The sequence below is a fragment of the Hyla sarda genome, unplaced genomic scaffold, assembly GCF_029499605.1.
Source record: "Hyla sarda isolate aHylSar1 unplaced genomic scaffold, aHylSar1.hap1 scaffold_923, whole genome shotgun sequence".
NCBI lineage: Eukaryota > Metazoa > Chordata > Amphibia > Anura > Hylidae > Hyla > Hyla sarda.
The window spans coordinates 1-141,032 of NW_026610953.1; the positions used below are offsets into that span (position 1 = coordinate 1).

General features: G+C 46.7%; 39 non-coding genes and 17 pseudogenes across 39 annotated transcripts; all 56 read right to left on the bottom strand.

Moving 5' to 3' along the window:
• Window positions 1-3,202: 3,202 nt before the first annotated feature.
• On the bottom strand, window positions 3,203-3,381 carry LOC130349801 (U2 spliceosomal RNA; annotated as a pseudogene).
• A 2,099-nt stretch (window positions 3,382-5,480) lies between these two features.
• On the bottom strand, window positions 5,481-5,671 carry LOC130349745 (U2 spliceosomal RNA). Its single transcript, XR_008887011.1, has one exon. It is a non-coding gene; the product is annotated as a U2 spliceosomal RNA (small nuclear RNA).
• Window positions 5,672-7,753: 2,082 nt separating this feature from the next.
• Window positions 7,754-7,944, bottom strand: LOC130349765 (U2 spliceosomal RNA). The gene has a single exon (XR_008887023.1). It is a non-coding gene; the product is annotated as a U2 spliceosomal RNA (small nuclear RNA).
• Window positions 7,945-10,039: 2,095 nt separating this feature from the next.
• Window positions 10,040-10,230, bottom strand: LOC130349777 (U2 spliceosomal RNA). Its single transcript, XR_008887034.1, has one exon. It is a non-coding gene; the product is annotated as a U2 spliceosomal RNA (small nuclear RNA).
• A 2,080-nt stretch (window positions 10,231-12,310) lies between these two features.
• On the bottom strand, window positions 12,311-12,531 carry LOC130349799 (U2 spliceosomal RNA; annotated as a pseudogene).
• A 656-nt stretch (window positions 12,532-13,187) lies between these two features.
• LOC130349803 (U2 spliceosomal RNA) lies at window positions 13,188-13,346 on the bottom strand (annotated as a pseudogene).
• A 2,093-nt stretch (window positions 13,347-15,439) lies between these two features.
• On the bottom strand, window positions 15,440-15,630 carry LOC130349790 (U2 spliceosomal RNA). Its single transcript, XR_008887042.1, has one exon. It is a non-coding gene; the product is annotated as a U2 spliceosomal RNA (small nuclear RNA).
• Window positions 15,631-17,722: 2,092 nt separating this feature from the next.
• On the bottom strand, window positions 17,723-17,892 carry LOC130349787 (U2 spliceosomal RNA; annotated as a pseudogene).
• A 1,574-nt stretch (window positions 17,893-19,466) lies between these two features.
• Window positions 19,467-19,566, bottom strand: LOC130349749 (U2 spliceosomal RNA; annotated as a pseudogene).
• Window positions 19,567-21,659: 2,093 nt separating this feature from the next.
• On the bottom strand, window positions 21,660-21,850 carry LOC130349802 (U2 spliceosomal RNA). The gene has a single exon (XR_008887049.1). It is a non-coding gene; the product is annotated as a U2 spliceosomal RNA (small nuclear RNA).
• A 7,583-nt stretch (window positions 21,851-29,433) lies between these two features.
• LOC130349794 (U2 spliceosomal RNA) lies at window positions 29,434-29,617 on the bottom strand. Its single transcript, XR_008887044.1, has one exon. It is a non-coding gene; the product is annotated as a U2 spliceosomal RNA (small nuclear RNA).
• A 694-nt stretch (window positions 29,618-30,311) lies between these two features.
• LOC130349804 (U2 spliceosomal RNA) lies at window positions 30,312-30,471 on the bottom strand (annotated as a pseudogene).
• Window positions 30,472-32,555: 2,084 nt separating this feature from the next.
• On the bottom strand, window positions 32,556-32,746 carry LOC130349751 (U2 spliceosomal RNA). Its single transcript, XR_008887013.1, has one exon. It is a non-coding gene; the product is annotated as a U2 spliceosomal RNA (small nuclear RNA).
• Window positions 32,747-34,831: 2,085 nt separating this feature from the next.
• Window positions 34,832-35,022, bottom strand: LOC130349784 (U2 spliceosomal RNA). Its single transcript, XR_008887040.1, has one exon. It is a non-coding gene; the product is annotated as a U2 spliceosomal RNA (small nuclear RNA).
• A 2,092-nt stretch (window positions 35,023-37,114) lies between these two features.
• Window positions 37,115-37,290, bottom strand: LOC130349789 (U2 spliceosomal RNA; annotated as a pseudogene).
• Window positions 37,291-44,079: 6,789 nt separating this feature from the next.
• On the bottom strand, window positions 44,080-44,270 carry LOC130349778 (U2 spliceosomal RNA). The gene has a single exon (XR_008887035.1). It is a non-coding gene; the product is annotated as a U2 spliceosomal RNA (small nuclear RNA).
• Window positions 44,271-46,358: 2,088 nt separating this feature from the next.
• LOC130349795 (U2 spliceosomal RNA) lies at window positions 46,359-46,543 on the bottom strand. The gene has a single exon (XR_008887045.1). It is a non-coding gene; the product is annotated as a U2 spliceosomal RNA (small nuclear RNA).
• Window positions 46,544-47,992: 1,449 nt separating this feature from the next.
• On the bottom strand, window positions 47,993-48,128 carry LOC130349754 (U2 spliceosomal RNA; annotated as a pseudogene).
• Window positions 48,129-50,222: 2,094 nt separating this feature from the next.
• Window positions 50,223-50,413, bottom strand: LOC130349755 (U2 spliceosomal RNA). Its single transcript, XR_008887014.1, has one exon. It is a non-coding gene; the product is annotated as a U2 spliceosomal RNA (small nuclear RNA).
• Window positions 50,414-52,514: 2,101 nt separating this feature from the next.
• Window positions 52,515-52,705, bottom strand: LOC130349756 (U2 spliceosomal RNA). Its single transcript, XR_008887015.1, has one exon. It is a non-coding gene; the product is annotated as a U2 spliceosomal RNA (small nuclear RNA).
• Window positions 52,706-54,792: 2,087 nt separating this feature from the next.
• Window positions 54,793-54,983, bottom strand: LOC130349757 (U2 spliceosomal RNA). Its single transcript, XR_008887016.1, has one exon. It is a non-coding gene; the product is annotated as a U2 spliceosomal RNA (small nuclear RNA).
• A 2,093-nt stretch (window positions 54,984-57,076) lies between these two features.
• Window positions 57,077-57,261, bottom strand: LOC130349796 (U2 spliceosomal RNA). The gene has a single exon (XR_008887046.1). It is a non-coding gene; the product is annotated as a U2 spliceosomal RNA (small nuclear RNA).
• Window positions 57,262-59,532: 2,271 nt separating this feature from the next.
• On the bottom strand, window positions 59,533-59,692 carry LOC130349805 (U2 spliceosomal RNA; annotated as a pseudogene).
• A 2,104-nt stretch (window positions 59,693-61,796) lies between these two features.
• Window positions 61,797-61,987, bottom strand: LOC130349758 (U2 spliceosomal RNA). The gene has a single exon (XR_008887017.1). It is a non-coding gene; the product is annotated as a U2 spliceosomal RNA (small nuclear RNA).
• A 2,072-nt stretch (window positions 61,988-64,059) lies between these two features.
• Window positions 64,060-64,250, bottom strand: LOC130349759 (U2 spliceosomal RNA). Its single transcript, XR_008887018.1, has one exon. It is a non-coding gene; the product is annotated as a U2 spliceosomal RNA (small nuclear RNA).
• A 2,073-nt stretch (window positions 64,251-66,323) lies between these two features.
• Window positions 66,324-66,514, bottom strand: LOC130349760 (U2 spliceosomal RNA). The gene has a single exon (XR_008887019.1). It is a non-coding gene; the product is annotated as a U2 spliceosomal RNA (small nuclear RNA).
• Window positions 66,515-68,608: 2,094 nt separating this feature from the next.
• LOC130349761 (U2 spliceosomal RNA) lies at window positions 68,609-68,799 on the bottom strand. The gene has a single exon (XR_008887020.1). It is a non-coding gene; the product is annotated as a U2 spliceosomal RNA (small nuclear RNA).
• Window positions 68,800-70,888: 2,089 nt separating this feature from the next.
• LOC130349762 (U2 spliceosomal RNA) lies at window positions 70,889-71,079 on the bottom strand. Its single transcript, XR_008887021.1, has one exon. It is a non-coding gene; the product is annotated as a U2 spliceosomal RNA (small nuclear RNA).
• A 2,084-nt stretch (window positions 71,080-73,163) lies between these two features.
• Window positions 73,164-73,354, bottom strand: LOC130349764 (U2 spliceosomal RNA). The gene has a single exon (XR_008887022.1). It is a non-coding gene; the product is annotated as a U2 spliceosomal RNA (small nuclear RNA).
• Window positions 73,355-75,404: 2,050 nt separating this feature from the next.
• LOC130349785 (U2 spliceosomal RNA) lies at window positions 75,405-75,590 on the bottom strand. The gene has a single exon (XR_008887041.1). It is a non-coding gene; the product is annotated as a U2 spliceosomal RNA (small nuclear RNA).
• A 5,389-nt stretch (window positions 75,591-80,979) lies between these two features.
• LOC130349753 (U2 spliceosomal RNA) lies at window positions 80,980-81,197 on the bottom strand (annotated as a pseudogene).
• Window positions 81,198-83,279: 2,082 nt separating this feature from the next.
• Window positions 83,280-83,470, bottom strand: LOC130349782 (U2 spliceosomal RNA). The gene has a single exon (XR_008887038.1). It is a non-coding gene; the product is annotated as a U2 spliceosomal RNA (small nuclear RNA).
• Window positions 83,471-85,558: 2,088 nt separating this feature from the next.
• On the bottom strand, window positions 85,559-85,731 carry LOC130349788 (U2 spliceosomal RNA; annotated as a pseudogene).
• Window positions 85,732-91,504: 5,773 nt separating this feature from the next.
• LOC130349807 (U2 spliceosomal RNA) lies at window positions 91,505-91,681 on the bottom strand (annotated as a pseudogene).
• A 2,079-nt stretch (window positions 91,682-93,760) lies between these two features.
• Window positions 93,761-93,951, bottom strand: LOC130349766 (U2 spliceosomal RNA). Its single transcript, XR_008887024.1, has one exon. It is a non-coding gene; the product is annotated as a U2 spliceosomal RNA (small nuclear RNA).
• Window positions 93,952-96,034: 2,083 nt separating this feature from the next.
• On the bottom strand, window positions 96,035-96,225 carry LOC130349767 (U2 spliceosomal RNA). The gene has a single exon (XR_008887025.1). It is a non-coding gene; the product is annotated as a U2 spliceosomal RNA (small nuclear RNA).
• Window positions 96,226-98,309: 2,084 nt separating this feature from the next.
• Window positions 98,310-98,489, bottom strand: LOC130349793 (U2 spliceosomal RNA; annotated as a pseudogene).
• A 693-nt stretch (window positions 98,490-99,182) lies between these two features.
• On the bottom strand, window positions 99,183-99,359 carry LOC130349746 (U2 spliceosomal RNA; annotated as a pseudogene).
• A 2,101-nt stretch (window positions 99,360-101,460) lies between these two features.
• Window positions 101,461-101,651, bottom strand: LOC130349768 (U2 spliceosomal RNA). Its single transcript, XR_008887026.1, has one exon. It is a non-coding gene; the product is annotated as a U2 spliceosomal RNA (small nuclear RNA).
• Window positions 101,652-103,726: 2,075 nt separating this feature from the next.
• On the bottom strand, window positions 103,727-103,917 carry LOC130349769 (U2 spliceosomal RNA). Its single transcript, XR_008887027.1, has one exon. It is a non-coding gene; the product is annotated as a U2 spliceosomal RNA (small nuclear RNA).
• Window positions 103,918-105,996: 2,079 nt separating this feature from the next.
• Window positions 105,997-106,176, bottom strand: LOC130349791 (U2 spliceosomal RNA; annotated as a pseudogene).
• A 693-nt stretch (window positions 106,177-106,869) lies between these two features.
• LOC130349747 (U2 spliceosomal RNA) lies at window positions 106,870-107,046 on the bottom strand (annotated as a pseudogene).
• A 2,088-nt stretch (window positions 107,047-109,134) lies between these two features.
• Window positions 109,135-109,325, bottom strand: LOC130349770 (U2 spliceosomal RNA). Its single transcript, XR_008887028.1, has one exon. It is a non-coding gene; the product is annotated as a U2 spliceosomal RNA (small nuclear RNA).
• Window positions 109,326-111,420: 2,095 nt separating this feature from the next.
• On the bottom strand, window positions 111,421-111,615 carry LOC130349800 (U2 spliceosomal RNA). Its single transcript, XR_008887048.1, has one exon. It is a non-coding gene; the product is annotated as a U2 spliceosomal RNA (small nuclear RNA).
• A 6,978-nt stretch (window positions 111,616-118,593) lies between these two features.
• On the bottom strand, window positions 118,594-118,784 carry LOC130349771 (U2 spliceosomal RNA). The gene has a single exon (XR_008887029.1). It is a non-coding gene; the product is annotated as a U2 spliceosomal RNA (small nuclear RNA).
• Window positions 118,785-120,879: 2,095 nt separating this feature from the next.
• LOC130349798 (U2 spliceosomal RNA) lies at window positions 120,880-121,077 on the bottom strand. Its single transcript, XR_008887047.1, has one exon. It is a non-coding gene; the product is annotated as a U2 spliceosomal RNA (small nuclear RNA).
• A 693-nt stretch (window positions 121,078-121,770) lies between these two features.
• Window positions 121,771-121,930, bottom strand: LOC130349806 (U2 spliceosomal RNA; annotated as a pseudogene).
• A 2,070-nt stretch (window positions 121,931-124,000) lies between these two features.
• LOC130349792 (U2 spliceosomal RNA) lies at window positions 124,001-124,183 on the bottom strand. The gene has a single exon (XR_008887043.1). It is a non-coding gene; the product is annotated as a U2 spliceosomal RNA (small nuclear RNA).
• A 693-nt stretch (window positions 124,184-124,876) lies between these two features.
• On the bottom strand, window positions 124,877-125,064 carry LOC130349748 (U2 spliceosomal RNA). Its single transcript, XR_008887012.1, has one exon. It is a non-coding gene; the product is annotated as a U2 spliceosomal RNA (small nuclear RNA).
• Window positions 125,065-127,154: 2,090 nt separating this feature from the next.
• LOC130349779 (U2 spliceosomal RNA) lies at window positions 127,155-127,345 on the bottom strand. The gene has a single exon (XR_008887036.1). It is a non-coding gene; the product is annotated as a U2 spliceosomal RNA (small nuclear RNA).
• Window positions 127,346-129,435: 2,090 nt separating this feature from the next.
• LOC130349772 (U2 spliceosomal RNA) lies at window positions 129,436-129,626 on the bottom strand. Its single transcript, XR_008887030.1, has one exon. It is a non-coding gene; the product is annotated as a U2 spliceosomal RNA (small nuclear RNA).
• Window positions 129,627-131,705: 2,079 nt separating this feature from the next.
• On the bottom strand, window positions 131,706-131,896 carry LOC130349773 (U2 spliceosomal RNA). Its single transcript, XR_008887031.1, has one exon. It is a non-coding gene; the product is annotated as a U2 spliceosomal RNA (small nuclear RNA).
• Window positions 131,897-133,983: 2,087 nt separating this feature from the next.
• LOC130349775 (U2 spliceosomal RNA) lies at window positions 133,984-134,174 on the bottom strand. The gene has a single exon (XR_008887032.1). It is a non-coding gene; the product is annotated as a U2 spliceosomal RNA (small nuclear RNA).
• Window positions 134,175-136,265: 2,091 nt separating this feature from the next.
• On the bottom strand, window positions 136,266-136,455 carry LOC130349783 (U2 spliceosomal RNA). Its single transcript, XR_008887039.1, has one exon. It is a non-coding gene; the product is annotated as a U2 spliceosomal RNA (small nuclear RNA).
• A 2,089-nt stretch (window positions 136,456-138,544) lies between these two features.
• LOC130349781 (U2 spliceosomal RNA) lies at window positions 138,545-138,736 on the bottom strand. Its single transcript, XR_008887037.1, has one exon. It is a non-coding gene; the product is annotated as a U2 spliceosomal RNA (small nuclear RNA).
• Window positions 138,737-140,824: 2,088 nt separating this feature from the next.
• On the bottom strand, window positions 140,825-141,015 carry LOC130349776 (U2 spliceosomal RNA). The gene has a single exon (XR_008887033.1). It is a non-coding gene; the product is annotated as a U2 spliceosomal RNA (small nuclear RNA).
• Between the last annotated feature and the right edge of the window lie 17 nt (window positions 141,016-141,032).

Sequence of the window (141,032 nt, forward strand, 5' to 3'; positions counted from 1 at the left end):
ATTCGCTTGGATTCCTCCTCAAAGTGCCTTTTCAAGCTCTTTTTGGTCTCCTCCAGCTCTTCCCTGACGTCCCAGCCACACTGGAGCAGGTCCTGCAGGGACCGCAGCTCGCGCTGCAGTTTCCTCAAGTCCCACTTCTTCGCACACGCCTGTTGTCTGCCTTTTGCCTGAAAGAAACAACGGAATTCGACTTTAACATATTCCCACCAATCGCTGATGCACTTGAACAGACATTTGTCATTTCGCCATACAAGGTAAGCATCCCTAAGTTCCTCCATGACCTCCCTCTGCTCCAACAGGGCACAATTCAACTTCCAGGAGCCCGGGCCAGGTGGGAATCCATGGCCCAGAGTCCCCCGGAATCGAATGGCCCTGTGGTCAGAGAAGAAGCAGGGGACCATAGAGTACGACACCTTTCTGACTGCTCTCGAAGTGAAGATGAAGTCTATCCGAGAACGGAGCGAGCCATCGGGGCGGCTCCACGTATAGTTTACGGAGCCGTTCCCGATGGCCCCGACAACGTCCTGCAAGGATGCCTCCGTCACCATCTCAATCAGCAGTTTAGACGTCACGTCCAGGTTGGCGGATGTGCCAGAACTGCGCCCGTCCACCTCAATGGGGCAGTTGAAGTCACCACCCAACACTACTGCTCTAGTGGTGGCGAGTTCAGCCCGCAGGGCCTGGAGAACCTCCAGTCGGACATCCCTCTCAGGGGAGGCATACACGCTGATGAGCCGCACGGGCTCACCCGCCCAGGAACCGTCCGCGACAAGAAGTCTGCCACAGACGAGCTCCCGGACGGAATCAAGTGCAAAGTTACCTCCCCTGATCAGGATGGCCACCCCCGCAGACCTATTGTCGCCCCCACCAGACCAGTAGGAAGGGCCGTGAGGCCACTGCCTGGCCAGATGGTTGTAAGACCTAGAAGCAGACAAAGCACATTCCTGCAACATGTAAACATCACACCTCTGGGAATCTAAGAACGTAAGAACAGTCTGAAATCTAAACCAAGCTCTAATACTCCTCACATTAATGCAGAAGATGTTGAGATCAGCCATGGGAATAAAAAGAGAGGTTAGTTCTGATACTAGTTACCAGTCTGGTCGGACGGGTCCTCTTCTCTGGCGCCTGTCGGCTCGTGTGGCTTCTCGTAGCGCCCTTCCAAGAACTCGTCGTAGACCGTGTTGGACGGGGTGTCCAGGATTTTCTTAACCTCTGGGTCCTGCAGCAGCTCCTCCATAGATTGAGCTTGGACTGGCTCTGCTTGGACCTGCTCCACTTGGGCCTGCTCCATCACCTCCTCTCCTTCTGAAGCCTCAAGGCTCTCGCAGACCTGCTCCATCTCCTCCTCCTCATCTGAAGCTTGAGGGGTCTCGCAGGTCTCGATTATCTTTCTTTTGTGGGACTCTTCTGATACGTTGTCCCTTCCTTTCCTCTTCCTCTGTATGGTACCTGGGGGAGGAAGCACAGGAAAGTCCTCCGAAGGGCGGGCACCAGCAGCTGGAGGGGGGTTAGGTGCTGCTGGGCCAGGAGAGAAAGGAGGCTGGGTGGGGCGGGGGGCAGGAGAGAGTGCCCGGGCAGGGGAGGACGGGGCAGGGGTGGGCCGGGCAGGGGAGGACGGGGCAGGGGTGGGCCGGGCAGGGGAGGACGGGGCAGGGGTGGGCCGGGGTGGGGTACGGGGGGCAGGGGTGGGCCGGGGTGGGGTACGGGGGGCAGGGGTGGGGCGGGATGGGGCAGGAGGGGCGGGGGTGGGACGGGATGGGGCAGGAGGGGCAGGGGTGGGACGGGATGGGGCAGGAGGGGCAGGGGTGGGACGGGATGGGGCAGGGGTGGGACGGGATGGGGCAGGGGTGGGGCGGGATGGGGCAGGAGATGGGGCGGGAGGGGCAGGGGATGGGGCGGGAGGGGCAGGGGAGGGGCGGGACGGGGCAGGGGTGGTGGCTTTCGCCTTCTTACCCTCCTTGGTCGGCTTGGCCATCCGTGGTGTTGGCTCCGGAGCTGGGGCTGGCTTCGGTGCTCTCGCTGCCACAGATGCCCATGTTCTCTCCCTCTGGGGGCAGTCCTTGTAGCTGTGGGCTGCCAGTCCGCAGAGGTTGCAGGTCTTGCTCTTGGGGCAGTCCTTGGTCGTGTGACCTGTCACACGGCAATACCTGCAGGCATCCTCCGTACAGTCCTTGCCCTCGTGGCCCATCTTGCCACATCTCCTGCAGGTCTGCGGCATGTCCGGGTAGAAGATAAGTCCTGTGGAGTTGCCCAAGGAAAATGTCGTTGGCAGGTGCTGTAGTCCGTCTGGAGAAGCAGGGTTCTTGTTGAGTCTGACGACCACAGACCACTTGCAGGTCCAGTATCCGAGTGAGTTCAGGATGCGGGTGGGCTCCCTCACCACGGTGCAGAAGCGCTTCAGGAAGGTCGAGATGTCCGTGCCTGGGGTGTGTGGGTTCCGCATTGAGACCGTCACCCGCCTCTCCTCTCTTTGAATAAGGCAGTTGCCCACAAAGCGAGAGAAAGGGGATTCGGGACTCGCCGCTTTCACCACCTCCCAGTATCTTCTACAGGTCCCAATGGTTGCAAAGGTGATGTAGAAGATTCCCGAAAAGAAGGTTGCTATTCCCAGGGTGTCAGCCGTGGGGAAGCCTTGATCCGCCAGCATCTTCTTGCAGAACACATCGTGGGACATGTCCGGCACCCTTCCGTCCACGGGCTTGAGCTTCAAGGCAACAGTCTGCCTCATCCAGGGCTCCAGGGTTGGAGCTTCCAGGTTAGGAATTCTGCCGCCCTTCTGCCTTGCCGTGGTGGAGGTTGAAGCTTGCTGTGGTTGGGGCTGGACCTCCAGGCCTTGCCCTGCAGCCTCCTGGGTGGACTTGCTGGTTGAGGCCATGGCTTCTTCCAGCAGGCTCTTTTCCGCTTCCTTGCTTGCTTGTGGAGAGAGGCTTCGCAAAGTCTTCTTTCCCGGGTGGGAGGAGCTATGCAGATCCGGTCTCGGTGGGAGGAGCTATGCAAATCCTTCTCCAGGGGCAGCGAGTTTCTTCGAAAAGATTCTGCGCCGCCTTCCTCTTCGCCGCTGTTCCGGAATTCACCGCCGATTCCCTTCTTCCAGGTTCTTCGTCGGCTTCTTCCGGAGCTGCAGTCTTCAAGATCTTCTCCTTCTTCAGATGTTCCGAGGCAGGCAGGAGACGATCTTCAGGTGGTATGCTCTAGAGAAATGCGGTTCTAATAAGAACGAAAAGTACTGCAATCGTACTACGCAAAATCTCTACCACAATGCTTGGAGTTCTTCAGACCGTAGCGATCATGGTATCTCCCCTGCCAGGTAAGTATTAAATATTAAACTGATAAGAACAGATACTACACTTGATCTTAGCCAAAAGGCCGAGAAGCGATAACCGTGAAAGGGGCGGGCCCAACAAGGTGCCCTTCATGGGCACTATCACTGCTTGCTGTCAGGGAGGCTGCCAGACAATTTTCCATGCACACTCTGGGCTGGGGGGCAGTCAACCACCAGTACACACAGCAGAACCTAAACCCATACCATTATTGCTAAGCAGCAAGACAGGGGCCCATTGCACTCCCACGGGGCCTTTTTAAATGCAATCCATAACCCGGATTTGCCAGGAACCCTTCTTACTCCTCCTACTTGCATGTGACACTGGGCTTAGGATCTGCATAGGAAACACACACACAAGCACACACCTACCTTTGTTGCCTGCAGATGCCTCCTTGGCTGTCCCCAAACGGTATCAAACCAACACCCACGGGAAGCTGTAAGCATAGAGGACATGCCTGCACCCCATTGGACTTACCTGTGTGGGTTAAACCCGGGTTATTTGACAACCTATGGCGGTGATGGTTCTGCTCAGGCAGAGCAGTGCTGATGCTCCTCATAAAGCTGTCGCTGCTGTGAAGGTTCTAGGTGACATCACAAATCCCTATGGTTACATACACAACAAAGCTGGGTTGTTGTTTTTTACACTCTGCAAGGCCTGTGGAAGTGAGTGACATCATAGCACTGTAGTTCTGAGGGTTCTAGATGGATGCAACAATCTCCTGTTGCTTCTATGAAGGCCATAATAGACGACATCACCAAACAGCTCCATAGTCACATACACAGCAAAGGAGAGATGTTGTTTACACCTAGTGATGTCAGTGGTATTGAGTGACATCACAGCACAGTGCTAAGGCTCCTGGGCCTGGACACAGCAGCGGCTGCAATATCTCAACGGAGAATACGTTTATATATATGTGTGTGTGTGCGCGTATATATATATATATATATATATATATATATATATATATATATATTTCTCCGCCGAAATCACTTTTAAACCCATTTCCACCTTTTTTTCCCTTCTCTTCCTCTTACTTTTTTTTCACGTTTTTTACGTTTTTCTCCTTTTCGCCTCTTTTCTGGGCGTATTATTCTTCTTTTTCTTCTTTTTTTTCGTCTAATGCATACCCCATCAGTGCAGCAACGCTTATTCAATACCGCCAGCAGATGGAGACACTGGGGGATAATTTTCTAAGGATTTATACTGATTTTTCCTGTCTGAATTTGTCGCACAGAAAGTTGCAGGCCAAATATGTGTGACATTTCTGCGACTTTAGCTTCTAGAGCATTTTTACAACATTATACATAGGTGCTGAATACATAAAAAGCGACTGTTCAGCGACAGACAAGTCGCATCGGCTGAAAGTAGGCCAGAATGTCAGTCCATGTTGGAGCAGGTTTAGATACAGTCTAAAGTATAGATCTCAAAGTCTGTGCACAGAATTTAGCAAGGGCCTCGCACCTTCTGATGCATCAGGTAGGTGCACAATAGCATAGCCTAACCCTCTGTACTTTGGTCTATATTGATGCGGGACATAGACAGCCAGCTGATGACCAATCCATTAGTGCAATGGATGGCTGGAAGCATTTGTCTTTGCCTTTGCAATACCACAGAAGCAATGCATGGTCAATGTACAGCAATGACACACCTGTGTGAACAGCCAGGAGACCCCCCCCCCCCCCATGTTATGTTACATAGTTACATAGTTAGTACGGTCGAAAAAAGACATATGTCCATCAAGTTCAACCAGGGAATTAAGGGGTAGGGGTGTGGCGCGATATTGGGGAAGGGATGAGATTTTATATTTCTTCATAAGCATTAATCTTATTTTGTCAATTAGGAACATTCAGCACCCACCCGCTATCAAGGCAGCTGCCTATCATGTCATGCCCTACCTGCACAGGTGTGCTGGCTACTCAAATGATCCAATTAAGGAGGCCATTTAGTCAGCAGCAGCAGAAGTCCTGTGCCTGGACGCTCCAACAGCGGCCAGACACAAGCAGAAGCAGAAGCAGCAGAAGCAGCAGAAGCAGCAGCAGCACCACCTTTTGTTTTTTGGCTGCAGCAGCAGCAAGGCCCACAGGGCTGGCTAGCTGGCTAGCCAGCAAGCAGGTAGCAATGAAAGTAGGAATCTTTCTTTTTAACCCTGTAAGGGGGTGGTGCACTGTACCCGAAGATACTGCCATATCGGGTCAATGCATAGGGCGACGGAAGCAAGCTTCGAAATCGGCCCCCGTTCTCAAAAATCTATTTAATATATGGTCCCCAGATAGGGGACGTATCAGATATTAAACTGATAAGAACAGATACTACACTTGATCTTAGCCAAAAGGCCGAGAAGCGATAACCGTGAAAGGGGCGGGCCCAACAAGGTGCCCTTCATGGGCACTATCACTGCTTGCTGTCAGGGAGGCTGCCAGACAATTTTCCATGCACACTCTGGGCTGGGGGGCAGTCAACCACCAGTACACACAGCAGAACCTAAACCCATACCATTATTGCTAAGCAGCAAGACAGGGGCCCATTGCACTCCCACGGGGCCTTTTTAAATGCAATCCATAACCCGGATTTGCCAGGAACCCTTCTTACTCCTCCTACTTGCATGTGACACTGGGCTTAGGATCTGCATAGGAAACACACACACAAGCACACACCTACCTTTGTTGCCTGCAGATGCCTCCTTGGCTGTCCCCAAACGGTATCAAACCAACACCCACGGGAAGCTGTAAGCATAGAGGACATGCCTGCACCCCATTGGACTTACCTGTGTGGGTTAAACCCGGGTTATTTGACAACCTATGGCGGTGATGGTTCTGCTCAGGCAGAGCAGTGCTGATGCTCCTCATAAAGCTGTCGCTGCTGTGAAGGTTCTAGGTGACATCACAAATCCCTATGGTTACATACACAACAAAGCTGGGTTGTTGTTGTTTACACTCTGCAAGGCCTGTGGAAGTGAGTGACATCATAGCACTGTAGTTCTGAGGGTTCTAGATGGATGCAACAATCTCCTGTTGCTTCTATGAAGGCCATAATAGACGACATCACCAAACAGCTCCATAGTCACATACACAGCAAAGGAGAGATGTTGTTTACACCTAGTGATGTCAGTGGTATTGAGTGACATCACAGCACAGTGCTAAGGCTCCTGGGCCTGGACACAGCAGCGGCTGCAATATCTCAACGGAGAATACGTTTATATATATGTGTGTGTGTGCGCGTATATATATATATATATATATATATATATATATATATATTTCTCCGCCGAAATCACTTTTAAACCCATTTCCACCTTTTTTTCCCTTCTCTTCCTCTTACTTTTTTTTCACGTTTTTTTACGTTTTTCTCCTTTTCGCCTCTTTTCTGGGCGTATTATTCTTCTTTTTCTTCTTTTTTTTCGTCTAATGCATACCCCATCAGTGCAGCAATGCTTATTCAATACCGCCAGCAGATGGAGACACTGGGGGATAATTTTCTAAGGATTTATACTGATTTTTCCTGTCTGAATTTGTCGCACAGAAAGTTGCAGGCCAAATATGTGTGACATTTCTGCGACTTTAGCTTCTAGAGCATTTTTACAACATTATACATAGGTGCTGAATACATAAAAAGCGACTGTTCAGCGACAGACAAGTCGCATCGGCTGAAAGTAGGCCAGAATGTCAGTCCATGTTGGAGCAGGTTTAGATACAGTCTAAAGTATAGATCTCAAAGTCTGTGCACAGAATTTAGCAAGGGCCTCGCACCTTCTGATGCATCAGGTAGGTGCACAATAGCATAGCCTAACCCTCTGTACTTTGGTCTATATTGATGCGGGACATAGACAGCCAGCTGATGACCAATCCATTAGTGCAATGGATGGCTGGAAGCATTTGTCTTTGCCTTTGCAATACCACAGAAGCAATGCATGGTCAATGTACAGCAATGACACACCTGTGTGAACAGCCAGGAGACCCCCCCCATGTTATGTTACATAGTTACATAGTTAGTACGGTCGAAAAAAGACATATGTCCATCAAGTTCAACCAGGGAATTAAGGGGTAGGGGTGTGGCGCGATATTGGGGAAGGGATGAGATTTTATATTTCTTCATAAGCATTAATCTTATTTTGTCAATTAGGAACATTCAGCACCCACCCGCTATCAAGGCAGCTGCCTATCATGTCATGCCCTACCTGCACAGGTGTGCTGGCTACTCAAATGATCCAATTAAGGAGGCCATTTAGTCAGCAGCAGCAGAAGTCCTGTGCCTGGACGCTCCAACAGCGGCCAGACACAAGCAGAAGCAGAAGCAGCAGAAGCAGCAGCAGCACCACCTTTTGTTTTTTGGCTGCTGCAGCAGCAGCAAGGCCCACAGGGCTGGCTAGCTGGCTAGCCAGCAAGCAGGTAGCAATGAAAGTAGGAATCTTTCTTTTTAACCCTGTAAGGGGGTGGTGCACTGTACCCGAAGATACTGCCATATCGGGTCAATGCATAGGGCGACGGAAGCAAGCTTCGAAATCGGCCCCCGTTCTCAAAAATCCATTTAATATATGGTCCCCAGATAGGGGACGTATCAGATATTAAACTGATAAGAACAGATACTACACTTGATCTTAGCCAAAAGGCCGAGAAGCGATAACCGTGAAAGGGGCGGGCCCAACAAGGTGCCCTTCATGGGCACTATCACTGCTTGCTGTCAGGGAGGCTGCCAGACAATTTTCCATGCACACTCTGGGCTGGGGGGCAGTCAACCACCAGTACACACAGCAGAACCTAAACCCATACCATTATTGCTAAGCAGCAAGACAGGGGCCCATTGCACTCCCACGGGGCCTTTTTAAATGCAATCCATAACCCGGATTTGCCAGGAACCCTTCTTACTCCTCCTACTTGCATGTGACACTGGGCTTAGGATCTGCATAGGAAACACACACACAAGCACACACCTACCTTTGTTGCCTGCAGATGCCTCCTTGGCTGTCCCCAAACGGTATCAAACCAACACCCACGGGAAGCTGTAAGCATAGAGGACATGCCTGCACCCCATTGGACTTACCTGTGTGGGTTAAACCCGGGTTATTTGACAACCTATGGCGGTGATGGTTCTGCTCAGGCAGAGCAGTGCTGATGCTCCTCATAAAGCTGTCGCTGCTGTGAAGGTTCTAGGTGACATCACAAATCCCTATGGTTACATACACAACAAAGCTGGGTTGTTGTTGTTTACACTCTGCAAGGCCTGTGGAAGTGAGTGACATCATAGCACTGTAGTTCTGAGGGTTCTAGATGGATGCAACAATCTCCTGTTGCTTCTATGAAGGCCATAATAGACGACATCACCAAACAGCTCCATAGTCACATACACAGCAAAGGAGAGATGTTGTTTACACCTAGTGATGTCAGTGGTATTGAGTGACATCACAGCACAGTGCTAAGGCTCCTGGGCCTGGACACAGCAGCGGCTGCAATATCTCAACGGAGAATACGTTTATATATATGTGTGTGTGTGCGCGTATATATATATATATATATATATATATATATATATATATATATTTCTCCGCCGAAATCACTTTTAAACCCATTTCCACCTTTTTTTCCCTTCTCTTCCTCTTACTTTTTTTTCACGTTTTTTTTACGTTTTTCTCCTTTTCGCCTCTTTTCTGGGCGTATTATTCTTCTTTTTCTTCTTTTTTTTCGTCTAATGCATACCCCATCAGTGCAGCAATGCTTATTCAATACCGCCAGCAGATGGAGACACTGGGGGATAATTTTCTAAGGATTTATACTGATTTTTCCTGTCTGAATTTGTCGCACAGAAAGTTGCAGGCCAAATATGTGTGACATTTCTGCGACTTTAGCTTCTAGAGCATTTTTACAACATTATACATAGGTGCTGAATACATAAAAAGCGACTGTTCAGCGACAGACAAGTCGCATCGGCTGAAAGTAGGCCAGAATGTCAGTCCATGTTGGAGCAGGTTTAGATACAGTCTAAAGTATAGATCTCAAAGTCTGTGCACAGAATTTAGCAAGGGCCTCGCACCTTCTGATGCATCAGGTAGGTGCACAATAGCATAGCCTAACCCTCTGTACTTTGGTCTATATTGATGCGGGACATAGACAGCCAGCTGATGACCAATCCATTAGTGCAATGGATGGCTGGAAGCATTTGTCTTTGCCTTTGCAATACCACAGAAGCAATGCATGGTCAATGTACAGCAATGACACACCTGTGTGAACAGCCAGGAGACCCCCCCCCCCCCCCCATGTTATGTTACATAGTTACATAGTTAGTACGGTCGAAAAAAGACATATGTCCATCAAGTTCAACCAGGGAATTAAGGGGTAGGGGTGTGGCGCGATATTGGGGAAGGGATGAGATTTTATATTTCTTCATAAGCATTAATCTTATTTTGTCAATTAGGAACATTCAGCACCCACCCGCTATCAAGGCAGCTGCCTATCATGTCATGCCCTACCTGCACAGGTGTGCTGGCTACTCAAATGATCCAATTAAGGAGGCCATTTAGTCAGCAGCAGCAGAAGTCCTGTGCCTGGACGCTCCAACAGCGGCCAGACACAAGCAGAAGCAGAAGCAGCAGAAGCAGCAGCAGCACCACCTTTTGTTTTTTGGCTGCTGCAGCAGCAGCAAGGCCCACAGGGCTGGCTAGCTGGCTAGCCAGCAAGCAGGTAGCAATGAAAGTAGGAATCTTTCTTTTTAACCCTGTAAGGGGGTGGTGCACTGTACCCGAAGATACTGCCATATCGGGTCAATGCATAGGGCGACGGAAGCAAGCTTCGAAATCGGCCCCCGTTCTCAAAAATCCATTTAATATATGGTCCCCAGATAGGGGACGTATCAGATATTAAACTGATAAGAACAGATACTACACTTGATCTTAGCCAAAAGGCCGAGAAGCGATAACCGTGAAAGGGGCGGGCCCAACAAGGTGCCCTTCATGGGCACTATCACTGCTTGCTGTCAGGGAGGCTGCCAGACAATTTTCCATGCACACTCTGGGCTGGGGGGCAGTCAACCACCAGTACACACAGCAGAACCTAAACCCATACCATTATTGCTAAGCAGCAAGACAGGGGCCCATTGCACTCCCACGGGGCCTTTTTAAATGCAATCCATAACCCGGATTTGCCAGGAACCCTTCTTACTCCTCCTACTTGCATGTGACACTGGGCTTAGGATCTGCATAGGAAACACACACACAAGCACACACCTACCTTTGTTGCCTGCAGATGCCTCCTTGGCTGTCCCCAAACGGTATCAAACCAACACCCACGGGAAGCTGTAAGCATAGAGGACATGCCTGCACCCCATTGGACTTACCTGTGTGGGTTAAACCCGGGTTATTTGACAACCTATGGCAGTGATGGTTCTGCTCAGGCAGAGCAGTGCTGATGCTCCTCATAAAGCTGTCGCTGCTGTGAAGGTTCTAGGTGACATCACAAATCCCTATGGTTACATACACAACAAAGCTGGGTTGTTGTTGTTTACACTCTGCAAGGCCTGTGGAAGTGAGTGACATCATAGCACTGTAGTTCTGAGGGTTCTAGATGGATGCAACAATCTCCTGTTGCTTCTATGAAGGCCATAATAGACGACATCACCAAACAGCTCCATAGTCACATACACAGCAAAGGAGAGATGTTGTTTACACCTAGTGATGTCAGTGGTATTGAGTGACATCACAGCACAGTGCTAAGGCTCCTGGGCCTGGACACAGCAGCGGCTGCAATATCTCAACGGAGAATACGTTTATATATATGTGTGTGTGTGCGCGTATATATATATATATATATATATATATATATTTCTCCGCCGAAATCACTTTTAAACCCATTTCCACCTTTTTTTCCCTTCTCTTCCTCTTACTTTTTTTTCACGTTTTTTTACGTTTTTCTCCTTTTCGCCTCTTTTCTGGGCGTATTATTCTTCTTTTTCTTCTTTTTTTTCGTCTAATGCATACCCCATCAGTGCAGCAATGCTTATTCAATACCGCCAGCAGATGGAGACACTGGGGGATAATTTTCTAAGGATTTATACTGATTTTTCCTGTCTGAATTTGTCGCACAGAAAGTTGCAGGCCAAATATGTGTGACATTTCTGCGACTTTAGCTTCTAGAGCATTTTTACAACATTATACATAGGTGCTGAATACATAAAAAGCGACTGTTCAGCGACAGACAAGTCGCATCGGCTGAAAGTAGGCCAGAATGTCAGTCCATGTTGGAGCAGGTTTAGATACAGTCTAAAGTATAGATCTCAAAGTCTGTGCACAGAATTTAGCAAGGGCCTCGCACCTTCTGATGCATCAGGTAGGTGCACAATAGCATAGCCTAACCCTCTGTACTTTGGTCTATATTGATGCGGGACATAGACAGCCAGCTGATGACCAATCCATTAGTGCAATGGATGGCTGGAAGCATTTGTCTTTGCCTTTGCAATACCACAGAAGCAATGCATGGTCAATGTACAGCAATGACACACCTGTGTGAACAGCCAGGAGACCCCCCCCCCCCCCATGTTATGTTACATAGTTACATAGTTAGTACGGTCGAAAAAAGACATATGTCCATCAAGTTCAACCAGGGAATTAAGGGGTAGGGGTGTGGCGCGATATTGGGGAAGGGATGAGATTTTATATTTCTTCATAAGCATTAATCTTATTTTGTCAATTAGGAACATTCAGCACCCACCCGCTATCAAGGCAGCTGCCTATCATGTCATGCCCTACCTGCACAGGTGTGCTGGCTACTCAAATGATCCAATTAAGGAGGCCATTTAGTCAGCAGCAGCAGAAGTCCTGTGCCTGGACGCTCCAACAGCGGCCAGACACAAGCAGAAGCAGAAGCAGCAGAAGCAGCAGCAGCACCACCTTTTGTTTTTTGGCTGCTGCAGCAGCAGCAAGGCCCACAGGGCTGGCTAGCTGGCTAGCCAGCAAGCAGGTAGCAATGAAAGTAGGAATCTTTCTTTTTAACCCTGTAAGGGGGTGGTGCACTGTACCCGAAGATACTGCCATATCGGGTCAATGCATAGGGCGACGGAAGCAAGCTTCGAAATCGGCCCCCGTTCTCAAAAATCCATTTAATATATGGTCCCCAGATAGGGGACGTATCAGATATTAAACTGATAAGAACAGATTTTTTTTTTTTTTTTTTTTTTAAGCCGAGGAACGTGCTTTCGATTCACCCAAAGTGCAAGAAAAAGTGCAAACGTGTTACACTAAAAAAAACGTGCACAAAGGATGCGGTCTATCGCAAGCCCTTCTCCGATAGGAGAGAGGCCCCCCAACAAACCTTACCCTTCGCCTCCGGACCAAAAGGTACCTGCGAGGTTCCAGGTTCGATGTCCCTTTTCGCCGAAGCTACTAGGGGACCACAAATGCTCCCGGCATCCCCCTTGGCGTTAGCCAAGGTATCTGCCCGCAGAGCCGATTACGGTAGGTACCCTGCCAAAGCAGGAGTACCCGGGGTGTTTGCAGGGAGGTGCGGAACCTAATGGCCACACACACCTCCCCTAGACCGCCAGGAGGGACACCCAGAAGGGCTACCGCATCCTGACAAATCCTGTGAACACACAACACGCAAAAAGTGACACAGTGAGACAAAAAAGAAATAAATAAGTGAATGTGTGCAGATATACTGCCCGGACATCCGGCCGGATCTATAAAAATTTCTCTGATCCTAGCCAGAAGGCCGGGAATCAAGAGGTGAGTGCCACAAGGTGAAGAGATTATGGTGCCCGTGCTTCAACTCAGTGAGTCTATTCTCCCAGTGAGTTTCGGCACCTCGGGGTCACCACTCCCCGAGGCACAAAAGTACCTCGGCTCTAGACCCTCTCAGCCTCATGGCGAGACCCGGAGGGAACAGGTCACATCGGGGCAGCCGTCGAGCTGATTCCTCAGAACCAGCCCCGGAAAGCCCTGGTACACCTGCATTCTCCATGCAGCACCCATCCCCACCAGCATTAAACTGATAAGAACAGATACTACACTTGATCTTAGCCAAAAGGCCGAGAAGCGATAACCGTGAAAGGGGCGGGCCCAACAAGGTGCCCTTCATGGGCACTATCACTGCTTGCTGTCAGGGAGGCTGCCAGACAATTTTCCATGCACACTCTGGGCTGGGGGGCAGTCAACCACCAGTACACACAGCAGAACCTAAACCCATACCATTATTGCTAAGCAGCAAGACAGGGGCCCATTGCACTCCCACGGGGCCTTTTTAAATGCAATCCATAACCCGGATTTGCCAGGAACCCTTCTTACTCCTCCTACTTGCATGTGACACTGGGCTTAGGATCTGCATAGGAAACACACACACAAGCACACACCTACCTTTGTTGCCTGCAGATGCCTCCTTGGCTGTCCCCAAACGGTATCAAACCAACACCCACGGGAAGCTGTAAGCATAGAGGACATGCCTGCACCCCATTGGACTTACCTGTGTGGGTTAAACCCGGGTTATTTGACAACCTATGGCGGTGATGGTTCTGCTCAGGCAGAGCAGTGCTGATGCTCCTCATAAAGCTGTCGCTGCTGTGAAGGTTCTAGGTGACATCACAAATCCCTATGGTTACATACACAACAAAGCTGGGTTGTTGTTGTTTACACTCTGCAAGGCCTGTGGAAGTGAGTGACATCATAGCACTGTAGTTCTGAGGGTTCTAGATGGATGCAACAATCTCCTGTTGCTTCTATGAAGGCCATAATAGACGACATCACCAAACAGCTCCATAGTCACATACACAGCAAAGGAGAGATGTTGTTTACACCTAGTGATGTCAGTGGTATTGAGTGACATCACAGCACAGTGCTAAGGCTCCTGGGCCTGGACACAGCAGCGGCTGCAATATCTCAACGGAGAATACGTTTATATATATGTGTGTGTGTGTGTGCGCGTATATATATATATATATATATATATATATATATATATATATATATTTCTCCGCCGAAATCACTTTTAAACCCATTTCCACCTTTTTTTCCCTTCTCTTCCTCTTACTTTTTTTTCACGTTTTTTTACGTTTTTCTCCTTTTCGCCTCTTTTCTGGGCGTATTATTCTTCTTTTTCTTCTTTTTTTTCGTCTAATGCATACCCCATCAGTGCAGCAATGCTTATTCAATACCGCCAGCAGATGGAGACACTGGGGGATAATTTTCTAAGGATTTATACTGATTTTTCCTGTCTGAATTTGTCGCACAGAAAGTTGCAGGCCAAATATGTGTGACATTTCTGCGACTTTAGCTTCTAGAGCATTTTTACAACATTATACATAGGTGCTGAATACATAAAAAGCGACTGTTCAGCGGCAGACAAGTCGCATCGGCTGAAAGTAGGCCAGAATGTCAGTCCATGTTGGAGCAGGTTTAGATACAGTCTAAAGTATAGATCTCAAAGTCTGTGCACAGAATTTAGCAAGGGCCTCGCACCTTCTGATGCATCAGGTAGGTGCACAATAGCATAGCCTAACCCTCTGTACTTTGGTCTATATTGATGCGGGACATAGACAGCCAGCTGATGACCAATCCATTAGTGCAATGGATGGCTGGAAGCATTTGTCTTTGCCTTTGCAATACCACAGAAGCAATGCATGGTCAATGTACAGCAATGACACACCTGTGTGAACAGCCAGGAGACCCCCCCCCCCCATGTTATGTTACATAGTTACATAGTTAGTACGGTCGAAAAAAGACATATGTCCATCAAGTTCAACCAGGGAATTAAGGGGTAGGGGTGTGGCGCGATATTGGGGAAGGGATGAGATTTTATATTTCTTCATAAGCATTAATCTTATTTTGTCAATTAGGAACATTCAGCACCCACCCGCTATCAAGGCAGCTGCCTATCATGTCATGCCCTACCTGCACAGGTGTGCTGGCTACTCAAATGATCCAATTAAGGAGGCCATTTAGTCAGCAGCAGCAGAAGTCCTGTGCCTGGACGCTCCAACAGCGGCCAGACACAAGCAGAAGCAGAAGCAGCAGAAGCAGCAGCAGCACCACCTTTTGTTTTTTGGCTGCAGCAGCAGCAAGGCCCACAGGGCTGGCTAGCTGGCTAGCCAGCAAGCAGGTAGCAATGAAAGTAGGAATCTTTCTTTTTAACCCTGTAAGGGGGTGGTGCACTGTACCCGAAGATACTGCCATATCGGGTCAATGCATAGGGCGACGGAAGCAAGCTTCGAAATCGGCCCCCGTTCTCAAAAATCCATTTAATATATGGTCCCCAGATAGGGGACGTATCAGATATTAAACTGATAAGAACAGATACTACACTTGATCTTAGCCAAAAGGCCGAGAAGCGATAACCGTGAAAGGGGCGGGCCCAACAAGGTGCCCTTCATGGGCACTATCACTGCTTGCTGTCAGGGAGGCTGCCAGACAATTTTCCATGCACACTCTGGGCTGGGGGGCAGTCAACCACCAGTACACACAGCAGAACCTAAACCCATACCATTATTGCTAAGCAGCAAGACAGGGGCCCATTGCACTCCCACGGGGCCTTTTTAAATGCAATCCATAACCCGGATTTGCCAGGAACCCTTCTTACTCCTCCTACTTGCATGTGACACTGGGCTTAGGATCTGCATAGGAAACACACACACAAGCACACACCTACCTTTGTTGCCTGCAGATGCCTCCTTGGCTGTCCCCAAACGGTATCAAACCAACACCCACGGGAAGCTGTAAGCATAGAGGACATGCCTGCACCCCATTGGACTTACCTGTGTGGGTTAAACCCGGGTTATTTGACAACCTATGGCGGTGATGGTTCTGCTCAGGCAGAGCAGTGCTGATGCTCCTCATAAAGCTGTCGCTGCTGTGAAGGTTCTAGGTGACATCACAAATCCCTATGGTTACATACACAACAAAGCTGGGTTGTTGTTGTTTACACTCTGCAAGGCCTGTGGAAGTGAGTGACATCATAGCACTGTAGTTCTGAGGGTTCTAGATGGATGCAACAATCTCCTGTTGCTTCTATGAAGGCCATAATAGACGACATCACCAAACAGCTCCATAGTCACATACACAGCAAAGGAGAGATGTTGTTTACACCTAGTGATGTCAGTGGTATTGAGTGACATCACAGCACAGTGCTAAGGCTCCTGGGCCTGGACACAGCAGCGGCTGCAATATCTCAACGGAGAATACGTTTATATATATGTGTGTGTGTGCGCGTATATATATATATATATATATATATATATATATATATATATATATATTTCTCCGCCGAAATCACTTTTAAACCCATTTCCACCTTTTTTTCCCTTCTCTTCCTCTTACTTTTTTTTCACGTTTTTTTACGTTTTTCTCCTTTTCGCCTCTTTTCTGGGCGTATTATTCTTCTTTTTCTTCTTTTTTTTCGTCTAATGCATACCCCATCAGTGCAGCAATGCTTATTCAATACCGCCAGCAGATGGAGACACTGGGGGATAATTTTCTAAGGATTTATACTGATTTTTCCTGTCTGAATTTGTCGCACAGAAAGTTGCAGGCCAAATATGTGTGACATTTCTGCGACTTTAGCTTCTAGAGCATTTTTACAACATTATACATAGGTGCTGAATACATAAAAAGCGACTGTTCAGCGGCAGACAAGTCGCATCGGCTGAAAGTAGGCCAGAATGTCAGTCCATGTTGGAGCAGGTTTAGATACAGTCTAAAGTATAGATCTCAAAGTCTGTGCACAGAATTTAGCAAGGGCCTCGCACCTTCTGATGCATCAGGTAGGTGCACAATAGCATAGCCTAACCCTCTGTACTTTGGTCTATATTGATGCGGGACATAGACAGCCAGCTGATGACCAATCCATTAGTGCAATGGATGGCTGGAAGCATTTGTCTTTGCCTTTGCAATACCACAGAAGCAATGCATGGTCAATGTACAGCAATGACACACCTGTGTGAACAGCCAGGAGACCCCCCCCCCCCCATGTTATGTTACATAGTTACATAGTTAGTACGGTCGAAAAAAGACATATGTCCATCAAGTTCAACCAGGGAATTAAGGGGTAGGGGTGTGGCGCGATATTGGGGAAGGGATGAGATTTTATATTTCTTCATAAGCATTAATCTTATTTTGTCAATTAGGAACATTCAGCACCCACCCGCTATCAAGGCAGCTGCCTATCATGTCATGCCCTACCTGCACAGGTGTGCTGGCTACTCAAATGATCCAATTAAGGAGGCCATTTAGTCAGCAGCAGCAGAAGTCCTGTGCCTGGACGCTCCAACAGCGGCCAGACACAAGCAGAAGCAGAAGCAGCAGAAGCAGCAGCAGCACCACCTTTTGTTTTTTGGCTGCAGCAGCAGCAAGGCCCACAGGGCTGGCTAGCTGGCTAGCCAGCAAGCAGGTAGCAATGAAAGTAGGAATCTTTCTTTTTAACCCTGTAAGGGGGTGGTGCACTGTACCCGAAGATACTGCCATATCGGGTCAATGCATAGGGCGACGGAAGCAAGCTTCGAAATCGGCCCCCGTTCTCAAAAATCCATTTAATATATGGTCCCCAGATAGGGGACGTATCAGATATTAAACTGATAAGAACAGATTTTGATTGAAAGAGCTTTATTTTCCGTTCAGTCATTACAAGTCGTACAATAAATTACAGTCACACAAAGCATGATAGTACAATACACAGCAAAGGTTCCCTAAGCTATACATCGCACACCATGCTACTCTAACATTCAGCTCAATCCTGCAATATAAAGGCACAAGAGATCAAACAAAAACCAAATAATACACTCTGTGATCGGGGTAGGGGTGTGGGCGACTATGTGGGGGTAGGGAGGGGGCGGATCACAGGGCCAAACTGTTGGGCTGTATCTTCAGGGAGACATGGGAGAAGGAGAGGGGTCTTCACTCCTCTTCTTCCTCATCAACGGCCGAGCTGTCCAAGATGGAATAGTCTCTAAGCAGGTTCTTGATGAACCTGCGGCAGTCCCGGACGGACATGTTTTCCCTGTTGATCACGAGGCGGTTCCTGGCAAGCCACACTGCGTCCTTAAAACAGTTCATAAGGCGCCAGGCCTCCTGGATGGCCTCCACGTCGTGGGTCCCAGGGAACAGGCCGTAAAGCACCGAATGGTACGATAGGCAGCTCCTGGGCACTGAGTCTCTGAGTTCCTGTTCTAGGGCGTCCAACAGACCCTGTGCAAAGGGGCACTGCCAAAACACGTGGAAAGATGTTTCCTCCACGTAGGGGCAACGGGGGCAGTACCGGGTCTTGCACAGGTTGCGGGCATGCATGAATGACCTGAGAGAGAGACCTCCCATGACGGCCATCCACGACAAGTCCTTGTGTCCATTGGTAAGCCGCTTTGAGGCCACATTGTTCCAAACTGTCTCTGCAGTGGCTGCGGGGAGTCCCGGAACCAGCTCGGTCGAGTCCTTAGCTCGGATGAGCTTGTGGATTGTCTTTGGCTTCCATAGGTCTGGTTTCAGTCCTTCCAGCTGGTGCTCCCTCACAAACCGGACAACATCCCCATAGAACCAGGGAGTGTTCCAGTTGTAAGGGATGGAGCTGTCCCACTTGTCCCAGCCCAGCTGTCTCCAGAGGGGCATGAGAAGCAAGCGAGACATGGACCTGCCCGCTGAGCCAGTCTTTTCTACAAGAGTCCGCTGCACCGTGACACATGCAAAGGAGGCCCTCAGCAGAGCGGGGATGTCGGGTATTCCCTTCCCTCCCTTGCGGGGTTCCTTGTACATCACGGTCCTCTTGACTCTGTCCATTTTGCCCCAGACGAAGCCAAACACTGTCCGGGTGATGGCCTTGCAAACGGTGGTATGGGGAGGCCAGGCCTGTGCGGTATATTGGAGCACAGGCAAAACTTCACTCCGCAGGACAAGTGCCTTGCCTTCCATCGTGAGCTTTCTGGAGCTCCACAGTCCGATCTTTGAGTTTATCCTTCCTAGTCGGTCTTGCCAAGACTTAAGGGCCGCTCCTTCCTTCCCGAACCAGACTCCAAGAATTTGAATGAAGTCCGGCTTAATAGTAAAGGGGAAGGGGGCGGAAGAAGCCAGGTGCCACTCCCCGAAGAGCATGGCCTCCGACTTCCCACAGTTGACTTTTGCCCCCGAAGCTCTGCCGAAGTCCTCGCAGGTCTGGACGAGTGCAGTCACCGAACGCTGGTCAGCGCAGAAGACGGTCACGTCGTCCATGTAGAGCGAGCACTTGACCTCGTGGCGATCTGATAAGAACAGATACTACACTTGATCTTAGCCAAAAGGCCGAGAAGCGATAACCGTGAAAGGGGCGGGCCCAACAAGGTGCCCTTCATGGGCACTATCACTGCTTGCTGTCAGGGAGGCTGCCAGACAATTTTCCATGCACACTCTGGGCTGGGGGGCAGTCAACCACCAGTACACACAGCAGAACCTAAACCCATACCATTATTGCTAAGCAGCAAGACAGGGGCCCATTGCACTCCCACGGGGCCTTTTTAAATGCAATCCATAACCCGGATTTGCCAGGAACCCTTCTTACTCCTCCTACTTGCATGTGACACTGGGCTTAGGATCTGCATAGGAAACACACACACAAGCACACACCTACCTTTGTTGCCTGCAGATGCCTCCTTGGCTGTCCCCAAACGGTATCAAACCAACACCCACGGGAAGCTGTAAGCATAGAGGACATGCCTGCACCCCATTGGACTTACCTGTGTGGGTTAAACCCGGGTTATTTGACAACCTATGGCGGTGATGGTTCTGCTCAGGCAGAGCAGTGCTGATGCTCCTCATAAAGCTGTCGCTGCTGTGAAGGTTCTAGGTGACATCACAAATCCCTATGGTTACATACACAACAAAGCTGGGTTGTTGTTGTTTACACTCTGCAAGGCCTGTGGAAGTGAGTGACATCATAGCACTGTAGTTCTGAGGGTTCTAGATGGATGCAACAATCTCCTGTTGCTTCTATGAAGGCCATAATAGACGACATCACCAAACAGCTCCATAGTCACATACACAGCAAAGGAGAGATGTTGTTTACACCTAGTGATGTCAGTGGTATTGAGTGACATCACAGCACAGTGCTAAGGCTCCTGGGCCTGGACACAGCAGCGGCTGCAATATCTCAACGGAGAATACGTTTATATATATGTGTGTGTGTGCGCGTATATATATATATATATATATATATATATATATATATATATATATATTTCTCCGCCGAAATCACTTTTAAACCCATTTCCACCTTTTTTTCCCTTCTCTTCCTCTTACTTTTTTTTCAAGTTTTTTTACGTTTTTCTCCTTTTCGCCTCTTTTCTGGGCGTATTATTCTTCTTTTTCTTCTTTTTTTTCGTCTAATGCATACCCCATCAGTGCAGCAATGCTTATTCAATACCGCCAGCAGATGGAGACACTGGGGGATAATTTTCTAAGGATTTATACTGATTGTTCCTGTCTGAATTTGTCGCACACAAAGTTGCAGGCCAAATATGTGTGACATTTCTGCGACTTTAGCTTCTAGAGCATTTTTACAACATTATACATAGGTGCTGAATACATAAAAAGCGACTGTTCAGCGACAGACAAGTCGCATCGGCTGAAAGTAGGCCAGAATGTCAGTCCATGTTGGAGCAGGTTTAGATACAGTCTAAAGTATAGATCTCAAAGTCTGTGCACAGAATTTAGCAAGGGCCTCGCACCTTCTGATGCATCAGGTAGGTGCACAATAGCATAGCCTAACCCTCTGTACTTTGGTCTATATTGATGCGGGACATAGACAGCCAGCTGATGACCAATCCATTAGTGCAATGGATGGCTGGAAGCATTTGTCTTTGCCTTTGCAATACCACAGAAGCAATGCATGGTCAATGTACAGCAATGACACACCTGTGTGAACAGCCAGGAGACCCCCCCCCCCCCCATGTTATGTTACATAGTTACATAGTTAGTACGGTCGAAAAAAGACATATGTCCATCAAGTTCAACCAGGGAATTAAGGGGTAGGGGTGTGGCGCGATATTGGGGAAGGGATGAGATTTTATATTTCTTCATAAGCATTAATCTTATTTTGTCAATTAGGAACATTCAGCACCCACCCGCTATCAAGGCAGCTGCCTATCATGTCATGCCCTACCTGCACAGGTGTGCTGGCTACTCAAATGATCCAATTAAGGAGGCCATTTAGTCAGCAGCAGCAGAAGTCCTGTGCCTGGACGCTCCAACAGCGGCCAGACACAAGCAGAAGCAGAAGCAGCAGAAGCAGCAGCAGCACCACCTTTTGTTTTTTGGCTGCAGCAGCAGCAAGGCCCACAGGGCTGGCTAGCTGGCTAGCCAGCAAGCAGGTAGCAATGAAAGTAGGAATCTTTCTTTTTAACCCTGTAAGGGGGTGGTGCACTGTACCCGAAGATACTGCCATATCGGGTCAATGCATAGGGCGACGGAAGCAAGCTTCGAAATCGGCCCCCGTTCTCAAAAATCCATTTAATATATGGTCCCCAGATAGGGGACGTATCAGATATTAAACTGATAAGAACAGATACTACACTTGATCTTAGCCAAAAGGCCGAGAAGCGATAACCGTGAAAGGGGCGGGCCCAACAAGGTGCCCTTCATGGGCACTATCACTGCTTGCTGTCAGGGAGGCTGCCAGACAATTTTCCATGCACACTCTGGGCTGGGGGCAACTCAGTGAGCCTATTCTCCCAGTGAGTTTCGGCACCTCGGGGTCACCACTCCCCGAGGCACAAAGTACCTCGGCTCTAGACCCTCTCAGCCTCATGGCGAGACCCGGAGGGAACAGGTCACATCGGGGCAGCCGTCGAGCTGATTCCTCAGAACCAGCCCCGGAAAGCCCTGGTACACCTGCATCCTCCATGCAGCACCCATCCCCACCAGCCCCATACCGGCGTTACTGTCCACCGGCATGAAAAACTGATAAGAACAGATTTTTTTTTTTTTTTTTTTTTATTGAAAAGGAAATATACAATACATAACCAAGTAAATCATTCAAAAAATTACATATTCATCTGAAAACACATGAATAACACATATTTGACATATACAATATATACAGGAAGCATGTCTTTACATGTACATATAACAAAAAGCTTTCCCTTCATGACTTTCCCTCAGAAAAAATAAATTGCAGCGGATTCTGTCCCTCCAACTGTCCCTTCATATCAGGATATAATCTGTAAGAAAAGAAAAAGAAAGACAAATAAGAATACACTCATAACCAGTGCTTCCATTTTTTGTGTTTCCAGATCCCCTCTGCATCATCAGAACCATAGTTTTTCCTATCACATAATACGTAAAGGTAAATTTTACCACGGATCATGCCCAGACACTCCTTCACACTTACTTCAGTTTGATTGAAAATCCTAATATTCCTTACATCCCACAGAACCTCTTTTACACAATTTACTATGAACCATAACACTCTTGCCTTCTCTCTCTCCACTGCACACAAACCAAACATCATCATATTAAAGGATAAGATTTCAATTCCAGTAACATTTTTAATTAGACCAGACATTCTTCTCCACACAGACTTCGCATAACCACACTCCCAAAACACATGTACATAATTCTCACATCCACCGCAACCATCCCTGGGACACACTTCACTGTCTACCAATCTCCTTCTCCTCTGAAATTCCCTTGTTGGCAGACACCCATGAGCTAACATCCAAGACAAGTCCTTTTGTTTATTTGTCAGTTCCTTGTGACTGACATTTTTCCACACTACCTTACAATCCTTCTCAGACAGACCTCCCACACATTCCACTGTTTCTCTCTGCTCCAACACTTTCATCACCTTCTTACTATCATTCCATTCAGTCACACATTCCAGATTATTTTTCCTGACACACCGCCCTATTCTCTGATAGAACCAAGGAACCTCAAAACTTACAGGTACCCTTAAGTCCCTTTCCATTAGCTTATATTTCAACAACACATTACCAGCCAAATACCTTACCATGCACCCAAACACACATTCCTTCTTACTTACAGCGAGACAAAAACTGACATACTTCACAGCCAGGAACACTTCCACATTCATCATTCCTTTCCCACCATGCATTCTGCTTTTCACCACCTTCCCACGACTCAATTTCTCCATCCTTGAATTCCATAAGAAAACAAAGATCTGCCTGATAATTCTTGCCAGACACCTATCCGGTGGAGGAAACACATAATTAACATAAAGCAAAATAGGAATTATAACAGCTTTAATAACCAGAATCCTTCCCTCAATCGATAAAGTCCTTAAAGACCAGAAGTTTATTTTATTCCCCACCCTCCCCAAAACCCTCTCCCAACTTTCTTTCCCATACAAATCATTATCAAACACCACCCCAAGCACTTCCACACCACCCTCTCTCACAGGCCACTCGCACAACCCACTCTCTCCCCACCCCTCAAAAAATTTACAACCACTCTTCCCAACATTAAGCTTAAACCCACTCATTAAACAGAAACACTCAATCAATAACTTAGCACGCCTTACCCCTGCCATTGACTTACATACAACAGTAACATCATCCATGTAACCAATCACTCGCATATCCTTCCCATGACTACCAGGTATTTCTATACCCCGCATCACCTTATCTCTCCTAATCATCCCCAACAAAGGCTCAATCATACAAATAAAAAGAATTGGCGACAGGGGACACCCCTGCCGCACTCCAGATTTTATACTCACCTCCCTACTCAGAAAACCATTGACCTGAATCTTACTATAAATGTCCCTATACAAACATTCAATCCACTTCACCATTCTGTCCGGCACATTCATCCTCCTCAAAACCCTAAACAATAAATCATGCACCACCCTATCATACGCTTTTTCAAAATCCACCGTAACAACAGCCACACCTTGCTTCCTAGTTTTACAGTCCCACAATACATCCCTCAGACCTAACAGACATTCAGAAATCCTACGGTCAGGCACTGCACACATTTGCTCCTCACCTACCATACAATCAATCACATCCTTTAACCTATTCGCAATAACTTTAGCAATAATTTTGTAATCACAATTCAAGAGCGCTATAGGCCTCCAATTTTTAAGATCCCTCTTATCCCCTTTTTTAAACAATAACACAGTCACACTCTCACTCATACTTTTAGATAACTTCCCTCTCCTAAGTACTTCCTTACACACCTCCCATACATAATCCCCTAACATATCCCAAAACACAAGATAAAATTCCACAGGCAATCCATCACTCCCTGCCACCTTTCCTTTCTTCATCCCATTCACAGCATCCTCCACCTCACTCTTCCTCACATCCTCTTCCATAAAGAACCCATCAATTTCATCCAAACGCTTATCCACATATCCCAAACATTCCTCCTCTAGAGTCACGTCCCGCTCCTTCTCCGTGAATAAATCAGAATAAAACTTCCACACTTCCTCTAACACCTCATCCTTACCAAAGACCTCTACCCCATCATTCTTAAAAACACTCATCATCTCAGTTTTTTTACTGAATGCCTTTTTAAAGAAAAATTTGCTACATTTCTCATCCTTCTCTTTCACTTCAACCCTAGCCTGTGCAATAATCTTCCTTCCATTCCTCTCCAGACACTCATTCACACTTCCACGAGCTTCCTCAATCTCCTTCTCAACACTCATCCCCAAACGCCTCAATTCATACAAATACTCTAACCTTCTTTGCCATCTCTCATACTCTTCTCTATCTTTCCTCCCTTTCTCACACCCTTTTTTAATAAAAAACCTTTTAGTCTCTAACTTCACCCACTCCCACCACTCAACCACACTATAAAATGCATCCTTCCTCAACACCCATCCATCAAAACGCTCCCTATATTCTTGTAATACACATTCATTATCCAATAAAGACACATTCAACTTCCAAACACCCTTTCCATACTCACTTACACCACCACCTTTTACCACACACTCAATCCAGGCATGATCCGTGAACGGTAACCTCCTCCGTCTGAAATTAGAAACAGACATTAGTTTTGAGACAAAAATGAAATCAATACGCGAACTTGTATTGTTAGAAAAATATGTATAACCGATAGTACCATCATTATGGGCAACAAAGGAATCCTTTAACCCAAATAAATTTACAATCTCTTTAAGCTGCTTACTAGTACTGTCTAAACCAGACCCACCACCCACCGTAGTACTACTCCTATCCCCCTCTGTTATTATACAATTGAAATCCCCTATAAGGAACACATCATCCCTCCCACTCAAAAAGAAATATAATTTCTCAAACACCTCCCCTCTTTCCTTCCTCCCAGTTGGAGCATAAACATTAATTACTTTATATGTGAAACCCCTGAAAATAAAATGCACTAATAATACCCTACCCGGAACAATATGGACAACTTTTTTAACAACAAACTCATTACTTTTGAACAAAATCCCCACCCCCGAATTACGTTCCATTGAACCAGACCATACCGATTGCCCATAAGGCCAGGAGATATTTGGCTCCCCATCCAAGCAGCACTCCTGGAGACCTAAAACATCAAAAGAATATCCAGAAAGTAAATCAAAAATGGCGGATCTCCTTTCTAAAGATCTAATACTGCGGACATTTAGAGAACCAATTGTTAAACTCATTCAAACATTTGAAGGAAAAAAAGGAAATACAAAATCAAGCATTATCAAAAGGAGGCCTAGCCTTTCCCCGACCTCTACCCTTATTTTTTGCCTCCCCTTCCTTAAACTTAAGAGTCTTTGTCAATTTTTTGACCTGACATTCCTCCAAATAACCTGTGCCCAGGGAGGATAAAGAGGAGTCAGAATCAATCTGACATGACGACCCTCCACCTGCCTCCTCCCTTCCCGGGCTAGGAAAGTCCTCAATCCTTTGACTCTGAGGAGTCGGACAGTCATCCTCCGATTCTTCCACCGGCATCTTTCTCTTCAAGGATTCTTTGTCCACAGTCATCTCCTCTGGGGGATCAGAGGCCTCCGAAACAGATGCCTCCGAAACAGACTCCGCCTTCTCCCCCTCTGCCACCAAAGCATCCGGAACAGACCTAGAAATGGAAGGAAAAACAGGGGCAGACTCTGCTTCACTGGTCAGCACGCTAACCTCTGCATCGCCTGCCCTGGCAGCATTGGAGTCCTCAGGAACTGTCCCACCTCGAAGAGCCATTGCATATGATCGGGGTGCCCCGGACTGGTAAGTGGGGCAACTCCTAGCCAGGTGATCCGAAGAACCACAGAAATGACACTTGCGTTTCTCGGGACAGTCTGCAGTGCGGTGATCAGGCTTGTGGCAGTTCCTGCAAACTTGCCCGGTTGTACAGTTCTCTCTGGTATGACCAAAGCAAAAACAGTCCCGGCAAAAACTTGGCATCCCCAGGTAGTGCAGAAACCCCCTGTTGTTCCCTATCGCAAAGTTCTGCGGGGGGTGACAAAAACCTTCAGCACCACCCTCGGGGGCAGGCCTAAACTCCACCCAAAAACGTCTCATGCCTGTGAAAGTCCCCAGGATGTTATTTTTCCTCTCCGCACCAGAAACAGACACACAATACCTTCTTAGAAAGGTCTGGATCTCCTCATCCCGCACAAAAGGGTTGTACATATGCACTACCACTGGAATTTTCTTAGGCCGAGCCTCGCAGGAAATGAATCGGATCCCTTGTAGGTCAGGGTGAGAAGCATTCTCCTTACTCCGGTAGAGACAGGTACGGAGATCATCCAGGTTGTAGAAGGTCACGTCAAAGAATCCTTGGCTGGGAAAGACCTGGACACAGAAGATGGAAGCATGCGGCATCCTCAGCACTCCCTCCACGACCTTCTGCTGGACATGCAAAATCCCGTAGGCACTCCTCTTTTCCTCCTCGATAAACAGCCGTACTGTATTAGGAGCGTTCGGCGCATTAGCCATCCTCTCCGGCAGACCCGTCCTCCGATGATCACCTTCCCGTTATCCTGGGACTAAGCCCTCTCCCCAATAGCAGCAGGTGGGTGAAGCCCAGGCAATAAACCTGGGCGATCCCACAAGGCCGAGGAGAGGGGTACCCGAATACCTTAGGGCAAGACACTTGATCTTAGCCAAAAGGCCGAGAAGCGATAACCGTGAAAGGGGCGGGCCCAACAAGGTGCCCTTCATGGGCACTATCACTGCTTGCTGTCAGGGAGGCTGCCAGACAATTTTCCATGCACACTCTGGGCTGGGGGGCAGTCAACCACCAGTACACACAGCAGAACCTAAACCCATACCATTATTGCTAAGCAGCAAGACAGGGGCCCATTGCACTCCCACGGGGCCTTTTTAAATGCAATCCATAACCCGGATTTGCCAGGAACCCTTCTTACTCCTCCTACTTGCATGTGACACTGGGCTTAGGATCTGCATAGGAAACACACACACAAGCACACACCTACCTTTGTTGCCTGCAGATGCCTCCTTGGCTGTCCCCAAACGGTATCAAACCAACACCCACGGGAAGCTGTAAGCATAGAGGACATGCCTGCACCCAATTGGACTTACCTGTGTGGGTTAAACCCGGGTTATTTGACAACCTATGGCGGTGATGGTTCTGCTCAGGCAGAGCAGTGCTTATGCTCCTCATAAAGCTGTCGCTGCTGTGAAGGTTCTAGGTGACATCACAAATCCCTATGGTTACATACACAACAAAGCTGGGTTGTTGTTGTTTACACTCTGCAAGGCCTGTGGAAGTGAGTGACATCATAGCACTGTAGTTCTGAGGGTTCTAGATGGATGCAACAATCTCCTGTTGCTTCTATGAAGGCCATAATAGACGACATCACCAAACAGCTCCATAGTCACATACACAGCAAAGGAGAGATGTTGTTTACACCTAGTGATGTCAGTGGTATTGAGTGACATCACAGCACAGTGCTAAGGCTCCTGGGCCTGGACACAGCAGCGGCTGCAATATCTCAACGGAGAATACGTTTATATATATGTGTGTGTGTGCGCGTATATATATATATATATATATATATATATATATATATATTTCTCCGCCGAAATCACTTTTAAACCCATTTCCACCTTTTTTTCCCTTCTCTTCCTCTTACTTTTTTTCACGTTTTTTTACGTTTTTCTCCTTTTCGCCTCTTTTCTGGGCGTATTATTCTTCTTTTTCTTCTTTTTTTTCGTCTAATGCATACCCCATCAGTGCAGCAATGCTTATTCAATACCGCCAGCAGATGGAGACACTGGGGGATAATTTTCTAAGGATTTATACTGATTTTTCCTGTCTGAATTTGTCGCACAGAAAGTTGCAGGCCAAATATGTGTGACATTTCTGCAACTTTAGCTTCTAGAGCATTTTTACAACATTATACATAGGTGCTGAATACATAAAAAGCGACTGTTCAGCGGCAGACAAGTCGCATCGGCTGAAAGTAGGCCAGAATGTCAGTCCATGTTGGAGCAGGTTTAGATACAGTCTAAAGTATAGATCTCAAAGTCTGTGCACAGAATTTAGCAAGGGCCTCGCACCTTCTGATGCATCAGGTAGGTGCACAATAGCATAGCCCAACCCTCTGTACTTTGGTCTATATTGATGCGGGACATAGACAGCCAGCTGATGACCAATCCATTAGTGCAATGGATGGCTGGAAGCATTTGTATTTGCCTTTGCAATACCACAGAAGCAATGCATGGTCAATGTACAGCAATGACACACCTGTGTGAACAGCCAGGAGACCCCCCCCCCCCCCCCCCATGTTATGTTACATAGTTACATAGTTAGTACGGTCGAAAAAAGACATATGTCCATCAAGTTCAACCAGGGAATTAAGGGGTAGGGGTGTGGCGCGATATTGGGGAAGGGATGAGATTTTATATTTCTTCATAAGCATTAATCTTATTTTGTCAATTAGGAACATTCAGCACCCACCCGCTATCAAGGCAGCTGCCTATCATGTCATGCCCTACCTGCACAGGTGTGCTGGCTACTCAAATGATCCAATTAAGGAGGCCATTTAGTCAGCAGCAGCAGAAGTCCTGTGCCTGGACGCTCCAACAGCGGCCAGACACAAGCAGAAGCAGCAGAAGCAGCAGCAGCACCACCTTTTGTTTTTTGGCTGCAGCAGCAGCAAGGCCCACAGGGCTGGCTAGCTGGCTAGCCAGCAAGCAGGTAGCAATGAAAGTAGGAATCTTTCTTTTTAACCCTGTAAGGGGGTGGTGCACTGTACCCGAAGATACTGCCATATCGGGTCAATGCATAGGGCGACGGAAGCAAGCTTCGAAATCGGCCCCCGTTCTCAAAAATCCATTTAATATATGGTCCCCAGATAGGGGACGTATCAGATATTAAACTGATAAGAACAGATTTTTTTTTTTTTTTTTTATCTAAAGCCGAGGAACGTGCTTTCGATTCACCCAAAGTGCAAGAAAAAGTGCAAACGTGTTACACTAAAAAAAACGTGCACAAAGGATGCGGTCTATCGCAAGCCCTTCTCCGATAGGAGAGAGGCCCCCCAACAAACCTTACCCTTCGCCTCCGGACCAAAAGGTACCTGCGAGGTTCCAGGTTCGATGTCCCTTTTCGCCGAAGCTACTAGGGGACCACAAATGCTCCCGGCATCCCCCTTGGCGTTAGCCAAGGTATCTGCCCGCAGAGCCGATTACGGTAGGTACCCTGCCAAAGCAGGAGTACCCGGGGTGTTTGCAGGGAGGTGCGGAACCTAATGGCCACACACACCTCCCCTAGACCGCCAGGAGGGACACCCAGAAGGGCTACCGCATCCTGACAAATCCTGTGAACACACAACACGCAAAAAGTGACACAGTGAGACAAAAAATAAATAAATAAGTGAATGTGTGCAGATATACTGCCCGGACATCCGGCCGGATCTATAAAAATTTCTCTGATCCTAGCCAGAAGGCCGGGAATCAAGAGGTGAGTGCCACAAGGTGAAGAGATTATGGTGCCCGTGCTTCAACTCAGTGAGTCTATTCTCCCAGTGAGTTTCGGCACCTCGGGGTCACCACTCCCCGAGGCACAAAAGTACCTCGGCTCTAGACCCTCTCAGCCTCATGGCGAGACCCGAAGGGAACAGGTCACATCGGGGCAGCCGTCGAGCTGATTCCTCAGAACCAGCCCCGGAAAGCCCTGGTACACCTGCATCCTCCATGCAGCACCCATCCCCACCAGCATGAAAACTGATAAGAACAGATACTACACTTGATCTTAGCCAAAAGGCCGAGAAGCGATAACCGTGAAAGGGGCGGGCCCAACAAGGTGCCCTTCATGGGCACTATCACTGCTTGCTGTCAGGGAGGCTGCCAGACAATTTTCCATGCACACTCTGGGCTGGGGGGCAGTCAACCACCAGTACACACAGCAGAACCTAAACCCATACCATTATTGCTAGGCAGCAAGACAGGGGCCCATTGCACTCCCACGGGGCCTTTTTAAATGCAATCCATAACCCGGATTTGCCAGGAACCCTTCTTACTCCTCCTACTTGCATGTGACACTGGGCTTAGGATCTGCATAGGAAACACACACACAAGCACACACCTACCTTTGTTGCCTGCAGATGCCTCCTTGGCTGTCCCCAAACGGTATCAAACCAACACCCACGGGAAGCTGTAAGCATAGAGGACATGCCTGCACCCCATTGGACTTACCTGTGTGGGTTAAACCCGGGTTATTTGACAACCTATGGCGGTGATGGTTCTGCTCAGGCAGAGCAGTGCTGATGCTCCTCATAAAGCTGTCGCTGCTGTGAAGGTTCTAGGTGACATCACAAATCCCTATGGTTACATACACAACAAAGCTGGGTTGTTGTTGTTTACACTCTGCAAGGCCTGTGGAAGTGAGTGACATCATAGCACTGTAGTTCTGAGGGTTCTAGATGGATGCAACAATCTCCTGTTGCTTCTATGAAGGCCATAATAGACGACATCACCAAACAGCTCCATAGTCACATACACAGCAAAGGAGAGATGTTGTTTACACCTAGTGATGTCAGTGGTATTGAGTGACATCACAGCACAGTGCTAAGGCTCCTGGGCCTGGACACAGCAGCGGCTGCAATATCTCAACGGAGAATACGTTTATATATATGTGTGTGTGTGCGCGTATATATATATATATATATATATATATATATATATATATATATATTTCTCCGCCGAAATCACTTTTAAACCCATTTCCACCTTTTTTTCCCTTCTCTTCCTCTTACTTTTTTTTCACGTTTTTTTACGTTTTTCTCCTTTTCGCCTCTTTTCTGGGCGTATTATTCTTCTTTTTCTTCTTTTTTTTCGTCTAATGCATACCCCATCAGTGCAGCAATGCTTATTCAATACCGCCAGCAGATGGAGACACTGGGGGATAATTTTCTAAGGATTTATACTGATTTTTCCTGTCTGAATTTGTCGCACAGAAAGTTGCAGGCCAAATATGTGTGACATTTCTGCGACTTTAGCTTCTAGAGCATTTTTACAACATTATACATAGGTGCTGAATACATAAAAAGCGACTGTTCAGCGGCAGACAAGTCGCATCGGCTGAAAGTAGGCCAGAATGTCAGTCCATGTTGGAGCAGGTTTAGATACAGTCTAAAGTATAGATCTCAAAGTCTGTGCACAGAATTTAGCAAGGGCCTCGCACCTTCTGATGCATCAGGTAGGTGCACAATAGCATAGCCCAACCCTCTGTACTTTGGTCTATATTGATGCGGGACATAGACAGCCAGCTGATGACCAATCCATTAGTGCAATGGATGGCTGGAAGCATTTGTCTTTGCCTTTGCAATACCACAGAAGCAATGCATGGTCAATGTACAGCAATGACACACCTGTGTGAACAGCCAGGAGACCCCCCCCCCCCCCCCATGTTATGTTACATAGTTACATAGTTAGTACGGTCGAAAAAAGACATATGTCCATCAAGTTCAACCAGGGAATTAAGGGGTAGGGGTGTGGCGCGATATTGGGGAAGGGATGAGATTTTATATTTCTTCATAAGCATTAATCTTATTTTGTCAATTAGGAACATTCAGCACCCACCCGCTATCAAGGCAGCTGCCTATCATGTCATGCCCTACCTGCACAGGTGTGCTGGCTACTCAAATGATCCAATTAAGGAGGCCATTTAGTCAGCAGCAGCAGAAGTCCTGTGCCTGGACGCTCCAACAGCGGCCAGACACAAGCAGAAGCAGAAGCAGCAGAAGCAGCACCTTTTGTTTTTTGGCTGCAGCAGCAGCAAGGCCCACAGGGCTGGCTAGCTGGCTAGCCAGCAAGCAGGTAGCAATGAAAGTAGGAATCTTTCTTTTTAACCCTGTAAGGGGGTGGTGCACTGTACCCGAAGATACTGCCATATCGGGTCAATGCATAGGGCGACGGAAGCAAGCTTCGAAATCGGCCCCCGTTCTCAAAAATCCATTTAATATATGGTCCCCAGATAGGGGACGTATCAGATATTAAACTGATAAGAACAGATACTACACTTGATCTTAGCCAAAAGGCCGAGAAGCGATAACCGTGAAAGGGGCGGGCCCAACAAGGTGCCCTTCATGGGCACTATCACTGCTTGCTGTCAGGGAGGCTGCCAGACAATTTTCCATGCACACTCTGGGCTGGGGGGCAGTCAACCACCAGTACACACAGCAGAACCTAAACCCATACCATTATTGCTAAGCAGCAAGACAGGGGCCCATTGCACTCCCACGGGGCCTTTTTAAATGCAATCCATAACCCGGATTTGCCAGGAACCCTTCTTACTCCTCCTACTTGCATGTGACACTGGGCTTAGGATCTGCATAGGAAACACACACACAAGCACACACCTACCTTTGTTGCCTGCAGATGCCTCCTTGGCTGTCCCCAAACGGTATCAAACCAACACCCACGGGAAGCTGTAAGCATAGAGGACATGCCTGCACCCCATTGGACTTACCTGTGTGGGTTAAACCCGGGTTATTTGACAACCTATGGCGGTGATGGTTCTGCTCAGGCAGAGCAGTGCTGATGCTCCTCATAAAGCTGTCGCTGCTGTGAAGGTTCTAGGTGACATCACAAATCCCTATGGTTACATACACAACAAAGCTGGGTTGTTGTTGTTTACACTCTGCAAGGCCTGTGGAAGTGAGTGACATCATAGCACTGTAGTTCTGAGGGTTCTAGATGGATGCAACAATCTCCTGTTGCTTCTATGAAGGCCATAATAGACGACATCACCAAACAGCTCCATAGTCACATACACAGCAAAGGAGAGATGTTGTTTACACCTAGTGATGTCAGTGGTATTGAGTGACATCACAGCACAGTGCTAAGGCTCCTGGGCCTGGACACAGCAGCGGCTGCAATATCTCAACGGAGAATACGTTTATATATATGTGTGTGTGTGCGCGTATATATATATATATATATATATATATATATATATATATTTCTCCGCCGAAATCACTTTTAAACCCATTTCCACCTTTTTTTCCCTTCTCTTCCTCTTACTTTTTTTTCACGTTTTTTTACGTTTTTCTCCTTTTCGCCTCTTTTCTGGGCGTATTATTCTTCTTTTTCTTCTTTTTTTTCGTCTAATGCATACCCCATCAGTGCAGCAATGCTTATTCAATACCGCCAGCAGATGGAGACACTGGGGGATAATTTTCTAAGGATTTATACTGATTTTTCCTGTCTGAATTTGTCGCACAGAAAGTTGCAGGCCAAATATGTGTGACATTTCTGCGACTTTAGCTTCTAGAGCATTTTTACAACATTATACATAGGTGCTGAATACATAAAAAGCGACTGTTCAGCGACAGACAAGTCGCATCGGCTGAAAGTAGGCCAGAATGTCAGTCCATGTTGGAGCAGGTTTAGATACAGTCTAAAGTATAGATCTCAAAGTCTGTGCACAGAATTTAGCAAGGGCCTCGCACCTTCTGATGCATCAGGTAGGTGCACAATAGCATAGCCTAACCCTCTGTACTTTGGTCTATATTGATGCGGGACATAGACAGCCAGCTGATGACCAATCCATTAGTGCAATGGATGGCTGGAAGCATTTGTCTTTGCCTTTGCAATACCACAGAAGCAATGCATGGTCAATGTACAGCAATGACACACCTGTGTGAACAGCCAGGAGACCCCCCCCCCCCCCATGTTATGTTACATAGTTACATAGTTAGTACGGTCGAAAAAAGACATATGTCCATCAAGTTCAACCAGGGAATTAAGGGGTAGGGGTGTGGCGCGATATTGGGGAAGGGATGAGATTTTATATTTCTTCATAAGCATTAATCTTATTTTGTCAATTAGGAACATTCAGCACCCACCCGCTATCAAGGCAGCTGCCTATCATGTCATGCCCTACCTGCACAGGTGTGCTGGCTACTCAAATGATCCAATTAAGGAGGCCATTTAGTCAGCAGCAGCAGAAGTCCTGTGCCTGGACGCTCCAACAGCGGCCAGACACAAGCAGAAGCAGAAGCAGCAGAAGCAGCAGCAGCACCACCTTTTGTTTTTTGGCTGCAGCAGCAGCAAGGCCCACAGGGCTGGCTAGCTGGCTAGCCAGCAAGCAGGTAGCAATGAAAGTAGGAATCTTTCTTTTTAACCCTGTAAGGGGGTGGTACACTGTACCCGAAGATACTGCCATATTGGGTCAATGCATAGGGCGACGGAAGCAAGCTTCGAAATCGGCCCCCGTTCTCAAAAATCCATTTAATATATGGTCCCCAGATAGGGGACGTATCAGATATTAAACTGATAAGAACAGATACTACACTTGATCTTAGCCAAAAGGCCGAGAAGCGATAACCGTGAAAGGGGCGGGCCCAACAAGGTGCCCTTCATGGGCACTATCACTGCTTGCTGTCAGGGAGGCTGCCAGACAATTTTCCATGCACACTCTGGGCTGGGGGGCAGTCAACCACCAGTACACACAGCAGAACCTAAACCCATACCATTATTGCTAAGCAGCAAGACAGGGGCCCATTGCACTCCCACGGGGCCTTTTTAAATGCAATCCATAACCCGGATTTGCCAGGAACCCTTCTTACTCCTCCTACTTGCATGTGACACTGGGCTTAGGATCTGCATAGGAAACACACACACAAGCACACACCTACCTTTGTTGCCTGCAGATGCCTCCTTGGCTGTCCCCAAACGGTATCAAACCAACACCCACGGGAAGCTGTAAGCATAGAGGACATGCCTGCACCCCATTGGACTTACCTGTGTGGGTTAAACCCGGGTTATTTGACAACCTATGGCGGTGATGGTTCTGCTCAGGCAGAGCAGTGCTGATGCTCCTCATAAAGCTGTCGCTGCTGTGAAGGTTCTAGGTGACATCACAAATCCCTATGGTTACATACACAACAAAGCTGGGTTGTTGTTGTTTACACTCTGCAAGGCCTGTGGAAGTGAGTGACATCATAGCACTGTAGTTCTGAGGGTTCTAGATGGATGCAACAATCTCCTGTTGCTTCTATGAAGGCCATAATAGACGACATCACCAAACAGCTCCATAGTCACATACACAGCAAAGGAGAGATGTTGTTTACACCTAGTGATGTCAGTGGTATTGAGTGACATCACAGCACAGTGCTAAGGCTCCTGGGCCTGGACACAGCAGCGGCTGCAATATCTCAACGGAGAATACGTTTATATATATGTGTGTGTGTGCGCGTATATATATATATATATATATATATATATATATATATATATATTTCTCCGCCGAAATCACTTTTAAACCCATTTCCACCTTTTTTTCCCTTCTCTTCCTCTTACTTTTTTTTCAAGTTTTTTTACGTTTTTCTCCTTTTCGCCTCTTTTCTGGGCGTATTATTCTTCTTTTTCTTCTTTTTTTTCGTCTAATGCATACCCCATCAGTGCAGCAATGCTTATTCAATACCGCCAGCAGATGGAGACACTGGGGGATAATTTTCCAAGGATTTATACTGATTTTTCCTGTCTGAATTTGTCGCACAGAAAGTTGCAGGCCAAATATGTGTGACATTTCTGCGACTTTAGCTTCTAGAGCATTTTTACAACATTATACATAGGTGCTGAATACATAAAAAGCGACTGTTCAGCGACAGACAAGTCGCATCGGCTGAAAGTAGGCCAGAATGTCAGTCCATGTTGGAGCAGGTTTAGATACAGTCTAAAGTATAGATCTCAAAGTCTGTGCACAGAATTTAGCAAGGGCCTCACACCTTCTGATGCATCAGGTAGGTGCACAATAGCATAGCCTAACCCTCTGTACTTTGGTCTATATTGATGTGGGACATAGACAGCCAGCTGATGACCAATCCATTAGTGCAATGGATGGCTGGAAGCATTTGTCTTTGCCTTTGCAATACCACAGAAGCAATGCATGGTCAATGTACAGCAATGACACACCTGTGTGAACAGCCAGGAGACCCCCCCCCCCCCCCCCATGTTATGTTACATAGTTACATAGTTAGTACGGTCGAAAAAAGACATATGTCCATCAAGTTCAACCAGGGAATTAAGGGGTAGGGGTGTGGCGCGATATTGGGGAAGGGATGAGATTTTATATTTCTTCATAAGCATTAATCTTATTTTGTCAATTAGGAACATTCAGCACCCACCCGCTATCAAGGCAGCTGCCTATCATGTCATGCCCTACCTGCACAGGTGTGCTGGCTACTCAAATGATCCAATTAAGGAGGCCATTTAGTCAGCAGCAGCAGAAGTCCTGTGCCTGGACGCTCCAACAGCGGCCAGACACAAGCAGAAGCAGAAGCAGCAGAAGCAGCAGCAGCACCACCTTTTGTTTTTTGGCTGCAGCAGCAGCAAGGCCCACAGGGCTGGCTAGCTGGCTAGCCAGCAAGCAGGTAGCAATGAAAGTAGGAATCTTTCTTTTTAACCCTGTAAGGGGGTGGTGCACTGTACCCGAAGATACTGCCATATCGGGTCAATGCATAGGGCGACGGAAGCAAGCTTCGAAATCGGCCCCCGTTCTCAAAAATCCATTTAATATATGGTCCCCAGATAGGGGACGTATCAGATATTAAACTGATAAGAACAGATTTTTTACTTTTAGATATAATATTCTTAGACTAATAGACCTTACGCAGTCCAGATTACACTTAGTCTGCTAAAAGCATATTCCACAGATGTAGATTCCAAAGACTTTTAGCCACTTTGTGACCTAATCTTTTTTTATCCAATAAATAGAAAACATACATCTCACTAAGAGCTAGGCGAACACAATCTTTAGAGGTAATAGTGTCTCTTTTAAAAAGAAGAATATTCCTCGTCTTCCATAGTGCAATTTTAATACAATTTATACTAATCCACAAAACCCGAGACTTCTCCACAGATAAAACATTATAAAATCCATATAAAATAACTTCATGATTTAAAAAATTAAGATCAGAAATGAATTTTAGTAAGGGTCCTATCAAATGCCATATCTCTTGGGCGTAAAAACAGTTCCAAAAAAGGTGTAAAACTGTTTCCTCACTAGGACACCCCATTCTCGGGCACTTTGCACTACGACACAATCCTCTTCTGTGTTGGAATTCTCTGGTAGGCAAACATTGATGTGCTATCTGCCAGGCCAGATCTTTTAAGTCATTAGATAAGAATCCCATATTCACCATCCTCCAAACTCTTAGAGATTTCTCAGTGGAATAATTAGATATTAAGCAAATCTGTTCTATCTTCCTGATTTCAGGAACTAATTTTCGTGCATTACTACAAATTTCTTGACTAAAATTAGCAATGCCATAAATACGAATAATCTTTTCTAAAACCACATAGTGCGCTGGGGGAATAAATAAGATTGGGGACGTTAAAGGTAAGGTTATCCACTTTCTTTTTCTAAAAATGTGACCTGCAGCATATTTTAAAAAATAAGACCAATAACAGTTTCTTTGCAAGCCATTAAAACACATAGAAAAAAAGTGAATATATAAAAACCTTTTTAAATCAGGCACATCCTTACCCCCCAATTTCTTTGTCTTCATCATTACATCTCTCCTGAGTTTATCCATTTTAGACCCCCATAAAAAATGAAAGCAAATCTTGTTTAAAAACTTCAAGGTGCGTTCACTCGGTGGGAAAACCAAGCTTAAATATAGCATGATAGGTAGCAACAAAGCTTTCATTATCAGTACTTTTCCTTCTATTGTTAATTTCCTCATTTTCCAAAAACTTATTTTCTTTTGCACTTTCTCTTTGACGATGGACCAGCTTTCCTCTCCATTATTTTCATTGTCAAAGATGACACCCAAGATTTTGATTTTATCATATTGCACATTCACCTCCGTATTGCCCCAATTCCCTATTGCAAAGCAATCACATTTATTTTTATTTAATTTGAAGCCAGAGCCCTCACAAAAAAATTCTGTCTGTCTGATAGCACGTTTCAGGGATGGTTCATCTGAACATAGAATATTAACATCATCCATGTATGCTATCGTCTTTACGCTCTGTCCTCCACTTCCAGGGATTGGCACTCCTCTAATGAACTTATCTTTTCTCAAAACATTCAACAGAGGTTCTATTGCACATATGAAAAGAATGGGTGATAGGGGGCACCCCTGTTTCACCCCAGACTGTAAACATACCTCTTGGGATAAAAAACCGTTAATTAAAATACGACTAAAACAGTTTTTATATAAAAGTGCAATTTTTCCAACAATAAAATCAGGAAAATTCATTTTCTTTAAAACCAACCATAAAAAATCATGAGAAACACGGTCATAAGCCTTTTGAAAATCCAAGGATAAAATTGCCAATTTCTGATCACATTGTTTCTGATACCATAAAACATCTTTTACAAGGTTTAGATGATCACTTATTTTCCTTCCAGGTACTCCGCATACTTGGTCACTGTGTATAACCTTAGCAATTACCTGCTTGAGCCTATTTGCTAAAATTTTTGCTAAAACCTTATAGTCTGTATTTAGCAGGGTAATAGGCCTCCAATTTTCTAATTTAGAGATGTCTCCTTTTTTAAAAATCAGAGTAACAACACCATCTCTCCAGGACGCAGGTAAAATCTCAGATTTAAAAGCACAGTTAAAAATACCTAAAAGATCATCTTTTAAAATGGACCAAAAACACAGATAAAATTCAACTGGCAACCCATCCGAACCAGGTGTTTTACCATTTAAAAAACTCTTAAAGGTGCTTAAAAGTTCAGGTAAAAAGATTTCATCACAAAGGCTCTCTTGGTCAGTTTTGTCAAGTTTTGAATCCAAGGTATCTAAAACATCATTAGTAAAGGAAATATCAATATCTTTTTTATTAAAAAGCTCCTGATAAAATACTTGTGCTTCTCGCAACATCTCTTCATTAGTTATCTTCCCTTCAATTACAGATATCATTTCTTTCTTTCCCACCACCTTCTTAAAAAAGAATCTCGAACACTTTTCATCATTCTCCAGACATTGCACCTTGCTGTTAAAAATCATTTCTTTTCCTTTTTGACTAATGGCATTTTTTATTTCATTCTTTGTCTGAGCAATAACATCATCCATCTCAAGCCCGGCTTGCTTTAGTTTATAATATGTTTGGATTTTAGTGTTTAACATTTTAAACCATAACTTTTTCTCCTTAGCCTTTTGGATGCCCACACGGATAAAAAACAGTTTAGTCCACTTTTTAACATCCTCCCACCAATCCAAAATATTTTTATATTGGGATTGACGCAATCTCCATTTGTTATAAGCAGCAATAAAATCATTTTTTGCTTTCATGTCCTCTAATAAAGTAGTGTTGAGCTTCCAAACGCCTCTGCCTTTCTCTAGGCCAGGTAAAGTGACATGTGCATATAATAACTTATGATCAGAGAAAATATTCGATAAAAGAGAAACATCAACTAGATTAAAACTTTCCGATAAAAAAATAAAATCAATCCTGGATTTGCAGACATTATTTTCCCATGTGTAACCAGGGTCGTCTGGGTATTTTCTCCTCCAGACATCGGTAAAGTTAAAATCCTCAGTCATACTCTTAATCTGTTTCTCTGTTTTATCCACTCTGACATGCACACTTCCACTCTCACGATGATCACCACTCATACAACAATTAAAATCTCCAGCCATTAAAATAGGTGTTGAACCTGGGATAAAAGCCTGAATATCATTAATCAAGTCGGCTCTATCATTTTTTTCAGGAGAAGCATAGATGTTAAAAAGCTTAATCTCCGAGCCATTGTACTTAATATTAACTAATAGCGCTCTACCAGGTATAATTTCTAAGAAGGACAAAACTTGTGCATCTGAACCTCTAAACAAGATCCCAACACCTGAAGATCTGTTCAGATTGTCACCCGACCAGACCGATGGTCCCAAAGTCCAGCCACGACAAAGGTCCTCATAATTTGGACTATGTTCAATTCCACATTCTTGTAAAAAGAACAGAGAACAGTCCAAGGTCTCTAAAAAACTAAACAAAGCAGCCCTTCTCGTAGGGCTCTTTAGACCTCTCACATTAAGAGAGGAGCACTTTATGGAAGCTATTCGCTACTGGAGTTTGAGTCCGATATGAAACCCACAGGTGACTCCGGGCTTTCGAACTGTTTGATATTTTTTGGATCGGACGCTGATCTTATAGAAGGCCTCCATGCATGTTGACTGTCCTCACATTCGTCTGAGCTTTTTTTGACAGGCCGTTTAATGCCAAGTTGTGGCTCATCTCCGAGTTCCTTCTTCCGCTTGATCTCCTTCACGCCAACCTCCATGGCTTCACTGCTCACTAGTGACCCTCCACCACCAGAACCCTCCACAGAAGGTCTCCCCTCTGTCTCAGGCACAGCAGCAGAAAGGTCCATAAGCTCCGCCACGACATCAGAAGTTACAGCCGGCTTTTCTGAAGGCGCCTCAGACCGCTGGGGTGCTTTCGCAGGTGGTACTTCAGCTTGCACTACACCCACTCTCCCCGCTACACGGTCAGCCCACGATCTAGCTACACTGGAACGGAGACTGCAATCTTTAAAGGCATGGCCTTCTTCACCACAAATGTTGCAGACGATTTTAGCACAGTCCTTAGAAACATGGCCTTCTTGATTGCACCGACCACAGCGAACTGTAGTGTCCGTGCAAACTTCCATAGTATGTCCGAATTTCTTACATTTCCTACAAAAAGTAGGCATCTCGGGATAAAACAAATAGCCCTTATCCCGACCGATAGAAAAGTTGGAGGGTGGATGACACAACCCTCCAATGCCAGTAGCATCCTCCTTCATTTTCACAAAAAACTTATGTTTCCCCGTCCATAGGTCTTCTGAATTCATCACCTTATGGGAATACTTAACAGAACTGCAGTATTTCCCCAAAAAGAGCTCAATATGGGACACAGTCACAAAGGGATTGTGCATACACACAACTAGAGGAATATCGCCACCAGTATACAACACTGTGACCGTGATCCCATCAAGCTCAGCAAGGTCTTGATTGCTTTTCAGCTTCTCAAAAAGATTCTGGCATGCATAAGCAGAGTCCAGAGTTAGGATGAAGCTGCCCTTCCGAGGATCTCTGAGACAGACGATGTTCTCTTTCTTCACCCCAAGAAGCTTGTAGAGAGTTTCTTTCACAAAATAAGAAAGTTGGACGAGTTCTTGCTTGTCTTCATCAACATCAAAGCGAAAGGAAAAACGAATCCGCGTTTCACCGGATGTAAGGTAACGGATGCGAACACCCATCTTGTCGATCGCCTTTTCGGTTCCTCGTAGCAGCCCCCCTTGAAAAAGGTAGGACAAACTCCCAGGATCCTCCTGACCAGACACTTGATCTAGCCAAAAGGCCGAGAAGCGATAACCGTGAAAGGGGCGGGCCCAACAAGGTGCCCTTCATGGGCACTATCACTGCTTGCTGTCAGGGAGGCTGCCAGACAATTTTCCATGCACACTCTGGGCTGGGGGGCAGTCAACCACCAGTACACACAGCAGAACCTAAACCCATACCATTATTGCTAAGCAGCAAGACAGGGGCCCATTGCACTCCCACGGGGCCTTTTTAAATGCAATCCATAACCCGGATTTGCCAGGAACCCTTCTTACTCCTCCTACTTGCATGTGACACTGGGCTTAGGATCTGCATAGGAAACACACACACAAGCACACACCTACCTTTGTTGCCTGCAGATGCCTCCTTGGCTGTCCCCAAACGGTATCAAACCAACACCCACGGGAAGCTGTAAGCATAGAGGACATGCCTGCACCCCATTGGACTTACCTGTGTGGGTTAAACCCGGGTTATTTGACAACCTATGGCGGTGATGGTTCTGCTCAGGCAGAGCAGTGCTGATGCTCCTCATAAAGCTGTCGCTGCTGTGAAGGTTCTAGGTGACATCACAAATCCCTATGGTTACATACACAACAAAGCTGGGTTGTTGTTGTTTACACTCTGCAAGGCCTGTGGAAGTGAGTGACATCATAGCACTGTAGTTCTGAGGGTTCTAGATGGATGCAACAATCTCCTGTTGCTTCTATGAAGGCCATAATAGACGACATCACCAAACAGCTCCATAGTCACATACACAGCAAAGGAGAGATGTTGTTTACACCTAGTGATGTCAGTGGTATTGAGTGACATCACAGCACAGTGCTAAGGCTCCTGGGCCTGGACACAGCAGCGGCTGCAATATCTCAACGGAGAATACGTTTATATATATGTGTGTGTGTGCGCGTATATATATATATATATATATATATATATATATTTCTCTGCCGAAATCACTTTTAAACCCATTTCCACCTTTTTTTCCCTTCTCTTCCTCTTACTTTTTTTTCACGTTTTTTTACGTTTTTCTCCTTTTCGCCTCTTTTCTGGGCGTATTATTCTTCTTTTTCTTCTTTTTTTTCGTCTAATGCATACCCCATCAGTGCAGCAATGCTTATTCAATACCGCCAGCAGATGGAGACACTGGGGGATAATTTTCTAAGGATTTATACTGATTTTTCCTGTCTGAATTTGTCGCACAGAAAGTTGCAGGCCAAATATGTGTGACATTTCTGCGACTTTAGCTTCTAGAGCATTTTTACAACATTATACATAGGTGCTGAATACATAAAAAGCGACTGTTCAGCGACAGACAAGTCGCATCGGCTGAAAGTAGGCCAGAATGTCAGTCCATGTTGGAGCAGGTTTAGATACAGTCTAAAGTATAGATCTCAAAGTCTGTGCACAGAATTTAGCAAGGGCCTCGCACCTTCTGATGCATCAGGTAGGTGCACAATAGCATAGCCTAACCCTCTGTACTTTGGTCTATATTGATGCGGGACATAGACAGCCAGCTGATGACCAATCCATTAGTGCAATGGATGGCTGGAAGCATTTGTCTTTGCCTTTGCAATACCACAGAAGCAATGCATGGTCAATGTACAGCAATGACACACCTGTGTGAACAGCCAGGAGACCCCCCCCCCCCCCCCCATGTTATGTTACATAGTTACATAGTTAGTACGGTCGAAAAAAGACATATGTCCATCAAGTTCAACCAGGGAATTAAGGGGTAGGGGTGTGGCGCGATATTGGGGAAGGGATGAGATTTTATATTTCTTCATAAGCATTAATCTTATTTTGTCAATTAGGAACATTCAGCACCCACCCGCTATCAAGGCAGCTGCCTATCATGTCATGCCCTACCTGCACAGGTGTGCTGGCTACTCAAATGATCCAATTAAGGAGGCCATTTAGTCAGCAGCAGCAGAAGTCCTGTGCCTGGACGCTCCAACAGCGGCCAGACACAAGCAGAAGCAGAAGCAGCAGAAGCAGCAGCAGCACCACCTTTTGTTTTTTGGCTGCAGCAGCAGCAAGGCCCACAGGGCTGGCTAGCCAGCAAGCAGGTAGCAATGAAAGTAGGAATCTTTCTTTTTAACCCTGTAAGGGGGTGGTGCACTGTACCCGAAGATACTGCCATATCAGGTCAATGCATAGGGCGACGGAAGCAAGCTTCGAAATCGGCCCCCGTTCTCAAAAATCCATTTAATATATGGTCCCCAGATAGGGGACGTATCAGATATTAAACTGATAAGAACAGATACTACACTTGATCTTAGCCAAAAGGCCGAGAAGCGATAACCGTGAAAGGGGCGGGCCCAACAAGGTGCCCTTCATGGGCACTATCACTGCTTGCTGTCAGGGAGGCTGCCAGACAATTTTCCATGCACACTCTGGGCTGGGGGGCAGTCAACCACCAGTACACACAGCAGAACCTAAACCCATACCATTATTGCTAAGCAGCAAGACAGGGGCCCATTGCACTCCCACGGGGCCTTTTTAAATGCAATCCATAACCCGGATTTGCCAGGAACCCTTCTTACTCCTCCTACTTGCATGTGACACTGGGCTTAGGATCTGCATAGGAAACACACACACAAGCACACACCTACCTTTGTTGCCTGCAGATGCCTCCTTGGCTGTCCCCAAACGGTATCAAACCAACACCCACGGGAAGCTGTAAGCATAGAGGACATGCCTGCACCCCATTGGACTTACCTGTGTGGGTTAAACCCGGGTTATTTGACAACCTATGGCGGTGATGGTTCTGCTCAGGCAGAGCAGTGCTGATGCTCCTCATAAAGCTGTCGCTGCTGTGAAGGTTCTAGGTGACATCACAAATCCCTATGGTTACATACACAACAAAGCTGGGTTGTTGTTGTTTACACTCTGCAAGGCCTGTGGAAGTGAGTGACATCATAGCACTGTAGTTCTGAGGGTTCTAGATGGATGCAACAATCTCCTGTTGCTTCTATGAAGGCCATAATAGACGACATCACCAAACAGCTCCATAGTCACATACACAGCAAAGGAGAGATGTTGTTTACACCTAGTGATGTCAGTGGTATTGAGTGACATCACAGCACAGTGCTAAGGCTCCTGGGCCTGGACACAGCAGCGGCTGCAATATCTCAACGGAGAATACGTTTATATATATGTGTGTGTGTGCGCGTATATATATATATATATATATATATATATATATATATATATTTCTCCGCCGAAATCACTTTTAAACCCATTTCCACCTTTTTTTCCCTTCTCTTCCTCTTACTTTTTTTTCACGTTTTTTTACGTTTTTCTCCTTTTCGCCTCTTTTCTGGGCGTATTATTCTTCTTTTTCTTCTTTTTTTTCGTCTAATGCATACCCCATCAGTGCAGCAATGCTTATTCAATACCGCCAGCAGATGGAGACACTGGGGGATAATTTTCTAAGGATTTATACTGATTTTTCCTGTCTGAATTTGTCGCACAGAAAGTTGCAGGCCAAATATGTGTGACATTTCTGCGACTTTAGCTTCTAGAGCATTTTTACAACATTATACATAGGTGCTGAATACATAAAAAGCGACTGTTCAGCGACAGACAAGTCGCATCGGCTGAAAGTAGGCCAGAATGTCAGTCCATGTTGGAGCAGGTTTAGATACAGTCTAAAGTATAGATCTCAAAGTCTGTGCACAGAATTTAGCAAGGGCCTCGCACCTTCTGATGCAACAGGTAGGTGCACAAGAGCATAGCCTAACCCTCTGTACTTTGGTCTATATTGATGCGGGACATAGACAGCCAGCTGATGACCAATCCATTAGTGCAATGGATGGCTGGAAGCATTTGTCTTTGCCTTTGCAATACCACAGAAGCAATGCATGGTCAATGTACAGCAATGACACACCTGTGTGAACAGCCAGGAGACCCCCCCCCCCCCCCATGTTATGTTACATAGTTACATAGTTAGTACGGTCGAAAAAAGACATATGTCCATCAAGTTCAACCAGGGAATTAAGGGGTAGGGGTGTGGCGCGATATTGGGGAAGGGATGAGATTTTATATTTCTTCATAAGCATTAATCTTATTTTGTCAATTAGGAACATTCAGCACCCACCCGCTATCAAGGCAGCTGCCTATCATGTCATGCCCTACCTGCACAGGTGTGCTGGCTACTCAAATGATCCAATTAAGGAGGCCATTTAGTCAGCAGCAGCAGAAGTCCTGTGCCTGGACGCTCCAACAGCGGCCAGACACAAGCAGAAGCAGAAGCAGCAGAAGCAGCAGCAGCACCACCTTTTGTTTTTTGGCTGCAGCAGCAGCAAGGCCCACAGGGCTGGCTAGCTGGCTAGCCAGCAAGCAGGTAGCAATGAAAGTATGAATCTTTCTTTTTAACCCTGTAAGGGGGTGGTGCACTGTACCCGAAGATACTGCCATATCGGGTCAATGCATAGGGCGACGGAAGCAAGCTTCGAAATCGGCCCCCGTTCTCAAAAATCCATTTAATATATGGTCCCCAGATAGGGGACGTATCAGATATTAAACTGATAAGAACAGATTTTTTTTTTTAGTTAACCCTCAGAACTCCATCAGAGCTCTAAGATCTTATTTGAGCTTGATTTTTTGTTCATCATCAGGAAAACCCGTTTTTCTTTATTTCTTTATCTCTTTTTTTTTTTTTTTTTTAAACAATAAAAGAAACCATATTTAAAACATAAAAAAATTATCAAACCAAAACTAACCATACTATAATTCTATAATTTCTTAAAGAAAAATTACCCAAATGTCATTCCTCTTCTCCATGCAAAGACCATCAAGAAGTCTAAGAAACCACAAGTTATAGATCCACTCAGCATCTCACTTTTGGCTGGAATCGCCAGCCACGCTGGAACCTTGTATGTTTCCACAAATCTATCTATATCTGCGTGAAAGGAACAATAGACTTTATCCCTTGCTTCATTGACTTTGATTCCCAATCTTTCTTTCAGATTTCCCAAATCCTCGTCAAAGGCTTTTTTTTCTTTTTTTGACACACTCTTGAAGACAACATCAAGAGAGCCTCCATACTCTACCGATACATATTCTTCTTCATTTTCTTTCCTTTTCTTCTCCTCCATCACTTTCCTGGTTGGAGTTTCCTCCTCTTCAGGTTCTTCCCTCACATCAGTTTCCTCCTCCCTACTTCGTTTCATAACCTCCTTTTTCTTCTTCTTCTTCTTAGGACACATTACTGCCAGGTGTCCCTCATCACCACATAGATGACACTTTTTCTTCACCTTACATGCTTCTGGCTCATGGCCTTCTTCTTGGCATTTATAGCACCAAACAATATCACAAAAATCTTTCCTATGGCCATACCTTTTACACTTTCGACAAAAGTCGTCCATGCCTGAAAAGAACAGGTCCCCATTTACTGGGCCAATCTTAAAACGCCCTGGGGGATAAATTAGCTTTCCATCAGGTGTTTTCTGAAACTTCACTTGAAATTTCCACTTTGTCGTCCAAAGTCCATATTGATTATAGATCTTGCCTTTTGGCTTCACCTCCTCACAGAATCTAGAAAGGAACAGAACAATCTCTTCTTCTGTGATATACGGACTGTACATCCTCACAGTTATAAGTCTTTCCCGAGTCGGGAAATGGGGAGTAATCTCTACCCCTCCCAACTTAGGGTGCGACTTCCACAGCAATGCTTTATTGCAGAACACACCATAGTCCTCCTCCGAAACCAGAACCACATCATAGACTCCATTTCTTGGAAATTCCAGCATCGATAATATCTGGTCCTTCCTCAGCTCAAAAAACTGGAACAAAATCTCCTCCACCACGAAGAATAAACCTCTCTCCTTCTTTCCAGCATCCAAAAGAGTAATTCGGACTCCATTTCGTAGTCTGGCGTAGCTAGGTACACCTCCAGCAGGCTCTCCTTTCTTGCCAGCCTCCTCCATCGCAGAAAAAACACCTCCCCTACTGCAGGCAGGTAGGTAGGTAGGTGGTGATCGCTCCTCGTTGCCCGGGGACTAAGCCGCCACCCTGATGTCAGCAAGGGGGTTTAGTCCCACCATATAGATGGGACGATCCCCCAGGGAAAAGGAGCGGGTACCCCGGGCTCCTTCCAGCCAGATCAAGCAAGCATATACTACACTTGATCTTAGCCAAAAGGCCGAGAAGCGATAACCGTGAAAGGGGCGGGCCCAACAAGGTGCCCTTCATGGGCACTATCACTGCTTGCTGTCAGGGAGGCTGCCAGACAATTTTCCATGCACACTCTGGGCTGGGGGGCAGTCAACCACCAGTACACACAGCAGAACCTAAACCCATACCATTATTGCTAAGCAGCAAGACAGGGGCCCATTGCACTCCCACGGGGCCTTTTTAAATGCAATCCATAACCCGGATTTGCCAGGAACCCGTCTTACTCCTCCTACTTGCATGTGACACTGGGCTTAGGATCTGCATAGGAAACACACACACAAGCACACACCTACCTTTGTTGCCTGCAGATGCCTCCTTGGCTGTCCCCAAACGGTATCAAACCAACACCCACGGGAAGCTGTAAGCATAGAGGACATGCCTGCACCCCATTGGACTTACCTGTGTGGGTTAATCCCGGGTTATTTGACAACCTATGGCGGTGATGGTTCTGCTCAGGCAGAGCAGTGCTGATGCTCCTCATAAAGCTGTCGCTGCTGTGAAGGTTCTAGGTGACATCACAAATCCCTATGGTTACATACACAACAAAGCTGGGTTGTTGTTGTTTACACTCTGCAAGGCCTGTGGAAGTGAGTGACATCATAGCACTGTAGTTCTGAGGGTTCTAGATGGATGCAACAATCTCCTGTTGCTTCTATGAAGGCCATAATAGACGACATCACCAAACAGCTCCATAGTCACATACACAGCAAAGGAGAGATGTTGTTTACACCTAGTGATGTCAGTGGTATTGAGTGACATCACAGCACAGTGCTAAGGCTCCTGGGCCTGGACACAGCAGCGGCTGCAATATCTCAACGGAGAATACGTTTATATATATGTGTGTGTGTGCGCGTATATATATATATATATATATATATATATATATATATATATATATATTTCTCCGCCGAAATCACTTTTAAACCCATTTCCACCTTTTTTTCCCTTCTCTTCCTCTTACTTTTTTTTCACGTTTTTTTACGTTTTTCTCCTTTTCGCCTCTTTTCTGGGCGTATTATTCTTCTTTTTCTTCTTTTTTTTCGTCTAATGCATACCCCATCAGTGCAGCAATGCTTATTCAATACCGCCAGCAGATGGAGACACTGGGGGATAATTTTCTAAGGATTTATACTGATTTTTCCTGTCTGAATTTGTCGCACAGAAAGTTGCAGGCCAAATATGTGTGACATTTCTGCGACTTTAGCTTCTAGAGCATTTTTACAACATTATACATAGGTGCTGAATACATAAAAAGCGACTGTTCAGCGACAGACAAGTCGCATCGGCTGAAAGTAGGCCAGAATGTCAGTCCATGTTGGAGCAGGTTTAGATACAGTCTAAAGTATAGATCTCAAAGTCTGTGCACAGAATTTAGCAAGGGCCTCGCACCTTCTGATGCATCAGGTAGGTGCACAATAGCATAGCCTAACCCTCTGTACTTTGGTCTATATTGATGCGGGACATAGACAGCCAGCTGATGACCAATCCATTAGTGCAATGGATGGCTGGAAGCATTTGTCTTTGCCTTTGCAATACCACAGAAGCAATGCATGGTCAATGTACAGCAATGACACACCTGTGTGAACAGCCAGGAGACCCCCCCCCCCCCCCATGTTATGTTACATAGTTACATAGTTAGTACGGTCGAAAAAAGACATATGTCCATCAAGTTCAACCAGGGAATTAAGGGGTAGGGGTGTGGCGCGATATTGGGGAAGGGATGAGATTTTATATTTCTTCATAAGCATTAATCTTATTTTGTCAATTAGGAACATTCAGCACCCACCCGCTATCAAGGCAGCTGCCTATCATGTCATGCCCTACCTGCACAGGTGTGCTGGCTACTCAAATGATCCAATTAAGGAGGCCATTTAGTCAGCAGCAGCAGAAGTCCTGTGCCTGGACGCTCCAACAGCGGCCAGACACAAGCAGAAGCAGAAGCAGCAGAAGCAGCAGCAGCACCACCTTTTGTTTTTTGGCTGCAGCAGCAGCAAGGCCCACAGGGCTGGCTAGCTGGCTAGCCAGCAAGCAGGTAGCAATTAAAGTAGGAATCTTTCTTTTTAACCCTGTAAGGGGGTGGTGCACTGTACCCGAAGATACTGCCATATCGGGTCAATGCATAGGGCGACGGAAGCAAGCTTCGAAATCGGCCCCCGTTCTCAAAAATCCATTTAATATATGGTCCCCAGATAGGGGACGTATCAGATATTAAACTGATAAGAACAGATACTACACTTGATCTTAGCCAAAAGGCCGAGAAGCGATAACCGTGAAAGGGGCGGGCCCAACAAGGTGCCCTTCATGGGCACTATCACTGCTTGCTGTCAGGGAGGCTGCCAGACAATTTTCCATGCACACTCTGGGCTGGGGGGCAGTCAACCACCAGTACACACAGCAGAACCTAAACCCATACCATTATTGCTAAGCAGCAAGACAGGGGCCCATTGCACTCCCACGGGGCCTTTTTAAATGCAATCCATAACCCGGATTTGCCAGGAACCCGTCTTACTCCTCCTACTTGCATGTGACACTGGGCTTAGGATCTGCATAGGAAACACACACACAAGCACACACCTACCTTTGTTGCCTGCAGATGCCTCCTTGGCTGTCCCCAAACGGTATCAAACCAACACCCACGGGAAGCTGTAAGCATAGAGGACATGCCTGCACCCCATTGGACTTACCTGTGTGGGTTAATCCCGGGTTATTTGACAACCTATGGCGGTGATGGTTCTGCTCAGGCAGAGCAGTGCTGATGCTCCTCATAAAGCTGTCGCTGCTGTGAAGGTTCTAGGTGACATCACAAATCCCTATGGTTACATACACAACAAAGCTGGGTTGTTGTTGTTTACACTCTGCAAGGCCTGTGGAAGTGAGTGACATCATAGCACTGTAGTTCTGAGGGTTCTAGATGGATGCAACAATCTCCTGTTGCTTCTATGAAGGCCATAATAGACGACATCACCAAACAGCTCCATAGTCACATACACAGCAAAGGAGAGATGTTGTTTACACCTAGTGATGTCAGTGGTATTGAGTGACATCACAGCACAGTGCTAAGGCTCCTGGGCCTGGACACAGCAGCGGCTGCAATATCTCAACGGAGAATACGTTTATATATATGTGTGTGTGTGCGCGTATATATATATATATATATATATATATATATATATATATATATATATATATATTTCTCCGCCGAAATCACTTTTAAACCCATTTCCACCTTTTTTTCCCTTCTCTTCCTCTTACTTTTTTTTCACGTTTTTTTACGTTTTTCTCCTTTTCGCCTCTTTTCTGGGCGTATTATTCTTCTTTTTCTTCTTTTTTTTCGTCTAATGCATACCCCATCAGTGCAGCAATGCTTATTCAATACCGCCAGCAGATGGAGACACTGGGGGATAATTTTCTAAGGATTTATACTGATTTTTCCTGTCTGAATTTGTCGCACAGAAAGTTGCAGGCCAAATATGTGTGACATTTCTGCGACTTTAGCTTCTAGAGCATTTTTACAACATTATACATAGGTGCTGAATACATAAAAAGCGACTGTTCAGCGACAGACAAGTCGCATCGGCTGAAAGTAGGCCAGAATGTCAGTCCATGTTGGAGCAGGTTTAGATACAGTCTAAAGTATAGATCTCAAAGTCTGTGCACAGAATTTAGCAAGGGCCTCGCACCTTCTGATGCATCAGGTAGGTGCACAATAGCATAGCCTAACCCTCTGTACTTTGGTCTATATTGATGCGGGACATAGACAGCCAGCTGATGACCAATCCATTAGTGCAATGGATGGCTGGAAGCATTTGTCTTTGCCTTTGCAATACCACAGAAGCAATGCATGGTCAATGTACAGCAATGACACACCTGTGTGAACAGCCAGGAGACCCCCCCCCCCCCCCCATGTTATGTTACATAGTTACATAGTTAGTACGGTCGAAAAAAGACATATGTCCATCAAGTTCAACCAGGGAATTAAGGGGTAGGGGTGTGGCGCGATATTGGGGAAGGGATGAGATTTTATATTTCTTCATAAGCATTAATCTTATTTTGTCAATTAGGAACATTCAGCACCCACCCGCTATCAAGGCAGCTGCCTATCATGTCATGCCCTACCTGCACAGGTGTGCTGGCTACTCAAATGATCCAATTAAGGAGGCCATTTAGTCAGCAGCAGCAGAAGTCCTGTGCCTGGACGCTCCAACAGCGGCCAGACACAAGCAGAAGCAGAAGCAGCAGAAGCAGCAGCAGCACCACCTTTTGTTTTTTGGCTGCAGCAGCAGCAAGGCCCACAGGGCTGGCTAGCTGGCTAGCCAGCAAGCAGGTAGCAATGAAAGTAGGAATCTTTCTTTTTAACCCTGTAAGGGGGTGGTGCACTGTACCCGAAGATACTGCCATATCGGGTCAATGCATAGGGCGACGGAAGCAAGCTTCGAAATCGGCCCCCGTTCTCAAAAATCCATTTAATATATGGTCCCCAGATAGGGGACGTATCAGATATTAAACTGATAAGAACAGATACTACACTTGATCTTAGCCAAAAGGCCGAGAAGCGATAACCGTGAAAGGGGCGGGCCCAACAAGGTGCCCTTCATGGGCACTATCACTGCTTGCTGTCAGGGAGGCTGCCAGACAATTTTCCATGCACACTCTGGGCTGGGGGGCAGTCAACCACCAGTACACACAGCAGAACCTAAACCCATACCATTATTGCTAAGCAGCAAGACAGGGGCCCATTGCACTCCCACGGGGCCTTTTTAAATGCAATCCATAACCCGGATTTGCCAGGAACCCTTCTTACTCCTCCTACTTGCATGTGACACTGGGCTTAGGATCTGCATAGGAAACACACACACAAGCACACACCTACCTTTGTTGCCTGCAGATGCCTCCTTGGCTGTCCCCAAACGGTATCAAACCAACACCCACGGGAAGCTGTAAGCATAGAGGACATGCCTGCACCCCATTGGACTTACCTGTGTGGGTTAAACCCGGGTTATTTGACAACCTATGGCGGTGATGGTTCTGCTCAGGCAGAGCAGTGCTGATGCTCCTCATAAAGCTGTCGCTGCTGTGAAGGTTCTAGGTGACATCACAAATCCCTATGGTTACATACACAACAAAGCTGGGTTGTTGTTGTTTACACTCTGCAAGGCCTGTGGAAGTGAGTGACATCATAGCACTGTAGTTCTGAGGGTTCTAGATGGATGCAACAATCTCCTGTTGCTTCTATGAAGGCCATAATAGACGACATCACCAAACAGCTCCATAGTCACATACACAGCAAAGGAGAGATGTTGTTTACACCTAGTGATGTCAGTGGTATTGAGTGACATCACAGCACAGTGCTAAGGCTCCTGGGCCTGGACACAGCAGCGGCTGCAATATCTCAACGGAGAATACGTTTATATATATGTGTGTGTGTGCGCGTATATATATATATATATATATATATATATATATATATATTTCTCCGCCGAAATCACTTTTAAACCCATTTCCACCTTTTTTTCCCTTCTCTTCCTCTTACTTTTTTTTCACGTTTTTTTACGTTTTTCTCCTTTTCGCCTCTTTTCTGGGCGTATTATTCTTCTTTTTCTTCTTTTTTTTCGTCTAATGCATACCCCATCAGTGCAGCAATGCTTATTCAATACCGCCAGCAGATGGAGACACTGGGGGATAATTTTCTAAGGATTTATACTGATTTTTCCTGTCTGAATTTGTCGCACAGAAAGTTGCAGGCCAAATATGTGTGACATTTCTGCGACTTTAGCTTCTAGAGCATTTTTACAACATTATACATAGGTGCTGAATACATAAAAAGCGACTGTTCAGCGACAGACAAGTCGCATCGGCTGAAAGTAGGCCAGAATGTCAGTCCATGTTGGAGCAGGTTTAGATACAGTCTAAAGTATAGATCTCAAAGTCTGTGCACAGAATTTAGCAAGGGCCTCGCACCTTCTGATGCAACAGGTAGGTGCACAAGAGCATAGCCTAACCCTCTGTACTTTGGTCTATATTGATGCGGGACATAGACAGCCAGCTGATGACCAATCCATTAGTGCAATGGATGGCTGGAAGCATTTGTCTTTGCCTTTGCAATACCACAGAAGCAATGCATGGTCAATGTACAGCAATGACACACCTGTGTGAACAGCCAGGAGACCCCCCCCCCCCCCCCATGTTATGTTACATAGTTACATAGTTAGTACGGTCGAAAAAAGACATATGTCCATCAAGTTCAACCAGGGAATTAAGGGGTAGGGGTGTGGCGCGATATTGGGGAAGGGATGAGATTTTATATTTCTTCATAAGCATTAATCTTATTTTGTCAATTAGGAACATTCAGCACCCACCCGCTATCAAGGCAGCTGCCTATCATGTCATGCCCTACCTGCACAGGTGTGCTGGCTACTCAAATGATCCAATTAAGGAGGCCATTTAGTCAGCAGCAGCAGAAGTCCTGTGCCTGGACGCTCCAACAGCGGCCAGACACAAGCAGAAGCAGAAGCAGCAGAAGCAGCAGCAGCACCACCTTTTGTTTTTTGGCTGCAGCAGCAGCAAGGCCCACAGGGCTGGCTAGCTGGCTAGCCAGCAAGCAGGTAGCAATGAAAGTAGGAATCTTTCTTTTTAACCCTGTAAGGGGGTGGTGCACTGTACCCGAAGATACTGCCATATCGGGTCAATGCATAGGGCGACGGAAGCAAGCTTCGAAATCGGCCCCCGTTCTCAAAAATCCATTTAATATATGGTCCCCAGATAGGGGACGTATCAGATATTAAACTGATAAGAACAGATACTACACTTGATCTTAGCCAAAAGGCCGAGAAGCGATAACCGTGAAAGGGGCGGGCCCAACAAGGTGCCCTTCATGGGCACTATCACTGCTTGCTGTCAGGGAGGCTGCCAGACAATTTTCCATGCACACTCTGGGCTGGGGGGCAGTCAACCACCAGTACACACAGCAGAACCTAAACCCATACCATTATTGCTAAGCAGCAAGACAGGGGCCCATTGCACTCCCACGGGGCCTTTTTAAATGCAATCCATAACCCGGATTTGCCAGGAACCCTTCTTACTCCTCCTACTTGCATGTGACACTGGGCTTAGGATCTGCATAGGAAACACACACACAAGCACACACCTACCTTTGTTGCCTGCAGATGCCTCCTTGGCTGTCCCCAAACGGTATCAAACCAACACCCACGGGAAGCTGTAAGCATAGAGGACATGCCTGCACCCCATTGGACTTACCTGTGTGGGTTAAACCCGGGTTATTTGACAACCTATGGCGGTGATGGTTCTGCTCAGGCAGAGCAGTGCTGATGCTCCTCATAAAGCTGTCGCTGCTGTGAAGGTTCTAGGTGACATCACAAATCCCTATGGTTACATACACAACAAAGCTGGGTTGTTGTTGTTTACACTCTGCAAGGCCTGTGGAAGTGAGTGACATCATAGCACTGTAGTTCTGAGGGTTCTAGATGGATGCAACAATCTCCTGTTGCTTCTATGAAGGCCATAATAGACGACATCACCAAACAGCTCCATAGTCACATACACAGCAAAGGAGAGATGTTGTTTACACCTAGTGATGTCAGTGGTATTGAGTGACATCACAGCACAGTGCTAAGGCTCCTGGGCCTGGACACAGCAGCGGCTGCAATATCTCAACGGAGAATACGTTTATATATATGTGTGTGTGTGCGCGTATATATATATATATATATATATATATATATATATATATATATATATATTTCTCCGCCGAAATCACTTTTAAACCCATTTCCACCTTTTTTTCCCTTCTCTTCCTCTTACTTTTTTTTCACGTTTTTTTACGTTTTTCTCCTTTTCGCCTCTTTTCTGGGCGTATTATTCTTCTTTTTCTTCTTTTTTTTCGTCTAATGCATACCCCATCAGTGCAGCAATGCTTATTCAATACCGCCAGCAGATGGAGACACTGGGGGATAATTTTCTAAGGATTTATACTGATTTTTCCTGTCTGAATTTGTCGCACAGAAAGTTGCAGGCCAAATATGTGTGACATTTCTGCGACTTTAGCTTCTAGAGCATTTTTACAACATTATACATAGGTGCTGAATACATAAAAAGCGACTGTTCAGCGACAGACAAGTCGCATCGGCTGAAAGTAGGCCAGAATGTCAGTCCATGTTGGAGCAGGTTTAGATACAGTCTAAAGTATAGATCTCAAAGTCTGTGCACAGAATTTAGCAAGGGCCTCGCACCTTCTGATGCATCAGGTAGGTGCACAATAGCATACCCTAACCCTCTGTACTTTGGTCTATATTGATGCGGGACATAGACAGCCAGCTGATGACCAATCCATTAGTGCAATGGATGGCTGGAAGCATTTGTCTTTGCCTTTGCAATACCACAGAAGCAATGCATGGTCAATGTACAGCAATGACACACCTGTGTGAACAGCCAGGAGACCCCCCCCCCCCATGTTATGTTACATAGTTACATAGTTAGTACGGTCGAAAAAAGACATATGTCCATCAAGTTCAACCAGGGAATTAAGGGGTAGGGGTGTGGCGCGATATTGGGGAAGGGATGAGATTTTATATTTCTTCATAAGCATTAATCTTATTTTGTCAATTAGGAACATTCAGCACCCACCCGCTATCAAGGCAGCTGCCTATCATGTCATGCCCTACCTGCACAGGTGTGCTGGCTACTCAAATGATCCAATTAAGGAGGCCATTTAGTCAGCAGCAGCAGAAGTCCTGTGCCTGGACGCTCCAACAGCGGCCAGACACAAGCAGAAGCAGAAGCAGCAGAAGCAGCAGCAGCACCACCTTTTGTTTTTTGGCTGCAGCAGCAGCAAGGCCCACAGGGCTGGCTAGCTGGCTAGCCAGCAAGCAGGTAGCAATGAAAGTAGGAATCTTTCTTTTTAACCCTGTAAGGGGGTGGTGCACTGTACCCGAAGATACTGCCATATCGGGTCAATGCATAGGGCGACGGAAGCAAGCTTCGAAATCGGCCCCCGTTCTCAAAAATCCATTTAATATATGGTCCCCAGATAGGGGACGTATCAGATATTAAACTGATAAGAACAGATTTTTTTTTTTAGTTAACCCTCAGAACTCCATCAGAGCTCTAAGATCTTATTTGAGCTTGATTTTTTGTTCATCATCAGGAAAACCCGTTTTTCTTTATTTCTTTATCTCTTTTTTTTTTTTTTTTTTTAAACAATAAAAGAAACCATATTTAAAACATAAAAAAATTATCAAACCAAAACTAACCATACTATAATTCTATAATTTCTTAAAGAAAAATTACCCAAATGTCATTCCTCTTCTCCATGCAAAGACCATCAAGAAGTCTAAGAAACCACAAGTTATAGATCCACTCAGCATCTCACTTTTGGCTGGAATCGCCAGCCACGCTGGAACCTTGTATGTTTCCACAAATCTATCTATATCTGCGTGAAAGGAACAATAGACTTTATCCCTTGCTTCATTGACTTTGATTCCCAATCTTTCTTTCAGATTTCCCAAATCCTCGTCAAAGGCTTTTTTTTCTTTTTTTGACACACTCTTGAAGACAACATCAAGAGAGCCTCCATACTCTACCGATACATATTCTTCTTCATTTTCTTTCCTTTTCTTCTCCTCCATCACTTTCCTGGTTGGAGTTTCCTCCTCTTCAGGTTCTTCCCTCACATCAGTTTCCTCCTCCCTACTTCGTTTCATAACCTCCTTTTTCTTCTTCTTCTTCTTAGGACACATTACTGCCAGGTGTCCCTCATCACCACATAGATGACACTTTTTCTTCACCTTACATGCTTCTGGCTCATGGCCTTCTTCTTGGCATTTATAGCACCAAACAATATCACAAAAATCTTTCCTATGGCCATACCTTTTACACTTTCGACAAAAGTCGTCCATGCCTGAAAAGAACAGGTCCCCATTTACTGGGCCAATCTTAAAACGCCCTGGGGGATAAATTAGCTTTCCATCAGGTGTTTTCTGAAACTTCACTTGAAATTTCCACTTTGTCGTCCAAAGTCCATATTGATTATAGATCTTGCCTTTTGGCTTCACCTCCTCACAGAATCTAGAAAGGAACAGAACAATCTCTTCTTCTGTGATATACGGACTGTACATCCTCACAGTTATAAGTCTTTCCCGAGTCGGGAAATGGGGAGTAATCTCTACCCCTCCCAACTTAGGGTGCGACTTCCACAGCAATGCTTTATTGCAGAACACACCATAGTCCTCCTCCGAAACCAGAACCACATCATAGACTCCATTTCTTGGAAATTCCAGCATCGATAATATCTGGTCCTTCCTCAGCTCAAAAAACTGGAACAAAATCTCCTCCACCACGAAGAATAAACCTCTCTCCTTCTTTCCAGCATCCAAAAGAGTAATTCGGACTCCATTTCGTAGTCTGGCGTAGCTAGGTACACCTCCAGCAGGCTCTCCTTTCTTGCCAGCCTCCTCCATCGCAGAAAAAACACCTCCCCTACTGCAGGCAGGTAGGTAGGTAGGTGGTGATCGCTCCTCGTTGCCCGGGGACTAAGCCGCCACCCTGATGTCAGCAAGGGGGTTTAGTCCCACCATATAGATGGGACGATCCCCCAGGGAAAAGGAGCGGGTACCCCGGGCTCCTTCCAGCCAGATCAAGCAAGCATATTTTTTTTTTTTTTATTTATCTAAAGCCGAGGAACGTGCTTTCGATTCACCCAAAGTGCAAGAAAAAGTGCAAACGTGTTACACTAAAAAAACGTGCACAAAGGATGCGGTCTATCGCAAGCCCTTCTCCGATAGGAGAGAGGCCCCCCAACAAACCTTACCCTTCGCCTCCGGACCAAAAGGTACCTGCGAGGTTCCAGGTTCGATGTCCCTTTTCGCCGAAGCTACTAGGGGACCACAAATGCTCCCGGCATCCCCCTTGGCGTTAGCCAAGGTATCTGCCCGCAGAGCCGATTACGGTAGGTACCCTGCGAAGCAGGAGTACCCGGGGTGTTTGCAGGGAGGTGCGGAACCTAATGGCCACACACACCTCCCCTAGACCGCCAGGAGGGACACCCAGAAGGGCTACCGCATCCTGACAAATCCTGTGAACACACAACACGCAAAAAGTGACACAGTGAGACAAAAAATAAATAAATAAGTGAATGTGTGCAGATATACTGCCCGGACATCCGGCCGGATCTATAAAAATTTCTCTGATCCTAGCCAGAAGGCCGGGAATCAAGAGGTGAGTGCCACAAGGTGAAGAGATTATGGTGCCCGTGCTTCAACTCAGTGAGCCTATTCTCCCAGTGAGTTTCGGCACCTCGGGGTCACCACTCCCCGAGGCACAAAAGTACCTCGGCTCTAGACCCTCTCAGCCTCATGGCGAGACCCGGAGGGAACAGGTCACATCGGGGCAGCCGTCGAGCTGATTCCTCAGAACCAGCCCCGGAAAGCCCTGGTACACCTGCATCCTCCATGCAGCACCCATCCCCACCAGCATGAAAACTGATAAGAACAGATACTACACTTGATCTTAGCCAAAAGGCCGAGAAGCGATAACCGTGAAAGGGGCGGGCCCAACAAGGTGCCCTTCATGGGCACTATCACTGCTTGCTGTCAGGGAGGCTGCCAGACAATTTTCCATGCACACTCTGGGCTGGGGGGCAGTCAACCACCAGTACACACAGCAGAACCTAAACCCATACCATTATTGCTAAGCAGCAAGACAGGGGCCCATTGCACTCCCACGGGGCCTTTTTAAATGCAATCCATAACCCGGATTTGCCAGGAACCCGTCTTACTCCTCCTACTTGCATGTGACACTGGGCTTAGGATCTGCATAGGAAACACACACACAAGCACACACCTACCTTTGTTGCCTGCAGATGCCTCCTTGGCTGTCCCCAAACGGTATCAAACCAACACCCACGGGAAGCTGTAAGCATAGAGGACATGCCTGCACCCCATTGGACTTACCTGTGTGGGTTAATCCCGGGTTATTTGACAACCTATGGCGGTGATGGTTCTGCTCAGGCAGAGCAGTGCTGATGCTCCTCATAAAGCTGTCGCTGCTGTGAAGGTTCTAGGTGACATCACAAATCCCTATGGTTACATACACAACAAAGCTGGGTTGTTGTTGTTTACACTCTGCAAGGCCTGTGGAAGTGAGTGACATCATAGCACTGTAGTTCTGAGGGTTCTAGATGGATGCAACAATCTCCTGTTGCTTCTATGAAGGCCATAATAGACGACATCACCAAACAGCTCCATAGTCACATACACAGCAAAGGAGAGATGTTGTTTACACCTAGTGATGTCAGTGGTATTGAGTGACATCACAGCACAGTGCTAAGGCTCCTGGGCCTGGACACAGCAGCGGCTGCAATATCTCAACGGAGAATACGTTTATATATATGTGTGTGTGTGCGCGTATATATATATATATATATATATATATATATATATATATATATATATATATATATTTCTCCGCCGAAATCACTTTTAAACCCATTTCCACCTTTTTTTCCCTTCTCTTCCTCTTACTTTTTTTTCACGTTTTTTTACGTTTTTCTCCTTTTCGCCTCTTTTCTGGGCGTATTATTCTTCTTTTTCTTCTTTTTTTTCGTCTAATGCATACCCCATCAGTGCAGCAATGCTTATTCAATACCGCCAGCAGATGGAGACACTGGGGGATAATTTTCTAAGGATTTATACTGATTTTTCCTGTCTGAATTTGTCGCACAGAAAGTTGCAGGCCAAATATGTGTGACATTTCTGCGACTTTAGCTTCTAGAGCATTTTTACAACATTATACATAGGTGCTGAATACATAAAAAGCGACTGTTCAGCGACAGACAAGTCGCATCGGCTGAAAGTAGGCCAGAATGTCAGTCCATGTTGGAGCAGGTTTAGATACAGTCTAAAGTATAGATCTCAAAGTCTGTGCACAGAATTTAGCAAGGGCCTCGCACCTTCTGATGCATCAGGTAGGTGCACAATAGCATAGCCTAACCCTCTGTACTTTGGTCTATATTGATGCGGGACATAGACAGCCAGCTGATGACCAATCCATTAGTGCAATGGATGGCTGGAAGCATTTGTCTTTGCCTTTGCAATACCACAGAAGCAATGCATGGTCAATGTACAGCAATGACACACCTGTGTGAACAGCCAGGAGACCCCCCCCCCCCCCCCCATGTTATGTTACATAGTTACATAGTTAGTACGGTCGAAAAAAGACATATGTCCATCAAGTTCAACCAGGGAATTAAGGGGTAGGGGTGTGGCGCGATATTGGGGAAGGGATGAGATTTTATATTTCTTCATAAGCATTAATCTTATTTTGTCAATTAGGAACATTCAGCACCCACCCGCTATCAAGGCAGCTGCCTATCATGTCATGCCCTACCTGCACAGGTGTGCTGGCTACTCAAATGATCCAATTAAGGAGGCCATTTAGTCAGCAGCAGCAGAAGTCCTGTGCCTGGACGCTCCAACAGCGGCCAGACACAAGCAGAAGCAGAAGCAGCAGAAGCAGCAGCAGCACCACCTTTTGTTTTTTGGCTGCAGCAGCAGCAAGGCCCACAGGGCTGGCTAGCTGGCTAGCCAGCAAGCAGGTAGCAATGAAAGTAGGAATCTTTCTTTTTAACCCTGTAAGGGGGTGGTGCACTGTACCCGAAGATACTGCCATATCGGGTCAATGCATAGGGCGACGGAAGCAAGCTTCGAAATCGGCCCCCGTTCTCAAAAATCCATTTAATATATGGTCCCCAGATAGGGGACGTATCAGATATTAAACTGATAAGAACAGATACTACACTTGATCTTAGCCAAAAGGCCGAGAAGCGATAACCGTGAAAGGGGCGGGCCCAACAAGGTGCCCTTCATGGGCACTATCACTGCTTGCTGTCAGGGAGGCTGCCAGACAATTTTCCATGCACACTCTGGGCTGGGGGGCAGTCAACCACCAGTACACACAGCAGAACCTAAACCCATACCATTATTGCTAAGCAGCAAGACAGGGGCCCATTGCACTCCCACGGGGCCTTTTTAAATGCAATCCATAACCCGGATTTGCCAGGAACCCTTCTTACTCCTCCTACTTGCATGTGACACTGGGCTTAGGATCTGCATAGGAAACACACACACAAGCACACACCTACCTTTGTTGCCTGCAGATGCCTCCTTGGCTGTCCCCAAACGGTATCAAACCAACACCCACGGGAAGCTGTAAGCATAGAGGACATGCCTGCACCCCATTGGACTTACCTGTGTGGGTTAAACCCGGGTTATTTGACAACCTATGGCGGTGATGGTTCTGCTCAGGCAGAGCAGTGCTGATGCTCCTCATAAAGCTGTCGCTGCTGTGAAGGTTCTAGGTGACATCACAAATCCCTATGGTTACATACACAACAAAGCTGGGTTGTTGTTGTTTACACTCTGCAAGGCCTGTGGAAGTGAGTGACATCATAGCACTGTAGTTCTGAGGGTTCTAGATGGATGCAACAATCTCCTGTTGCTTCTATGAAGGCCATAATAGACGACATCACCAAACAGCTCCATAGTCACATACACAGCAAAGGAGAGATGTTGTTTACACCTAGTGATGTCAGTGGTATTGAGTGACATCACAGCACAGTGCTAAGGCTCCTGGGCCTGGACACAGCAGCGGCTGCAATATCTCAACGGAGAATACGTTTATATATATGTGTGTGTGTGCGCGTATATATATATATATATATATATATATTTCTCCGCCGAAATCACTTTTAAACCCATTTCCACCTTTTTTTCCCTTCTCTTCCTCTTACTTTTTTTTCACGTTTTTTTACGTTTTTCTCCTTTTCGCCTCTTTTCTGGGCGTATTATTCTTCTTTTTCTTCTTTTTTTTCGTCTAATGCATACCCCATCAGTGCAGCAATGCTTATTCAATACCGCCAGCAGATGGAGACACTGGGGGATAATTTTCTAAGGATTTATACTGATTTTTCCTGTCTGAATTTGTCGCACAGAAAGTTGCAGGCCAAATATGTGTGACATTTCTGCGACTTTAGCTTCTAGAGCATTTTTACAACATTATACATAGGTGCTGAATACATAAAAAGCGACTGTTCAGCGACAGACAAGTCGCATCGGCTGAAAGTAGGCCAGAATGTCAGTCCATGTTGGAGCAGGTTTAGATACAGTCTAAAGTATAGATCTCAAAGTCTGTGCACAGAATTTAGCAAGGGCCTCGCACCTTCTGATGCATCAGGTAGGTGCACAATAGCATAGCCTAACCCTCTGTACTTTGGTCTATATTGATGCGGGACATAGACAGCCAGCTGATGACCAATCCATTAGTGCAATGGATGGCTGGAAGCATTTGTCTTTGCCTTTGCAATACCACAGAAGCAATGCATGGTCAATGTACAGCAATGACACACCTGTGTGAACAGCCAGGAGACCCCCCCCCCCCCATGTTATGTTACATAGTTACATAGTTAGTACGGTCGAAAAAAGACATATGTCCATCAAGTTCAACCAGGGAATTAAGGGGTAGGGGTGTGGCGCGATATTGGGGAAGGGATGAGATTTTATATTTCTTCATAAGCATTAATCTTATTTTGTCAATTAGGAACATTCAGCACCCACCCGCTATCAAGGCAGCTGCCTATCATGTCATGCCCTACCTGCACAGGTGTGCTGGCTACTCAAATGATCCAATTAAGGAGGCCATTTAGTCAGCAGCAGCAGAAGTCCTGTGCCTGGACGCTCCAACAGCGGCCAGACACAAGCAGAAGCAGAAGCAGCAGAAGCAGCAGCAGCACCACCTTTTGTTTTTTGGCTGCAGCAGCAGCAAGGCCCACAGGGCTGGCTAGCTGGCTAGCCAGCAAGCAGGTAGCAATGAAAGTAGGAATCTTTCTTTTTAACCCTGTAAGGGGGTGGTGCACTGTACCCGAAGATACTGCCATATCGGGTCAATGCATAGGGCGACGGAAGCAAGCTTCGAAATCGGCCCCCGTTCTCAAAAATCCATTTAATATATGGTCCCCAGATAGGGGACGTATCAGATATTAAACTGATAAGAACAGATACTACACTTGATCTTAGCCAAAAGGCCGAGAAGCGATAACCGTGAAAGGGGCGGGCCCAACAAGGTGCCCTTCATGGGCACTATCACTGCTTGCTGTCAGGGAGGCTGCCAGACAATTTTCCATGCACACTCTGGGCTGGGGGGCAGTCAACCACCAGTACACACAGCAGAACCTAAACCCATACCATTATTGCTAAGCAGCAAGACAGGGGCCCATTGCACTCCCACGGGGCCTTTTTAAATGCAATCCATAACCCGGATTTGCCAGGAACCCTTCTTACTCCTCCTACTTGCATGTGACACTGGGCTTAGGATCTGCATAGGAAACACACACACAAGCACACACCTACCTTTGTTGCCTGCAGATGCCTCCTTGGCTGTCCCCAAACGGTATCAAACCAACACCCACGGGAAGCTGTAAGCATAGAGGACATGCCTGCACCCCATTGGACTTACCTGTGTGGGTTAAACCCGGGTTATTTGACAACCTATGGCGGTGATGGTTCTGCTCAGGCAGAGCAGTGCTGATGCTCCTCATAAAGCTGTCGCTGCTGTGAAGGTTCTAGGTGACATCACAAATCCCTATGGTTACATACACAACAAAGCTGGGTTGTTGTTGTTTACACTCTGCAAGGCCTGTGGAAGTGAGTGACATCATAGCACTGTAGTTCTGAGGGTTCTAGATGGATGCAACAATCTCCTGTTGCTTCTATGAAGGCCATAATAGACGACATCACCAAACAGCTCCATAGTCACATACACAGCAAAGGAGAGATGTTGTTTACACCTAGTGATGTCAGTGGTATTGAGTGACATCACAGCACAGTGCTAAGGCTCCTGGGCCTGGACACAGCAGCGGCTGCAATATCTCAACGGAGAATACGTTTATATATATGTGTGTGTGTGCGCGTATATATATATATATATATATATTTCTCCGCCGAAATCACTTTTAAACCCATTTCCACCTTTTTTTCCCTTCTCTTCCTCTTACTTTTTTTTCACGTTTTTTTACGTTTTTCTCCTTTTCGCCTCTTTTCTGGGCGTATTATTCTTCTTTTTCTTCTTTTTTTTCGTCTAATGCATACCCCATCAGTGCAGCAATGCTTATTCAATACCGCCAGCAGATGGAGACACTGGGGGATAATTTTCTAAGGATTTATACTGATTTTTCCTGTCTGAATTTGTCGCACAGAAAGTTGCAGGCCAAATATGTGTGACATTTCTGCGACTTTAGCTTCTAGAGCATTTTTACAACATTATACATAGGTGCTGAATACATAAAAAGCGACTGTTCAGCGACAGACAAGTCGCATCGGCTGAAAGTAGGCCAGAATGTCAGTCCATGTTGGAGCAGGTTTAGATACAGTCTAAAGTATAGATCTCAAAGTCTGTGCACAGAATTTAGCAAGGGCCTCGCACCTTCTGATGCATCAGGTAGGTGCACAATAGCATAGCCTAACCCTCTGTACTTTGGTCTATATTGATGCGGGACATAGACAGCCAGCTGATGACCAATCCATTAGTGCAATGGATGGCTGGAAGCATTTGTCTTTGCCTTTGCAATACCACAGAAGCAATGCATGGTCAATGTACAGCAATGACACACCTGTGTGAACAGCCAGGAGACCCCCCCCCCCCCCCATGTTATGTTACATAGTTACATAGTTAGTACGGTCGAAAAAAGACATATGTCCATCAAGTTCAACCAGGGAATTAAGGGGTAGGGGTGTGGCGCGATATTGGGGAAGGGATGAGATTTTATATTTCTTCATAAGCATTAATCTTATTTTGTCAATTAGGAACATTCAGCACCCACCCGCTATCAAGGCAGCTGCCTATCATGTCATGCCCTACCTGCACAGGTGTGCTGGCTACTCAAATGATCCAATTAAGGAGGCCATTTAGTCAGCAGCAGCAGAAGTCCTGTGCCTGGACGCTCCAACAGCGGCCAGACACAAGCAGAAGCAGAAGCAGCAGAAGCAGCAGCAGCACCACCTTTTGTTTTTTGGCTGCTGCAGCAGCAGCAAGGCCCACAGGGCTGGCTAGCTGGCTAGCCAGCAAGCAGGTAGCAATGAAAGTAGGAATCTTTCTTTTTAACCCTGTAAGGGGGTGGTGCACTGTACCCGAAGATACTGCCATATCGGGTCAATGCATAGGGCGACGGAAGCAAGCTTCGAAATCGGCCCCCGTTCTCAAAAATCCATTTAATATATGGTCCCCAGATAGGGGACGTATCAGATATTAAACTGATAAGAACAGATACTACACTTGATCTTAGCCAAAAGGCCGAGAAGCGATAACCGTGAAAGGGGCGGGCCCAACAAGGTGCCCTTCATGGGCACTATCACTGCTTGCTGTCAGGGAGGCTGCCAGACAATTTTCCATGCACACTCTGGGCTGGGGGGCAGTCAACCACCAGTACACACAGCAGAACCTAAACCCATACCATTATTGCTAAGCAGCAAGACAGGGGCCCATTGCACTCCCACGGGGCCTTTTTAAATGCAATCCATAACCCGGATTTGCCAGGAACCCTTCTTACTCCTCCTACTTGCATGTGACACTGGGCTTAGGATCTGCATAGGAAACACACACACAAGCACACACCTACCTTTGTTGCCTGCAGATGCCTCCTTGGCTGTCCCCAAACGGTATCAAACCAACACCCACGGGAAGCTGTAAGCATAGAGGACATGCCTGCACCCCATTGGACTTACCTGTGTGGGTTAAACCCGGGTTATTTGACAACCTATGGCGGTGATGGTTCTGCTCAGGCAGAGCAGTGCTGATGCTCCTCATAAAGCTGTCGCTGCTGTGAAGGTTCTAGGTGACATCACAAATCCCTATGGTTACATACACAACAAAGCTGGGTTGTTGTTGTTTACACTCTGCAAGGCCTGTGGAAGTGAGTGACATCATAGCACTGTAGTTCTGAGGGTTCTAGATGGATGCAACAATCTCCTGTTGCTTCTATGAAGGCCATAATAGACGACATCACCAAACAGCTCCATAGTCACATACACAGCAAAGGAGAGATGTTGTTTACACCTAGTGATGTCAGTGGTATTGAGTGACATCACAGCACAGTGCTAAGGCTCCTGGGCCTGGACACAGCAGCGGCTGCAATATCTCAACGGAGAATACGTTTATATATATGTGTGTGTGTGCGCGTATATATATATATATATATATATATATATATATATATATATATATATTTCTCCGCCGAAATCACTTTTAAACCCATTTCCACCTTTTTTTCCCTTCTCTTCCTCTTACTTTTTTTTCACGTTTTTTTACGTTTTTCTCCTTTTCGCCTCTTTTCTGGGCGTATTATTCTTCTTTTTCTTCTTTTTTTTCGTCTAATGCATACCCCATCAGTGCAGCAATGCTTATTCAATACCGCCAGCAGATGGAGACACTGGGGGATAATTTTCTAAGGATTTATACTGATTTTTCCTGTCTGAATTTGTCGCACAGAAAGTTGCAGGCCAAATATGTGTGACATTTCTGCGACTTTAGCTTCTAGAGCATTTTTACAACATTATACATAGGTGCTGAATACATAAAAAGCGACTGTTCAGCGACAGACAAGTCGCATCGGCTGAAAGTAGGCCAGAATGTCAGTCCATGTTGGAGCAGGTTTAGATACAGTCTAAAGTATAGATCTCAAAGTCTGTGCACAGAATTTAGCAAGGGCCTCGCACCTTCTGATGCATCAGGTAGGTGCACAATAGCATAGCCTAACCCTCTGTACTTTGGTCTATATTGATGCGGGACATAGACAGCCAGCTGATGACCAATCCATTAGTGCAATGGATGGCTGGAAGCATTTGTCTTTGCCTTTGCAATACCACAGAAGCAATGCATGGTCAATGTACAGCAATGACACACCTGTGTGAACAGCCAGGAGACCCCCCCCCCCCCCCATGTTATGTTACATAGTTACATAGTTAGTACGGTCGAAAAAAGACATATGTCCATCAAGTTCAACCAGGGAATTAAGGGGTAGGGGTGTGGCGCGATATTGGGGAAGGGATGAGATTTTATATTTCTTCATAAGCATTAATCTTATTTTGTCAATTAGGAACATTCAGCACCCACCCGCTATCAAGGCAGCTGCCTATCATGTCATGCCCTACCTGCACAGGTGTGCTGGCTACTCAAATGATCCAATTAAGGAGGCCATTTAGTCAGCAGCAGCAGAAGTCCTGTGCCTGGACGCTCCAACAGCGGCCAGACACAAGCAGAAGCAGAAGCAGCAGAAGCAGCAGCAGCACCACCTTTTGTTTTTTGGCTGCAGCAGCAGCAAGGCCCACAGGGCTGGCTAGCTGGCTAGCCAGCAAGCAGGTAGCAATGAAAGTAGGAATCTTTCTTTTTAACCCTGTAAGGGGGTGGTGCACTGTACCCGAAGATACTGCCATATCGGGTCAATGCATAGGGCGACGGAAGCAAGCTTCGAAATCGGCCCCCGTTCTCAAAAATCCATTTAATATATGGTCCCCAGATAGGGGACGTATCAGATATTAAACTGATAAGAACAGATACTACACTTGATCTTAGCCAAAAGGCCGAGAAGCGATAACCGTGAAAGGGGCGGGCCCAACAAGGTGCCCTTCATGGGCACTATCACTGCTTGCTGTCAGGGAGGCTGCCAGACAATTTTCCATGCACACTCTGGGCTGGGGGGCAGTCAACCACCAGTACACACAGCAGAACCTAAACCCATACCATTATTGCTAAGCAGCAAGACAGGGGCCCATTGCACTCCCACGGGGCCTTTTTAAATGCAATCCATAACCCGGATTTGCCAGGAACCCTTCTTACTCCTCCTACTTGCATGTGACACTGGGCTTAGGATCTGCATAGGAAACACACACACAAGCACACACCTACCTTTGTTGCCTGCAGATGCCTCCTTGGCTGTCCCCAAACGGTATCAAACCAACACCCACGGGAAGCTGTAAGCATAGAGGACATGCCTGCACCCCATTGGACTTACCTGTGTGGGTTAAACCCGGGTTATTTGACAACCTATGGCGGTGATGGTTCTGCTCAGGCAGAGCAGTGCTGATGCTCCTCATAAAGCTGTCGCTGCTGTGAAGGTTCTAGGTGACATCACAAATCCCTATGGTTACATACACAACAAAGCTGGGTTGTTGTTGTTTACACTCTGCAAGGCCTGTGGAAGTGAGTGACATCATAGCACTGTAGTTCTGAGGGTTCTAGATGGATGCAAAAATCTCCTGTTGCTTCTATGAAGGCCATAATAGACGACATCACCAAACAGCTCCATAGTCACATACACAGCAAAGGAGAGATGTTGTTTACACCTAGTGATGTCAGTGGTATTGAGTGACATCACAGCACAGTGCTAAGGCTCCTGGGCCTGGACACAGCAGCGGCTGCAATATCTCAACGGAGAATACGTTTATATATATGTGTGTGTGTGCGCGTATATATATATATATATATATATATATATATATATATATATTTCTCCGCCGAAATCACTTTTAAACCCATTTCCACCTTTTTTTCCCTTCTCTTCCTCTTACTTTTTTTTCACGTTTTTTTACGTTTTTCTCCTTTTCGCCTCTTTTCTGGGCGTATTATTCTTCTTTTTCTTCTTTTTTTTCGTCTAATGCATACCCCATCAGTGCAGCAATGCTTATTCAATACCGCCAGCAGATGGAGACACTGGGGGATAATTTTCTAAGGATTTATACTGATTTTTCCTGTCTGAATTTGTCGCACAGAAAGTTGCAGGCCAAATATGTGTGACATTTCTGCGACTTTAGCTTCTAGAGCATTTTTACAACATTATACATAGGTGCTGAATACATAAAAAGCGACTGTTCAGCGACAGACAAGTCGCATCGGCTGAAAGTAGGCCAGAATGTCAGTCCATGTTGGAGCAGGTTTAGATACAGTCTAAAGTATAGATCTCAAAGTCTGTGCACAGAATTTAGCAAGGGCCTCGCACCTTCTGATGCATCAGGTAGGTGCACAATAGCATAGCCTAACCCTCTGTACTTTGGTCTATATTGATGCGGGACATAGACAGCCAGCTGATGACCAATCCATTAGTGCAATGGATGGCTGGAAGCATTTGTCTTTGCCTTTGCAATGCCACAGAAGCAATGCATGGTCAATGTACAGCAATGACACACCTGTGTGAACAGCCAGGAGACCCCCCCCCCCCCCCCATGTTATGTTACATAGTTACATAGTTAGTACGGTCGAAAAAAGACATATGTCCATCAAGTTCAACCAGGGAATTAAGGGGTAGGGGTGTGGCGCGATATTGGGGAAGGGATGAGATTTTATATTTCTTCATAAGCATTAATCTTATTTTGTCAATTAGGAACATTCAGCACCCACCCGCTATCAAGGCAGCTGCCTATCATGTCATGCCCTACCTGCACAGGTGTGCTGGCTATTCAAATGATCCAATTAAGGAGGCCATTTAGTCAGCAGCAGCAGAAGTCCTGTGCCTGGACGCTCCAACAGCGGCCAGACACAAGCAGAAGCAGAAGCAGCAGAAGCAGCAGCAGCACCACCTTTTGTTTTTTGGCTGCAGCAGCAGCAAGGCCCACAGGGCTGGCTAGCTGGCTAGCCAGCAAGCAGGTAGCAATGAAAGTAGGAATCTTTCTTTTTAACCCTGTAAGGGGGTGGTGCACTGTACCCGAAGATACTGCCATATCGGGTCAATGCATAGGGCGACGGAAGCAAGCTTCGAAATCGGCCCCCGTTCTCAAAAATCCATTTAATATATGGTCCCCAGATAGGGGACGTATCAGATATTAAACTGATAAGAACAGATACTACACTTGATCTTAGCCAAAAGGCCGAGAAGCGATAACCGTGAAAGGGGCGGGCCCAACAAGGTGCCCTTCATGGGCACTATCACTGCTTGCTGTCAGGGAGGCTGCCAGACAATTTTCCATGCACACTCTGGGCTGGGGGGCAGTCAACCACCAGTACACACAGCAGAACCTAAACCCATACCATTATTGCTAAGCAGCAAGACAGGGGCCCATTGCACTCCCACGGGGCCTTTTTAAATGCAATCCATAACCCGGATTTGCCAGGAACCCTTCTTACTCCTCCTACTTGCATGTGACACTGGGCTTAGGATCTGCATAGGAAACACACACACAAGCACACACCTACCTTTGTTGCCTGCAGATGCCTCCTTGGCTGTCCCCAAACGGTATCAAACCAACACCCACGGGAAGCTGTAAGCATAGAGGACATGCCTGCACCCCATTGGACTTACCTGTGTGGGTTAAACCCGGGTTATTTGACAACCTATGGCGGTGATGGTTCTGCTCAGGCAGAGCAGTGCTGATGCTCCTCATAAAGCTGTCGCTGCTGTGAAGGTTCTAGGTGACATCACAAATCCCTATGGTTACATACACAACAAAGCTGGGTTGTTGTTGTTTACACTCTGCAAGGCCTGTGGAAGTGAGTGACATCATAGCACTGTAGTTCTGAGGGTTCTAGATGGATGCAACAATCTCCTGTTGCTTCTATGAAGGCCATAATAGACGACATCACCAAACAGCTCCATAGTCACATACACAGCAAAGGAGAGATGTTGTTTACACCTAGTGATGTCAGTGGTATTGAGTGACATCACAGCACAGTGCTAAGGCTCCTGGGCCTGGACACAGCAGCGGCTGCAATATCTCAACGGAGAATACGTTTATATATATGTGTGTGTGCGCGTATATATATATATATATATATATATATATATATATATATATATATTTCTCCGCCGAAATCACTTTTAAACCCATTTCCACCTTTTTTTCCCTTCTCTTCCTCTTACTTTTTTTTCACGTTTTTTTACGTTTTTCTCCTTTTCGCCTCTTTTCTGGGCGTATTATTCTTCTTTTTTTTCGTCTAATGCATACCCCATCAGTGCAGCAATGCTTATTCAATACCGCCAGCAGATGGAGACACTGGGGGATAATTTTCTAAGGATTTATACTGATTTTTCCTGTCTGAATTTGTCGCACAGAAAGTTGCAGGCCAAATATGTGTGACATTTCTGCGACTTTAGCTTCTAGAGCATTTTTACAACATTATACATAGGTGCTGAATACATAAAAAGCGACTGTTCAGCGACAGACAAGTCGCATCGGCTGAAAGTAGGCCAGAATGTCAGTCCATGTTGGAGCAGGTTTAGATACAGTCTAAAGTATAGATCTCAAAGTCTGTGCACAGAATTTAGCAAGGGCCTCGCACCTTCTGATGCATCAGGTAGGTGCACAATAGCATAGCCTAACCCTCTGTACTTTGGTCTATATTGATGCGGGACATAGACAGCCAGCTGATGACCAATCCATTAGTGCAATGGATGGCTGGAAGCATTTGTCTTTGCCTTTGCAATACCACAGAAGCAATGCATGGTCAATGTACAGCAATGACACACCTGTGTGAACAGCCAGGAGACCCCCCCCCCCCCCCCCCATGTTATGTTACATAGTTACATAGTTAGTACGGTCGAAAAAAGACATATGTCCATCAAGTTCAACCAGGGAATTAAGGGGTAGGGGTGTGGCGCGATATTGGGGAAGGGATGAGATTTTATATTTCTTCATAAGCATTAATCTTATTTTGTCAATTAGGAACATTCAGCACCCACCCGCTATCAAGGCAGCTGCCTATCATGTCATGCCCTACCTGCACAGGTGTGCTGGCTACTCAAATGATCCAATTAAGGAGGCCATTTAGTCAGCAGCAGCAGAAGTCCTGTGCCTGGACGCTCCAACAGCGGCCAGACACAAGCAGAAGCAGAAGCAGCAGAAGCAGCAGCAGCACCACCTTTTGTTTTTTGGCTGCAGCAGCAGCAAGGCCCACAGGGCTGGCTAGCTGGCTAGCCAGCAAGCAGGTAGCAATGAAAGTAGGAATCTTTCTTTTTAACCCTGTAAGGGGGTGGTGCACTGTACCCGAAGATACTGCCATATCGGGTCAATGCATAGGGCGACGGAAGCAAGCTTCGAAATCGGCCCCCGTTCTCAAAAATCCATTTAATATATGGTCCCCAGATAGGGGACGTATCAGATATTAAACTGATAAGAACAGATACTACACTTGATCTTAGCCAAAAGGCCGAGAAGCGATAACCGTGAAAGGGGCGGGCCCAACAAGGTGCCCTTCATGGGCACTATCACTGCTTGCTGTCAGGGAGGCTGCCAGACAATTTTCCATGCACACTCTGGGCTGGGGGGCAGTCAACCACCAGTACACACAGCAGAACCTAAACCCATACCATTATTGCTAAGCAGCAAGACAGGGGCCCATTGCACTCCCACGGGGCCTTTTTAAATGCAATCCATAACCCGGATTTGCCAGGAACCCTTCTTACTCCTCCTACTTGCATGTGACACTGGGCTTAGGATCTGCATAGGAAACACACACACAAGCACACACCTACCTTTGTTGCCTGCAGATGCCTCCTTGGCTGTCCCCAAACGGTATCAAACCAACACCCACGGGAAGCTGTAAGCATAGAGGACATGCCTGCACCCCATTGGACTTACCTGTGTGGGTTAAACCCGGGTTATTTGACAACCTATGGCGGTGATGGTTCTGCTCAGGCAGAGCAGTGCTGATGCTCCTCATAAAGCTGTCGCTGCTGTGAAGGTTCTAGGTGACATCACAAATCCCTATGGTTACATACACAACAAAGCTGGGTTGTTGTTGTTTACACTCTGCAAGGCCTGTGGAAGTGAGTGACATCATAGCACTGTAGTTCTGAGGGTTCTAGATGGATGCAACAATCTCCTGTTGCTTCTATGAAGGCCATAATAGACGACATCACCAAACAGCTCCATAGTCACATACACAGCAAAGGAGAGATGTTGTTTACACCTAGTGATGTCAGTGGTATTGAGTGACATCACAGCACAGTGCTAAGGCTCCTGGGCCTGGACACAGCAGCGGCTGCAATATCTCAACGGAGAATACGTTTATATATATGTGTGTGTGTGCGCGTATATATATATATATATATATATATATATATATATATTTCTCCGCCGAAATCACTTTTAAACCCATTTCCACCTTTTTTTCCCTTCTCTTCCTCTTACTTTTTTTTCACGTTTTTTTACGTTTTTCTCCTTTTCGCCTCTTTTCTGGGCGTATTATTCTTCTTTTTCTTCTTTTTTTTCGTCTAATGCATACCCCATCAGTGCAGCAATGCTTATTCAATACCGCCAGCAGATGGAGACACTGGGGGATAATTTTCTAAGGATTTATACTGATTTTTCATGTCTGAATTTGTCGCACAGAAAGTTGCAGGCCAAATATGTGTGACATTTCTGCGACTTTAGCTTCTAGAGCATTTTTACAACATTATACATAGGTGCTGAATACATAAAAAGCGACTGTTCAGCGACAGACAAGTCGCATCGGCTGAAAGTAGGCCAGAATGTCAGTCCATGTTGGAGCAGGTTTAGATACAGTCTAAAGTATAGATCTCAAAGTCTGTGCACAGAATTTAGCAAGGGCCTCGCACCTTCTGATGCATCAGGTAGGTGCACAATAGCATAGCCTAACCCTCTGTACTTTGGTCTATATTGATGCGGGACATAGACAGCCAGCTGATGACCAATCCATTAGTGCAATGGATGGCTGGAAGCATTTGTCTTTGCCTTTGCAATACCACAGAAGCAATGCATGGTCAATGTACAGCAATGACACACCTGTGTGAACAGCCAGGAGACCCCCCCCCCCCCATGTTATGTTACATAGTTACATAGTTAGTACGGTCGAAAAAAGACATATGTCCATCAAGTTCAACCAGGGAATTAAGGGGTAGGGGTGTGGCGCGATATTGGGGAAGGGATGAGATTTTATATTTCTTCATAAGCATTAATCTTATTTTGTCAATTAGGAACATTCAGCACCCACCCGCTATCAAGGCAGCTGCCTATCATGTCATGCCCTACCTGCACAGGTGTGCTGGCTACTCAAATGATCCAATTAAGGAGGCCATTTAGTCAGCAGCAGCAGAAGTCCTGTGCCTGGACGCTCCAACAGCGGCCAGACACAAGCAGAAGCAGAAGCAGCAGAAGCAGCAGCAGCAAGGCCCACAGGGCTGGCTAGCTGGCTAGCCAGCAAGCAGGTAGCAATGAAAGTAGGAATCTTTCTTTTTAACCCTGTAAGGGGGTGGTGCACTGTACCCGAAGATACTGCCATATCGGGTCAATGCATAGGGCGACGGAAGCAAGCTTCGAAATCGGCCCCCGTTCTCAAAAATCCATTTAATATATGGTCCCCAGATAGGGGACGTATCAGATATTAAACTGATAAGAACAGATAAGGTTTCAACAAAATTTTATTGAATAAATAAGAAACCATACAAAATTTAAAATGCAAAATAATAAAAGGTTCACAAAAGTTTTAAAATACAAATAATAAAACCAGTAATAAAAGGAGAAAAAATAAAAATGGCAGGATAAAACATTATACAAATGTCATAAAAACTGATTATACTGTTATTTCGTTCCATAGAGGCAGACACCACATGGATGCTGCCTCGCTGGCCCCCAACTGTTTCTTGTCTCTTAGGTAATAGATGTACATCTCACTCAGGGCCAGCTTTATACAGTTTTTAACATCAATAAAATCATGTTTAAAAAGTAAGATGTTCCTAACTTTCCAGATGGCATTTTTAAAACAATTAATAATCATCCAGCAGATCATCTGCTGTTTAAAATTGGGGCAGTTAAAAAGACCGTAAAAGACACATTCGTGATTAAAATCTTTTAGGCCGCAGGCCCACTTCAAAAGTGGGCCTACCTTCCTCCAAAGCTCCCGTGCAAAAGGGCAGTTCCAAAATATGTGCAGCACCGTTTCGTCCACTCCGCAGCCATCTCTCGGGCACTTGGCTCTCGCCACCAGTCCTCGCCTGTGCTGAAACTCACGAGTAGGGAGGCACTGGTGGACGATTGCCCAGGCAAGATCCCTGTGTACATTCGCCAGAAACTTCCCGTACACGTTCCGCCATACCTTTTTGGATCTTGCCTGTGTGAAATTGGACACTGCCAGGGTAACCTCACTCCGCCTGAGGATATTTGATACCTTTCTCTGGTCCCCCAGTATGTCAGGCTCCAAATCTTGGAGACCTAGGAGCCTGACTGTCTTTTCCAACACCACATAATGTTTTGGGGGACACAGAAGCACCGGAGCGTTCAGAGGGATGCGCAACCATCTTTTAAAAACCATGCCCGCAGCGTACCTTAAAAAGCAGCTAAAAATGCCATCGGATTTAATAATTTTAAAACAGAAACAGAAATACTTTATGTAAAAGAAAGTAAAAAGGTTAGGAACATCTTTCCCGCCATTATCTTTACTTTTGTACATAAAATCACGCTTTAATTTCTCCATTTTTGAACCCCATAAAAAAGTAAAAACAATTCTAGTTACTTTTTTAATGTATAAAATAGATGGAGGAAATACCATGGCAATGTATAGCATAATAGGGAGTAAAACCATCTTTATTATTAAAATCTTCCCCTCCATGGTAAGGTTTCTAAGATTCCACATTAAAATCTTCTTCTCCATCTTAGCTATAGCTGAATCCCAGTTAGGGCTCCCATCATTGACCTGGTTAAAAACAATACCTAAAACTTTAATTTGATCCTGTTGCATTGTGACTCCTGGGGTGATGGATGAATCCCAGGAGCCAATATAAAAACAGTCACATTTATCTGTGTTTAGCTTAAAACCAGAGACCTCGCAGAAATAGCTGGTGTTCCTCAATGCCCCCCTCATGGATGGAGAGTCCGGGCACAGTATGGTGACATCATCCATGTACCCCAACACCTTTAGATGGGTCCCTCCTCCACCAGGTATCGGTACGCCTCTTACTACCCGGTCTTTTCTGAGGAGGGCCATCAGTGGTTCGATTGCGCAAATAAAAAGGAGTGGGGACAGGGGGCAGCCCTGTTTGACACCTGATAAAAGAGGAACACCGCTGGTTAAAAAGCCATTAACAGAGACTTGACTAAAACAGGATCGGTATAAAAGCATGATTCGGCTTAAAATCGTTTCAGGCACTGCCATCTTTTTAAGAACTAAAAACAGGTATTCATGGGAGACCCTATCAAAGGCTTTTTCAAAGTCTAAGGATAAAATTGCTACAGTTTGATTTCTATCCTTAAAATACCATAAAACATCTCTTAAAATATTTAGGGATTCAGCTATAGACCTTCCAGGTACCCCACAAACCTGATTTGGGTGAATTAATTTATGAATAAAAGGTTTAAAACGGACAGCTAATAACTTGGCTAAAACTTTATAATCAACATTTAAAAGTGTGATGGGGCGCCAATTTTTTAGCATATCCTTTTCACCCTTTTTAAAAAGTAATGATACAATCCCCCTCCTCCAGGAAGGGGGAAGTTCATTAACAATAAAAGTTTCTTTATACAATAAAACCATATCATCCTTTAAAATATCCCAAAAAGCTAAATAAAATTCGATGGGTAAACCATCTTCCCCAGGGGCCTTCCCACTAGAAAAACTTTTAAAAACAAATAAAAGTTCATCTAAGTTAAGATCACGGGATAAAACCTCCTGGTCTAAAACATCTAGCTTAAAATCAAGGGAATTAAGAACATGTTCTAAAAAGGATGGATTAAGATCTTTCTTATTAAAAAGAAGCTGGTAGAAGTTAAAAACTGCATCTAACATGCCTTTTGGAGTGGATTCACCCTCAAGGTTTTGGATGATATCCCTCCTATTCATCACTTTTTTAAAAAAGAAACGGGAACATTTCTCGCCCTCCTCCAGGTGCTGCACATGTGAGTTAAAAATGATTTGTTTCCCTTTCTTTTCTATGGCATGTTTTATTTCAGTTTTAAGGTTTAAAATATCATTTTCTACATCCATACCAGCTTCTTTCAATTTAAAAAGTACATTTAAACGCATGTTAAGAACATAAAACCACTGTTTTTCCATTTTTGCCTTCTTCTTACCTGCTTTGATAAAAAAAAATCTGATTTTAGATTTGGTGCCCTCCCACCAGTGCAGCATAGGCTCGTGGGGTTTTCTTTGTGATTGCCAGCATTGGTAGGTCCGCACAAACTCCTCTTTTATCTCAGGGTCCTCTAGGAGTGTGGTGTTTAATCTCCAGAGGCCCCTTTTTGCTTTTTGCTCCCCCTCTAGCTCCAGGCCCACCAAGAGGAGCTTATGATCAGAGAAGATATTCTGCTCGAGCGTGCATTTCAGGGGTTTAAAAGCTCTAGAGGAAAAAATAAAATCGATTCTGGAGCTCACTCTTCCATTGGACCATGTGGCGCCTGGGTCCTCCGGCAAGAGATCCTTCCAGCAATCTTTCAAATTAAAATCATCAATAAAATTTTTAAGCAGGTAAGAAGTGCGGTCTTTACGATTAATATCCCCACCCTGCCGGTGTTCCCCATCACGTATGCAGTTAAAATCACCTCCCACCAGCAGGGGGGAAGACCCAACACAAAACAGTGGTAAAATTTCAAATAGTTCTGCCCGCTCCTGTTTATCAGGAGGGGCATACACATTTAAAACACGAATTAAAAGTCCATTAAAATATAGATGAATTAAAAGAGCTCTGCCAGGCACAATCTCAGTTACTGTATGAATAGAAAAGGACTGGCCTCGGCAGAGCAGCCCAACACCCACAGAACGACAGTCATTTGCACCGGACCATATGGATGGGCCCAGCTTCCAGTCTTCTTTTAAGTCTTTATAGTCCATTTTACTAGGGATTCCACATTCTTGTAGCAGGCAAAGGTCAAAGTCACATGTCTCTAGATAAGAAAATAAAGCAGCCCTGCGATCAGGGCTCTTTAAGGACCTCACATTGAGTGAGGCAATTTTTACAGGGATAGGCATAGTTTATGGAGAGTCCGTGCTTGGAGAATCAAAGTCAATAATAAGCTGCGTACCGTCATCCCCCGCCTGCGGGGTCATCAGCTCCTTGATGTTCTGAGGGTCGGAGCTTGAGATCGATGATGCCCCGACCCTGAGCTCGCTCTCGTCCGAACTACGGCACGCCGCTTTCCTTTGAATGTCTTCCTCTTCTTCTTCTCTTTGTCTTTTAAATGTCACACTGCTGTCCATATCCTCTGTGTTGCTCTCACTCGATGTAATCTCTGGCCCCCGGCTGATGGATCTGCGTCTTCTTTCATCATTTGACGACTGGAACTGCTGCACAGGGGCCTGTGAGGCCTCTTTTCCGGAACCTTTGCCGCTACCTTGGGAAGTTTTCATCGCTTGTTCCCCAGCAAGCGTTGCTGAGGACTGTTGCTCCAACTTCCCCATCGATCGACGATGGCCAGTTTTACCCACCGGGTCCACTGCTGGCGGGGCAGCAAACCCTGGTTTGGCGCCACTTGTCTTCTTGGCCCTGTCCTGTATAGGCGGAGTAACAGGACCGGGCTCAGACCTGGCCACCTGGCTCCCCTTCCGGCGGGCTTTCACCGGGGCCTCTTCGTCCGGAGCAGGGCGACCCTGGGCCAAGCCAGTACCTGGCTTATGCTGCAATTTTGGGTCCACTTTTGCCCCCACCGAGGCCCGTCGGCTGCCACCCGCCACAGGTGAGCCCCCTTCAGAAGTTTTGGCGGGCTCTTGAGCCAGGTAGGAAGTCGATCGACGTCTTTCAATTTCCCGGGCAGTAAACTCGATCACCCGCCCGGGCTTCGTGGAATCCCCATGGCCTCCCCCTAGCACTACCACCGGTGGGCCCCCCGATGGAGCACCAGAGGTCTTGGGCCTGGACCCATCAGTACCTGCCATCTGGGGTTTGGGCATCTTAAAAAAGGACGTCTTTTGTCCTGTCCCCTCTTTGGGTGGGCCCAGCCTTGACCCACCCATCGTAGTTTTTGCTTTATGGGGACAGGAATTAAAATCGTGATTTTCCTCTCCGCAGAGGTTGCACCTTATCGTATGGCTACATCTTGAGGCTATGTGACCTTCTTGGCCACACCTATTGCAGCGAATCACACGCTCCGCGCCGCAGGTCTCCTGGGTGTGGCCAAACCTCAAGCAATTTCGGCAATACATAGGCATTTGAGGATAGAACAGGAAGCCCCGAACTCTCCCGATGGCAAAATTTGGGGGCGGATGGCAAAGACCCCCAATACCACCGGGATCCTTACGGAGCTTGACCCAGAACTTCCTCTTGCCGTTCCAGAACCGCACGGAGTTCAAGATTTTGTTTGCGAATCGCACCTCTTCGCAGTATCGCCGAAGAAAAGTGGCTATATCCTCCGTGGTCACATGAGGGCTGTGCATAGCCACCACCAACGGTATATGTTCCTCACCATAGAGGAACTGGAACGAAAGACCGTCGAGTCGATCGTCCCTCTGGTCCGCACCAGACAAGGTTGCATAGATGTTATCGCAACACGCCGTGGCCGTGAAGGTGACGGTATACAGGCCACGGCTTTCCTGGTCATTTAGACACAGGATGTCCTCCCTATTGAGGCGGAAGTAGTCAAGAAGAATCACCTCCGCAATGAAGCGGAGGTTCTTCAACTGACGATGGCTCTCCGACACCTCTATGCGGATGGTATTTCGCATCGACATTTCCCCAGAGGGGAAAGCCCAGGAGAACGGCATCTTCCACACCCAGGGACTAAGCCCCTTCCCCAATAGCAGCAGGGGCTCGGAATCCCGCTATAAAAGCGGAACCCTTACCCAAGGCAGAGGTCGGGGGTACCCTAGGTGCTTCCGAAGCTACAGGTAACGCTCAACGTACCGAAAATGCCTTCTGAGACACAAGGTCCCAGAGACAGGGGGATCGCAACCCGTTGTCCGTGGACTAAGCCCGCTCCCCAATAGCAGCAAGGGGGTGAAGTCCCTCCGTAAGGAGAGACAATCCCCCAAGGCCGAGAAGCGGGGTACCACAGACACCTTCCGACCAGACCAAATGCAGATACTACACTTGATCTTAGCCAAAAGGCCGAGAAGCGATAACCGTGAAAGGGGCGGGCCCAACAAGGTGCCCTTCATGGGCACTATCACTGCTTGCTGTCAGGGAGGCTGCCAGACAATTTTCCATGCACACTCTGGGCTGGGGGGCAGTCAACCACCAGTACACACAGCAGAACCTAAACCCATACCATTATTGCTAAGCAGCAAGACAGGGGCCCATTGCACTCCCACGGGGCCTTTTTAAATGCAATCCATAACCCGGATTTGCCAGGAACCCTTCTTACTCCTCCTACTTGCATGTGACACTGGGCTTAGGATCTGCATAGGAAACACACACACAAGCACACACCTACCTTTGTTGCCTGCAGATGCCTCCTTGGCTGTCCCCAAACGGTATCAAACCAACACCCACGGGAAGCTGTAAGCATAGAGGACATGCCTGCACCCCATTGGACTTACCTGTGTGGGTTAAACCCGGGTTATTTGACAACCTATGGCGGTGATGGTTCTGCTCAGGCAGAGCAGTGCTGATGCTCCTCATAAAGCTGTCGCTGCTGTGAAGGTTCTAGGTGACATCACAAATCCCTATGGTTACATACACAACAAAGCTGGGTTGTTGTTGTTTACACTCTGCAAGGCCTGTGGAAGTGAGTGACATCATAGCACTGTAGTTCTGAGGGTTCTAGATGGATGCAACAATCTCCTGTTGCTTCTATGAAGGCCATAATAGACGACATCACCAAACAGCTCCATAGTCACATACACAGCAAAGGAGAGATGTTGTTTACACCTAGTGATGTCAGTGGTATTGAGTGACATCACAGCACAGTGCTAAGGCTCCTGGGCCTGGACACAGCAGCGGCTGCAATATCTCAACGGAGAATACGTTTATATATATATGTGTGTGTGTGCGCGTATATATATATATATATATATATATATATATATATATATTTCTCCGCCGAAATCACTTTTAAACCCATTTCCACCTTTTTTTCCCTTCTCTTCCTCTTACTTTTTTTTCACGTTTTTTTACGTTTTTCTCCTTTTCGCCTCTTTTCTGGGCGTATTATTCTTCTTTTTCTTCTTTTTTTTCGTCTAATGCATACCCCATCAGTGCAGCAATGCTTATTCAATGCCGCCAGCAGATGGAGACACTGGGGGATAATTTTCTAAGGATTTATACTGATTTTTCCTGTCTGAATTTGTCGCACAGAAAGTTGCAGGCCAAATATGTGTGACATTTCTGCGACTTTAGCTTCTAGAGCATTTTTACAACATTATACATAGGTGCTGAATACATAAAAAGCGACTGTTCAGCGACAGACAAGTCGCATCGGCTGAAAGTAGGCCAGAATGTCAGTCCATGTTGGAGCAGGTTTAGATACAGTCTAAAGTATAGATCTCAAAGTCTGTGCACAGAATTTAGCAAGGGCCTCGCACCTTCTGATGCATCAGGTAGGTGCACAATAGCATAGCCTAACCCTCTGTACTTTGGTCTATATTGATGCGGGACATAGACAGCCAGCTGATGACCAATCCATTAGTGCAATGGATGGCTGGAAGCATTTGTCTTTGCCTTTGCAATACCACAGAAGCAATGCATGGTCAATGTACAGCAATGACACACCTGTGTGAACAGCCAGGAGACCCCCCCCCCCCCCCATGTTATGTTACATAGTTACATAGTTAGTACGGTCGAAAAAAGACATATGTCCATCAAGTTCAACCAGGGAATTAAGGGGTAGGGGTGTGGCGCGATATTGGGGAAGGGATGAGATTTTATATTTCTTCATAAGCATTAATCTTATTTTGTCAATTAGGAACATTCAGCACCCACCCGCTATCAAGGCAGCTGCCTATCATGTCATGCCCTACCTGCACAGGTGTGCTGGCTACTCAAATGATCCAATTAAGGAGGCCATTTAGTCAGCAGCAGCAGAAGTCCTGTGCCTGGACGCTCCAACAGCGGCCAGACACAAGCAGAAGCAGCAGAAGCAGCAGCAGCACCATCTTTTGTTTTTTGGCTGCAGCAGCAGCAAGGCCCACAGGGCTGGCTAGCTGGCTAGCCAGCAAGCAGGTAGCAATGAAAGTAGGAATCTTTCTTTTTAACCCTGTAAGGGGGTGGTGCACTTTACCCGAAGATACTGCCATATCAGGTCAATGCATAGGGCGACGGAAGCAAGCTTCGAAATCGGCCCCCGTTCTCAAAAATCCATTTAATATATGGTCCCCAGATAGGGGACGTATCAGATATTAAACTGATAAGAACAGATACTACACTTGATCTTAGCCAAAAGGCCGAGAAGCGATAACCGTGAAAGGGGCGGGCCCAACAAGGTGCCCTTCATGGGCACTATCACTGCTTGCTGTCAGGGAGGCTGCCAGACAATTTTCCATGCACACTCTGGGCTGGGGGGCAGTCAACCACCAGTACACACAGCAGAACCTAAACCCATACCATTATTGCTAATCAGCAAGACAGGGGCCCATTGCACTCCCACGGGGCCTTTTTAAATGCAATCCATAACCCGGATTTGCCAGGAACCCTTCTTACTCCTCCTACTTGCATGTGACACTGGGCTTAGGATCTGCATAGGAAACACACACACAAGCACACACCTACTTTTGTTGCCTGCAGATGCCTCCTTGGCTGTCCCCAAACGGTATCAAACCAACACCCACGGGAAGCTGTAAGCATAGAGGACATGCCTGCACCCCATTGGACTTACCTGTGTGGGTTAAACCCGGGTTATTTGACAACCTATGGCGGTGATGGTTCTGCTCAGGCAGAGCAGTGCTGATGCTCCTCATAAAGCTGTCGCTGCTGTGAAGGTTCTAGGTGACATCACAAATCCCTATGGTTACATACACAACAAAGCTGGGTTGTTGTTGTTTACACTCTGCAAGGCCTGTGGAAGTGAGTGACATCATAGCACTGTAGTTCTGAGGGTTCTAGATGGATGCAACAATCTCCTGTTGCTTCTATGAAGGCCATAATAGACGACATCACCAAACAGCTCCATAGTCACATACACAGCAAAGGAGAGATGTTGTTTACACCTAGTGATGTCAGTGGTATTGAGTGACATCACAGCACAGTGCTAAGGCTCCTGGGCCTGGACACAGCAGCGGCTGCAATATCTCAACGGAGAATACGTTTATATATATGTGTGTGTGTGCGCGTATATATATATATATATATATATATATATATATATATATATATATATTTCTCCGCCGAAATCACTTTTAAACCCATTTCCACCTTTTTTTCCCTTCTCTTCCTCTTACTTTTTTTTCACGTTTTTTTACGTTTTTCTCCTTTTCGCCTATTTTCTGGGCGTATTATTCTTCTTTTTCTTCTTTTTTTTCGTCTAATGCATACCCCATCAGTGCAGCAATGCTTATTCAATACCGCCAGCAGATGGAGACACTGGGGGATAATTTTCTAAGGATTTATACTGATTTTTCCTGTCTGAATTTGTCGCACAGAAAGTTGCAGGCCAAATATGTGTGACATTTCTGCGACTTTAGCTTCTAGAGCATTTTTACAACATTATACATAGGTGCTGAATACATAAAAAGCGACTGTTCAGCGACAGACAAGTCGCATCGGCTGAAAGTAGGCCAGAATGTCAGTCCATGTTGGAGCAGGTTTAGATACAGTCTAAAGTATAGATCTCAAAGTCTGTGCACAGAATTTAGCAAGGGCCTCGCACCTTCTGATGCATCAGGTAGGTGCACAATAGCATAGCCTAACCCTCTGTACTTTGGTCTATATTGATGCGGGACATAGACAGCCAGCTGATGACCAATCCATTAGTGCAATGGATGGCTGGAAGCATTTGTCTTTGCCTTTGCAATACCACAGAAGCAATGCATGGTCAATGTACAGCAATGACACACCTGTGTGAACAGCCAGAAGCCCCCCCCCCATGTTATGTTACATAGTTACATAGTTAGTACGGTCGAAAAAAGACATATGTCCATCAAGTTCAACCAGGGAATTAAGGGGTAGGGGTGTGGCGCGATATTGGGGAAGGGATGAGATTTTATATTTCTTCATAAGCATTAATCTTATTTTGTCAATTAGGAACATTCAGCACCCACCCGCTATCAAGGCAGCTGCCTATCATGTCATGCCCTACCTGCACAGGTGTGCTGGCTACTCAAATGATCCAATTAAGGAGGCCATTTAGTCAGCAGCAGCAGAAGTCCTGTGCCTGGACGCTCCAACAGCGGCCAGACACAAGCAGAAGCAGAAGCAGCAGAAGCAGCAGCAGCACCACCTTTTGTTTTTTGGCTGCAGCAGCAGCAAGGCCCACAGGGCTGGCTAGCTGGCTAGCCAGCAAGCAGGTAGCAATGAAAGTAGGAATCTTTCTTTTTAACCCTGTAAGGGGGTGGTGCACTGTACCCGAAGATACTGCCATATCGGGTCAATGCATAGGGCGACGGAAGCAAGCTTCGAAATCGGCCCCCGTTCTCAAAAATCCATTTAATATATGGTCCCCAGATAGGGGACGTATCAGATATTAAACTGATAAGAACAGATTTTTGATTGAAAGAGCTTTATTTACCGTTCAGTCATTACAAGTCGTACAATAAATTACAGTCACACAAAGCATGATAGTACAATACACAGCAAAGGTTCCCTAAGCTATACATCGCACACCATGCTACTCTAACATTCAGCTCAATCCTGCAATATAAAGGCACAAGAGATCAAACAAAAACCAAATAATACAATCTGTGATCGGGGTAGGGGTGTGGGCGACTATGTGGGGGTAGGGAGGGGGCGGATCACAGGGCCAAACTGTTGGGCTGTATCTTCAGGGAGACATGGGAGAAGGAGAGGGGTCTTCACTCCTCTTCTTCCTCATCAACGGCCGAGCTGTCCAAGATGGAATAGTCTCTAAGCAGGTTCTTGATGAACCTGCGGCAGTCCCGGACGGACATGTTTTCCCTGTTGATCACGAGGCGGTTCCTGGCAAGCCACACTGCGTCCTTAAAACAGTTCATAAGGCGCCAGGCCTCCTGGATGGCCTCCACGTCGTGGGTCCCAGGGAACAGGCCGTAAAGCACCGAATGGTACGATAGGCAGCTCCTGGGCACTGAGTCTCTGAGTTCCTGTTCTAGGGCGTCCAACAGACCCTGTGCAAAGGGGCACTGCCAAAACACGTGGAAAGATGTTTCCTCCACGTAGGGGCAACGGGGGCAGTACCGGGTCTTGCACAGGTTGCGGGCATGCATGAATGACCTGAGAGAGAGACCTCCCATGACGGCCATCCACGACAAGTCCTTGTGTCCATTGGTAAGCCGCTTTGAGGCCACATTGTTCCAAACTGTCTCTGCAGTGGCTGCGGGGAGTCCCGGAACCAGCTCGGTCGAGTCCTTAGCTCGGATGAGCTTGTGGATTGTCTTTGGCTTCCATAGGTCTGGTTTCAGTCCTTCCAGCTGGTGCTCCCTCACAAACCGGACAACATCCCCATAGAACCAGGGAGTGTTCCAGTTGTAAGGGATGGAGCTGTCCCACTTGTCCCAGCCCAGCTGTCTCCAGAGGGGCATGAGAAGCAAGCGAGACATGGACCTGCCCGCTGAGCCAGTCTTTTCTACAAGAGTCCGCTGCACCGTGACACATGCAAAGGAGGCCCTCAGCAGAGCGGGGATGTCGGGTATTCCCTTCCCACCCTTGCGGGGTTCCTTGTACATCACGGTCCTCTTGACTCTGTCCATTTTGCCCCAGACGAAGCCAAACACTGTCCGGGTGATGGCCTTGCAAACGGTGGTATGGGGAGGCCAGGCCTGTGCGGTATATTGGAGCACAGGCAAAACTTCACTCCGCAGGACAAGTGCCTTGCCTTCCATCGTGAGCTTTCTGGAGCTCCACAGTCCGATCTTCGAGTTTATCCTTCCTAGTCGGTCTTGCCAAGACTTAAGGGCCGCTCCTTCCTTCCCGAACCAGACTCCAAGAATTTGAATGAAGTCCGGCTTAACGGCAAAGGGGAAGGGGGCGGGAGAAGCCAGGTGCCATTCCCCGAAGAGCATGGCCTCCGACTTCCCGCAGTTGACTTTTGCCCCCGAAGCTCTGCCGAAGTCCTCGCAGGTCTGGACGAGTGCAGTCACCGAACGCTGGTCAGCGCAGAAGACGGTCACGTCGTCCATGTAGAGCGAGCACTTGACCTCGTGGCGATCTGGTCCTGGTGCGGTGATCCCTCTGATCTCTCCATTCTGCCGGATAGTCTCAGCGAAGAGCTCTATAACACAAACAAAAAGGAGAGGTGAAAGAGGGCAGCCTTGTCTAACCCCTGAAAGAATGGAAAAGGGGTCAGTCTTCCAGCCGTTCACCAACACCGTGCTGTAAATGTCAAAATACATAACGTTAACAAAAGAGCAAAACATCTTCCCCAGACCCAGCCTGCGCAAAACCCTGTCCATGAATGCGTGGGAGACACGGTCGAACGCCTTCTCCTGATCTAAGCTGACCAGGGCGGCGCGGCCCCCGCGGTCCTGGATGTAATGGACCGTGTCTCTCACAAGGGCAAGGCTGTCGGCAATCCTGCGGCCAGGAATGCTGCAGGTCTGGTCCGGATGGACGATCTGCCCCATGACAGGTTTCAGCCTGTTGGCCAGCACCTTGGCGAGGATCTTGTAGTCCACGTTCAGGAGAGAGATGGGACGCCAGTTTTTCAGGTCACATCTCTCCCCCTTCCGCTTATACAAGATCGTGATCATCCCTTCCCTCAACGACGGAGGCATTCTGCCCCCCACCACCATCTCCTCGTACACCTCCAACAGGTCCGGACAGATCAGGTCACCCAGCGCTACGTAGAGCTCGGCCGGGAGACCGTCACTGCCCGGGGTCCTGCCGGGCTTAAAGGATTTAGCGGCAGAGAGCAGCTCCCCCACCGTCAAGGGATCGTCCATTGCCGCCGCACCTGCGGGATCAACAACGTTAGTGACACCTGACAGGAACCTCTCGGCGGCTTCGGGGTCGGATGACTTGGGGGCGTAGAGGTTGCTGTAGAAGTCGTGGACGACCCCCATCACTTCCTCCTTGCCGCTCCTCATGTGTCCGGTCTCATCTCGTAGCTCAGTCAGGGGCGTGTGGCCGGCATGGAGCTTCCTGAAAAAGAAAGAGTTACATTTCTCACCCTTCTCCAGGTTCTCCACCTTGGAACGAAAGACGATTCGCTTGGATTCCTCCTCAAAGTGCCTTTTCAAGCTCTTTTTGGTCTCCTCCAGCTCCTCCCTGACGTCCCAGCCACACTGGAGCAGGTCCTGCAGGGACCGCAGCTCGCGCTGCAGTTTCCTCAAGTCCCACTTCTTTGCACACGCCTGTTGTCTGCCTTTTGCCTGAAAGAAACAACGGAATTCGATTTTAACATATTCCCACCAATCGCTGATGCACTTGAACAGACATTTGTCATTTCGCCATACAAGGTAAGCATCCCTAAGTTCCTCCATGACCTCCCTCTGCTCCAACAGGGCACAATTCAACTTCCAGGAGCCCGGGCCAGGTGGGAATCCATGGCCCAGAGTCCCCCGGAATCGAATGGCCCTGTGGTCAGAGAAGAAGCAGGGGACCATAGAGTACGACACCTTTCTGACTGCTCTCGAAGTGAAGATGAAGTCTATCCGAGAACGGAGCGAGCCATCGGGGCGGCTCCACGTATAGTTTACGGAGCCGTTCCCGATGGACCCGACAACGTCCTGCAAGGATGCCTCCGTCACCATCTCAATCAGCAGTTTAGACGTCACGTCCAGGTTGGCGGATGTGCCAGAACTGCGCCCGTCCACCTCAATGGGGCAGTTGAAGTCACCACCCAACACTACTGCTCTAGTGGTGGCGAGTTCAGCCCGCAGGGCCTGGAGAACCTCCAGTCGGACATCCCTCTCAGGGGAGGCGTACACGTTGATGAGCCGCACGGGCTCACCCGCCCAGGAACCGTCTGCGACAAGAAGTCTGCCACAGACGAGCTCCCGGACGGAATCAAGTGCAAAGTTACCTCCCCTGATCAGGATGGCCACCCCCGCAGACCTATTGTCGCCCCCACCAGACCAGTAGGAAGGGCCGTGAGGCCACTGCCTGGCCAGATGGTTGTAAGACCTAGAAGCAGACAAAGCACATTCCTGCAACATGTAAACATCACACCTCTGGGAATCTAAGAACGTAAGAACAGTCTGAAATCTAAACCAAGCTCTAATACTCCTCACATTAATGCAGAAGATGTTGAGATCAGCCATGGGAATAAAAAGAGAGGTTAGTTCTGATACTAGTTACCAGTCTGGTCGGACGGGTCCTCTTCTCTGGCGCCTGTCGGCTCCTGTGGCTTCTCGTAGCGCCCTTCCAAGAACTCGTCGTAGACCGTGTTGGACGGAGTGTCCAGGATTTTCTTAACCTCTGGGTCCTGCAGCAGCTCCTCCATAGATTGAGCTTGGACTGGCTCTGCTTGGACCTGCTCCACTTGGGCCTGCTCCATCACCTCCTCTCCTTCTGAAGCCTCAAGGCTCTCGCAGACCTGCTCCATCTCCTCCTCCTCATCTGAAGCTTGAGGGGTCTCGCAGGTCTCGATTATCTTTCTTTTGTGGGACTCTTCTGATACGTTGTCCCTTCCTTTCCTCTTCCTCTGTATGGTACCTGGGGGAGGAAGCACAGGAAAGTCCTCCGAAGGGCGGGCACCAGCAGCTGGAGGGGGGTTAGGTGCTGCTGGGCCAGGAGAGAAAGGAGGCTGGGTGGGGCGGGGGGCAGGAGAGAGTGCCCGGGCAGGGGAGGACGGGGCAGGGGTGGGCCGGGCAGGGGAGGACGGGGCAGGGGTGGGCCGGGCAGGGGAGGACGGGGCAGGGGTGGGCCGGGGTGGGGTACGGGGGGCAGGGGTGGGCCGGGGTGGGGTACGGGGGGCAGGGGTGGGACGGGATGGGGCAGGAGGGGCAGGGGTGGGACGGGATGGGGCAGGAGGGGCAGGGGTGGGACGGGATGGGGCAGGGGTGGGACGGGATGGGGCAGGGGTGGGGGTGGGGCGGGATGGGGCAGGAGATGGGGCGGGAGGGGCAGGGGATGGGGCGGGAGGGGCAGGGGAGGGGCGGCACGGGGCAGGGGTGGTGGCTTTCGCCTTCTTACCCTCCTTGGTCGGCTTGGCCATCCGTGGTGTTGGCTCCGGAGCTGGGGCTGGCTTCGGTGCTCTCGCTGCCACAGATGCCCATGTTCTCTCCCTCTGGGGGCAGTCCTTGTAGCTGTGGGCTGCCAGTCCGCAGAGGTTGCAGGTCTTGCTCTTGGGGCAGTCCTTGGTCGTGTGACCTGTCACACGGCAATACCTGCAGGCATCCTCCGTACAGTCCTTGCCCTCGTGGCCCATCTTGCCACATCTCCTGCAGGTCTGCGGCATGTCCGGGTAGAAGATAAGTCCTGTGGAGTTGCCCAAGGAAAATGTCGTTGGCAGGTGCTGTAGTCCGTCTGGAGAAGCAGGGTTCTTGTTGAGTCTGACGACCACAGACCACTTGCAGGTCCAGTATCCGAGTGAGTTCAGGATGCGGGTGGGCTCCCTCACCACGGTGCAGAAGCGCTTCAGGAAGGTCGAGATGTCCGTGCCTGGGGTGTGTGGGTTCCGCATTGAGACCGTCACCCGCCTCTCCTCTCTTTGAATAAGGCAGTTGCCCACAAAGCGAGAGAAAGGGGATTCGGGACTCGCCGCTTTCACCACCTCCCAGTATCTTCTACAGGTCCCAATGGTGGCAAAGGTGATGTAGAAGATTCCCGAAAAGAAGGTTGCTATTCCCAGGGTGTCAGCCGTGGGGAAGCCTTGATCCGCCAGCATCTTCTTGCAGAACACGTCGTGGGACATGTCCGGCACCCTTCCGTCCACGGGCTTGAGCTTCAAGGCAACAGTCTGCCTCATCCAGGGCTCCAGGGTTGGAGCTTCCAGGTTAGGAATTCTGCCGCCCTTCTGCCTTGCCGTGGTGGAGGTTGAAGCTTGCTGTGGTTGGGGCTGGACCTCCAGGCCTTGCCCTGCAGCCTCCTGGGTGGACTTGCTGGTTGAGGCCATGGCTTCTTCCAGCAGGCTCTTTTCCGCTTCCTTGCTTGCTTGTGGAGAGAGGCTTCGCAAAGTCTTCTTTCCCGGGTGGGAGGAGCTATGCAGATCCGGTCCCGGTGGGAGGAGCTATGCAAATCCTTCTCCAGAGGCAGCGAGTTTCTTCGAAAAGATTCTGCGCCGCCTTCCTCTTCGCCGCTGTTCCGGAATTCACCGCCGATTCCCTTCTTCCAGGTTCTTCGTCGGCTTCTTCCGGAGCTGCAGTCTTCAAGATCTTCTCCTTCTTCAGATGTTCCGAGGCAGGCAGGAGACGATCTTCAGGTGGTATGCTCTAGAGAAATGCGGTTCTAATAAGAACGAAAAGTACTGCAATCGTACTACGCAAAATCTCTACCACAATGCTTGGAGTTCTTCAGACCGTAGCGATCATGGTATCTCCCCTGCCAGGTAAGAACAGATACTACACTTGATCTTAGCCAAAAGGCCGAGAAGCGATAACCGTGAAAGGGGCGGGCCCAACAAGGTGCCCTTCATGGGCACTATCACTGCTTGCTGTCAGGGAGGCTGCCAGACAATTTTCCATGCACACTCTGGGCTGGGGGGCAGTCAACCACCAGTACACACAGCAGAACCTAAACCCATACCATTATTGCTAAGCAGCAAGACAGGGGCCCATTGCACTCCCACGGGGCCTTTTTAAATGCAATCCATAACCCGGATTTGCCAGGAACCCTTCTTACTCCTCCTACTTGCATGTGACACTGGGCTTAGGATCTGCATAGGAAACACACACACAAGCACACACCTACCTTTGTTGCCTGCAGATGCCTCCTTGGCTGTCCCCAAACGGTATCAAACCAACACCCACGGGAAGCTGTAAGCATAGAGGACATGCCTGCACCCCATTGGACTTACCTGTGTGGGTTAAACCCGGGTTATTTGACAACCTATGGCGGTGATGGTTCTGCTCAGGCAGAGCAGTGCTGATGCTCCTCATAAAGCTGTCGCTGCTGTGAAGGTTCTAGGTGACATCACAAATCCCTATGGTTACATACACAACAAAGCTGGGTTGTTGTTGTTTACACTCTGCAAGGCCTGTGGAAGTGAGTGACATCATAGCACTGTAGTTCTGAGGGTTCTAGATGGATGCAACAATCTCCTGTTGCTTCTATGAAGGCCATAATAGACGACATCACCAAACAGCTCCATAGTCACATACACAGCAAAGGAGAGATGTTGTTTACACCTAGTGATGTCAGTGGTATTGAGTGACATCACAGCACAGTGCTAAGGCTCCTGGGCCTGGACACAGCAGCGGCTGCAATATCTCAACGGAGAATACGTTTATATATATGTGTGTGTGTGCGCGTATATATATATATATATATATATATTTCTCCGCCGAAATCACTTTTAAACCCATTTCCACCTTTTTTTCCCTTCTCTTCCTCTTACTTTTTTTTCACGTTTTTTTACGTTTTTCTCCTTTTCGCCTCTTTTCTGGGCGTATTATTCTTCTTTTTCTTCTTTTTTTTCGTCTAATGCATACCCCATCAGTGCAGCAATGCTTATTCAATACCGCCAGCAGATGGAGACACTGGGGGATAATTTTCTAAGGATTTATACTGATTTTTCCTGTCTGAATTTGTCGCACAGAAAGTTGCAGGCCAAATATGTGTGACATTTCTGCGACTTTAGCTTCTAGAGCATTTTTACAACATTATACATAGGTGCTGAATACATAAAAAGCGACTGTTCAGCGACAGACAAGTCGCATCGGCTGAAAGTAGGCCAGAATGTCAGTCCATGTTGGAGCAGGTTTAGATACAGTCTAAAGTATAGATCTCAAAGTCTGTGCACAGAATTTAGCAAGGGCCTCGCACCTTCTGATGCATCAGGTAGGTGCACAATAGCATAGCCTAACCCTCTGTACTTTGGTCTATATTGATGCGGGACATAGACAGCCAGCTGATGACCAATCCATTAGTGCAATGGATGGCTGGAAGCATTTGTCTTTGCCTTTGCAATACCACAGAAGCAATGCATGGTCAATGTACAGCAATGACACACCTGTGTGAACAGCCAGGAGACCCCCCCCCCCCCCCCCCCATGTTATGTTACATAGTTACATAGTTAGTACGGTCGAAAAAAGACATATGTCCATCAAGTTCAACCAGGGAATTAAGGGGTAGGGGTGTGGCGCGATATTGGGGAAGGGATGAGATTTTATATTTCTTCATAAGCATTAATCTTATTTTGTCAATTAGGAACATTCAGCACCCACCCGCTATCAAGGCAGCTGCCTATCATGTCATGCCCTACCTGCACAGGTGTGCTGGCTACTCAAATGATCCAATTAAGGAGGCCATTTAGTCAGCAGCAGCAGAAGTCCTGTGCCTGGACGCTCCAACAGCGGCCAGACACAAGCAGAAGCAGAAGCAGCAGAAGCAGCAGCAGCACCACCTTTTGTTTTTTGGCTGCTGCAGCAGCAGCAAGGCCCACAGGGCTGGCTAGCTGGCTAGCCAGCAAGCAGGTAGCAATGAAAGTAGGAATCTTTCTTTTTAACCCTGTAAGGGGGTGGTGCACTGTACCCGAAGATACTGCCATATCGGGTCAATGCATAGGGCGACGGAAGCAAGCTTCGAAATCGGCCCCCGTTCTCAAAAATCCATTTAATATATGGTCCCCAGATAGGGGACGTATCAGATATTAAACTGATAAGAACAGATACTACACTTGATCTTAGCCAAAAGGCCGAGAAGCGATAACCGTGAAAGGGGCGGGCCCAACAAGGTGCCCTTCATGGGCACTATCACTGCTTGCTGTCAGGGAGGCTGCCAGACAATTTTCCATGCACACTCTGGGCTGGGGGGCAGTCAACCACCAGTACACACAGCAGAACCTAAACCCATACCATTATTGCTAAGCAGCAAGACAGGGGCCCATTGCACTCCCACGGGGCCTTTTTAAATGCAATCCATAACCCGGATTTGCCAGGAACCCTTCTTACTCCTCCTACTTGCATGTGACACTGGGCTTAGGATCTGCATAGGAAACACACACACAAGCACACACCTACCTTTGTTGCCTGCAGATGCCTCCTTGGCTGTCCCCAAACGGTATCAAACCAACACCCACGGGAAGCTGTAAGCATAGAGGACATGCCTGCACCCCATTGGACTTACCTGTGTGGGTTAAACCCGGGTTATTTGACAACCTATGGCGGTGATGGTTCTGCTCAGGCAGAGCAGTGCTGATGCTCCTCATAAATCTGTCGCTGCTGTGAAGGTTCTAGGTGACATCACAAATCCCTATGGTTACATACACAACAAAGCTGGGTTGTTGTTGTTTACACTCTGCAAGGCCTGTGGAAGTGAGTGACATCATAGCACTGTAGTTCTGAGGGTTCTAGATGGATGCAACAATCTCCTGTTGCTTCTATGAAGGCCATAATAGACGACATCACCAAACAGCTCCATAGTCACATACACAGCAAAGGAGAGATGTTGTTTACACCTAGTGATGTCAGTGGTATTGAGTGACATCACAGCACAGTGCTAAGGCTCCTGGGCCTGGACACAGCAGCGGCTGCAATATCTCAACGGAGAATACGTTTATATATATGTGTGTGTGTGCGCGTATATATATATATATATATATATATATATATATATTTCTCCGCCGAAATCACTTTTAAACCCATTTCCACCTTTTTTTCCCTTCTCTTCCTCTTACTTTTTTTTCACGTTTTTTTACGTTTTTCTCCTTTTCGCCTCTTTTCTGGGCGTATTATTCTTCTTTTTCTTCTTTTTTTTCGTCTAATGCATACCCCATCAGTGCAGCAATGCTTATTCAATACCGCCAGCAGATGGAGACACTGGGGGATAATTTTCTAAGGATTTATACTGATTTTTCCTGTCTGAATTTGTCGCACAGAAAGTTGCAGGCCAAACATGTGTGACATTTCTGCGACTTTAGCTTCTAGAGCATTTTTACAACATTATACATAGGTGCTGAATACATAAAAAGCGACTGTTCAGCGACAGACAAGTCGCATCGGCTGAAAGTAGGCCAGAATGTCAGTCCATGTTGGAGCAGGTTTAGATACAGTCTAAAGTATAGATCTCAAAGTCTGTGCACAGAATTTAGCAAGGGCCTCGCACCTTCTGATGCATCAGGTAGGTGCACAATAGCATAGCCTAACCCTCTGTACTTTGGTCTATATTGATGCGGGACATAGACAGCCAGCTGATGACCAATCCATTAGTGCAATGGATGGCTGGAAGCATTTGTCTTTGCCTTTGCAATACCACAGAAGCAATGCATGGTCAATGTACAGCAATGACACACCTGTGTGAACAGCCAGGAGACCCCCCCCCCCCCCCCATGTTATGTTACATAGTTACATAGTTAGTACGGTCGAAAAAAGACATATGTCCATCAAGTTCAACCAGGGAATTAAGGGGTAGGGGTGTGGCGCGATATTGGGGAAGGGATGAGATTTTATATTTCTTCATAAGCATTAATCTTATTTTGTCAATTAGGAACATTCAGCACCCACCCGCTATCAAGGCAGCTGCCTATCATGTCATGCCCTACCTGCACAGGTGTGCTGGCTACTCAAATGATCCAATTAAGGAGGCCATTTAGTCAGCAGCAGCAGAAGTCCTGTGCCTGGACGCTCCAACAGCGGCCAGACACAAGCAGAAGCAGAAGCAGCAGAAGCAGCAGCAGCACCACCTTTTGTTTTTTGGCTGCAGCAGCAGCAAGGCCCACAGGGCTGGCTAGCTGGCTAGCCAGCAAGCAGGTAGCAATGAAAGTAGGAATCTTTCTTTTTAACCCTGTAAGGGGGTGGTGCACTGTACCCGAAGATACTGCCATATCGGGTCAATGCATAGGGCGACGGAAGCAAGCTTCGAAATCGGCCCCCGTTCTCAAAAATCCATTTAATATATGGTCCCCAGATAGGGGACGTATCAGATATTAAACTGATAAGAACAGATACTACACTTGATCTTAGCCAAAAGGCCGAGAAGCGATAACCGTGAAAGGGGCGGGCCCAACAAGGTGCCCTTCATGGGCACTATCACTGCTTGCTGTCAGGGAGGCTGCCAGACAATTTTCCATGCACACTCTGGGCTGGGGGGCAGTCAACCACCAGTACACACAGCAGAACCTAAACCCATACCATTATTGCTAAGCAGCAAGACAGGGGCCCATTGCACTCCCACGGGGCTTTTTTAAATGCAATCCATAACCCGGATTTGCCAGGAACCCTTCTTACTCCTCCTACTTGCATGTGACACTGGGCTTAGGATCTGCATAGGAAACACACACACAAGCACACACCTACATTTGTTGCCTGCAGATGCCTCCTTGGCTGTCCCCAAACGGTATCAAACCAACACCCACGGGAAGCTGTAAGCATAGAGGACATGCCTGCACCCCATTGGACTTACCTGTGTGGGTTAAACCCGGGTTATTTGACAACCTATGGCGGTGATGGTTCTGCTCAGGCAGAGCAGTGCTGATGCTCCTCATAAAGCTGTCGCTGCTGTGAAGGTTCTAGGTGACATCACAAATCCCTATGGTTACATACACAACAAAGCTGGGTTGTTGTTGTTTACACTCTGCAAGGCCTGTGGAAGTGAGTGACATCATAGCACTGTAGTTCTGAGGGTTCTAGATGGATGCAACAATCTCCTGTTGCTTCTATGAAGGCCATAATAGACGACATCACCAAACAGCTCCATAGTCACATACACAGCAAAGGAGAGATGTTGTTTACACCTAGTGATGTCAGTGGTATTGAGTGACATCACAGCACAGTGCTAAGGCTCCTGGGCCTGGACACAGCAGCGGCTGCAATATCTCAACGGAGAATACGTTTATATATATGTGTGTGTGTGCGTATATATATATATATATATATATATATATATATATATATTTCTCCGCCGAAATCACTTTTAAACCCATTTCCACCTTTTTTTCCCTTCTCTTCCTCTTACTTTTTTTTCACGTTTTTTTACGTTTTTCTCCTTTTCGCCTCTTTTCTGGGCGTATTATTCTTCTTTTTCTTCTTTTTTTTCGTCTAATGCATACCCCATCAGTGCAGCAATGCTTATTCAATACCGCCAGCAGATGGAGACACTGGGGGATAATTTTCTAAGGATTTATACTGATTTTTCCTGTCTGAATTTGTCGCACAGAAAGTTGCAGGCCAAATATGTGTGACATTTCTGCGACTTTAGCTTCTAGAGCATTTTTACAACATTATACATAGGTGCTGAATACATAAAAAGCGACTGTTCAGCGACAGACAAGTCGCATCGGCTGAAAGTAGGCCAGAATGTCAGTCCATGTTGGAGCAGGTTTAGATACAGTCTAAAGTATAGATCTCAAAGTCTGTGCACAGAATTTAGCAAGGGCCTCGCACCTTCTGATGCATCAGGTAGGTGCACAATAGCATAGCCTAACCCTCTGTACTTTGGTCTATATTGATGCGGGACATAGACAGCCAGCTGATGACCAATCCATTAGTGCAATGGATGGCTGGAAGCATTTGTCTTTGCCTTTGCAATACCACAGAAGCAATGCATGGTCAATGTACAGCAATGACACACCTGTGTGAACAGCCAGGAGACCCCCCCCCCCCCCCATGTTATGTTACATAGTTACATAGTTAGTACGGTCGAAAAAAGACATATGTCCATCAAGTTCAACCAGGGAATTAAGGGGTAGGGGTGTGGCGCGATATTGGGGAAGGGATGAGATTTTATATTTCTTCATAAGCATTAATCTTATTTTGTCAATTAGGAACATTCAGCACCCACCCGCTATCAAGGCAGCTGCCTATCATGTCATGCCCTACCTGCACAGGTGTGCTGGCTACTCAAATGATCCAATTAAGGAGGCCATTTAGTCAGCAGCAGCAGAAGTCCTGTGCCTGGACGCTCCAACAGCGGCCAGACACAAGCAGAAGCAGAAGCAGCAGAAGCAGCAGCAGCACCACCTTTTGTTTTTTGGCTGCAGCAGCAGCAAGGCCCACAGGGCTGGCTAGCTGGCTAGCCAGCAAGCAGGTAGCAATGAAAGTAGGAATCTTTCTTTTTAACCCTGTAAGGGGGTGGTGCACTGTACCCGAAGATACTGCCATATCGGGTCAATGCATAGGGCGACGGAAGCAAGCTTCGAAATCGGCCCCCGTTCTCAAAAATCCATTTAATATATGGTCCCCAGATAGGGGACGTATCAGATATTAAACTGATAAGAACAGATTTTTTTTTTTTTTTTTTAAAGCCGAGGAACGTGCTTTCGATTCACCCAAAGTGCAAGAAAAAGTGCAAACGTGTTACACTAAAAAAACGTGCACAAAGGATGCGGTCTATCGCAAGCCCTTCTCCGATAGGAGAGAGGCCCCCCAACAAACCTTACCCTTCGCCTCCGGACCAAAAGGTACCTGCGAGGTTCCAGGTTCGATGTCCCTTTTCACCGAAGCTACTAGGGGACCACAAATGCTCCCGGCATCCCCCTTGGCGTTAGCCAAGGTATCTGCCCGCAGAGCCGATTACGGTAGATACCCTGCCAAAGCAGGAGTACCCGGGGTGTTTGCAGGGAGGTGCGGAACCTAATGGCCACACACACCTCCCCTAGACCGCCAGGAGGGACACCCAGAAGGGCTACCGCATCCTGACAAATCCTGTGAACACACAACACGCAAAAAGTGACACAGTGAAACAAAAAAGAAATAAATAAGTGAATGTGTGCAGATATACTGCCCGGACATCCGGCCGGATCTATAAAAATTTCTCTGATCCTAGCCAGAAGGCCGGGAATCAAGAGGTGAGTGCCACAAGGTGAAGAGATTATGGTGCCCGTGCTTCAACTCAGTGAGTCTATTCTCCCAGTGAGTTTCGGCACCTCGGGGTCACCACTCCCCGAGGCACAAAAGTACCTCGGCTCTAGACCCTCTCAGCCTCATGGCGAGACCCGGAGGGAACAGGTCACATCGGGGCAGCCGTCGAGCTGATTCCTCAGAACCAGCCCCGGAAAGCCCTGGTACACCTGCATCCTCCATGCAGCACCCATCCCCACCAGCGTCACTGTACACCGGCATGAAAAACTGATAAGAACAGATACTACACTTGATCTTAGCCAAAAGGCCGAGAAGCGATAACCGTGAAAGGGGCGGGCCCAACAAGGTGCCCTTCATGGGCACTATCACTGCTTGCTGTCAGGGAGGCTGCCAGACAATTTTCCATGCACACTCTGGGCTGGGGGGCAGTCAACCACCAGTACACACAGCAGAACCTAAACCCATACCATTATTGCTAAGCAGCAAGACAGGGGCCCATTGCACTCCCACGGGGCCTTTTTAAATGCAATCCATAACCCGGATTTGCCAGGAACCCTTCTTACTTCTCCTACTTGCATGTGACACTGGGCTTAGCATCTGCATAGGAAACACACACACAAGCACACACCTACCTTTGTTGCCTGCAGATGCCTCCTTGGCTGTCCCCAAACGGTATCAAACCAACACCCACGGGAAGCTGTAAGCATAGAGGACATGCCTGCACCCCATTGGACTTACCTGTGTGGGTTAAACCCGGGTTATTTGACAACCTATGGCGGTGATGGTTCTGCTCAGGCAGAGCAGTGCTGATGCTCCTCATAAAGCTGTCGCTGCTGTGAAGGTTCTAGGTGACATCACAAATCCCTATGGTTACATACACAACAAAGCTGGGTTGTTGTTGTTTACACTCTGCAAGGCCTGTGGAAGTGAGTGACATCATAGCACTGTAGTTCTGAGGGTTCTAGATGGATGCAAAAATCTCCTGTTGCTTCTATGAAGGCCATAATAGACGACATCACCAAACAGCTCCATAGTCACATACACAGCAAAGGAGAGATGTTGTTTACACCTAGTGATGTCAGTGGTATTGAGTGACATCACAGCACAGTGCTAAGGCTCCTGGGCCTGGACACAGCAGCGGCTGCAATATCTCAACGGAGAATACGTTTATATATATGTGTGTGTGTGCGCGTATATATATATATATATATATATATATATATATATATATATATATATATATATATATATTTCTCCGCCGAAATCACTTTTAAACCCATTTCCACCTTTTTTTCCCTTCTCTTCCTCTTACTTTTTTTTCACGTTTTTTTACGTTTTTCTCCTTTTCGCCTCTTTTCTGGGCGTATTATTCTTCTTTTTCTTCTTTTTTTTCGTCTAATGCATACCCCATCAGTGCAGCAATGCTTATTCAATACCGCCAGCAGATGGAGACACTGGGGGATAATTTTCTAAGGATTTATACTGATTTTTCCTGTCTGAATTTGTCGCACAGAAAGTTGCAGGCCAAATATGTGTGACATTTCTGCGACTTTAGCTTCTAGAGCATTTTTACAACATTATACATAGGTGCTGAATACATAAAAAGCGACTGTTCAGCGACAGACAAGTCGCATCGGCTGAAAGTAGGCCAGAATGTCAGTCCATGTTGGAGCAGGTTTAGATACAGTCTAAAGTATAGATCTCAAAGTCTGTGCACAGAATTTAGCAAGGGCCTCGCACCTTCTGATGCATCAGGTAGGTGCACAATAGCATAGCCTAACCCTCTGTACTTTGGTCTATATTGATGCGGGACATAGACAGCCAGCTGATGACCAATCCATTAGTGCAATGGATGGCTGGAAGCATTTGTCTTTGCCTTTGCAATGCCACAGAAGCAATGCATGGTCAATGTACAGCAATGACACACCTGTGTGAACAGCCAGGAGACCCCCCCCCCATGTTATGTTACATAGTTACATAGTTAGTACGGTCGAAAAAAGACATATGTCCATCAAGTTCAACCAGGGAATTAAGGGGTAGGGGTGTGGCGCGATATTGGGGAAGGGATGAGATTTTATATTTCTTCATAAGCATTAATCTTATTTTGTCAATTAGGAACATTCAGCACCCACCCGCTATCAAGGCAGCTGCCTATCATGTCATGCCCTACCTGCACAGGTGTGCTGGCTACTCAAATGATCCAATTAAGGAGGCCATTTAGTCAGCAGCAGCAGAAGTCCTGTGCCTGGACGCTCCAACAGCGGCCAGACACAAGCAGAAGCAGAAGCAGCAGAAGCAGCAGCAGCACCACCTTTTTTTTTTTGGCTGCAGCAGCAGCAAGGCCCACAGGGCTGGCTAGCTGGCTAGCCAGCAAGCAGGTAGCAATGAAAGTAGGAATCTTTCTTTTTAACCCTGTAAGGGGGTGGTGCACTGTACCCGAAGATACTGCCATATCGGGTCAATGCATAGGGCGACGGAAGCAAGCTTCGAAATCGGCCCCCGTTCTCAAAAATCCATTTAATATATGGTCCCCAGATAGGGGACGTATCAGATATTAAACTGATAAGAACAGATACTACACTTGATCTTAGCCAAAAGGCCGAGAAGCGATAACCGTGAAAGGGGCGGGCCCAACAAGGTGCCCTTCATGGGCACTATCACTGCTTGCTGTCAGGGAGGCTGCCAGACAATTTTCCATGCACACTCTGGGCTGGGGGGCAGTCAACCACCAGTACACACAGCAGAACCTAAACCCATACCATTATTGCTAAGCAGCAAGACAGGGGCCCATTGCACTCCCACGGGGCTTTTTTAAATGCAATCCATAACCCGGATTTGCCAGGAACCCTTCTTACTCCTCCTACTTGCATGTGACACTGGGCTTAGGATCTGCATAGGAAACACACACACAAGCACACACCTACCTTTGTTGCCTGCAGATGCCTCCTTGGCTGTCCCCAAACGGTATCAAACCAACACCCACGGGAAGCTGTAAGCATAGAGGACATGCCTGCACCCCATTGGACTTACCTGTGTGGGTTAAACCCGGGTTATTTGACAACCTATGGCGGTGATGGTTCTGCTCAGGCAGAGCAGTGCTGATGCTCCTCATAAAGCTGTCGCTGCTGTGAAGGTTCTAGGTGACATCACAAATCCCTATGGTTACATACACAACAAAGCTGGGTTGTTGTTGTTTACACTCTGCAAGGCCTGTGGAAGTGAGTGACATCATAGCACTGTAGTTCTGAGGGTTCTAGATGGATGCAACAATCTCCTGTTGCTTCTATGAAGGCCATAATAGACGACATCACCAAACAGCTCCATAGTCACATACACAGCAAAGGAGAGATGTTGTTTACACCTAGTGATGTCAGTGGTATTGAGTGACATCACAGCACAGTGCTAAGGCTCCTGGGCCTGGACACAGCAGCGGCTGCAATATCTCAACGGAGAATACGTTTATATATATGTGTGTGTGTGCGCGTATATATATATATATATATATATATATATTTCTCCGCCGAAATCACTTTTAAACCCATTTCCACCTTTTTTTCCCTTCTCTTCCTCTTACTTTTTTTTCACGTTTTTTTACGTTTTTCTCCTTTTCGCCTCTTTTCTGGGCGTATTATTCTTCTTTTTCTTCTTTTTTTTCGTCTAATGCATACCCCATCAGTGCAGCAATGCTTATTCAATACCGCCAGCAGATGGAGACACTGGGGGATAATTTTCTAAGGATTTATACTGATTTTTCCTGTCTGAATTTGTCGCACAGAAAGTTGCAGGCCAAATATGTGTGACATTTCTGCGACTTTAGCTTCTAGAGCATTTTTACAACATTATACATAGGTGCTGAATACATAAAAAGCGACTGTTCAGCGACAGACAAGTCGCATCAGCTGAAAGTAGGCCAGAATGTCAGTCCATGTTGGAGCAGGTTTAGATACAGTCTAAAGTATAGATCTCAAAGTCTGTGCACAGAATTTAGCAAGGGCCTCGCACCTTCTGATGCATCAGGTAGGTGCACAATAGCATAGCCTAACCCTCTGTACTTTGGTCTATATTGATGCGGGACATAGACAGCCAGCTGATGACCAATCCATTAGTGCAATGGATGGCTGGAAGCATTTGTCTTTGCCTTTGCAATACCACAGAAGCAATGCATGGTCAATGTACAGCAATGACACACCTGTGTGAACAGCCAGGAGACCCCCCCCCCCCCCATGTTATGTTACATAGTTACATAGTTAGTACGGTCGAAAAAAGACATATGTCCATCAAGTTCAACCAGGGAATTAAGGGGTAGGGGTGTGGCGCGATATTGGGGAAGGGATGAGATTTTATATTTCTTCATAAGCATTAATCTTATTTTGTCAATTAGGAACATTCAGCACCCACCCGCTATCAAGGCAGCTGCCTATCATGTCATGCCCTACCTGCACAGGTGTGCTGGCTACTCAAATGATCCAATTAAGGAGGCCATTTAGTCAGCAGCAGCAGAAGTCCTGTGCCTGGACGCTCCAACAGCGGCCAGACACAAGCAGAAGCAGAAGCAGCAGAAGCAGCAGCAGCACCACCTTTTGTTTTTTGGCTGCAGCAGCAGCAAGGCCCACAGGGCTGGCTAGCTGGCTAGCCAGCAAGCAGGTAGCAATGAAAGTAGGAATCTTTCTTTTTAACCCTGTAAGGGGGTGGTGCACTGTACCCGAAGATACTGCCATATCGGGTCAATGCATAGGGCGACGGAAGCAAGCTTCGAAATCGGCCCCCGTTCTCAAAAATCCATTTAATATATGGTCCCCAGATAGGGGACGTATCAGATATTAAACTGATAAGAACAGATACTACACTTGATCTTAGCCAAAAGGCCGAGAAGCGATAACCGTGAAAGGGGCGGGCCCAACAAGGTGCCCTTCATGGGCACTATCACTGCTTGCTGTCAGGGAGGCTGCCAGACAATTTTCCATGCACACTCTGGGCTGGGGGGCAGTCAACCACCAGTACACACAGCAGAACCTAAACCCATACCATTATTGCTAAGCAGCAAGACAGGGGCCCATTGCACTCCCACGGGGCCTTTTTAAATGCAATCCATAACCCGGATTTGCCAGGAACCCTTCTTACTCCTCCTACTTGCATGTGACACTGGGCTTAGGATCTGCATAGGAAACACACACACAAGCACACACCTACCTTTGTTGCCTGCAGATGCCTCCTTGGCTGTCCCCAAACGGTATCAAACCAACACCCACGGGAAGCTGTAAGCATAGAGGACATGCCTGCACCCCATTGGACTTACCTGTGTGGGTTAAACCCGGGTTATTTGACAACCTATGGCGGTGATGGTTCTGCTCAGGCAGAGCAGTGCTGATGCTCCTCATAAAGCTGTCGCTGCTGTGAAGGTTCTAGGTGACATCACAAATCCCTATGGTTACATACACAACAAAGCTGGGTTGTTGTTGTTTACACTCTGCAAGGCCTGTGGAAGTGAGTGACATCATAGCACTGTAGTTCTGAGGGTTCTAGATGGATGCAACAATCTCCTGTTGCTTCTATGAAGGCCGTAATAGACGACATCACCAAACAGCTCCATAGTCACATACACAGCAAAGGAGAGATGTTGTTTACACCTAGTGATGTCAGTGGTATTGAGTGACATCACAGCACAGTGCTAAGGCTCCTGGGCCTGGACACAGCAGCGGCTGCAATATCTCAACGGAGAATACGTTTATATATATGTGTGTGTGTGCGCGTATATATATATATATATATATATATATATATATTTCTCCGCCGAAATCACTTTTAAACCCATTTCCACCTTTTTTTCCCTTCTCTTCCTCTTACTTTTTTTTCACGTTTTTTTACGTTTTTCTCCTTTTCGCCTCTTTTCTGGGCGTATTATTCTTCTTTTTCTTCTTTTTTTTCGTCTAATGCATACCCCATCAGTGCAGCAATGCTTATTCAATACCGCCAGCAGATGGAGACACTGGGGGATAATTTTCTAAGGATTTATACTGATTTTTCCTGTCTGAATTTGTCGCACAGAAAGTTGCAGGCCAAATATGTGTGACATTTCTGCGACTTTAGCTTCTAGAGCATTTTTACAACATTATACATAGGTGCTGAATACATAAAAAGCGACTGTTCAGCGACAGACAAGTCGCATCGGCTGAAAGTAGGCCAGAATGTCAGTCCATGTTGGAGCAGGTTTAGATACAGTCTAAAGTATAGATCTCAAAGTCTGTGCACAGAATTTAGCAAGGGCCTCGCACCTTCTGATGCATCAGGTAGGTGCACAATAGCATAGCCTAACCCTCTGTACTTTGGTCTATATTGATGCGGGACATAGACAGCCAGCTGATGACCAATCCATTAGTGCAATGGATGGCTGGAAGCATTTGTCTTTGCCTTTGCAATACCACAGAAGCAATGCATGGTCAATGTACAGCAATGACACACCTGTGTGAACAGCCAGGAGACCCCCCCCCCCCCCATGTTATGTTACATAGTTACATAGTTAGTACGGTCGAAAAAAGACATATGTCCATCAAGTTCAACCAGGGAATTAAGGGGTAGGGGTGTGGCGCGATATTGGGGAAGGGATGAGATTTTATATTTCTTCATAAGCATTAATCTTATTTTGTCAATTAGGAACATTCAGCACCCACCCGCTATCAAGGCAGCTGCCTATCATGTCATGCCCTACCTGCACAGGTGTGCTGGCTACTCAAATGATCCAATTAAGGAGGCCATTTAGTCAGCAGCAGCAGAAGTCCTGTGCCTGGACGCTCCAACAGCGGCCAGACACAAGCAGAAGCAGAAGCAGCAGAAGCAGCAGCAGCACCACCTTTTGTTTTTTGGCTGCAGCAGCAGCAAGGCCCACAGGGCTGGCTAGCTGGCTAGCCAGCAAGCAGGTAGCAATGAAAGTAGGAATCTTTCTTTTTAACCCTGTAAGGGGGTGGTGCACTGTACCCGAAGATACTGCCATATCGGGTCAATGCATAGGGCGACGGAAGCAAGCTTCGAAATCGGCCCCCGTTCTCAAAAATCCATTTAATATATGGTCCCCAGATAGGGGACGTATCAGATATTAAACTGATAAGAACAGATTTTTTTATTTTTTTTTTAAAGCCGAGGAACGTGCTTTCGATTCACCCAAAGTGCAAGAAAAAGTGCAAACGTGTTACACTAAAAAAACGTGCACAAAGGATGCGGTCTATCGCAAGCCCTTCTCCGATAGGAGAGAGGCCCCCCAACAAACCTTACCCTTCGCCTCCGGACCAAAAGGTACCTGCGAGGTTCCAGGTTCGATGTCCCTTTTCGCCGAAGCTACTAGGGGACCACAAATGCTCCCGGCATCCCCCTTGGCGTTAGCCAAGGTATCTGCCCGCAGAGCCGATTACGGTAGATACCCTGCCAAAGCAGGAGTACCCGGGGTGTTTGCAGGGAGGTGCGGAACCTAATGGCCACACACACCTCCCCTAGACCGCCAGGAGGGACACCCAGAAGGGCTACCGCATCCTGACAAATCCTGTGAACACACAACACGCAAAAAGTGACACAGTGAAACAAAAAAGAAATAAATAAGTGAATGTGTGCAGATATACTGCCCGGACATCCGGCCGGATCTATAAAAATTTCTCTGATCCTAGCCAGAAGGCCGGGAATCAAGAGGTGAGTGCCACAAGGTGAAGAGATTATGGTGCCCGTGCTTCAACTCAGTGAGTCTATTCTCCCAGTGAGTTTCGGCACCTCGGGGTCACCACTCCCCGAGGCACAAAAGTACCTCGGCTCTAGACCCTCTCAGCCTCATGGCGAGACCCGGAGGGAACAGGTCACATCGGGGCAGCCGTCGAGCTGATTCCTCAGAACCAGCCCCGGAAAGCCCTGGTACACCTGCATCCTCCATGCAGCACCCATCCCCACCAGCGTCACTGTACACCGGCATGAAAAACTGATAAGAACAGATACTACACTTGATCTTAGCCAAAAGGCCGAGAAGCGATAACCGTGAAAGGGGCGGGCCCAACAAGGTGCCCTTCATGGGCACTATCACTGCTTGCTGTCAGGGAGGCTGCCAGACAATTTTCCATGCACACTCTGGGCTGGGGGGCAGTCAACCACCAGTACACACAGCAGAACCTAAACCCATACCATTATTGCTAAGCAGCAAGACAGGGGCCCATTGCACTCCCACGGGGCCTTTTTAAATGCAATCCATAACCCGGATTTGCCAGGAACCCTTCTTACTCCTCCTACTTGCATGTGACACTGGGCTTAGGATCTGCATAGGAAACACACACACAAGCACACACCTACCTTTGTTGCCTGCAGATGCCTCCTTGGCTGTCCCCAAACGGTATCAAACCAACACCCACGGGAAGCTGTAAGCATAGAGGACATGCCTGCACCCCATTGGACTTACCTGTGTGGGTTAAACCCGGGTTATTTGACAACCTATGGCGGTGATGGTTCTGCTCAGGCAGAGCAGTGCTGATGCTCCTCATAAAGCTGTCGCTGCTGTGAAGGTTCTAGGTGACATCACAAATCCCTATGGTTACATACACAACAAAGCTGGGTTGTTGTTGTTTACACTCTGCAAGGCCTGTGGAAGTGAGTGACATCATAGCACTGTAGTTCTGAGGGTTCTAGATGGATGCAACAATCTCCTGTTGCTTCTATGAAGGCCATAATAGACGACATCACCAAACAGCTCCATAGTCACATACACAGCAAAGGAGAGATGTTGTTTACACCTAGTGATGTCAGTGGTATTGAGTGACATCACAGCACAGTGCTAAGGCTCCTGGGCCTGGACACAGCAGCGGCTGCAATATCTCAACGGAGAATACGTTTATATATATGTGTGTGTGTGCGCGTATATATATATATATATATATATATATATATATATATATTTCTCCGCCGAAATCACTTTTAAACCCATTTCCACCTTTTTTTCCCTTCTCTTCCTCTTACTTTTTTTTCACGTTTTTTTACGTTTTTCTCCTTTTCGCCTCTTTTCTGGGCGTATTATTCTTCTTTTTCTTCTTTTTTTTCGTCTAATGCATACCCCATCAGTGCAGCAATGCTTATTCAATACCGCCAGCAGATGGAGACACTGGGGGATAATTTTCTAAGGATTTATACTGATTTTTCCTGTCTGAATTTGTCGCACAGAAAGTTGCAGGCCAAATATGTGTGACATTTCTGCGACTTTAGCTTCTAGAGCATTTTTACAACATTATACATAGGTGCTGAATACATAAAAAGCGACTGTTCAGCGACAGACAAGTCGCATCGGCTGAAAGTAGGCCAGAATGTCAGTCCATGTTGGAGCAGGTTTAGATACAGTCTAAAGTATAGATCTCAAAGTCTGTGCACAGAATTTAGCAAGGGCCTCGCACCTTCTGATGCATCAGGTAGGTGCACAATAGCATAGCCTAACCCTCTGTACTTTGGTCTATATTGATGCGGGACATAGACAGCCAGCTGATGACCAATCCATTAGTGCAATGGATGGCTGGAAGCATTTGTCTTTGCCTTTGCAATACCACAGAAGCAATGCATGGTCAATGTACAGCAATGACACACCTGTGTGAACAGCCAGGAGACCCCCCCCCCCCCCCCCATGTTATGTTACATAGTTACATAGTTAGTACGGTCGAAAAAAGACATATGTCCATCAAGTTCAACCAGGGAATTAAGGGGTAGGGGTGTGGCGCGATATTGGGGAAGGGATGAGATTTTATATTTCTTCATAAGCATTAATCTTATTTTGTCAATTAGGAACATTCAGCACCCACCCGCTATCAAGGCAGCTGCCTATCATGTCATGCCCTACCTGCACAGGTGTGCTGGCTACTCAAATGATCCAATTAAGGAGGCCATTTAGTCAGCAGCAGCAGAAGTCCTGTGCCTGGACGCTCCAACAGCGGCCAGACACAAGCAGAAGCAGAAGCAGCAGAAGCAGCAGCAGCACCACCTTTTGTTTTTTGGCTGCAGCAGCAGCAAGGCCCACAGGGCTGGCTAGCTGGCTAGCCAGCAAGCAGGTAGCAATGAAAGTAGGAATCTTTCTTTTTAACCCTGTAAGGGGGTGGTGCACTGTACCCGAAGATACTGCCATATCGGGTCAATGCATAGGGCGACGGAAGCAAGCTTCGAAATCGGCCCCCGTTCTCAAAAATCCATTTAATATATGGTCCCCAGATAGGGGACGTATCAGATATTAAACTGATAAGAACAGATACTACACTTGATCTTAGCCAAAAGGCCGAGAAGCGATAACCGTGAAAGGGGCGGGCCCAACAAGGTGCCCTTCATGGGCACTATCACTGCTTGCTGTCAGGGAGGCTGCCAGACAATTTTCCATGCACACTCTGGGCTGGGGGGCAGTCAACCACCAGTACACACAGCAGAACCTAAACCCATACCATTATTGCTAAGCAGCAAGACAGGGGCCCATTGCACTCCCACGGGGCCTTTTTAAATGCAATCCATAACCCGGATTTGCCAGGAACCCTTCTTACTCCTCCTACTTGCATGTGACACTGGGCTTAGGATCTGCATAGGAAACACACACACAAGCACACACCTACCTTTGTTGCCTGCAGATGCCTCCTTGGCTGTCCCCAAACGGTATCAAACCAACACCCACGGGAAGCTGTAAGCATAGAGGACATGCCTGCACCCCATTGGACTTACCTGTGTGGGTTAAACCCGGGTTATTTGACAACCTATGGCGGTGATGGTTCTGCTCAGGCAGAGCAGTGCTGATGCTCCTCATAAAGCTGTCGCTGCTGTGAAGGTTCTAGGTGACATCACAAATCCCTATGGTTACATACACAACAAAGCTGGGTTGTTGTTGTTTACACTCTGCAAGGCCTGTGGAAGTGAGTGACATCATAGCACTGTAGTTCTGAGGGTTCTAGATGGATGCAACAATCTCCTGTTGCTTCTATGAAGGCCATAATAGACGACATCACCAAACAGCTCCATAGTCACATACACAGCAAAGGAGAGATGTTGTTTACACCTAGTGATGTCAGTGGTATTGAGTGACATCACAGCACAGTGCTAAGGCTCCTGGGCCTGGACACAGCAGCGGCTGCAATATCTCAACGGAGAATACGTTTATATATATGTGTGTGTGTGCGCGTATATATATATATATATATATATATATATATATATATATATATATATTTCTCCGCCGAAATCACTTTTAAACCCATTTCCACCTTTTTTTCCCTTCTCTTCCTCTTACTTTTTTTTCACGTTTTTTTACGTTTTTCTCCTTTTCGCCTCTTTTCTGGGCGTATTATTCTTCTTTTTCTTCTTTTTTTTCGTCTAATGCATACCCCATCAGTGCAGCAATGCTTATTCAATACCGCCAGCAGATGGAGACACTGGGGGATAATTTTCTAAGGATTTATACTGATTTTTCCTGTCTGAATTTGTCGCACAGAAAGTTGCAGGCCAAATATGTGTGACATTTCTGCGACTTTAGCTTCTAGAGCATTTTTACAACATTATACATAGGTGCTGAATACATAAAAAGCGACTGTTCAGCGACAGACAAGTCGCATCGGCTGAAAGTAGGCCAGAATGTCAGTCCATGTTGGAGCAGGTTTAGATACAGTCTAAAGTATAGATCTCAAAGTCTGTGCACAGAATTTAGCAAGGGCCTCGCACCTTCTGATGCATCAGGTAGGTGCACAATAGCATAGCCTAACCCTCTGTACTTTGGTCTATATTGATGCGGGACATAGACAGCCAGCTGATGACCAATCCATTAGTGCAATGGATGGCTGGAAGCATTTGTCTTTGCCTTTGCAATACCACAGAAGCAATGCATGGTCAATGTACAGCAATGACACACCTGTGTGAACAGCCAGGAGACCCCCCCCCCCCCCCCATGTTATGTTACATAGTTACATAGTTAGTACGGTCGAAAAAAGACATATGTCCATCAAGTTCAACCAGGGAATTAAGGGGTAGGGGTGTGGCGCGATATTGGGGAAGGGATGAGATTTTATATTTCTTCATAAGCATTAATCTTATTTTGTCAATTAGGAACATTCAGCACCCACCCGCTATCAAGGCAGCTGCCTATCATGTCATGCCCTACCTGCACAGGTGTGCTGGCTACTCAAATGATCCAATTAAGGAGGCCATTTAGTCAGCAGCAGCAGAAGTCCTGTGCCTGGACGCTCCAACAGCGGCCAGACACAAGCAGAAGCAGAAGCAGCAGAAGCAGCAGCAGCACCACCTTTTGTTTTTTGGCTGCAGCAGCAGCAAGGCCCACAGGGCTGGCTAGCTGGCTAGCCAGCAAGCAGGTAGCAATGAAAGTAGGAATCTTTCTTTTTAACCCTGTAAGGGGGTAGTGCACTGTACCCGAAGATACTGCCATATCGGGTCAATGCATAGGGCGACGGAAGCAAGCTTCGAAATCGGCCCCCGTTCTCAAAAATCCATTTAATATATGGTCCCCAGATAGGGGACGTATCAGATATTAAACTGATAAGAACAGATTTTTTTTTTTTTTTTTTTTTTTTTTTTTTTTTATAAACCTTCAGGTTTAGACTAAACACCACTTAGATAACGCGTCATTTTTGACTCATGGTAAAGTCTAACTCATCATTAGGTCATTCTTTATTTGTTCAAAGCAAATTCAAAACAAATTCAAATACCATCACCATTACACCCTTACAACATGTCTCCACTTCAAAAATTTCCATATCCCCTCTGCATCTATTTCACCTAATTTCTTTTTATCACGTAAATAAACGGTGTACAACCTATCCAGAATCATTCTTAAACTTCCTTCCACAGTCACATCTTTTCTCTTAAACACATATAAATTTCTAACATCCCACAAGACTTCCTTCACAATCGCCAACAACACAAACAACACCCTTTCATTCTTTCTTCCAATCATACTAAGACCAAACATCACAACCTCATATGACAACCTATTAATCCCAGTCAACTCCTTACACAACGGACCTATCCCTCTCCATACATTCTGAGCCATGTCACAATTCCAAATCACATGCATCACACTTTCAACCCCACTACAATCTTCCCTCGGACATATTTCACTCCTTCCAATACCTCTATTCCTTTGGAACTCTCTTACTGGTAAGGCTCCATGCAAACACTGCCATCCTATCTCTCTCTGTCTATTTGATATTCCATCTGTCATTAAACTCTTCCACACCTTAGACACATCCTGGCCTCTTACCATATTAATCGGACACTCCACCTCACTTGCGGCGACATACCCAAACACATTCTTCTTACTTTCAAACAACTCCTTTCTCACACCAATCAACCTGTAACTCTCCAAAAACTTTTCCACATACAAATACCAACTCGGGCACACAAACGCATAAGGCACTCTCAGATCTCTCTCCAGCCAACCTAATTTGCATAACACACGCCCACCTAAATATCTCAACATACATGCAAAATTCTTTTCTCCTCTCATCATCCTTCTAACCGCAAACACCACATTCACCCCCAAATACACATCTAGATTTGGAAATCCCATTCCACCCTTACTACCATCCTTCATCACAACTTCTCTCCTCACTCTTTCCACTTTTGTACCCCAAAAAAACACAAACAAAATTCTTTTTAACTTCCTTAAAACCATATAACTTGGCGGAAACACTATTGCCACATACAATAAAATAGGCAATATTACACTTTTCACAACCAGCACTTTCCCAACCATAGACAAATCTCTCAACCTCCAAAGACTCAATCTTTTGGACACTCTCTTCTCTACATCATCCCAACTTTCTCTCCCATCCAATCTTTCATCCATTTTAACACCTAAAACCTGAATACCACCTTCAATATTCTTCATACCCACATCCTCACTTCCTTGCATACTACCAAAACATTTATACTCACTTTTGTCCCAATTCACCTTAAACCCAGACGCTCCACAAAACAATCCAACTAGTAACTTTGCCCTTCTCATAACAGCCACAGACTCTCCCAAAATACACACATCATCCATGTAGGCCAAAACTTTGACTTCTCTCCCACCACTCCCTGGAATTTTTAACCCTCTAACACACTTATCCCGCCGCAACATCTCTAATAATGGCTCCATAGCACATATAAAAGCCATAGGGGACAACGGACAACCCTGCCTTACACCAGAACATACTTTCACCTTCTCAGACATCCAACCATTTATCAAAACCTTACTATATACTCCATCATACAGCATCCTTACAACATTTACAAAATCACCCGGGAATCCCATTCTCACTAATACTCTAAACAAAAACCTATGTGACAGACGATCAAACGCCTTTTCAAAATCTATCGACATCACTCTAACCTCCTGTTTCCTACTCATACTATCCCATAACAAATCTCTCAACAAACACAAATTTTCATTTATTCTTCTCCCAGGCACTCCACACACTTGTTCTTCTCCAATCACCTGCTCAACCACATCTCTCATCCTATTTGTAATTATTTTAGCAAACACCTTATAATCTACATTCAACAAAGTTATCGGCCTCCAATTCCTCACATCATTCACATCACCTTTCTTATAAATCAACACAACCACTCCACTCTTCATACTTTCCACCATTCTCTCCTTCCTCCACATATACCTATACACTTCCACCAAATCATCCTTCACAACATCCCAAATCCAAGCATAAAATTCAACAGGCAACCCATCCTCTCCAGGCGTTTTATTTCTTGACATACTATCCACAGTCCTCTTCACTTCCTCCTCTCCAATCTCTCTCATCAGAGTCCCATATTCACTACCATCCACCCTCTTATCAAGCACTCTCAACACTTCATCCTGCAAGTCCTCTTCACAATCTTTTACTGCATACAACTCTTCATAAAAATTTTTAACCACTCCCAACACAGCTTTACCTTTAACCAGACAGCCATCATCATCATACACTCTTACCATATCCTCTCTCTTCCCAATAACTTTTTTAAAGAAATATCTCGAACATTTCTCATCTTTCTCTAACTTATCAAGTTTTGCTTGATACATCAACTCTTTACCTTTCTCATTCAACCAATTTTTTAGATCACTCTTCACAACCTCAATCTGCTCACCCACACTCCAGCCATACTTCTTTAACTTATTGAGAAACACCAATCTTTTATTCAACCATTCATACTTCTTCTTCCTCCCAGCATTCCGCTTATATCCCTCTCTTTTAAAGAAAACTTTTGTTTGACCCTTAACCCATTCCCACCAACACAATATATCAGGAAAATCATTCTTTTTCTTACACCAACCCCTATACTTATTAACATATCTATCATACACTCCTTCCACTTCCAACAATTTAACATTTAATTTCCATACACCCCTCCCACTCACACAATCTGCATCCAATACTAACTCACAACACACATACTCATGATCTGAATATCCTACTTTTTCTTGCATATAATTCTTACATAACACACCCTTAGACACAAAACACATATCAAGTCTGGAACTATGACTTCCACTATCAGAATAATATGTATCTAACAAAGGACACACTCCACACGCTTCAGCCACATCCTTTAACTTAAAGTCACACACCATACTTTTAAGAATATTCCCAGATACATCCACATTCCCCTCAATTTCACAGTTGAAATCCCCCACCCACACCAAAGGTATTTTACCCGGCAGAAACCTCTTAATTACCTCCAACAACCCCACCCGCTCCTCCCTCCTTACCGGCGCATACACATTTATCAACCTAAATTTAACCCCCTGCACCTTAACCTCCACCATGATACACCTCCCCTCCTCTATTACCACATAACTACAAACTTCAAACTTAAAGCTCTTAAAAAGCACCCCTACCCCATCATTCCTATTATGCCCAGACACCGACCAAACAGCAGGACCATAAGCCCATTCTCCCTTCCCCGGAATATCATTTAGCCCACATTCCTGCAAACAAATAATGTCCGCTTTTTTCCCTGCCAAGTCCTCCAAAATTACTGTCCTTCTGACTTTACTTCTAAAGACTCTAACGTTTATAGAACCGACTAAAAAAGACATACCACCATCTTAACAACCCTAAGGAAGAATTTGACAGAAAAGAAGAAAGTTATTTAGGTAGCTTTCCTCAGCGGTGTGGGAGAAGCTTCTCCCGCAGAGCACGCATCCATGTCGCTCTCAGATAGCGGTTGATACCGATTGTCCGTAGCCACCAGCGTCGACTCCATCTGTCCACCAGAAAGCTTCCTGGCCGTCTTCTTGGGGGGACGAAAAAGATCAAAGTCATCCTCTCTCTCTCTATGTCTCTCCTCACGGTCTTCACCCTCAGAAGAAGACCACTCTTCAATTTGCGGCGACTCCTCAGCCGGGGGACTGGGAGCATCCTCAATCTCCCCTTCTTCCACTTGCACCGCCATTTGCTCCTCCTCCACCACCACTTGCTCCTCCACCACCTTCACTTGCTCCTCTACCACCACAGGACTCTGTACCTCTCCAATAATAACGCTCTCTCTTGCAGGAACCACTGCAGCCGCAGCTGCAGCTGCCCTCCTCCTCTCCACCATTTCCTCTTCCATTCTCCTCTCCTCCTCCCTCCTCTTCAACACTGGACAGTTCTTGTACACATGGCCAGCTTCCCCACATAGGTCACAGGTCCTCGGGTGTGGACATGCACCCGCCTCATGCCCCGGTTGCTTACAGTTCCTGCATTTCTTACTGCCAGGGCAGGCCTCCTTCACATGTCCAAACAATAGACAATTTCTACAGAAAGATGGCTGTCCGTAGTAATAGAGATAACCTCTGAAACCAGCAATGGTAAAGTTCGCCGGAGGGTGCTTAACGCCTCCAATGCAATCTCCATCAAGCCGCAACTTCACAAAGAACTTATACGTGCCATTAAATACACCAATGCTGCTTGTCTGCTTAGTACCACCAGCAATAGACTCACAATAGATGCTCAAGAAGTTCTTAATCATAGAGACATCAACAAACGGATTGTACATGTGGATAAACAAAGTCTTTGTCCCCATTTCAAAAAGGGGATAAAAGGACACATCCCGCAAAACCTCACTTCCACTGTTCCGTTTTAAGCACTCATAAAAGTTCTGGCAGTCAGCATCATATAAGAAGGACACGTCATAAATACCTTGGCGCTTGTTCTCCTGGACACAAAAGAGGTCGCTCAAGGAAAATCCTGCCAGTCGCTCCACAATGGTATGGCCGATGTATTCAATGCTGTTTCTTAGACGATCCGTGGTTAGCACCTTGATGCGTACGGTCTTCTCCACTGCAGACATGTTGGATCCAGCCATCTTTCCAAATCTGTCGGTAACGAGTACCACAGTCTTGATCACCTACGCAGCTAGTCGCGGCGCAGTTCACTCGCACCCTCAGCGCCGACCGAGGCAATAAACCCCGATCTTAGCCAAAAGGCCGAGAAGCGATAACCGTGAAAGGGGCGGGCCCAACAAGGTGCCCTTCATGGGCACTATCACTGCTTGCTGTCAGGGAGGCTGCCAGACAATTTTCCATGCACACTCTGGGCTGGGGGGCAGTCAACCACCAGTACACACAGCAGAACCTAAACCCATACCATTATTGCTAAGCAGCAAGACAGGGGCCCATTGCACTCCCACGGGGCCTTTTCAAATGCAATCCATAACCCGGATTTGCCAGGAACCCTTCTTACTCCTCCTACTTGCATGTGACACTGGGCTTAGGATCTGCATAGGAAACACACACACAAGCACACACCTACCTTTGTTGCCTGCAGATGCCTCCTTGGCTGTCCCCAAACGGTATCAAACCAACACCCACGGGAAGCTGTAAGCATAGAGGACATGCCTGCACCCCATTGGACTTACCTGTGTGGGTTAAACCCGGGTTATTTGACAACCTATGGCGGTGATGGTTCTGCTCAGGCAGAGCAGTGCTGATGCTCCTCATAAAGCTGTCGCTGCTGTGAAGGTTCTAGGTGACATCACAAATCCCTATGGTTACATACACAACAAAGCTGGGTTGTTGTTGTTTACACTCTGCAAGGCCTGTGGAAGTGAGTGACATCATAGCACTGTAGTTCTGAGGGTTCTAGATGGATGCAACAATCTCCTGTTGCTTCTATGAAGGCCATAATAGACGACATCACCAAACAGCTCCATAGTCACATACACAGCAAAGGAGAGATGTTGTTTACACCTAGTGATGTCAGTGGTATTGAGTGACATCACAGCACAGTGCTAAGGCTCCTGGGCCTGGACACAGCAGCGGCTGCAATATCTCAACGGAGAATACGTTTATATATATGTGTGTGTGTGCGCGTATATATATATATATATATATATATATATATATATATATATATATATATATATATTTCTCCGCCGAAATCACTTTTAAACCCATTTCCACCTTTTTTTCCCTTCTCTTCCTCTTACTTTTTTTTCACGTTTTTTTACGTTTTTCTCCTTTTCGCCTCTTTTCTGGGCGTATTATTCTTCTTTTTCTTCTTTTTTTTCGTCTAATGCATACCCCATCAGTGCAGCAATGCTTATTCAATACCGCCAGCAGATGGAGACACTGGGGGATAATTTTCTAAGGATTTATACTGATTTTTCCTGTCTGAATTTGTCGCACAGAAAGTTGCAGGCCAAATATGTGTGACATTTCTGCGACTTTAGCTTCTAGAGCATTTTTACAACATTATACATAGGTGCTGAATACATAAAAAGCGACTGTTCAGCGACAGACAAGTCGCATCGGCTGAAAGTAGGCCAGAATGTCAGTCCATGTTGGAGCAGGTTTAGATACAGTCTAAAGTATAGATCTCAAAGTCTGTGCACAGAATTTAGCAAGGGCCTCGCACCTTCTGATGCATCAGGTAGGTGCACAATAGCATAGCCTAACCCTCTGTACTTTGGTCTATATTGATGCGGGACATAGACAGCCAGCTGATGACCAATCCATTAGTGCAATGGATGGCTGGAAGCATTTGTCTTTGCCTTTGCAATACCACAGAAGCAATGCATGGTCAATGTACAGCAATGACACACCTGTGTGAACAGCCAGGAGACCCCCCCCCCCCCCCCCATGTTATGTTACATAGTTACATAGTTAGTACGGTCGAAAAAAGACATATGTCCATCAAGTTCAACCAGGGAATTAAGGGGTAGGGGTGTGGCGCGATATTGGGGAAGGGATGAGATTTTATATTTCTTCATAAGCATTAATCTTATTTTGTCAATTAGGAACATTCAGCACCCACCCGCTATCAAGGCAGCTGCCTATCATGTCATGCCCTACCTGCACAGGTGTGCTGGCTACTCAAATGATCCAATTAAGGAGGCCATTTAGTCAGCAGCAGCAGAAGTCCTGTGCCTGGACGCTCCAACAGCGGCCAGACACAAGCAGAAGCAGAAGCAGCAGAAGCAGCAGCAGCACCACCTTTTGTTTTTTGGCTGCAGCAGCAGCAAGGCCCACAGGGCTGGCTAGCTGGCTAGCCAGCAAGCAGGTAGCAATGAAAGTAGGAATCTTTCTTTTTAACCCTGTAAGGGGGTGGTGCACTGTACCCGAAGATACTGCCATATCGGGTCAATGCATAGGGCGACGGAAGCAAGCTTCGAAATCGGCCCCCGTTCTCAAAAATCCATTTAATATATGGTCCCCAGATAGGGGACGTATCAGATATTAAACTGATAAGAACAGATACTACACTTGATCTTAGCCAAAAGGCCGAGAAGCGATAACCGTGAAAGGGGCGGGCCCAACAAGGTGCCCTTCATGGGCACTATCACTGCTTGCTGTCAGGGAGGCTGCCAGACAATTTTCCATGCACACTCTGGGCTGGGGGGCAGTCAACCACCAGTACACACAGCAGAACCTAAACCCATACCATTATTGCTAAGCAGCAAGACAGGGGCCCATTGCACTCCCACGGGGCCTTTTTAAATGCAATCCATAACCCGGATTTGCCAGGAACCCTTCTTACTACTCCTACTTGCATGTGACACTGGGCTTAGGATCTGCATAGGAAACACACACACAAGCACACACCTACCTTTGTTGCCTGCAGATGCCTCCTTGGCTGTCCCCAAACGGTATCAAACCAACACCCACGGGAAGCTGTAAGCATAGAGGACATGCCTGCACCCCATTGGACTTACCTGTGTGGGTTAAACCCGGGTTATTTGACAACCTATGGCGGTGATGGTTCTGCTCAGGCAGAGCAGTGCTGATGCTCCTCATAAAGCTGTCGCTGCTGTGAAGGTTCTAGGTGACATCACAAATCCCTATGGTTACATACACAACAAAGCTGGGTTGTTGTTGTTTACACTCTGCAAGGCCTGTGGAAGTGAGTGACATCATAGCACTGTAGTTCTGAGGGTTCTAGATGGATGCAACAATCTCCTGTTGCTTCTATGAAGGCCATAATAGACGACATCACCAAACAGCTCCATAGTCACATACACAGCAAAGGAGAGATGTTGTTTACACCTAGTGATGTCAGTGGTATTGAGTGACATCACAGCACAGTGCTAAGGCTCCTGGGCCTGGACACAGCAGCGGCTGCAATATTTCAACGGAGAATACGTTTATATATATGTGTGTGTGTGCGCGTATATATATATATATATATATATATATATATATATATATATATTTCTCCGCCGAAATCACTTTTAAACCCATTTCCACCTTTTTTTCCCTTCTCTTCCTCTTACTTTTTTTTCACGTTTTTTTACGTTTTTCTCCTTTTCGCCTCTTTTCTGGGCGTATTATTCTTCTTTTTCTTCTTTTTTTTCGTCTAATGCATACCCCATCAGTGCAGCAATGCTTATTCAATACCGCCAGCAGATGGAGACACTGGGGGATAATTTTCTAAGGATTTATACTGATTTTTCCTGTCTGAATTTGTCGCACAGAAAGTTGCAGGCCAAATATGTGTGACATTTCTGCGACTTTAGCTTCTAGAGCATTTTTACAACATTATACATAGGTGCTGAATACATAAAAAGCGACTGTTCAGCGACAGACAAGTCGCATCGGCTGAAAGTAGGCCAGAATGTCAGTCCATGTTGGAGCAGGTTTAGATACAGTCTAAAGTATAGATCTCAAAGTCTGTGCACAGAATTTAGCAAGGGCCTCGCACCTTCTGATGCATCAGGTAGGTGCACAATAGCATAGCCTAACCCTCTGTACTTTGGTCTATATTGATGCGGGACATAGACAGCCAGCTGATGACCAATCCATTAGTGCAATGGATGGCTGGAAGCATTTGTCTTTGCCTTTGCAATACCACAGAAGCAATGCATGGTCAATGTACAGCAATGACACACCTGTGTGAACAGCCAGGAGACCCCCCCCCCCCCCCCCATGTTATGTTACATAGTTACATAGTTAGTACGGTCGAAAAAAGACATATGTCCATCAAGTTCAACCAGGGAATTAAGGGGTAGGGGTGTGGCGCGATATTGGGGAAGGGATGAGATTTTATATTTCTTCATAAGCATTAATCTTATTTTGTCAATTAGGAACATTCAGCACCCACCCGCTATCAAGGCAGCTGCCTATCATGTCATGCCCTACCTGCACAGGTGTGCTGGCTACTCAAATGATCCAATTAAGGAGGCCATTTAGTCAGCAGCAGCAGAAGTCCTGTGCCTGGACGCTCCAACAGCGGCCAGACACAAGCAGAAGCAGAAGCAGCAGAAGCAGCAGCAGCACCACCTTTTGTTTTTTGGCTGCTGCAGCAGCAGCAAGGCCCACAGGGCTGGCTAGCTGGCTAGCCAGCAAGCAGGTAGCAATGAAAGTAGGAATCTTTCTTTTTAACCCTGTAAGGGGGTGGTGCACTGTACCCGAAGATACTGCCATATCGGGTCAATGCATAGGGCGACGGAAGCAAGCTTCGAAATCGGCCCCCGTTCTCAAAAATCCATTTAATATATGGTCCCCAGATAGGGGACGTATCAGATATTAAACTGATAAGAACAGATTTTTTTTTTTTTTTTTTTTTTTTTTTTTTTTATCTAAAGCCGAGGAACGTGCTTTCGATTCACCCAAAGTGCAAGAAAAAGTGCAAACGTGTTACACTAAAAAAACGTGCACAAAGGATGCGGTCTATCGCAAGCCCTACTCCGATAGGAGAGAGGCCCCCCAACAAACCTTACCCTTCGCCTCCGGACCAAAAGGTACCTGCGAGGTTCCAGGTTCGATGTCCCTTTTCGCCGAAGCTACTAGGGGACCACAAATGCTCCCGGCATCCCCCTTGGCGTTAGCCAAGGTATCTGCCCGCAGAGCCGATTACGGTAGGTACCCTGCCAAAGCAGGAGTACCCGGGGTGTTTGCAGGGAGGTGCGGAACCTAATGGCCACACACACCTCCCCTAGACCGCCAGGAGGGACACCCAGAAGGGCTACCGCATCCTGACAAATCCCGTGAACACACAACACGCAAAAAGTGACACAGTGAGACAAAAAAGAAATAAATAAGTGAATGTGTGCAGATATACTGCCCGGACATCCGGCCGGATCTATAAAAATTTCTCTGATCCTAGCCAGAAGGCCGGGAATCAAGAGGTGAGTGCCACAAGGTGAAGAGATTATGGTGCCCGTGCTTCAACTCAGTGAGTCTATTCTCCCAGTGAGTTTCGGCACCTCGGGGTCACCACTCCCCGAGGCACAAAAGTACCTCGGCTCTAGACCCTCTCAGCCTCATGGCGAGACCCGGAGGGAACAGGTCACATCGGGGCAGCCGTCGAGCTGATTCCTCAGAACCAGCCCCGGAAAGCCCTGGTACACCTGCATCCTCCATGCAGCACCCATCCCCACCAGCATGAAAACTGATAAGAACAGATACTACACTTGATCTTAGCCAAAAGGCCGAGAAGCGATAACCGTGAAAGGGGCGGGCCCAACAAGGTGCCCTTCATGGGCACTATCACTGCTTGCTGTCAGGGAGGCTGCCAGACAATTTTCCATGCACACTCTGGGCTGGGGGGCAGTCAACCACCAGTACACACAGCAGAACCTAAACCCATACCATTATTGCTAAGCAGCAAGACAGGGGCCCATTGCACTCCCACGGGGCCTTTTTAAATGCAATCCATAACCCGGATTTGCCAGGAACCCTTCTTACTCCTCCTACTTGCATGTGACACTGGGCTTAGGATCTGCATAGGAAACACACACACAAGCACACACCTACCTTTGTTGCCTGCAGATGCCTCCTTGGCTGTCCCCAAACGGTATCAAACCAACACCCACGGGAAGCTGTAAGCATAGAGGACATGCCTGCACCCCATTGGACTTACCTGTGTGGGTTAAACCCGGGTTATTTGACAACCTATGGCGGTGATGGTTCTGCTCAGGCAGAGCAGTGCTGATGCTCCTCATAAAGCTGTCGCTGCTGTGAAGGTTCTAGGTGACATCACAAATCCCTATGGTTACAGGTTGTTGTTGTTTACACTCTGCAAGGCCTGTGGAAGTGAGTGACATCATAGCACTGTAGTTCTGAGGGTTCTAGATGGATGCAACAATCTCCTGTTGCTTCTATGAAGGCCATAATAGACGACATCACCAAACAGCTCCATAGTCACATACACAGCAAAGGAGAGATGTTGTTTACACCTAGTGATGTCAGTGGTATTGAGTGACATCACAGCACAGTGCTAAGGCTCCTGGGCCTGGACACAGCAGCGGCTGCAATATCTCAACGGAGAATACGTTTATATATATGTGTGTGTGTGCGTATATATATATATATATATATATATATATATATATATATATTTCTCCGCCGAAATCACTTTTAAACCCATTTCCACCTTTTTTTTCCTTCTCTTCCTCTTACTTTTTTTTCACGTTTTTTTACGTTTTTCTCCTTTTCGCCTCTTTTCTGGGCGTATTATTCTTCTTTTTCTTCTTTTTTTTCGTCTAATGCATACCCCATCAGTGCAGCAATGCTTATTCAATACCGCCAGCAGATGGAGACACTGGGGGATAATTTTCTAAGGATTTATACTGATTTTTCCTGTCTGAATTTGTCGCACAGAAAGTTGCAGGCCAAATATGGGTGACATTTCTGCGACTTTAGCTTCTAGAGCATTTTTACAACATTATACATAGGTGCTGAATACATAAAAAGCGACTGTTCAGCGACAGACAAGTCGCATCGGCTGAAAGTAGGCCAGAATGTCAGTCCATGTTGGAGCAGGTTTAGATACAGTCTAAAGTATAGATCTCAAAGTCTGTGCACAGAATTTAGCAAGGGCCTCGCACCTTCTGATGCATCAGGTAGGTGCACAATAGCATAGCCTAACCCTCTGTACTTTGGTCTATATTGATGCGGGACATAGACAGCCAGCTGATGACCAATCCATTAGTGCAATGGATGGCTGGAAGCATTTGTCTTTGCCTTTGCAATACCACAGAAGCAATGCATGGTCAATGTACAGCAATGACACACCTGTGTGAACAGCCAGGAGACCCCCCCCCCCCCCATGTTATGTTACATAGTTACATAGTTAGTACGGTCGAAAAAAGACATATGTCCATCAAGTTCAACCAGGGAATTAAGGGGTAGGGGTGTGGCGCGATATTGGGGAAGGGATGAGATTTTATATTTCTTCATAAGCATTAATCTTATTTTGTCAATTAGGAACATTCAGCACCCACCCGCTATCAAGGCAGCTGCCTATCATGTCATGCCCTACCTGCACAGGTGTGCTGGCTACTCAAATGATCCAATTAAGGAGGCCATTTAGTCAGCAGCAGCAGAAGTCCTGTGCCTGGACGCTCCAACAGCGGCCAGACACAAGCAGAAGCAGAAGCAGCAGAAGCAGCAGCAGCACCACCTTTTGTTTTTTGGCTGCAGCAGCAGCAAGGCCCACAGGGCTGGCTAGCTGGCTAGCCAGCAAGCAGGTAGCAATGAAAGTAGGAATCTTTCTTTTTAACCCTGTAAGGGGGTGGTGCACTGTACCCGAAGATACTGCCATATCGGGTCAATGCATAGGGCGACGGAAGCAAGCTTCGAAATCGGCCCCCGTTCTCAAAAATCCATTTAATATATGGTCCCCAGATAGGGGACGTATCAGATATTAAACTGATAAGAACAGATTTTTTTTTTTTTTTTTATCTAAAGCCGAGGAACGTGCTTTCGATTCACCCAAAGTGCAAGAAAAAGTGCAAACGTGTTACACTAAAAAAACGTGCACAAAGGATGCGGTCTATCGCAAGCCCTTCTCCGATAGGAGAGAGGCCCCCCAACAAACCTTACCCTTCGCCTCCGGACCAAAAGGTACCTGCGAGGTTCCAGGTTCGATGTCCCTTTTCGCCGAAGCTACTAGGGGACCACAAATGCTCCCGGCATCCCCCTTGGCGTTAGCCAAGGTATCTGCCCGCAGAACCGATTACGGTAGGTACCCTGCCAAAGCAGGAGTACCCGGGGTGTTTGCAGGGAGGTGCGGAACCTAATGGCCACACACACCTCCCCTAGACCGCCAGGAGGGACACCCAGAAGGGCTACCGCATCCTGACCAATCCTGTGGACACACAACACGCAAAAAGTGACACAGTGAGACAAAAAAGAAATAAATAAGTGAATGTGTGCAGATATACTGCCCGGACATCCGGCCGGATCTATAAAAATTTCTCTGATCCTAGCCAGAAGGCCGGGAATCAAGAGGTGAGTGCCACAAGGTGAAGAGATTATGGTGCCCGTGCTTCAACTCAGTGAGCCTATCCTCCCAGTGAGTTTCGGCACCTCGGGGTCACCACTCCCCGAGGCACAAAAGTACCTCGGCTCTAGACCCTCTCAGCCTCATGGCGAGACCCGGAGGGAACAGGTCACATCGGGGCAGCCGTCGAGCTGATTCCTCAGAACCAGCCCCGGAAAGCCCTGGTACACCTGCATCCTCCATGCAGCACCCATCCCCACCAGCCCCATACCGGCGTTACTGTCCACCGGCATGAAAAACTGATAAGAACAGATACTACACTTGATCTTAGCCAAAAGGCCGAGAAGCGATAACCGTGAAAGGGGCGGGCCCAACAAGGTGCCCTTCATGGGCACTATCACTGCTTGCTGTCAGGGAGGCTGCCAGACAATTTTCCATGCACACTCTGGGCTGGGGGGCAGTCAACCACCAGTACACACAGCAGAACCTAAACCCATACCATTATTGCTAAGCAGCAAGACAGGGGCCCATTGCACTCCCACGGGGCCTTTTTAAATGCAATCCATAACCCGGATTTGCCAGGAACCCTTCTTACTCCTCCTACTTGCATGTGACACTGGGCTTAGGATCTGCATAGGAAACACACACACAAGCACACACCTACCTTTGTTGCCTGCAGATGCCTCCTTGGCTGTCCCCAAACGGTATCAAACCAACACCCACGGGAAGCTGTAAGCATAGAGGACATGCCTGCACCCCATTGGACTTACCTGTGTGGGTTAAACCCGGGTTATTTGACAACCTATGGCGGTGATGGTTCTGCTCAGGCAGAGCAGTGCTGATGCTCCTCATAAAGCTGTCGCTGCTGTGAAGGTTCTAGGTGACATCACAAATCCCTATGGTTACATACACAACAAAGCTGGGTTGTTGTTGTTTACACTCTGCAAGGCCTGTGGAAGTGAGTGACATCATAGCACTGTAGTTCTGAGGGTTCTAGATGGATGCAACAATCTCCTGTTGCTTCTATGAAGGCCATAATAGACGACATCACCAAACAGCTCCATAGTCACATACACAGCAAAGGAGAGATGTTGTTTACACCTAGTGATGTCAGTGGTATTGAGTGACATCACAGCACAGTGCTAAGGCTCCTGGGCCTGGACACAGCAGCGGCTGCAATATCTCAACGGAGAATACGTTTATATATATGTGTGTGTGTGCGCGTATATATATATATATATATATATATATATATATATATATATATATTTCTCCGCCGAAATCACTTTTAAACCCATTTCCACCTTTTTTTCCCTTCTCTTCCTCTTACTTTTTTTTCACGTTTTTTTACGTTTTTCTCCTTTTCGCCTCTTTTCTGGGCGTATTATTCTTCTTTTTCTTCTTTTTTTTCGTCTAATGCATACCCCATCAGTGCAGCAATGCTTATTCAATACCGCCAGCAGATGGAGACACTGGGGGATAATTTTCTAAGGATTTATACTGATTTTTCCTGTCTGAATTTGTCGCACAGAAAGTTGCAGGCCAAATATGTGTGACATTTCTGCGACTTTAGCTTCTAGAGCATTTTTACAACATTTTACATAGGTGCTGAATACATAAAAAGCGACTGTTCAGCGACAGACAAGTCGCATCGGCTGAAAGTAGGCCAGAATGTCAGTCCATGTTGGAGCAGGTTTAGATACAGTCTAAAGTATAGATCTCAAAGTCTGTGCACAGAATTTAGCAAGGGCCTCGCACCTTCTGATGCATCAGGTAGGTGCACAATAGCATAGCCTAACCCTCTGTACTTTGGTCTATATTGATGCGGGACATAGATAGCCAGCTGATGACCAATCCATTAGTGCAATGGATGGCTGGACGCATTTGTCTTTGCCTTTGCAATACCACAGAAGCAATGCATGGTCAATGTACAGCAATGACACACCTGTGTGAACAGCCAGGAGACCCCCCCCCCCCCATGTTATGTTACATAGTTACATAGTTAGTACGGTCGAAAAAAGACATATGTCCATCAAGTTCAACCAGGGAATTAAGGGGTAGGGGTGTGGCGCGATATTGGGAAAGGGATGAGATTTTATATTTCTTCATAAGCATTAATCTTATTTTGTCAATTAGGAACATTCAGCACCCACCCGCTATCAAGGCAGCTGCCTATCATGTCATGCCCTACCTGCACAGGTGTGCTGGCTACTCAAATGATCCAATTAAGGAGGCCATTTAGTCAGCAGCAGCAGAAGTCCTGTGCCTGGACGCTCCAACAGCGGCCAGACACAAGCAGAAGCAGAAGCAGCAGAAGCAGCAGCAGCACCACCTTTTGTTTTTTGGCTGCAGCAGCAGCAAGGCCCACAGGGCTGGCTAGCTGGCTAGCCAGCAAGCAGGTAGCAATGAAAGTAGGAATCTTTCTTTTTAACCCTGTAAGGGGGTGGTGCACTGTACCCGAAGATACTGCCATATCGGGTCAATGCATAGGGCGACGGAAGCAAGCTTCGAAATCGGCCCCCGTTCTCAAAAATCCATTTAATATATGGTCCCCAGATAGGGGACGTATCAGATATTAAACTGATAAGAACAGATACTACACTTGATCTTAGCCAAAAAGCCGAGAAGCGATAACCGTGAAAGGGGCGGGCCCAACAAGGTGCCCTTCATGGGCACTATCACTGCTTGCTGTCAGGGAGGCTGCCAGACAATTTTCCATGCACACTCTGGGCTGGGGGGCAGTCAACCACCAGTACACACAGCAGAACCTAAACCCATACCATTATTGCTAAGCAGCAAGACAGGGGCCCATTGCACTCCCACGGGGCCTTTTTAAATGCAATCCATAACCCGGATTTGCCAGGAACCCTTCTTACTCCTCCTACTTGCATGTGACACTGGGCTTAGGATCTGCATAGGAAACACACACACAAGCACACACCTACCTTTGTTGCCTGCAGATGCCTCCTTGGCTGTCCCCAAACGGTATCAAACCAACACCCACGGGAAGCTGTAAGCATAGAGGACATGCCTGCACCCCATTGGACTTACCTGTGTGTGTTAAACCCGGGTTATTTGACAACCTATGGCGGTGATGGTTCTGCTCAGGCAGAGCAGTGCTGATGCTCCTCATAAAGCTGTCGCTGCTGTGAAGGTTCTAGGTGACATCACAAATCCCTATGGTTACATACACAACAAAGCTGGGTTGTTGTTGTTTACACTCTGCAAGGCCTGTGGAAGTGAGTGACATCATAGCACTGTAGTTCTGAGGGTTCTAGATGGATGCAACAATCTCCTGTTGCTTCTATGAAGGCCATAATAGACGACATCACCAAACAGCTCCATAGTCACATACACAGCAAAGGAGAGATGTTGTTTACACCTAGTGATGTCAGTGGTATTGAGTGACATCACAGCACAGTGCTAAGGCTCCTGGGCCTGGACACAGCAGCGGCTGCAATATCTCAACGGAGAATACGTTTATATATATGTGTGTGTGTGCGCGTATATATATATATATATATATATATATATATATATATATATATATATATTTCTCCGCCGAAATCACTTTTAAACCCATTTCCACCTTTTTTTCCCTTCTCTTCCTCTTACTTTTTTTTCACGTTTTTTTACGTTTTTCTCCTTTTCGCCTCTTTTCTGGGCGTATTATTCTTCTTTTTCTTCTTTTTTTTCGTCTAATGCATACCCCATCAGTGCAGCAATGCTTATTCAATACCGCCAGCAGATGGAGACACTGGGGGATAATTTTCTAAGGATTTATACTGATTTTTCCTGTCTGAATTTGTCGCACAGAAAGTTGCAGGCCAAATATGTGTGACATTTCTGCGACTTTAGCTTCTAGAGCATTTTTACAACATTATACATAGGTGCTGAATACATAAAAAGCGACTGTTCAGCGACAGACAAGTCGCATCGGCTGAAAGTAGGCCAGAATGTCAGTCCATGTTGGAGCAGGTTTAGATACAGTCTAAAGTATAGATCTCAAAGTCTGTGCACAGAATTTAGCAAGGGCCTCGCACCTTCTGATGCATCAGGTAGGTGCACAATAGCATAGCCTAACCCTCTGTACTTTGGTCTATATTGATGCGGGACATAGACAGCCAGCTGATGACCAATCCATTAGTGCAATGGATGGCTGGAAGCATTTGTCTTTGCCTTTGCAATACCACAGAAGCAATGCATGGTCAATGTACAGCAATGACACACCTGTGTGAACAGCCAGGAGACCCCCCCCCCCCCCCATGTTATGTTACATAGTTACATAGTTAGTACGGTCGAAAAAAGACATATGTCCATCAAGTTCAACCAGGGAATTAAGGGGTAGGGGTGTGGCGCGATATTGGGGAAGGGATGAGATTTTATATTTCTTCATAAGCATTAATCTTATTTTGTCAATTAGGAACATTCAGCACCCACCCGCTATCAAGGCAGCTGCCTATCATGTCATGCCCTACCTGCACAGGTGTGCTGGCTACTCAAATGATCCAATTAAGGAGGCCATTTAGTCAGCAGCAGCAGAAGTCCTGTGCCTGGACGCTCCAACAGCGGCCAGACACAAGCAGAAGCAGCAGAAGCAGCAGCAGCACCACCTTTTGTTTTTTGGCTGCAGCAGCAGCAAGGCCCACAGGGCTGGCTAGCTGGCTAGCCAGCAAGCAGGTAGCAATGAAAGTAGGAATCTTTCTTTTTAACCCTGTAAGGGGGTGGTGCACTGTACCCGAAGATACTGCCATATCGGGTCAATGCATAGGGCGACGGAAGCAAGCTTCGAAATCGGCCCCCGTTCTCAAAAATCCATTTAATATATGGTCCCCAGATAGGGGACGTATCAGATATTAAACTGATAAGAACAGATACTACACTTGATCTTAGCCAAAAGGCCGAGAAGCGATAACCGTGAAAGGGGCGGGCCCAACAAGGTGCCCTTCATGGGCACTATCACTGCTTGCTGTCAGGGAGGCTGCCAGACAATTTTCCATGCACACTCTGGGCTGGGGGGCAGTCAACCACCAGTACACACAGCAGAACCTAAACCCATACCATTATTGCTAAGCAGCAAGACAGGGGCCCATTGCACTCCCACGGGGCCTTTTTAAATGCAATCCATAACCCGGATTTGCCAGGAACCCTTCTTACTCCTCCTACTTGCATGTGACACTGGGCTTAGGATCTGCATAGGAAACACACACACAAGCACACACCTACCTTTGTTGCCTGCAGATGCCTCCTTGGCTGTCCCCAAACGGTATCAAACCAACACCCACGGGAAGCTGTAAGCATAGAGGACATGCCTGCACCCCATTGGACTTACCTGTGTGGGTTAAACCCGGGTTATTTGACAACCTATGGCGGTGATGGTTCTGCTCAGGCAGAGCAGTGCTGATGCTCCTCATAAAGCTGTCGCTGCTGTGAAGGTTCTAGGTGACATCACAAATCCCTATGGTTACATACACAACAAAGCTGGGTTGTTGTTGTTTACACTCTGCAAGGCCTGTGGAAGTGAGTGACATCATAGCACTGTAGTTCTGAGGGTTCTAGATGGATGCAACAATCTCCTGTTGCTTCTATGAAGGCCATAATAGACGACATCACCAAACAGCTCCATAGTCACATACACAGCAAAGGAGAGATGTTGTTTACACCTAGTGATGTCAGTGGTATTGAGTGACATCACAGCACAGTGCTAAGGCTCCTGGGCCTGGACACAGCAGCGGCTGCAATATCTCAACGGAGAATACGTTTATATATATGTGTGTGTGTGCGCGTATATATATATATATATATATATATATATATTTCTCCGCCGAAATCACTTTTAAACCCATTTCCACCTTTTTTTCCCTTCTCTTCCTCTTACTTTTTTTTCACGTTTTTTTACGTTTTTCTCCTTTTCGCCTCTTTTCTGGGCGTATTATTCTTCTTTTTCTTCTTTTTTTTCGTCTAATGCATACCCCATCAGTGCAGCAATGCTTATTCAATACCGCCAGCAGATGGAGACACTGGGGGATAATTTTCTAAGGATTTATACTGATTTTTCCTGTCTGAATTTGTCGCACAGAAAGTTGCAGGCCAAATATGTGTGACATTTCTGCGACTTTAGCTTCTAGAGCATTTTTACAACATTATACATAGGTGCTGAATACATAAAAAGCGACTGTTCAGCGACAGACAAGTCGCATCGGCTGAAAGTAGGCCAGAATGTCAGTCCATGTTGGAGCAGGTTTAGATACAGTCTAAAGTATAGATCTCAAAGTCTGTGCACAGAATTTAGCAAGGGCCTCGCACCTTCTGATGCATCAGGTAGGTGCACAATAGCATAGCCTAACCCTCTGTACTTTGGTCTATATTGATGCGGGACATAGACAGCCAGCTGATGACCAATCCATTAGTGCAATGGATGGCTGGAAGCATTTGTCTTTGCCTTTGCAATACCACAGAAGCAATGCATGGTCAATGTACAGCAATGACACACCTGTGTGAACAGCCAGGAGACCCCCCCCCCCCCCCCATGTTATGTTACATAGTTACATAGTTAGTACGGTCGAAAAAAGACATATGTCCATCAAGTTCAACCAGGGAATTAAGGGGTAGGGGTGTGGCGCGATATTGGGGAAGGGATGAGATTTTATATTTCTTCATAAGCATTAATCTTATTTTGTCAATTAGGAACATTCAGCACCCACCCGCTATCAAGGCAGCTGCCTATCATGTCATGCCCTACCTGCACAGGTGTGCTGGCTACTCAAATGATCCAATTAAGGAGGCCATTTAGTCAGCAGCAGCAGAAGTCCTGTGCCTGGACGCTCCAACAGCGGCCAGACACAAGCAGAAGCAGAAGCAGCAGAAGCAGCAGCAGCACCACCTTTTGTTTTTTGGCTGCAGCAGCAGCAAGGCCCACAGGGCTGGCTAGCTGGCTAGCCAGCAAGCAGGTAGCAATGAAAGTAGGAATCTTTCTTTTTAACCCTGTAAGGGGGTGGTGCACTGTACCCGAAGATACTGCCATATCGGGTCAATGCATAGGGCGACGGAAGCAAGCTTCGAAATCGGCCCCCGTTCTCAAAAATCCATTTAATATATGGTCCCCAGATAGGGGACGTATCAGATATTAAACTGATAAGAACAGATACTACACTTGATCTTAGCCAAAAGGCCGAGAAGCGATAATCGTGAAAGGGGCGGGCCCAACAAGGTGCCCTTCATGGGCACTATCACTGCTTGCTGTCAGGGAGGCTGCCAGACAATTTTCCATGCACACTCTGGGCTGGGGGGCAGTCAACCACCAGTACACACAGCAGAACCTAAACCCATACCATTATTGCTAAGCAGCAAGACAGGGGCCCATTGCACTCCCACGGGGCCTTTTTAAATGCAATCCATAACCCGGATTTGCCAGGAACCCTTCTTACTCCTCCTACTTGCATGTGACACTGGGCTTAGGATCTGCATAGGAAACACACACACAAGCACACACCTACCTTTGTTGCCTGCAGATGCCTCCTTGGCTGTCCCCAAACGGTATCAAACCAACACCCACGGGAAGCTGTAAGCATAGAGGACATGCCTGCACCCCATTGGACTTACCTGTGTGGGTTAAACCCGGGTTATTTGACAACCTATGGCGGTGATGGTTCTGCTCAGGCAGAGCAGTGCTGATGCTCCTCATAAAGCTGTCGCTGCTGTGAAGGTTCTAGGTGACATCACAAATCCCTATGGTTACATACACAACAAAGCTGGGTTGTTGTTGTTTACACTCTGCAAGGCCTGTGGAAGTGAGTGACATCATAGCACTGTAGTTCTGAGGGTTCTAGATGGATGCAACAATCTCCTGTTGCTTCTATGAAGGCCATAATAGACGACATCACCAAACAGCTCCATAGTCACATACACAGCAAAGGAGAGATGTTGTTTACACCTAGTGATGTCAGTGGTATTGAGTGACATCACAGCACAGTGCTAAGGCTCCTGGGCCTGGACACAGCAGCGGCTGCAATATCTCAACGGAGAATACGTTTATATATATGTGTGTGTGTGCGCGTATATATATATATATATATATATATATATATTTTTTTTTTTTTTCTCCGCCGAAATCACTTTTAAACCCATTTCCACCTTTTTTTCCCTTCTCTTCCTCTTACTTTTTTTTCACGTTTTTTTACGTTTTTCTCCTTTTCGCCTCTTTTCTGGGCGTATTATTCTTCTTTTTCTTCTTTTTTTTCGTCTAATGCATACCCCATCAGTGCAGCAATGCTTATTCAATACCGCCAGCAGATGGAGACACTGGGGGATAATTTTCTAAGGATTTATACTGATTTTTCCTGTCTGAATTTGTCGCACAGAAAGTTGCAGGCCAAATATGTGTGACATTTCTGCGACTTTAGCTTCTAGAGCATTTTTACAACATTATACATAGGTGCTGAATACATAAAAAGCGACTGTTCAGCGACAGACAAGTCGCATCGGCTGAAAGTAGGCCAGAATGTCAGTCCATGTTGGAGCAGGTTTAGATACAGTCTAAAGTATAGATCTCAAAGTCTGTGCACAGAATTTAGCAAGGGCCTCGCACCTTCTGATGCATCAGGTAGGTGCACAATAGCATAGCCTAACCCTCTGTACTTTGGTCTATATTGATGCGGGACATAGACAGCCAGCTGATGACCAATCCATTAGTGCAATGGATGGCTGGAAGCATTTGTCTTTGCCTTTGCAATAACACAGAAGCAATGCATGGTCAATGTACAGCAATGACACACCTGTGTGAACAGCCAGGAGACCCCCCCCCCCCCATGTTATGTTACATAGTTACATAGTTAGTACGGTCGAAAAAAGACATATGTCCATCAAGTTCAACCAGGGAATTAAGGGGTAGGGGTGTGGCGCGATATTGGGGAAGGGATGAGATTTTATATTTCTTCATAAGCATTAATCTTATTTTGTCAATTAGGAACATTCAGCACCCACCCGCTATCAAGGCAGCTGCCTATCATGTCATGCCCTACCTGCACAGGTGTGCTGGCTACTCAAATGATCCAATTAAGGAGGCCATTTAGTCAGCAGCAGCAGAAGTCCTGTGCCTGGACGCTCCAACAGCGGCCAGACACAAGCAGAAGCAGAAGCAGCAGAAGCAGCAGCAGCACCACCTTTTGTTTTTTGGCTGCAGCAGCAGCAAGGCCCACAGGGCTGGCTAGCTGGCTAGCCAGCAAGCAGGTAGCAATGAAAGTAGGAATCTTTCTTTTTAACCCTGTAAGGGGGTGGTGCACTGTACCCGAAGATACTGCCATATCGGGTCAATGCATAGGGCGACGGAAGCAAGCTTCGAAATCGGCCCCCGTTCTCAAAAATCCATTTAATATATGGTCCCCAGATAGGGGACGTATCAGATATTAAACTGATAAGAACAGATACTACACTTGATCTTAGCCAAAAGGCCGAGAAGCGATAACCGTGAAAGGGGCGGGCCCAACAAGGTGCCCTTCATGGGCACTATCACTGCTTGCTGTCAGGGAGGCTGCCAGACAATTTTCCATGCACACTCTGGGCTGGGGGGCAGTCAACCACCAGTACACACAGCAGAACCTAAACCCATACCATTATTGCTAAGCAGCAAGACAGGGGCCCATTGCACTCCCACGGGGCCTTTTTAAATGCAATCCATAACCCGGATTTGCCAGGAACCCTTCTTACTCCTCCTACTTGCATGTGACACTGGGCTTAGGATCTGCATAGGAAACACACACACAAGCACACACCTACCTTTGTTGCCTGCAGATGCCTCCTTGGCTGTCCCCAAACGGTATCAAACCAACACCCACGGGAAGCTGTAAGCATAGAGGACATGCCTGCACCCCATTGGACTTACCTGTGTGGGTTAAACCCGGGTTATTTGACAACCTATGGCGGTGATGGTTCTGCTCAGGCAGAGCAGTGCTGATGCTCCTCATAAAGCTGTCGCTGCTGTGAAGGTTCTAGGTGACATCACAAATCCCTATGGTTACATACACAACAAAGCTGGGTTGTTGTTGTTTACACTCTGCAAGGCCTGTGGAAGTGAGTGACATCATAGCACTGTAGTTCTGAGGGTTCTAGATGGATGCAACAATCTCCTGTTGCTTCTATGAAGGCCATAATAGACGACATCACCAAACAGCTCCATAGTCACATACACAGCAAAGGAGAGATGTTGTTTACACCTAGTGATGTCAGTGGTATTGAGTGACATCACAGCACAGTGCTAAGGCTCCTGGGCCTGGACACAGCAGCGGCTGCAATATCTCAACGGAGAATACGTTTATATATATGTGTGTGTGTGCGCGTATATATATATATATATATATATATATATATATATATATATATATTTCTCCGCCGAAATCACTTTTAAACCCATTTCCACCTTTTTTTCCCTTCTCTTCCTCTTACTTTTTTTTCACGTTTTTTTACGTTTTTCTCCTTTTCGCCTCTTTTCTGGGCGTATTATTCTTCTTTTTCTTCTTTTTTTTCGTCTAATGCATACCCCATCAGTGCAGCAATGCTTATTCAATACCGCCAGCAGATGGAGACACTGGGGGATAATTTTCTAAGGATTTATACTGATTTTTCCTGTCTGAATTTGTCGCACAGAAAGTTGCAGGCCAAATATGTGTGACATTTCTGCGACTTTAGCTTCTAGAGCATTTTTACAACATTATACATAGGTGCTGAATACATAAAAAGCGACTGTTCAGCGACAGACAAGTCGCATCGGCTGAAAGTAGGCCAGAATGTCAGTCCATGTTGGAGCAGGTTTAGATACAGTCTAAAGTATAGATCTCAAAGTCTGTGCACAGAATTTAGCAAGGGCCTCGCACCTTCTGATGCATCAGGTAGGTGCACAATAGCATAGCCTAACCCTCTGTACTTTGGTCTATATTGATGCGGGACATAGACAGCCAGCTGATGACCAATCCATTAGTGCAATGGATGGCTGGAAGCATTTGTCTTTGCCTTTGCAATACCACAGAAGCAATGCATGGTCAATGTACAGCAATGACACACCTGTGTGAACAGCCAGGAGACCCCCCCCCCCCCCATGTTATGTTACATAGTTACATAGTTAGTACGGTCGAAAAAAGACATATGTCCATCAAGTTCAACCAGGGAATTAAGGGGTAGGGGTGTGGCGCGATATTGGGGAAGGGATGAGATTTTATATTTCTTCATAAGCATTAATCTTATTTTGTCAATTAGGAACATTCAGCACCCACCCGCTATCAAGGCAGCTGCCTATCATGTCATGCCCTACCTGCACAGGTGTGCTGGCTACTCAAATGATCCAATTAAGGAGGCCATTTAGTCAGCAGCAGCAGAAGTCCTGTGCCTGGACGCTCCAACAGCGGCCAGACACAAGCAGAAGCAGAAGCAGCAGAAGCAGCAGCAGCACCACCTTTTGTTTTTTGGCTGCAGCAGCAGCAAGGCCCACAGGGCTGGCTAGCTGGCTAGCCAGCAAGCAGGTAGCAATGAAAGTAGGAATCTTTCTTTTTAACCCTGTAAGGGGGTGGTGCACTGTAACCGAAGATACTGCCATATCGGGTCAATGCATAGGGCGACGGAAGCAAGCTTCGAAATCGGCCCCGTTCTCAAAAATCCATTTAATATATGGTCCCCAGATAGGGGACGTATCAGATATTAAACTGATAAGAACAGATACTACACTTGATCTTAGCCAAAAGGCCGAGAAGCGATAACCGTGAAAGGGGCGGGCCCAACAAGGTGCCCTTCATGGGCACTATCACTGCTTGCTGTCAGGGAGGCTGCCAGACAATTTTCCATGCACACTCTGGGCTGGGGGCAGTCAACCACCAGTACACACAGCAGAACCTAAACCCATACCATTATTGCTAAGCAGCAAGACAGGGGCCCATTGCACTCCCACGGGGCCTTTTTAAATGCAATCCATAACCCGGATTTGCCAGGAACCCTTCTTACTCCTCCTACTTGCATGTGACACTGGGCTTAGGATCTGCATAGGAAACACACACACAAGCACACACCTACCTTTGTTGCCTGCAGATGCCTCCTTGGCTGTCCCCAAACGGTATCAAACCAACACCCACGGGAAGCTGTAAGCATAGAGGACATGCCTGCACCCCATTGGACTTACCTGTGTGGGTTAAACCCGGGTTATTTGACAACCTATGGCGGTGATGGTTCTGCTCAGGCAGAAGCAGTGCTGATGCTCCTCATAAAGCTGTCGCTGCTGTGAAGGTTCTAGGTGACATCACAAATCCCTATGGTTACATACACAACAAAGCTGGGTTGTTGTTGTTTACACTCTGCAAGGCCTGTGGAAGTGAGTGACATCATAGCACTGTAGTTCTGAGGGTTCTAGATGGATGCAACAATCTCCTGTTGCTTCTATGAAGGCCATAATAGACGACATCACCAAACAGCTCCATAGTCACATACACAGCAAAGGAGAGATGTTGTTTACACCTAGTGATGTCAGTGGTATTGAGTGACATCACAGCACAGTGCTAAGGCTCCTGGGCCTGGACACAGCAGCGGCTGCAATATCTCAACGGAGAATACGTTTATATATATGTGTGTGTGTGCGCGTATATATATATATATATATATATATATATATATATATATATATATATTTCTCCGCCGAAATCACTTTTAAACCATTTCCACCTTTTTTTCCCTTCTCTTCCTCTTACTTTTTTTTCACGTTTTTTTACGTTTTTCTCCTTTTCGCCTCTTTTCTGGGCGTATTATTCTTCTTTTTCTTCTTTTTTTTCGTCTAATGCATACCCCATCAGTGCAGCAATGCTTATTCAATACCGCCAGCAGATGGAGACACTGGGGGATAATTTTCTAAGGATTTATACTGATTTTTTGATTTTTCCTGTCTGAATTTGTCGCACAGAAAGTTGCAGGCCAAATATGTGTGACATTTCTGCGACTTTAGCTTCTAGAGCATTTTTACAACATTATACATAGGTGCTGAATACATAAAAAGCGACTGTTCAGCGACAGACAAGTCGCATCGGCTGAAAGTAGGCCAGAATGTCAGTCCATGTTGGAGCAGGTTTAGATACAGTCTAAAGTATAGATCTCAAAGTCTGTGCACAGAATTTAGCAAGGGCCTCGCACCTTCTGATGCATCAGGTAGGTGCACAATAGCATAGCCTAACCCTCTGTACTTTGGTCTATATTGATGCGGGACATAGACAGCCAGCTGATGACCAATCCATTAGTGCAATGGATGGCTGGAAGCATTTGTCTTTGCCTTTGCAATAACACAGAAGCAATGCATGGTCAATGTACAGCAATGACACACCTGTGTGAACAGCCAGGAGACCCCCCCCCTCCATGTTATGTTACATAGTTACATAGTTAGTACGGTCGAAAAAAGACATATGTCCATCAAGTTCAACCAGGGAATTAAGGGGTAGGGGTGTGGCGCGATATTGGGGAAGGGATGAGATTTTATATTTCTTCATAAGCATTAATCTTATTTTGTCAATTAGGAACATTCAGCACCCACCCGCTATCAAGGCAGCTGCCTATCATGTCATGCCCTACCTGCACAAGGTGTGCTGGCTACTCAAATGATCCAATTAAGGAGGCCATTTAGTCAGCAGCAGCAGAAGTCCTGTGCCTGGACGCTCCAACAGCGGCAGACACAAGCAGAAGCAGAAGCAGCAGCAGCACCACCTTTTGTTTTTTGGCTGCAGCAGCAGCAAGGCCCACAGGGCTGGCTAGCTGGCTAGCCAGCAAGCAGGTAGCAATGAAAGTAGGAATCTTTCTTTTTAACCCTGTAAGGGGGTGGTGCACTGTACCCCGAAGATACTGCCATATCGGGTCAATGCATAGGGCGACGGAAGCAAGCTTCGAAATCGGCCCCCGTTCTCAAAAATCCATTTAATATATGGTCCCCAGATAGGGGACGTATCAGATATTAAACTGATAAGAACAGATACTACACTTGATCTTAGCCAAAAGGCCGAGAAGCGATAACCGTGAAAGGGGCGGGCCCAACAAGGTGCCCTTCATGGGCACTATCACTGCTTGCTGTCAGGGAGGCTGCCAGACAATTTTCCATGCACACTCTGGGCTGGGGGGCAGTCAACCACCAGTACACACAGCAGAACCTAAACCCATACCATTATTGCTAAGCAGCAAGACAGGGGCCCATTGCACTCCCACGGGGCCTTTTTAAATGCAATCCATAACCCGGATTTGCCAGGAACCCTTCTTACTCCTCCTACTTGCATGTGACACTGGGCTTAGGATCTGCATAGGAAACACACACACAAGCACACACCTACCTTTGTTGCCTGCAGATGCCTCCTTGGCTGTCCCCAAACGGTATCAAACCAACACCCACGGGAAGCTGTAAGCATAGAGGACATGCCTGCACCCCATTGGACTTACCTGTGTGGGTTAAACCCGGGTTATTTGACAACCTATGGCGGTGATGGTTCTGCTCAGGCAGAGCAGTGCTGATGCTCCTCATAAAGCTGTCGCTGCTGTGAAGGTTCTAGGTGACATCACAAATCCCTATGGTTACATACACAACAAAGCTGGGTTGTTGTTGTTTACACTCTGCAAGGCCTGTGGAAGTGAGTGACATCATAGCACTGTAGTTCTGAGGGTTCTAGATGGATGCAACAATCTCCTGTTGCTTCTATGAAGGCCATAATAGACGACATCACCAAACAGCTCCATAGTCACATACACAGCAAAGGAGAGATGTTGTTTACACCTAGTGATGTCAGTGGTATTGAGTGACATCACAGCACAGTGCTAAGGCTCCTGGGCCTGGACACAGCAGCGGCTGCAATATCTCAACGGAGAATACGTTTATATATATGTGTGTGTGTGCGCGTATATATATATATATATATATATATATATATATATATATATTTCTCCGCCGAAATCACTTTTAAACCCATTTCCACCTTTTTTTCCCTTCTCTTCCTCTTACTTTTTTTTCACGTTTTTTTACGTTTTTCTCCTTTTCGCCTCTTTTCTGGGCGTATTATTCTTCTTTTTCTTCTTTTTTTTCGTCTAATGCATACCCCATCAGTGCAGCAATGCTTATTCAATACCGCCAGCAGATGGAGACACTGGGGGATAATTTTCTAAGGATTTATACTGATTTTTCCTGTCTGAATTTGTCGCACAGAAAGTTGCAGGCCAAATATGTGTGACATTTCTGCGACTTTAGCTTCTAGAGCATTTTTACAACATTATACATAGGTGCTGAATACATAAAAAGCGACTGTTCAGCGACAGACAAGTCGCATCGGCTGAAAGTAGGCCAGAATGTCAGTCCATGTTGGAGCAGGTTTAGATACAGTCTAAAGTATAGATCTCAAAGTCTGTGCACAGAATTTAGCAAGGGCCTCGCACCTTCTGATGCATCAGGTAGGTGCACAATAGCATAGCCTAACCCTCTGTACTTTGGTCTATATTGATGCGGGACATAGACAGCCAGCTGATGACCAATCCATTAGTGCAATGGATGGCTGGAAGCATTTGTCTTTGCCTTTGCAATACCACAGAAGCAATGCATGGTCAATGTACAGCAATGACACACCTGTGTGAACAGCCAGGAGACCCCCCCCCCCCCCCATGTTATGTTACATAGTTACATAGTTAGTACGGTCGAAAAAAGACATATGTCCATCAAGTTCAACCAGGGAATTAAGGGGTAGGGGTGTGGCGCGATATTGGGGAAGGGATGAGATTTTATATTTCTTCATAAGCATTAATCTTATTTTGTCAATTAGGAACATTCAGCACCCACCCGCTATCAAGGCAGCTGCCTATCATGTCATGCCCTACCTGCACAGGTGTGCTGGCTACTCAAATGATCCAATTAAGGAGGCCATTTAGTCAGCAGCAGCAGAAGTCCTGTGCCTGGACGCTCCAACAGCGGCCAGACACAAGCAGAAGCAGAAGCAGCAGAAGCAGCAGCAGCACCACCTTTTGTTTTTTGGCTGCAGCAGCAGCAAGGCCCACAGGGCTGGCTAGCTGGCTAGCCAGCAAGCAGGTAGCAATGAAAGTAGGAATCTTTCTTTTTAACCCTGTAAGGGGGTGGTGCACTGTACCCGAAGATACTGCCATATCGGGTCAATGCATAGGGCGACGGAAGCAAGCTTCGAAATCGGCCCCCGTTCTCAAAAATCCATTTAATATATGGTCCCCAGATAGGGGACGTATCAGATATTAAACTGATAAGAACAGATACTACACTTGATCTTAGCCAAAAGGCCGAGAAGCGATAACCGTGAAAGGGGCGG